The sequence below is a fragment of the Lynx rufus genome, unplaced genomic scaffold (assembly GCF_022079265.1).
Source record: "Lynx rufus isolate CCGP_SWC_20201006 ecotype Redwood Valley unplaced genomic scaffold, mLynRuf1.p SCAF_28, whole genome shotgun sequence".
Lineage (NCBI taxonomy): Eukaryota > Metazoa > Chordata > Mammalia > Carnivora > Felidae > Lynx > Lynx rufus.
The window spans coordinates 2,394,344-2,516,189 of record NW_025814843.1 but is presented as its reverse complement, the minus strand read 5'-3'; the positions used below and the strand labels follow the sequence as shown (position 1 = coordinate 2,516,189).

At 45.6% G+C, this 121,846-nt stretch overlaps 2 protein-coding genes across 3 annotated transcripts in view; both read right to left on the bottom strand.

Moving 5' to 3' along the window:
• ALDH3A2 (aldehyde dehydrogenase 3 family member A2) overlaps window positions 1–20,230 on the bottom strand; it is a 21,808-nt gene extending 1,578 nt beyond the window's left edge. The window contains exons 1-11 of one of the 2 annotated variants that reach the window (XM_047089877.1): window positions 20,155–20,230; window positions 19,867–20,028; window positions 17,292–17,523; window positions 15,898–15,983; window positions 14,327–14,535; window positions 12,620–12,737; window positions 10,657–10,798; window positions 8,500–8,666; window positions 6,649–6,748; window positions 2,646–2,881; window positions 1,401–1,470 (exon numbers count right to left, since the gene is read on the bottom strand). In XM_047089877.1, the coding sequence (XP_046945833.1) occupies window positions 1,447–1,470; window positions 2,646–2,881; window positions 6,649–6,748; window positions 8,500–8,666; window positions 10,657–10,798; window positions 12,620–12,737; window positions 14,327–14,535; window positions 15,898–15,983; window positions 17,292–17,523; window positions 19,867–20,019 (1,467 nt within the window). In that variant the 5' untranslated portion in view covers window positions 20,020–20,028; window positions 20,155–20,230 and the 3' untranslated portion in view covers window positions 1,401–1,446. The remainder of the gene's footprint in view (window positions 1–1,400; window positions 1,471–2,645; window positions 2,882–6,648; window positions 6,749–8,499; window positions 8,667–10,656; window positions 10,799–12,619; window positions 12,738–14,326; window positions 14,536–15,897; window positions 15,984–17,291; window positions 17,524–19,866; window positions 20,029–20,154) is intronic. The other variant, XM_047089878.1, reaches the window with a different exon arrangement.
• A 39,188-nt stretch (window positions 20,231–59,418) lies between these two features.
• LOC124519440 (multidrug and toxin extrusion protein 2-like) lies at window positions 59,419–119,717 on the bottom strand. The gene is made up of 17 exons (XM_047089622.1): window positions 119,559–119,717; window positions 119,314–119,415; window positions 112,988–113,056; window positions 109,379–109,527; window positions 108,546–108,588; window positions 107,940–107,984; window positions 105,657–105,754; window positions 103,966–104,063; window positions 84,663–84,776; window positions 83,677–83,759; window positions 74,403–74,511; window positions 73,766–73,841; window positions 69,344–69,413; window positions 67,809–67,941; window positions 61,323–61,515; window positions 61,067–61,161; window positions 59,419–59,680 (listed from the first exon to the last, which is right to left on the bottom strand). The coding sequence occupies exons 1-17, from the start codon at window positions 119,715–119,717 to the stop codon at window positions 59,451–59,453; spliced, it is 1,866 nt and encodes a 621-aa protein (XP_046945578.1). The 3' UTR covers window positions 59,419–59,450.
• Between the last annotated feature and the right edge of the window lie 2,129 nt (window positions 119,718–121,846).

Genomic DNA, 121,846 nt, shown 5'->3' with positions numbered 1-121,846 from the left:
TCCCTTCCACTCTGAGACTGACCTGTTCCCTTTAGACTAATAATCACTACTTTCAATTTCCCATTTAAAAATGTTCCAAGACCATCATCCTCACTGTGGTAAAGAGAGTTAATGAAATCACATCCAAGCATGTAACAGAATCACAAAGTGCAGAAAAGCCGTTTCAGAAAAAAATGATTGCAGTTGCAATAAATAAAGACTCCTCAAACAAAAGCACAATTTGAGCTTAGAATCACTTACTTAAAATAAGAGGTGATTTGAGAAAGAGGACAAAGAGGCTCAGAGAGAAGCAGCAAAGAGGGAAAGAAAGCCAGATCCTGAGCGGTCTCACACTGAATCCAAAGTGGTGTGGACCACGAACACGTCAGCTCACGGTAACGGGAACTGAGGAGCGCCCTGGGAGATCGCTGTAGGCTGCCCTTGTCCTGGAGACGAGCAAGCCAAGTGAGGCCCCAAGGCGGGCTCAGAAAAGGCCTTGCTCAGAGTCAGAAATCTGTTGATCGCAGAACCAGGAATTAAAGCCACATTTTCTTGTTACCAGGTTCCATGTTTTTACACACTGCTGCCTCTCTAGATCTTATCAGAGAGAGGCTTGTCCGCCAAACCCTTTTGGGAGTTCACGCGGGCTACCCGGCCTGCCCCCGCCTGCCTGGCCCAGCGCGCTGCGGCAGTGGGAACCTTCCTGGGTTAGAGGGGGAGCACAGTCAGCCTCCGAATTTGCCACGACGCTACGAAGTTCCATCCCCAGCAAGAAGGTGTGTGTCAGGCTGGGGACTGATGTCCTGGGATCAGAGATGACAGACAGGTAAGGGCCAGAGAGCCGAGCACACCTGAGACCTCAGGACGATGCGGAGGCAGGAACAGAAAGCCTCCCAGCTGCACACAATGTTTTGATTCGCTCAGTCTGCCACCATGAATTCTAAAGCCAAACTTCTTGTTAAACACCGAAACAACGCAGAACCAAACGGGACTCGGAGAGTTTTAGAAGATAAGCCTCAAATTACAAAACAGAGCGTTCACTGTGTCCGTGTGCTTCTCACAGATCTGAGCTGGTCAGTGGGCACGTCCTCTGGGAGAGCTGAGTAGATGGGGAGGAGCGGGGAGGAGCTCACGTGACTCCCCTTCTAGAAATGCTGCATGCTTCGTCTAGACCTAGCAGGGCCACGTTACCTCCACCTCCACACGTTTTTTAAGATCCCCGCAAACCACCCCCGCCCTTGCAACGGTATGGGTAAGTTTTGATGCCCTGAGATGCTGGGCCAGGCTCCAAAATGTCTGGAGACAGAGAGGTGAAACGCTGGTTCGATAACCCCTGAGCCTCTAGCTATACAGAAACCACTAGAAGAAAACATACCCCCGCCTGGCCCACTTTACAGAGAGAGAAAACAAGCAGTTCCTACCTCACTCTTAACAGACAGAGCTGGGTCCTGAGTTCGGCGGCTCTCATCACTGCTTACTGGACGACAGAGTCTGAAATGCCAGAAAAATCGACAGGGCCTTTCTCCTCAGCACAGCTTGGTATTTCTGAGAAAACCCAAACGATTTCAAATGCAACTGGTATTTCCAGTTCCACCAAAGCTGTGACCCTCGTTTAAGACAAGCCAACCCCCTTTTTGACCTTGAAACAAAAACACAGATGTGAACAAGCCACCTTCTATTCAGCGCTCGAATCTCGCCCCTTTTCCGAGGCTGCTGACCACGAGTGTTGCCGCTATTTTCAACGCATCTCGTCAGCTGGCTGGCCGAGGGCTCCAGGGACACGGTCGCCCTGCCCTACTCCACCTTAACTTCCAAAATCCTGGCTCTGTTCCCTCAGCCCAAGGATATGCGGACCGCCTCGGGACGCCAGCTCTCAGGAGGGCCGGGCGGTGAGCCCGCGTCTATGATAACTAATCGCCAAAGACAGAACGTATGTGGCAGAGTTAACTTTGGAGGAAACACATTCCACGCCTCACTCGCCAAAGCTGTCCTACCACTGCTATTGCCCACTGTGCAATTCTCTCCTTTGTCTCCACGGCCTGCTGACCCCAGGCACACTCGAGAACACGACTGACACGGACATACGGGAGGCAGAAGGATCAGAGGGCTGAACAGCTCAGAGTGTGACAAGTTCTACGGGGCCTTAAACTCTTTTTTTTTTATTATTATTGATTTATCTTTGAGAGAGACAGAGCATGAGCAGGGGAGGGGCAGAGACAGAGAGACAGAGAGACAGAGTCAGAAACAGGCTCCAGGCTCTGAGCTGTCAGCACAGAGCCTGATGCGAGGCTCGAACTCACGAACTGCGAGATCGTGACCCAAGCCGAAGTCAGACACTCAACCGACTGAGCCACCCAGGCGCCCCTTACGGGGCCTTACACTCTTAAACCAGAGGTCGGCATACTTCGGCATACTTCTGGAATCATTTAGGTTCTGCGAGCCACACAGCCACCTGTCCCAAGGACTCCACTCTCGCTACAACGAGTCAGTGAGGGGTTGTGGCTGTTCCCCTGGCAAGACGGGCCAGCAGGCTGCGAGTTCGCGGACCCTGTCCCAGACTCAAGGTTAATTTAAGAGACGGAGTCGGATTTCTACAATCAGAGGAACTCCTGAGACAGAAGACGCGCATCTGGCAGCCATGTGGGACCAGAGAGGCGGGGACTTACCTTGACAAGCACAGCCGCCACGATGCCCAGGAAAGCAAGTAACAGGAGACCGAGCTTTCCTTTGTTGAAGCGTTTCAGGAGGAAAAATTTGGCCCAATCCACCTTTGACTGGCTGTTGGGAGGGTACCTGAGCTTGTTAGCACCTTCCCTCTTTAAAGTTTTCAGTAAGCAGGGACGTTGATGCGAGAAAGTATCAAAACTATGTTTGCCGTGGTAAGCGCCCATCCCACTGGAACCTGAAAGAGAGGAAGCAAAACAGGCTCCGCTGGAGGGGACACAAGCCACAAGAAAGCCACAAAGCTCCTGCCGCCGGGGATGCCCCCCTCTCGCTTCTCAGTGAGTGGCTCTTCCAGGAAATTGCTCCCAGCGCCCCCAGGACCCCCAGCAAGGTGAACCTCCCTGTCAGGCCGCTTTCCGGGGCGCCTGGGTGGCTCAGCCAGTTGAGCGTCCGACTCAGTTTCGGCTCAGGTTATGATGTCGCGGTTCGTGGGATCGAGCCCGGCATCGGGCTCTGTGCTGATGGGACAGAGCCCACTTGGGGTTCTCTCTCTGTCCCCCTCTCTCTGTTCCGACCCCGCTCATGCTCTCTCTCTCAAAACAAAATAAACATTAACAACAAGACAAATCAGGACGCTTCCCAGGAGTCGAGCCAGGACCTGCCGCTCTCCGGCAGTGGCTGTCACTGATACCGAAGACCACACTGTGTTCGTTCCCGCCACAACCCCACTGTACAAAGTCACCATTGCCCCCAGTTCCAGGCAGGGAAAGGGAGCTTGGCCGGTCGGGTAACCTGCCCAAGGTGGGGAATGCGAAGCCAGAACGCTGCGTCCAAGTCGGCTGGACTCTTAGGCACTGTGTCCTCTCTTCCTTCTGTTCCATGTGGCTCTAGGTACCCACAGCCCTTATTCACCCACTAATGTCCTCAAAGATGCGACAAAGTAACAAAGGCAGGATGACAGGGTTCCCACTGCCGGGTGAGAGATAATACGCAAGCGTAAACCTCTGCCTTCTTAAAAAGCCATGCCCTGTGACAGTTTTCACATCCTTATCGTGGGTGCTGGGTGGCAGCTACCTGCGTATGCCACGAGGGTATAAGGCACAGGCGAACGGGGCCACGAAGCACTTTACTGGTACTTTGCAGGCTGCTGGGACGTCATTTAGGGGCAACCAAAGCTGCGGAGAAGTCTGGCAATATACTCAAACGAGATGCATTTTTAAAGAAAACTCGAAACCGTCAATATGTTAATAGTGTTTGTGCCTGGGGGCGCCTGGGGGGCTCAGTCGGTTCAGCATCTGACTCTGAGTTTCAGCTCAGGTCATGATCTCGCGGTTTGTGACAACACCGTGTGACATTTTCTCACATCGGTATGCTTGTGCGTCACGAGTTAGTAACTGCATGCTGTTCCAGCCTACGAATGCCGCCTTAGGGTCTCAGGATTCCACACTTTTTGTGTGATGATTCTGATGTATTTTTGTGCAGTTTCTCATTATTTCCTTAGGGAAGAGGTCTAAGAGTGTAAGTGCTGTGTTACAAAGGCTTAGAAAGTGAAATGCTTTTTTCTCCCAATTCTAAAAGTAATACAGGTTTTAAGGGGAAAAGGGCCAAAACAAATAAAACACTACAGAATGGGCATAAACATACAGGCATAAACACTATTTTCTTTTTAAGTTTATTTTGAGAGAGAGAGAGATCGCGCCTGTGGGGGTACGAGTGGGGGAGGGGCAGAGAGAGAAAGAGAATCCCAAGCAGGATCTGTGAGGAACGTGCAGAGCTGGATGTGGGACTTGAACTCATGAAACTGTGAGATCAAGACCTGAGCTGAAACTAAGAGTCGGACGCTTAACCCACTGAGCCACCCAGGCGCCCCAAAGGTTATCTCTAAATAGTGGGGTATGGAAAATCTAAGTATTTATTCTTTGGGGTCTTCTCTCTTTTCTTCAACGTTTATTTATTTTATTTTTTTGGGGGGGACAGAGAGAGACAGAGCATGAACGGGGGAGGGGCAGAGAGAGAGGGAGACACAGAATCGGAAACAGGCTCCAGGCTCTGAGCCATCAGCCCAGAGCCCGACGCGGGGCTCGAACTCACGGACCGCGAGATCGTGACCTGGCTGAAGTCGGACGCTTAACCGACTGCGCCACCCAGGCGCCCCATCTTTTCTTAAGAAGCCTATATTCCTGGGGCTCAGGACATGATCTTGCGGTTCGTGAGTTCAAGCCCCACAAGGGGCTCTGTGCTGACAATGTGGAGCCTCCTTGGGATTCTCTCTCCCTCCCTCTCTCTCTGCCCCCTCCTCCTCTCACTCTGTCTCTCAAAAGTAAATAAATAAAGTTTTAAAAAAATTAAAAATTTAAAAATTAAAAAAAAAAAAAAATGAGAGAAGCCTGTATTCCTTTTGTATTTAACAGGAGGAAGGGTTTGTTTCGTTGTAAAGAAGAGGGTATGATCGATGACACTGAATGCACGTAGTCAAGTTGGGACTGAACAGACGTCACTCGATTTGCACTCGGGAGGCATCAGTGACTCCAGGTGGAACAGTGAGAGTCTTCGGTGGGAACCGGGACCCCGTGGGGCCCTGAGGAACGGGAGACTGGAGTCGGAGTGAATCCTCTAAGAATCTGGGCAGTAAAACCGGAATCACGGCAGCCCCGGTCCTCCAGGCTACCCTTCCTTTCCTTCACCACCTCCCCCCTACGACATACTCAATCCATCAGGCAAATCCTGTCGCCTGAGTCCCCGGATCCACTCAGCCCCTTTCCCCAACCACCCAAGTCCAAGCCACCACTCGCGCCAGCCCGGACCCCTGACCCGGCCTCTGCCCACTCGCCCCTCGCGTATGCCGGCCCTGCGCTGGGTACTGCCGATTCCTTCGCCTCCTAGGAAGGGACACGTGGCCTGCGGCGGAAGCAGGCCATGGGAGGAGCTGGCCTCGACTGGGAACAGGTAGTCCTGCTAAAACGAGCCATTTCATTCCCAGGGACGACTTCACTTCTGCTCTTACAGAGGAACAAAACACAGCAGAGCTTTCGAGACGGTAGCTTTTGTTGTCTGCTTTTTATTACGAGAGTTCCTATGCGCTCGTTATTTGTGATTCTTCGATGAGCTATTAGAGAGGCCTACCACCTAGCTCCTGAGGGAAAGATACAGAGTTGAGCCGTCATCTCTGGCATCAAAGGGCACGTGTCCACGGAGCTTCACTGGGAATACTTCCTGCCCGTCTTCTCTAGAACACACGACATCTCGTGCTCTTCTCAAATCACGAGACAATTTGAGGAGAGGCTAGTCCCCACACCAGGGGCTTGGGGAGCAGTGCAGGTGGGGACTGAGGACTACTTGATGCCACCCTGAGCAGACAGCACACGGACATCAGAAACCCCAGAATGCTGCCTGCCCTTGGCATTCTGAACCTGTCATTCACGACCTCATCTTGGAAAAGACAGATGGAGGGGCGCCTGGGTGGCTCAGTCGGTTAAGCGTCCGACTTTGGCTCAGGTCATGATGTCGCCATCCAGGAGTTCGAGCCCCGCGTCGGGCTCTGTGCTGACAGCTCGGAGCCCGGAGCCTGCTTTGGATTCTGTGTCTCCCTCTCCCTCTGCCCCTCCCCCATTCACACTCTGTCTCTCTCTCTCTCAAAAATAAATAAAAACACTAAAAAAATTTTTTTAATTTAAATAAACATTAAAAAAAAAAAGACAGGGGAACCTTATCAATTAATTTGAGACCTGACTTCCGGCCAAAAAAAAATCCTCTAAGTCTAGGGAAAGGACAACAACTGAGTAAGAACCAACATACAAGTAAGTCGACAAAAGGAGCAGAACAGTTCCAGACTGTGGTGAGTGCTAAGGATGGAAAGTGGGTGACAGGACACACAGTCACCCCTCAGCAGGGGGCCTGGCAGGGTGGCGTCCCTCGGGAGAACACCATCGAGCGGGGACCCCAGACCACCTGGGCAGATGATTCGATTTGCAATCTACGCCATGGAGGGCAGAGAGGAACACTCACCCACTCCTCCAAAGGGTAAAGAACTGAGCGTGAAGTGCATGATGACGTCGTTGGCCGTGACGCCACCGCTGGACGTGCTGTCAATCATCCGTCTGATGAGCTGTGGAACAGAACAAAGGCTCCGGGTCAGCAGCATCTGGGGGACCTGCACTTGCTGACTTCACGCGCTGGCACGACTACCCGGGTTTGGGACGCTGTGCCAAACGTTCCATGACATGTAAACAACTTAACGGGCTGTTCAATTTAGCAAACGTGTGATCAGTATCTTAACTTCTTAGATGCACGTCTCGTCCTTCGAGGGAGGCAGCACTGAACCAGTCCTGCTCACTCCATCACGGCCCAGAGCAGGACTACCCAATGTAGCCACAAAAGTCTTCGTTTAGAAGGGACAGTCCGGGGGCGCCCGGGTGGCTCAGTTGGTTAAGCGGCCGACTCTTAATTTCGGCCTGGGTCGTGATCTCACGGTTCGTGGGTTCAGGCCCTGCGTCGGGCTCTGTGCTCACAGCGTGGAGCCTGCTTCAGATCTTGTCTCCCTCTCCCTGTCCCTCCCCTCCCTTCAAAGATAAATAAATTAAAAAAAAAAAAATGAAAAAAAAAGAAAGGACTGTTCAGACTACATATCTGGTTGTTAAACATTGGTAAGATTTCCCTATCTCTGTTCTAAATCATGGCATACAATTAATAGATGCTGTTCAGTTTTTGGGAATTGAAAAGAGCTGACATTCTAGTTTTGAGAATTGCAAAGAGCTGACATTCTAGTTTTGAAGAAATGGTTGGCCTGAGACCAGAACAGGCATGATGACACCTGACTGGGAAATTTCGCCTCACTGCCTAGGTGAAACTCACCAACAAGCGCTTGAGAGTTCTAGAATGAATGTCACAATGGCCTGTGGTCACCACAGGTGACCCCCATTGTGGGAAGAGCACCTCATTGACCTGTACCCGGACCGGCAGACTTTCTGCTTCAAGGTTCCTATCCACGTTACCTACGGTCCTTTAAAACGTCATGACCGTCGTCAATAACCCATTTTGTATTGAGCCCCATGCATCTGATCTCACTTCACAAAGCTTCATCTCCGCGGCACAGCAGGTTCTAGAAGCTGCCATGAGAGGCTCTCCTGAAAACGTGTGGTCTGTGAACTCCTCAGACCTTGACCAATCCCCATCTCCCCTTTCTAGATTTCCCTCTTCTCCAGAGGGCTCGAACCTACTTGCCCACCTTGAGGCCACTGTCCCTCTGCAAGAGCCAGTCCCCTTCTCGGAGGGCTCGAACCTACTTGCCCACCTTGAGGCCACTGTCCCTCTGCAAGAGCCAGTCCCCTTCCGATGCAAACGAACAGGCCCCGCAGCAAAGCGGCTGCCCAGTGCCTTGCCCTGGCTACAGTATGACACGCTCCCTGGGCTGGTATGGTTCCATCGCTTGAACAACAAAGGGATACCGCTGGAAAGACGGAAGTGTGAGGTTTTGCAACCATCTCCACGGCCGTGCCAGAGATCGTGGCGCCACATGGCCCACTTCAGTGGCTGCGAATGCCATCAGGGTGAGAGGCAAAGCTCTTACACAGGAAAGCCCTGTGGGTTAACGGCAGAACACGCAAGTCTTCCAATTCCAGGGGAGATGTTTGCGAGTCAAAGAACTTGTGACACAACCCTGAAGACTCCTGCTGAACCCCAGGGAGTATAGGAAAGGTTACAGCAACAACCCCAGAGCCTCATTACCCAAGACGGCAAGCTGCGACTACAGCCTCACTTGGTGGAACTCTGCTGGAAACCATCGTTGCTTTGTGGCAAAGAAGGGACACGGTCTGCGGTGGCGGCTTCTGCCAGGGAGCCGTTCTCCGCAAAGTTTACCTTCTCGTTATGAGAAAAGACGTAGAAGGCCAGAGGCTTTTCACGGTTGTTTATGAACTTTATGGCTTCATCGGCATTCCGCACAGGCACTATTGGAAGAACTGGTCCGAAAATTTCTTCCTGCATCACCTTGGTTTCGGGATCGACGTCGGTAAGGATCGTTGGTGCTGAGAAAAGAAATACGCAAAATGAAATCCTAAAGTAGAAGACAGGAATGCCAAACTCTCATCCTCCATTTGTTTCGCTGGGTCACCTATCCATCCCCTTCCCACTCCTGCCCAAGTATTAGCTATTGAGAAAAGAGTCCCGAGGATGCATGTGGATGAACCGTGCATGTGTCTCCGAGCGTGTGCATCAGGGGATCCCCATGCAAACCGAGAGAAAGATCCACACACCTGAGTATATTCATACTTAACCCTGTTCATAGCCATATTCCTATGTACCAGGAGGTTATGTTTCCACCTTTCTGTGGACAGGTCTTTTTGGGAGTGTAGACAGCCCCTCTGTGGATCAAATCAACACCACTTCTTAATTCAAGTGCTTTCACGCATATGATCTCGTTGACCTTATTTCAACTCCGTGAGAGAGGTTAGGAGAATGTATTTAAAATGGCCAAGGCTCCCTTAGTTCACTGTTCTATCCGCTGTGGGGAAGGGACGCAAGGAGGGAGGGCAACATGGATGCTGACGAAGCTCTGCAGAGTGTCCAGGCGTCCGCGCCAGGTCAGTCCCCAACGAGCAGTGCTCCAAAAGACGCTGTAAACAAGCTGGGTCACCAATGAAAAGGGAAGACACTCGACGATGACAAGCTTGCTCTCTTCGCTTCCCCCTAATTTCCTGCCAGGATACCCTGGCGATGCGGCAGAAGACGGCTGTTGCCAGCACCTTCCAGGGGGACCTATGCGGCTACCCCAAACCCACTGCCCGCTGCTGCCCGGGCTCAGAGAACCGTTTCGGTTTGGGTGTCTATACTCTCCACATAGCCATGTGCTCAGGTAAGGTGACCCTGACGCCAGGTCAGGGGGAGGTTCCTAACTGGTTGAGCGAATCACAATAGACCTTTCCTCCTGCCACTGATTGGCCTGGGAGTGGGCAAAAGCCACGGCTGATGGGAGAACAGAAAGATGAAAGAATTGGGGGTTTTGAGGCCATTACTGAGCCACCAAATGAACAGGCCAGAAGCGCCTTGGGATGGCTCATGACCAGAGAATGTATTTTTCCTTACTGTTTTAAGTCCTTTAAGGTTTTAGGGTTTTCTGGTGACGTGCAGCATCCGATCTGCTAAGAAGGGATAAGTAAAGCTATTTGGGGCAGCTTTTTTTTTTTTTTTTTTGCCAAGTAAGTGTCTCGGTAATCCCCATCATCTTATGTTATTTTAGAGCAACATGTTTAAAATTCAATAGTGATGGGGTGCCTGGGTGGCTCAGTCGGTTAAGCGTCCGACTTCAGCTCAGGTCACGATCTCCCAGTTCGTGAGTTCGAGTCCTGCATCGGGCTCTGCGCTGACAGCTCAGAGACGGGAGCCTGCTTCGGATTCTGTGTCTCTCTCTGTCTCTGCCCCTCCCCCACTTGTGCTCTGAATTTCCCAAAAATAAACATTAAAAATAAATTAAAAATAAAATTCAACAACAAGACATATTCATGGCAAAGAATAAAAGAACACAAAAACAGAGTACGCAAGTAATAAGGTCCAGCACAACAGATCAACACATTATTTCTGCACTTGATCTTAGCCAAAAGGCTGAGAAAGCGATTCAACACATTATTTCTGGAAGAGAACCGCGACTGGTTACTTGTAAAATTGCAGTTAAGTGATTTCCTTCTTTGTGCTGTTGTTTTCCCAGCCAGAAACCAGAAATAATCACACGGAGTTCTATTTTGCTTCTCAGGGTTGTTAGGTTACAGGTTGTAGGAGGAAAACAAACCAACAAAAAAACAGATGAAACGTGTAGAGGCAAAAAGCCAGTGCATCACAGGGGGTGTTATTTATAAAGACGTAAAACCCTCTTGAAATGGGTTAGGAAGCAGTATACCAGACGACAGTCTATAATCTTTGATTAAACGTTACGTATCTAAGGGCTTATTTAGTATGGGTAAAGGGCGTCAATAAAAACCATCAAACTGCACGTCCCCACAGCAAAAGGTGAATTTCCATTACCTATATAGCGTGTGGCCTCGTCGGTCTCGCCACCAAAGGCTATCTTTTGTCCTTCAAGCAAACTCTGTATCCTCTTAAAATGGCGAAGATTGATGATCCTTTCGTAATCAGGGGATTCTTTTATATTTTCTCCATAAAATTCCTATTGAAAACAACAGCATTTAATTGCCACAAAAGACCCATGTGTCAATTTCCTTAATAACTATAAAACCCGCTCATGCCCCCAAAACTGATCTGGGGGGCCTGATCTGATATCCTCACCCTCCTCCCTCAAGTAATAGTGTCTAAGCTTTCTGGCAGGTCAAGGACACGTGCACAGACCTAGGACTCTCCATAGTTTGGGGGCTTCATGGTGATCCCTCGCAGACCCCCGGGGGGCTGTCCCGGGGGATAAATGTGGGTGTAGGAGGAGGTCTGGCTCTGAGTCAGGGCCACCCATTCGTTTACAATGCGACTGTGGCCGCCCTCCTCCTGCTTATTGTAACAGAAACCCGTGGCCTGCTGCAAAGCCTAAACTATTTACTATTTAGCCCTTTACGGAAAAAAGTTTGCTGAACTTTCTGCTACTGCTTCTCTGGACTGGTATTGCCAGCAGTCACAGGTGCCAGGAAAACGAAATCCTATGATCGGCACCAATTACGTAAAACAAACACAAAATTACTGAATTGCCACATCACTTTGAGGCTTTGTGAACGCTCTCGATGTGCTCTCCAATCACAACAAGCGTTCACCCACCCTCCAACCAAATGCCCTCAAGGCTGGGTGACAGCCTGCTGGTGCGAGTTCCTGTGCCCCAACTCCGGAGCCACCAATGATGCTGTTAATGCTGGCTGTACCTGAGGGTCACGTCGAGACCCCAGACCAACTGAGTCACAGCCTTTGCAAGGTGAGGAGCAGAAACTTTTCATTAATTAAATGGCTCCCTGGTGAACCTCAGTTACGAACTGCTTAAGAATACAAAGCCCGCAAGGCAGGCAGAGGGGAGATCTTTCTTATGCCTCTGAAACCGAGTTCATTTCCATCCTCAGCTAAGCACGTCCTCAATCTCCAAGGGCTTTCTGTGCCATAGGTATCCTGAACCCCACACTGCCGCCCCACATTCCATGTTCTCTTTGTCTGGCCCCATCTCCAGTCCTAGCTCTCACATCCAATTCCCCCATCAACACCCTCCACCCTCGTGCCTGGATCACCATTCTTCTTCTAAACTTCCTGGCATATACGCTTTCCATTGTCTGATCGTGTGTGTTACCCTTCAGCGTTCCTGATCCTTCCTTTCAGTGCTCAGTTAGCATCTGTTGAGTGAACAATGACTGTCCCAATAATTTCTTCCACTCAGGGGGCTTAACGACCCCTTCCGACGGGTGAGCTCAGTCACCCCAAGCCTTGCTTCCAATCCAAATCCTACATTTCTTTGATGCTTAGCTCAGGTCACTACCATACAGCATTCCCTGATTCCCTCTACAGAGAGCTTGAGTTTCAACACCCCGAAAGACTGATAACCAAGTCAAGAGTATTCTACCAACAGGTACTGGATAAACTATCCCCTCTAAACTACAGGTCTTCCTACGCCCCCTCATGCACAAGAACGGATAACCTTAATCAGCAATGGCCAATATGCCGAAGGACCTCTGGGTGCACTTCAAAGAACTGGCAACATTCTCTCAAAACCACGAAACACAGTTATTTACTCTTTTTTTCAAAGCATGTGCCACAGCTAACCCGTGGTTTCGTCAACAAAACTAGGCAGTTGATGTGGGTTAAATGCCAACTTAACCTGGCTACTAGCAGACCCTTCTGTGAAAGGTGCACGGGGCATTTTAAATAAGCCCACAAATGAATGCAGCCACATGTGCTACTGGAATTTCCCTGGGGGGAGGGGAAACAGGGGTGCTGCCTGCAAAGAGCTGATTTGACTCCATTACCTTAACGAAACCAATGAGATCAGATGTGTTAAAACACAAACCTTCACGGTTTCCTTAATCTTCTGCACAATTTGATTCTGGAGGGATGGTTCGCAGAGAACGTAGTCAGGAGCAATGCAGGTCTGACCACAATTCATGTACTTCCCCCATGCTATGCGCCTGGGGGGAGGTGGGGAAACCAGAACATCCATAAAATCCAGCCTACTATTCATTTGACACACTTTTGTATTGTTTATTTTGCAACTAGCATGCACTCACAGATTTACTTAATACTCTTTATAAAGAATCAAAATGCTGGGGCGCCTGGGTGGCTCAATCGGTTGAGCATCTGACTTTGGCTCAGGTCATGATCTTGTGGTGGGTGAGTTCAAGCCCCGCATCGGGCTCTGTGCTGACAGCTCAGAGCCTGGAGCCTGCTTCGGATTCTGTGTCTCCCTCTCTCTCTCTCTGCCCCTCCCCTGCTCTCACTCTGTCTCTCTCTCAAAAATAAATTAACATTAAAAAACATTTAGAGAATGAAAATGTTGTAAAACTCATCTCTAAATCAGTTGGTTGGAACTTAGAATGCATTTTCCAACTGACACAGAACATTCTACGGAGGAAGGGAATTCTCGTGCCAGCTCATGGGAAACAGCACTTTACGAGCAGTGACGCCACGGCCTGCTTCCAGAAAAGAAAGCCCCCCCACACCCTCCTTTTCTCGCACTTCAGCCAAGGGGACATCAGGGATGACAGGAGTTCCACACAGACTCCACTTCTGGTTGTGGCTCTAAATGCTGTGGCAAGATGTTCAGGTACGAGCAGGACAACAGCCAGCCTCCAAGACACCCGCAGCTCTGTGGAGCCCCCTCCCCACTTTGGAAAGCTGTGCCCAGACATGGATCAAAACCTTCACTGGGGGCCTCATGTTCTGGCAAGGAGACTTCTATTTACAAAGCCAACCTGGACGCGGCCTGATTGCCTACAAACCGTCCTCGCCCATCTCTGAAGGGGAGAAAAGAGCCACACCACCCCAAACACGCAGTCTGTTCTAGGTCTGGGTGCTTCCTGGTAGATGAACCTGATTTAGCAGAGAGAATCTGCAACCTTTTGTTTTCTGGTTCCCAGCCTGACAAGATGGTATTCCTTTTTTCTCTATTAGAGAGAGAGAGAGAGAGAACACGCCCAAGTGGGAGAGAGGGCAGAGAAAGAGGGGGAGAAAGAATCCCAAGCAGGCTCTATGCTGTCAGCGCAGAGCCCTGCATGGGGCTCGATCCCACGACCGTGAGACCGTGACCTGAGGCAAAATCCAGAGTTAGACGCTTAACCGACTGAGCCACCCAGGCGCCCCTGCGAGATGTCACTCTCAGTTAAAACAGGAGTCTGAGTCATCCTGAGTTTGTCAACAAAGGGACTTGTTAAAGAGGTCAACAACCTTTCTTTTGGGAATTTAAGGATTTTATTGGGTACGCACGAGACTTCATCTACTTCCTGGATCGTCTGCCAGCCAAACAGTTAAATCTCCTGCCACAGCCAGACAAAACTTTTTTCCTAACTCCTAAGGACAACCACGCGACGTCCAGAAACGCTGCTCTTCCGGCAGTGGCACCAGAGTCAGCTTGGGAACAAGTCCCAGTGCCCTTGAGGACGTCAACCACCGTAGGCTCATGATGTCTCTCAGAGCTGGGGGGCCCAGGGTCTCAGTGCCAAGAGGATCCATCAACCCGTCAGGTTGTCGGGAACCCCCCGGGGGAACCAGACAGCCTCACCTGCAGGCGACGTCCAGGTCACAGTCTCTGTCCACGTAACACGGACTCTTCCCTCCTAGTTCAAGAGTCACAGGGGTCAGATGCTTGGCGGCGGCCTCCATGACGAGTTTTCCCACCGCCGTGCTTCCCGTATAGAGAATGTGGTCAAATCGCTGCTTCAGCAGCTCTGTGGTTTCCTCCACGCCACCATTGATAACGACATACAGGTCCTTCAAGAAGGAGAAACGCAAGCACTTGTGTGGGTACGTTAACCCTATCCTCGGACGAGCAATTTCTTCAGCATAAACCTGTCGCCTTCGGAGACCGCCCCCTGTGAGGACAGACGAGGGAACGGACAGAGGACAAGTGGAGAACACAGTCCGATGGCATCTGAGAACCATCAATCTGCGGTGGAACTGACCAGAGAGTCCACTGTTTTCCACCTGAGCTCAGCAGGGTAGGCGCCAAAGAGAGCCAACAGTTGGATTCGACCAGGGAAATGCATGAGATGCGGGCTGTGCAACCTCAAGATTTTGGTGAAGAGTCTGCCGTCAGAGACCGCAGGACAGGTCCCGGCTGAATGTCTTAACCTGAACGTTCTTGCCCGACCAACAGTGCAGGGCTTAACCCGTGGCAGGAACCAAGTAAAGGTCCGCTGAATGAGGGGCGTGCGAAGCAGCGGCGGGGGAGAGCACTCACTTTTGAAGTCAGATCTGGACCGCACCTGGGCTCCGTCACTCACTAGCTCGTGTGACCCTGGGCGACCTGCTGAACACCTCTGAGCCTCAGTTTCCTCACTTGTTACCGGGGAGAAGTCACACAGCCTTGGACCGAGCCCTTATGTGCACTGTGCTGTTATTAAGAGCTATTGTGAAAGAGAGTATCTGGCATAACAGCAGCCGGGGGAGAAATGACAGAGAATGGACGGCAAGGAACGAACACAGACTCACAAAAGATTCTGAGATACGGCCCTAAAACGAAAGGTGGCTTGTGGGGGCGCCTGGGGAGCTCAGTCGGTTAAGCGTCCGACGCCAGCTCAGGTCGTGATCTCACAGCCCTTGAGTTTGAGCCCCGAGTCAGGTTCTAAGCCTGCTTCGGATTCTGTGTCTCCCTCTCTCTCTCTGCCCCTCCCCTGCGGGTGTTCTGTCCCTGTCTCTCAAAAATGAATAAACATTTTTTTAAAAATGTTTTTCTTAAATAAATAGATAAATAATTTTTAACAAAAAAAATGTTTTTAATTTTTTAATGTTTAGATGTATTTATTTTGAGAGAGGGAGAGCGGGAGAGAGAGAATCCCAAGCAGCCTCCACACCCAGCACAGAGCTTGGTGCAGAGCTCGAACCCACGTACCTCGAAATCGACCTGAGCAGAAATCAAGAGTCAAAGGCTTAACAGACTGAGCCACCCAGGTGGCCCTGCAGCTCTGACATTTTGAAGCTGCCTTTCCGTGAGAGCTGGACGAGGGCTCCTCTCCACAGTGATTCCACGTCGACAGGCATCCATGACACGTGCCAGCAGGAAGATCCGATGTGCAACCCCCCCCCCCCCCCACCGTGAGCAGACACATTGAAGGTGGGTCAACACAACGTTACCTGGTCTAAATACTGTGGCAGGAGTTTGGCCAAGACCGTGGCTGTTTTTTCACATAGTTCAGAAGGCTTGATAATGACAGCATTTCCTAAACAAGGCAAAAAAAAGCAGGACAGCGCCATTTAATACCCGAGTAACCTTAATACCTATAAAACGGTGCCCGTGGGAGGCGGGGAGGGGGATCCAGGCTAGGTGCTGACTTGGCCTCCAAATCTGCTGTTCCTCAGTGAGTATCTGTCTGACTTCCTCAGGTGCAAACTCCTTGGTTCTCATTCCCTTCACGTCACTGACGACGGGCTCCACCACCCTCCCTGACTGCTCCAGCTCTTCTCTCGGTTTCCTCCCCCTCTCACGACTAGACTTTCCTGTTTGCCTTGGAGTTATTGGGCAAACAGGCCTCATCAATTAAAGCTGTCACTCCGGATCCTGCTGAAGTGAGAAAGCAACCTCTTGGCATCTGCTGTATACTCAAGCCAGCAATACTGCCGGGGCCCGTATCTGAATGAGGAAACTGATCAGACTGAATCCGGTGGTTCATCCGAGGCCACGGCCGGCAACTGAAACCACTGGAATATGGACGGCTAACTCCAAACTCATGGGCCCGTCAACTCACGACTTTAGAACCTCACAGGTTCACTTTCCGGGTATTAAGAAACAAAACAAAACACAACAAAAAACAGTCACCATGCAAATCTCTGGAGCCCATTTAGAAAATAATAACAAAAGGGTGCCTGGCTGGCTCAGTCGATAGAGTGTGCGACTCTTGATCTTGGGGTTGTTGAGCCTGAGCCCCAAGTTGGGTGTAGAGATTACTTAAAAAAAAAAATTCCTTCAGGGCACCTGGGTGGCTCGGTCAGTTAAGCGTCGACTTTGGCTCAGGTCATGATCTCATGGTTCGTGAGTTCGAGCCCCACATCAGGCTCTGTGCTGACAGCTCAGAGCCTGGAGCCTGTTTCAGATTCTGTCTCCCTCTCTCTGCCCCGCCACCTCTCGCACTCTGTGTCTGTCTCTCTCTCTCAAAAGTAAATAAACATTTAAAAAAAAATTTATTTTTTAAGTCTTAAAAATAATAAAATCCTTTTGTACAACATGGCTCATCTCAGCCCGGAGAGACCCAGTAATACCCAATCCCAAACAGCCCAGGGCTGTTTCCACCTCACGGGAGGACCTGCCTGCTCTCCCACCTTGAGAGTTGTAATTTCACTTTAAGAAACTGTTTGGAACTTGCTAAGAAATATATGATACTATTTTCTAATTCTCGGTTCACTGCTGGTGTAAACAAAGGCAAACCACCAAAGCAAACACGTGTATTCAATTGGACACTATCCTTAATTTACAACCACGTGAGAGGATGAGCCCGTCCCCAAGGTCATGAAGAGAGAAACTGACGCCAGACCTGCCGCAATGGCTCCTATCAGAGGCTGAATGGTGAGAACGAAAGGGTAGTTCCAGGCTCCGATAATCAGTACGACTCCCAGGGGCTCTGAGTGAATGTAGGCCTCATCCAGCATGGTGAACAGATTCTTCTTAGCTGGCTTAGCAGCGACCCATTCAGGAAGATTCTCCAGCACGAGATCAAGTTCTCCAAGAACGGTAATGACCTCCTGACTGTATGCATTGAGTTCACTCTGTTATAAGAGGATCACAGTTAATCTTGCCCGAGCAAGACACACCCGGCCGCGAAGAGCTAGGCCAGATACACCTGCTGTGACAAACGGCATTATCAGACTAGCTGGTTTGCCATTCAGATCCCTTTCGTAACCTTCAGGGTCTGAGGTTTTGCTAACTCCCTCACGAATATATTCAATCCCTCTAAATCCTGCTTTACTGATCCAAGCCTTTTAAAGTCAGGATTAAACACTGTCTCATTCAGAAACATTTCCATGATCAATATTAGCCTGCCTTGATCAACCTTCGTAAACCAATTATGCTTCTGATGTATATCTTGGTATTACACCCTTAGACACTGATTTATAACCGTACTCACATTGTATCTGTGTTTGTTCTGTCTACCAAATTGAAATCCCTCAAGGGCAAGGAACTTCTGTATATTTCTTCAGTAGTCCTACATATATACATATGTAACTATCTCATGCTTACAGAAAGACTGATTGATCCTTTCTGAAATCTTAATTACATCACCTTGTTTATTTGCTATCACAGGCTCCTCTCTCTGTCAAAAGTCCTAGAAAGGAAATTTTATATAGTTACTGTTGTTACTGCTACTCCTGATGTCACTACCCCTCAAAATAATCTTTGGGGGGAAAGATCTTTGGGGGAAGTGAGAGAGACCCGCAGAGCCAGAGCATGGTCTGGCTGCCCCTAGAATTCGTTAAAACGTAAAAACAAAATGAAAACAGTATTAGAAAATATAGACTGATATATCTGCACCCTAAAGGCTACTCCAAACCTTGCAACTCAAAGAGTGGTTCCGGGTCTTCTCGTTGAAGATGGCAGAGGAGGATCCTGAGGTCTAACTCCTCCCATGGACACTCCCTGGCTACAAGTGCATATACAGTAACTGTCTGAGAATGACCTAAGGACCCACAGGACACGTCGTCCCAGCTAAAGTCCTTAAGAAAAAAGCAACACGGAGAGGGGTAGGAGGGGCAGAGATGCGGTCCAGACGGAACCCACACCCTGGCACCGGGCCCCACAAACAGCAAGGATATCACAGGTATGGAGATCCTCCCTGAAAAGGGAGGGCTTCAAGCTGCACATCAGGTGTCCTCGCCCTGGGAACCTGCACCAGCAAGAGGGGCCTCTATAACTCGGGCTTTAAAGATCAGCGGGACTTAACTGGGATGGGGTTAGTTAAGAACCGCAGGGCTACAGGAGACTCAGCTCTTACACTGCCGGCATGCGAACTCACTCCCTCCGAGACCCAGCACAGAGGTAGCAGTCTGGAAAGCGCCTGGGCCAAACGTGACAGAGATTTATGAGCTAATCTTAGGGTGTGTATGCTATTAAAAACAGAAATACCACAACATCCAGGAATTCCACTTCTGGGTATTTAGCCGAAGAAAATGAAAACACGAACTCAAAAAGATCCGTGCATCCCTGTGTTCACAGCATTAGTTACAACAGCCACATCATGAAAGTGACCTAAGTGTCTGATAGATGAATGGATAAAGGAAATGTGGCATATACACACACACATATGTATTTATTATGGAGTGCTACTCAGCCATAAAAAAAAAAAAAACATGAAATCTTGCCATTTGTGACAATATGGATGGACCTAGAGAATATTATGCTAAATGAAATAAGCTGTACCGTGCACCTGTGTTGTACCCCAAACTAACACATTGTATGCCAACTAAACTGCAATTAAAAAACCGTAAAATTTAAAAAAAGGGTAGTTCCCAAACAGGAAGCATGGTATCACCTGGGAGCTTGTTAGACTCTCAGGTGCCCTCCAAGACCTGCTGAACCATAACTTACATTTTAACAAGATCCCCAAGTGACTCATCAAGACACTGGAGTTTGAGGAACACTGGCCTAACACAAAGTCAAGGAGGAAAATTTCAGTGCAACAACGACAGCCAAAAAACCTCTGTCTACGAAAGAAATCGTAAAAAAGACAAAAACAAATAGACCCGAGGAAAAACATAAACAATGTACTAAGCTGACAAACTACCAAAATCCACACTATACAAAAGATTCGTACAAATAATAAAGCAAAGAACCATAAATGCAACAGAAAAACGGGCAAAAATATAAAAGGCAATTCACAAAAGAGCAACAGAGGCCAGAAGACACATGTGTCTTTATTTCTCTGTATCTGCAAGGTAAGAAGATCGGGAAAGTCCATGGAAATTTGCCTTATCACGACTGCTGGAGACAATACTCCCACAGTGCTTGCATAATCAAAAATAAATTAAAAAAAAAAAAAAGGCAGCAAAAGCTCGGGTGGAATGCGGTTCCCCAGAGGTAGGCGGGTGTCCTGGCTCCGCCCGCGGGGCGCGTACCTTGCACAGGTCGGCGGCGATGGCCTCCAGGATGTCCTTCTCGCGCTCCTGCACCATCCTGCGCAGGGCCTCAAGCTGCTGCAGCCGGAACCTCAGGGGGCGCGACCGGCCGGACGCGAACGCGTCGCGAACTCGCTGGATCTTGCTGTCCATGGCCTTGTCCTAAGGGGAAAGCGGAGGTCGGGCAGCGCCGCGGGGGCGTGCCGGGCCGGAGGGATGCAGCGGCGGGCGGGCGCCGTCGCCCTCCCCGCCCACCCGGCGACCCTCTGCGACGGCCCGGAGCCCTACCTCGCTCACCCGCCCGTCGGCTCGCTCGCTCCGCCGCGTTCTCCGCACCCGCCGCGTCCCGCTGCCCAACAGCGGCCGGGCGGGGGCTGGGCTGGACCCGCCGCCGCGCGCCGATTGGCCGACGCGCCCCACGTGACCTCGGCGGGCCGGACGCCGCTCCGGGGATCTAGCCCGGGGGTGGGGGCTGCGGCCGCCGGGGGCCGGGGGAGGGGTGGGGCGTCGGGGTGCGCATGCTGGCGAGGTGGCTTCAGACGGGGGACGGGGAGTGGCCGGGAAGTGGGGCGAGACGCGGAGGGCGAGGGGCTGGGCGCCCGAGAGAGCCCGGCGCGGGGCAGGAACCTCCCCGACAGCCGGCGGAACGCGGCCCACGGGCCCCGGCGCTTTCGCCATCGCTTTTCCCTCCCGCCTCCATTTTGTGGCTCTCAGAGGTGGCCGAGGGGACCGAGGCGGGGGCGTCCGGCGCCGCGCAATGCCGGGCCCGGCCTCTCGGCGTCCGTGGAGAGCGGGCGCCAGCACCCCGCGCGCCGCCTTAGCGCTCTGGGCCCCGAGGCCGCCGCGGGGGGAGGGGGAGGTGGCGCAGCACCCTCGTCCTCGGCCCTCGCTGTTCGCTGCCCGACTGCGAGCTGCGAGGACGGGTTGGCAGAAGGCCCTCCGACGAACGTCCCCGGAAGGCAGGAAGCCAGGACCTCATCCAAGCTGGTGCTGGCCGTGCAGCCGTCCAGTTCGCCGGCGCTGTGCAAACGTCATCATCGCCCATCCCCTAAGAGCAATGTCCCTCGGCTGCTTATCAGCCCCCAGCCACCTTCCCGTTTTTCTGTTCTCCTCTGCGGCCGATCTCCCCAGAGAGGGAACCCACGCCACCCAGTGTGCCTCCCCACCGGCTGGGTGCCAAATCCAATGTGTAATCCTCAGGTCCCTTCTCGTTCTGCTCAGCGACGGCTGGCACAACCGAGCATGGCCATCTTCTGGAGACCCTGGCTTGGCTTGTTTTCCGTCTCCCTGCACTCTGCTGGTTTTCTTTTCACCTTCCTGGCTGAGCCCTCTGGGTTTTTGTTTTGTTTTGTTGTTGTTTTGGTTTTCTTGCTGAACCAGTCCTCGGACTTCTTCCCTTTCCAGAGTTCCAATTTCCTCCTCTAAGCCCATGGATGGTCATCTGAGGCTTTCATTCCATCTCTGGTCCCACCCTCTCCTCCAGACCCGAATGGCTGCGTTCAGCTACATCCTGTTCGTCTCTATGAATGTATAAAGGGCATCTTCAGTCAACTTTAATTAGAACTTTTCATTTACCCTCATCCACCAAGCAAACACAGTGCACATCCCCCTCTAGTGTTCCCTGTCTCATAAATGGTACACCCTTTAGCCCGTTTCCTGGGGCCAAAGTCCTTGCAATCATTCTCGAGTCCTCTTTGACCCTGTCTGCCAAAAATATGTTGACTCCAACCACTTTTACCCTAGTCCAAGCCATATCATGTCACCTGCATCATGTATTTAGCACCAGCATCCTCCTGGGTTCCCTGCTTCCACTCTTGATTCTTGGTATAGATGTGATTTCTCGTGTCTACATTTGCCCATTTATACTGCACTGCAGGGGCCCAGAGTGTATGAAACTCTGTTCCCCTGAAAATTCCCTCTGCCTGAAATAAGTAGAGTGCTTTCTCCCTCTCCGTGACTAGACCCTTACTGAGACACTTGGCTACATACAGCCTTTTCTCCACCGAGCGGTTCACGATCCTTTCAGAAGGTATCTTGACCGTGTTAACTTCCTGCTCAAAACTTTCTGACGGCTTACCGTGACATTTAGAGTAAAATCCAAACTCACAGCTACATTCTACGATCCCTGTATGTTCTGGCTTCTGGCCTCTTCTCCAGCCTCACTGTGGAGGATTCTCTCATTTAATGGGAGTGGATTCCTCACTGTCCACGGAACACGAAGCACTTCCCCACCCCGGGGCTTTTCCGGCCTGCTGTTTTCCTTGCCTGGAGTGCTCAGCTAACTTTCTCCCTTAATTTAATCTCTGCTTAAAAGTTACCTCCTTAGGGGCGCCTGGGTGGCTCAGTCGGTTGAGCATCAGACTTCAGCTCAGGTCACGATCTCATGGTCCGCGAGTTCGAGCCCCGCGTCGGGCTCTGGGCTGATGGCTCAGAGCCTGGGGCCTGCTTCTGATTCTGTGTCTCCCTCTCTCTCTGCCCCTCCCCCGTTCATGCTGTGTCTCTCTCTGTCTCAAAAATAAAATAAAACGTTAAAAAAAATTAAAAAAAAAAGTTACCTCCTTAAAGAAGCCTTCACTGACCACCATGTCTAAAATAGCAGGCTATACTTCCCTGTCCCTTATCCTGTTTTAGTTTATGTCTGTTGTCCCCCCTGGAATGTCTTACAAAGTCAGAGACTTTGTCTTTCGTGCTCGCGGTAATATTAGCGTCTAGTGTAGAGCATGGCCATGAGTTGGTATTCAATAAACATTCATTGAATGGATGAAGGACACACTGTGAAATACTCTAGCCTCTGTGTCTTGGCAACGTCCACATTTGCGACTTTCTCAACAGCTTGTAAAAATTGGGGCTTATTTAGAGGCGCCTGGGTAGCTCGGTTAAGTATCTGACTCTTGATCTCTGCTCAGGGCATGATCTCTGGGTTCGTGGGATCGAGCCCCGCATCGGGCTCTGTGCTGACTGTGTGGAGCCCGCTTGTGATTCTCTCTCTCCCTCTCTCTCTCTGCCCACTCCCCTCCTCTCTCTCAAAATCAATAAACTTGAAAAAAATTGAAGCTTATTGATAGAGATTTGTAGGGAAGGAAGAAAGTTGACATGACCATCAAACTCTTGTCCTCTACTTCTCCCTTGCCTTGTTTTGGCAAAAACAAAAGAAAAAAAGAAAGGAAAAAAAGGGGGAGGGAGAGATACCATGGTTAAAGGGGAGATCGCAGGTGAGCAGGCTTCTTACATTCAGGGAAAAGCTATAGTCTCTTAACACACACCAAGTCTTTAAACCAACTCCATAGCTAACAGAGTTGCTTGTGAATAGGAGGCCAACCATCTAATATCAATATTTAGAATTGTGGAGCAATGTTTGAATTAGCTCAAAGTTCACCACAGAGTATACCCGACTATCTTTTTGATCGTATCTGAGTGGCCATTTTTAAACTCTCAGCTAGTAATCTTTATGTAAGGGACTAGGTAAGCCGAAATGCAAATCTTGCCACGGTTCAAAAAAATGCAAATGAAGAACATTAATTCCACCATGAAAATAGAATAGGAACCAGTAGCATCTAAGGCAAATTCATCTCTAAGTACGGAGCTGCTTCTGCTGAGGATAAGAGGTGAGGGTTTCTTTAAAAGAATCTATTCTCATGGTTCTAACGGCACAGTCACGAGAGCTTGACCCTTTACCAACTCTTGAACACTTTATTAGCTGGAGAAATCGATGGCATTTTGTTGGGCCCACTTAAAAATCACATCCAGGGGCGCCTGGGTGGCACAGTTGGTTAAGCGTCCGACTTCAGCCAGGTCACGATCTCGCGGTCTGTGGATTCGAGCCCCGCGTCGGGCTCTGGGCTGACGGCTCAGAGCCTGGAGCCTGTTTCCGATTCTGTGTCTCCCTCTCTCTGCCCCTCCCCCGTTCATGCTCTGTGTCTCTCTGTCCCAAAAATAAATAAAAAACATTGAAAAAAAATTAAAAAAAAAAATCACATCCAAATGCTTTCGCAGAATAAGGTGATATATGTGTGGAACCAAAGAGACACTGGGAATTCTTTCACCACACTCCCAAGGTGATAAACGCTTTCAGCTTTTAAATGTGTTGGGGCGCCTGGGTGGCGCAGTCGGTTGGGCGTCCGACTTCAGCCAGGTCACGATCTCGCGGTCCGTGAGTTCGAGCCCCGCGTCAGGCTCTGGGCTGATGGCTCAGAGCCTGGAGCCTGTTTCCGATTCTGTGTCTCCCTCTCTCTCTGCCCCTCCCCCGTTCATGCTCTGTCTCTCTTTGTCCCAAAAATAAATAAACGTTGAAAAAAAAATTTTTTTTTAAAAATAAATGTGATAAATGCATTGATTCAAGGAGCTATGGGCCAGTGCAATCACCCCTGCAGGACACAAGACTAGGACATGAGTACGTACAAGCTATTTCTCTCAGGAAATGTAGTCGACTATGGTAATTTTAGTTTGCCTGCCCACCATACTTTTCCTAACCCCCCTCTTTGTGTTGTAAAAGAAAGGTTCTTTATTGTGGGTGATGCACTCCACAACCCCTCTTCATCACCTCACGTTTCCATATGACCCGTGCCTGTCTAGTCAGAGTATCAAACCCTCCTAGCCATAAGAACTGTGATTGATTCAGGAACATCCAAGTGACTCATGCCTGACCATTCAGCCCTCCCAGGAGCTTTTGTTAGAACTAGGAGACATGCCTGCCTGCCTGCCTTCCTCCCTCCCTTCCTTCCAATCTCTACACCCAATGTGGGGTTCGAACTCACAACCCCAAGATCAAGGGTCACATGCTCTACCGACTAGGCCAGCCAGGCGGCCCCCACTCCCTCCTCGAACATGCTTTTCCCCATGGGATCACCGGCTAATCAGTTGGCACTCTGAGGGAAACCACTTGCTGAGAAGACAGCTAATACAGAGAAAGGCAGACCTCGGAGACCGACCGTGTCTTGATAAGATTATTTGTATCTAGTAAGGCTTGAAGCGAAAAGTACATCTGTGGAGTTCATCTTCCCAGTTTCATAAGCCGATAAATTTCCACGTGTTACAGACCCGAAGTCTGAACTGAATTTTTGCCACTTGCTACCAAAAGAGACTCCTTATAGAAACCCTTGCTACACTTAATTCTGTTGTCTACATCCTCCGATTAATTCCACTATGGGGTAAAAGGAGTTAAAAGATCTTAAAAGTGTGAAAATATACGTGAGCAGTCAATGTACTCCTTGCAGGAGAGCATAAGGTATACCAAATCATCCAACTTTCTAGGAATCCAAATTGGGGCCAGAAGGAAGAAGTCCTGGGCACACACACTCACAACCTTAGTCGCCCTGAGGTTGAGAGATTAAGGGTGTCTATGTCACTTCTGCCTTTATGAAAACTCTCCCTGGGGCTCCTGGGTGGCTCATTCAATGAAGGGTCCAACTCTTGATTTTGGCTCAGGTCATGATCTCATGGTTCGTGAGATCAAGCCTTGCGTCGGACTCCGCACTTACAGCTTGGGATTCTCTCTCTCCCTCTCTCTCTCTGGTCCCTCCCCAGCTTGTGCACTCTCTTCTCAAAATAAATAAATTAATTTAAAAAAAAAAGAAAAATGAACTATTCTGGTGGATGTGTAGTTGGTATCTCGTTGTGAAGAAGATTTTCGGAGAGGCATTTAAGACAACAAATTTCAACTGAAGCCTCACTGTCCGACCTGTCCTAACACCACACTCTTCTTCAGCAAATGCTTGCCTGGTACAGCTGTTTGTGTCCACAGATCAGTCATAGGAAAGAACATAGGACCCATCCGTAGACACCACTCACCTGCACACACACACACACACACACACACACACACACATACACACACACACACACACCCCTCTAAGGAAGTAGAGATAAAAACCTTATACAAAAGAAGTATCCACATGTGTAGTTCTCACAATCTCTTGAGAAATAGATACAACCTTTGAAAAGAAAAAGAGCCAGAAGAAATACATTAGCGATAGATTAAATGGAAAAAAAAAGACGTAGGACAATAGGAGAAGGCAAACACCAGTAATTAAAACTCCGGAAAGAAATGGAAGGGAAAAGAAATGCTTTCAGAGAGCTGAAAGCCAATTGGAAAGACAAAAAGCGGAATAAGCAAGAGATAAAAAGGGAAGTGTGGCAAAATGACATAAGATGAAATGGAGACAAATATTGCATGACTCCAGTTATAGGTGTTACCTAGAGTAGTCAAACTCATAGAGACAGAAACAGAATGGTGTTACCAAGGTCTGGAGGCTGGTGGCAGAGTTTTGATAGGTACGTGGTTTCCATCTGGAATAATGAAGAAGTTCTCGAGATAGATGGTGGTGAAGGCACTTAATGCCACTGAATTATACACTTTAAAAGAGTTAAAATGGTGAATCGTGTTATGTACATTTGACCAAGGGGCACCTGGCCAACTCAGTCAGTAGAGCGTGCAACTCTTGATCTCAGGGTCATGAGTTCAAGCCCCACATTGGGAGTGGAGCCTACTTAAAAAAAAAGTTTTTAAAAAATAAAATGGGAGAGAAAATATAAAAGTTATTAAAACAAGAAAAGATTCTTCAACATGAGAAAGGTCATCAAGGAAAAGCTAACAGCTAAGATCGTACTCAATAGTGAAAGACAGAGGGGCACCTGTGTGGCTCAGTCGGTTAGGCATCCGACTTCGGCTCAGGTCATGATCTCACTGCTCCTGGGTTCAAGCCCCGTGTCGGGCTCTGTGCTGAGAGCTCAGGGCTTGGAGCCTGCTTTGGATTCTGTGTCTCCCTCTCTCTCTGCCCCTCCCATGCCTGTGCTCTGTCTCTCAATAATGAATGAACGTTAAAAAAAAAAATTAAGATTAAAAAAAATTTTTTTAAGTTTATTTATTTTGAGAGAGAGAGAGAGAGAGAGGGAGTGGGGGAGGGGCAGAGAGAGGGAGAGAGAGAAAATCCCAAGCAGGCTCCACACTGTCAGCAGAAAGCCTGATGCGGGGCTCCAACTCACGAACTGTGAGATCATGACCTGAGCCCAAACCAAGAGTTGGACACTTAACAGACTGAGCCACCCAGGCGCCCCAAGATTTTTTTTTATTTTTAAGTAATCTCGACACCAAATGTGGGGCTCAAACTCACAAAACCAAGATCAAGAGTTGCATGCTCTATGGACTGAGCCAGCCAGGTGCCCCTACACTTTTCTTTGTTATGACCTCAGTCCAAGACCTGGAGGCCATCTGTGTTTTCATAAAAGGAGCACTTCTCTGACATTCTCAGCTTTTATGTTCATGTACCTGATGAACATTTTGGAAATGCTAGCTTCTGCTCGGGCATGCTTTTATCCTTTTCCTTGTGGAGCTTTTACACATTTCTTTTTAAATTTCCCTCTGGCCGTTTTATCTTTCTGTTGCCATTGTAGGTAAGGCCTTCCTTTTCGTTACATGATCCAAGTGGCTATTGTTGGTATGTAGGAAGGTTGTTAATTACTATGTGTGAATTTTGTGTCTTGTTAAAAATTTGAATTTCCCTGGGGCGCCTGGGTGGCTCAGTCGGTTAAGCGGCCAACTTCGGCCCAGGTCATGATCTCGCGGTCCGTGAGTTCGAGCCCCACGTCGGGCTCTGTGCTGACAGCTCAGAGCCTGGAGCCTGTTTCGGATTCTGTGTCTCCCTCTCTCTGACCCTCCCCCGTTCATGCTTTGTCTCTCTCTGTCTCAAAAATAAATAAACGTTAAAAAAAAAAATTAAAAAAAAAATTGAATTTCCCTTACCATTTATGGTAGTTTTCAGTTGATTCTCACGGGTTTTCCAAGGATACAATCCTATCATCTGCTAATAAGCTTAATTTTATATTCTCCTTTCCAGAGTGATACCACTGATTTCTTCTCCTACGTTCAAGACTTCAGAGATAACATTCTCAATGTTTCTCTGCTAATAGTATGCTGGCTTTGGGCTGACACGCACACACATGCAAACACACACACACACACACACACACATAAATAAATTTGTGTGTTCATGTGTTTTAAAATCATGTATAGGAAGTATCCAGGGAGTCTGTTTTATTGAATGTTTCCAACAAGAATGATTGAGCTTTCTGTCCAATGACTTCATAGTGTTTATAAATAATCCTATAGATTTTCTCCTTAGATCTATTATGATGGTAAGTGATATTAATTGGTTTCTTCATATTGAACTATTCTGGTTACTATGCGAGTTTATTAAGTTGCTAGACTCTGTTAATATTTTATTTAAGAATTTTTCAATGATATTTATAAGTAAGATTAGTCTTTAGTTTTGTGTGTAATCTTTCTTAGGTTTTGATATTAATGCTATCAATATAATGATATCAATATCAATTATCAAATATTCAAAAAAAGAAGAATGTTTTTCTTTCCTTTTTGCATGCCCTGGAACAATTTACACAGAATAGGAATGGGATGTTTTATAAAGGTTTGGTGGAGTTTTTTTATGAAACTGTTGTGACCTGGTGTTTTGGAGAAGTTTATTCTTACAGATTTCATGATTTCTGCTCAGAAAATCAGTGTTTAGACCTATCCTTTGTTGGGTCAACTTTAGCAAATTATATATTTTTAAATAAAATTACCCATTCAATCAAGATTCTAAATGTATGGAATTGTGCAAAATAATCTATCACGTGCTTTGGAGGTAAATTGTTATATATGTACTTGTGGTTTTATGCACACTTGCAAATCTCTATATATTTCCTTCAGTAACAATGGTTGTATTATTTTTAGAAACAATGGACTGGATGCTATGTAGGTATCCAAACATGTATTCAAATATGTAGTATACATTCAAATAGCTCCTTTTTTCCTGTATCCAATCAGTACATTTTTACCATGGAAAAATTTTGAACCGGCCCCCATTTCTCTGAAATTTTAATCTTGCTGCTGTCAGAAGAGCCTCCCCTGTGTCCACACAAACAGGTGATTAGTTCCTTATCTTTTTTGGAAATGTTAACTTGGTGGCTTAATGAGTAACTGTCTTCGACGTCATCTCTCTTTTTAGAGACTGGAACAGAACGGGGGCCGATGGGGCATTCGATTGATGTCAAGCTGGACTTTCTCGTTCTCTATTTGGGACACACAACTGCCAAATATTTATTACTATCTCATCTCTACCAAGCACCATCCTAAATATCGGGGAAATGCCATGTAACCACATTGCAAGAGCCCCTACCTTTAATAAGCTGCTGGAGTTTTGCAATTCGACTTTAAAAAACCAAAAACGGGGGACACTTGGGTGGCTCAGTTGGTTAAGCATTCGACTTTGGCTCAGGGCATGATCTTGCAGTTAGAGTGAGTTTGAGCCCTGCATTGGGCTCTGTGCTGATGGCTCAGAGCCTGGAGCCTGCTGAGAATTCTGTGTCTCCCTCTCTCTCTGCCCCTCCCCTGCTTGGGCTCTGTCTCTCTCTCTCTCTCTCTCTCTCTCTCTCTCTCAATAAATAAATAAACAGATTTAAAGATTTAAAAAAATACTTAACAGATTTAAAAAAAAGATTTAACAGATTTAAAAAGATTTAAAAAAATAAAAAAGCAAAAACTATAAAACCTCTTCCTGTTAGGCTCTAAGCTTCTTTAGAATAAAGACATGTCAGATTTCCCTCTTTGTCCACAAAAGCACTTCTTGCTACTGTACTTAGTAGGTATTCAGATTTCTTAAATAGCCCTTTTGAATTATTAAAGTTATACTTTAACAGTATGGAATATTTGTGAAAGTGCATCAAAATGTAAAGAAGAAAATTTAAGTTACCTACTCCTCAAATATAAAAACTGAGGCATTTTTGGGGTACCTGGGTGGCTCAGTCGGTTAAGCGGCCGACTTCAGCTCAGGTCATGATCTCACAGTCCGTGAGTTTGAGCCCCACGTCGGGCTCTGTGCTGACAGCTCAGAGCCTGGAGCCTGTTTCAGATTCTGTGTCTCCCTCTCTCTGACCCTCCCCTATTCATGCTCTGTCTCTCCCTGTCTCAAAAATAAAAAAAAAAGTTAAAAAAATATTTTTTTAAAAAAACTGAGGCATTTCAATGTCTTCTATTTCAGTATTTAAAAACTGTCTTATCCAGTATTTTTCCACTTACTCACAAATGTAGGATTATACTGAATATGTAATCCTATCCCATGTTAAAGACCTGGTTTTTAGTACCTCTATAATATTTCCTTATATCGTCTCTTTAATGCTTCCCTAACAGTGGACATTTGGACATTTAAATTGCTTCTCTCTCTCTCTCTCTCTCTCTCTCTCTCTTTGAGGGGGGTGGGTAGGGCAGAGAGAGAGAGAGGGAGAGAGAGAGTCCCAAGCAGGCTCTCTGCCCACTATCAGAGCCCAATGAACTGTGAGATCATGACCTGAGCCGAAATCAAGAGTTGAACACTTAACCGACTGAGCCACTTGAGTGCCCCAAATTGTTACTCTTTGAAAATAAGATTCTGATGAGCATCTTGAATGATTTACTAACATTCCTGACTCTTTCCTTAGGAATGGAATTCCTAGGAATGGAATCACTCAATCAAAGTGTGTAAACTGTCCATCCACCTACTTCTCAACGGAAGAGAAGTTGGATTTAATTATCAGGAGTCGTGTTTAATTCCAGTTTTGTATAATCAGCAAGAGCCTACAGAGGACTAGTCTCAGTGTGCCTCAGTGAGGGCCCAGACATGTCATGAACGAATTAATGGACTAATTCTCAATTTATGCCATATTCCATCTGTAATCAAAGCAGCCTGCTTTGTAGTGAAATTGTTGATATGCAAGTGGATATTTTATATCCACTTTGATATATGATGTTATTTAAGTGGTTTAAATAGTTTCTTCTTATACGTAGACAGGCATTTAATGGATCCTTTATGTTCTCAATAAGGCATTGGAGATAGCTTTTTCTTGTTGTTTATTTATTTTTGAAAGAGACAGAGACAGAATGTGAGTGGGTTGGGGCAGAGAGAGAGGGAGACACAGAAGTTGAAGCAGACTCCAGACTCTGAGCTGTCAGCACAGAGCCCAATGCGGGGCTCGAACTCACGAGCTGTGAGATCATGACCTGAGCCGAAGTCAGACGCTCAACCGACTGAGCCACCCCAGCGCCCCGGAGATAGCATTTTAAAGTGGGCTTTTGAGGGGCACCTGGGTGGCTAAGTCGGTTAAGCATCCAACTGTTGATCGCAGCTCAAGTCTTGGTCTCAACGTCATGGGTTCAAACCCCACATTGGGCTCCACGCTGGACATGAAGCCCACTTGAAAACAAAAACAAGGGGCGCCTGGGTGGCGCAGTCGGTTAAGCGTCCGACTTCAGCCAGGTCACGATCTCACGGTCCGTGAGTTCAAGCCCCGCGTCAGGCTCTGGGCTGATGGCTCGGAGCCTGGAGCCTGTTTCCCATTCTGTGTCTCCCTCTCTCTCTGCCCCTCCCCCGTTCACGTTCTGTCTCTCTCTGTCCCAAAAATAAATAAACGTTGAAAAAAAAATTAAAAAAAAAAAAAGAAAACAAAAACAAAATGGGCAACTGGGTGGCTCAGTCAGTTAAGCGTCTGACTTCAGCCTAGGTCATGATCTCACTATTCCTGAGTTTGAGCCCCACATTGGGCTCTGTGCTGACAGCTCAGAGCCTGGAGCCCGTGTCTCCCCCTCTCTCTGCCCCTTCCCCACTCGTGCTCGGTCTCTCTCAAAAATAAATAAACATTAAAAAAATTAAACAAAGTGGGCTTCTGAAAACCTCAGGTCTCCCATACACAGATGCACACACCAGTCTTAAGCCCTTCGGTGGTTCCCATTAGGGTTGGAATCAAACCCCGATCTTTCCGGGCCCAGACGCCCATCAGCATGTCCTGCTTCCGTGACCTTCTCCCCTCCACTCCGTCGCTCCCCTGCTCCTTCCCAACTGGCCTTCCCGCTCCTGGGACTTGCGGGCCGGTTTCCCCTGGGCCAGGCCTGCTCTTCCCTCCGCCTGCAGGGCCTGTCCTGTCACTGTCACAGCAGGCTCCTCGCCCTCACGGCCACCTGCCCGTCTCCCTGCCTCTGGGCCGCAGGCCACCCCTCCAGCGCGCTCTGCCCAGCGTCTCCCACGGCCCTCACCACCCTGCCAGCCGTCACGTTTGCTCCCTTGTTTGCCCTGTGTCTCCCCCAGCAGCACAGAAGCTCCACGAGGGCACTGATCCCGTCAGCCTGTTCGGTTCTGTGTTAGACACAGCACTTCAGGCAGCGCCCGGCACAGACAAAGCCAGTAAATGTTTGTTAAACAGTCAACGTATGAAGCGGCCGACAGGCTCGTGCCGTTTTCACTCTTCGTGGGTCCGTTGCTTGCCACCTATGCACCCACGGTGAGCTTGAGTCTAATCCTGGCCCGAAATTGTCTCAGTTTCAGGGGAGTTATTTTAACCGCAGCTTATCGTGTAGATCCAGAAGTTTGGGAAGCACGTTAATGACGACGGGAGCGTAACTGAAGGACCTCTGAGCCGTGACTCTCACCCTCCACCCCTAGGTCTCTGGTCTGGATTGATAGTCTGTGTCTTCTTTCAAGCCCTTTTCTACCTGGTGCTCGTCCGGAGGACAGACTGGAAGAGAGTTGCAGAGCAGGTAAGAGCGTGTCCTTGGAGAAGCGTGGCTCTTGCCTGGTCGCGCGGCACCGGAAGGACTCTTCGCGGGTCAGAATGCCGAGAATGCCACGGGCGGCGTGACTCCCTTTGACCCGTGAAAAGGGTCTAAGGTGACAGTTGGGGCCAAGAACATCCCATCTCAGCGCATTTTCCTCTGAGTGTAGGGCCAGTGCAGGATCCACTAACTAGGGCTCAACAACAACAGCAGGGAGTTAGCTTAGGAAATATTTTGCTGTTTTCGTAGAACAGTCCTTAGAAGAGTAGTCGTCTTTTCCCCCGACTTACACTGAGTTGTTACGCGTTTTTAGGCCTCTTTTTACCGACATTTTTGGTCCGTGTTTTCCATATGCTTGAGAGCATCTGTGATCGGTGGGAAGTAGGTGGGGCAGAGCCATACCCTGCATGGAGAGGACAGGCTCTTGACTCAGTGGGCATCGCCGTGTTGAACTGTGAGCCCCGTTTATTCTGTCGAGGCTTGAGATGGGATGGATGGGGGGCCGGCTTAGGGGCGGTGTCACCGATGAGGAGACGGGAGGATGAGCTCAGGTGCGCCAAGCGTCACTGCTTACCTCTTGTCCCCCCTCCAGGTTTCTCACGGCTTTGGCTCTCCTCATCGTGATGTATGATGTCTTCCGTAGCGTAGTGTGATTCGTGGAGGAAGTGAAGTGTACAGGGTATTAAGTTGGGCCATAAACTCTCCTCTATGTGATAGCACCGTTTGCCTTTAGACTTTATTCCTCATATCAGTGCTTAGGAACACTGACGTGCACGGTGCAAAAAATGTTACATTTGCAACTAGAGCAGCGGGTAGCTTTTCATTATAGAAACCCTGAGCTTTCCCTGTTCTTCTAGCATAAATTCCAAGTAGAGTTTTCAAAGACCATGACCGAAACAGAAGAATAATCACCAGCCTACAAACTGGAAATTTTAATCAAGTGCCACATATGAAGCATGGAGACTGACCTTATCATGGTTTTCTCTCAACTCTGGGTGCACAGGGTATCAGTGATGTTTTCTTAATTTTTCAGGGGATCTGGATTATCCTATTGGAGATCAAGAAGGGAGCTACAATTTTAAGTAAAATTTTCTCCCAAACATTAACTATCATGTATACATTTGATTTTCCTTTTTATAAAATTCTTACGCTTTCTTTTTGTTACTGTTTATTCATTTTTTGAGAGAGAGAGAGTGAGCATGAGTGGGGGAGGGTCAGAGAGAGGGAGACACAGAATCTGAAGCAGGCTCCAGGCTCTGAGCTGTCAGCACAGAACTCGATGTGGGGCTCGAACTCACCAACCACGATATCATGACCTAAGCCAAAGTTGGATGCTTAACACCAACTGAGCCACCCAGGCGCCCCTTCTTAAGCTTTCTTATACTGAATATATTCTTCCATGGAAGCAGTTCATTTTCCTATAAAAATAATTACTTGCTGACCTAGTTTTGCTTGTATTCCCCATTAATGTGTTAAATCTTGTCAGTGAGTGCCTTTTGTCAGGAGATTTTGGTTACTGATTAACTAGTAACTAGACCTAACTTGTTGTAGGTCCACTCAGAATATTTCTTTGATTTAATCTTGTGAGTTTTGTGTTTAGGAATTTGTCCATTTCATCTAGGTTATCCAATTTATTTATTTAAAAAAATTTTTTAATGTTATTTATTTTTGATGTGGGGCTCAAACCCATGAGCTGTGAGCTCATGACCTGAGCCGAGGTTGGATGCTTAACCAACCGACTAAGCCAACCAGATGCCCCAGGTTATCCAATTTATTACCATACAATTGTTATAATATTCTTTTATGAACTTATTTTTTTATTAAAAAAAATTTTTTTTTTCTTGAGACAGAGACAGAGCGTGAACAGGGGAGGGGCAGAGAGAGAGGGAGACACAGAATCCGAAGCAGGCTCCAGGCTCCGAGCTGTCAGCACAGAGCCCCGGCGCAGGGCTCGAACCCACCAACTGTGAGATCATGACCTGAGCGGAAGTCAGACGCTTAACCGACTGAGCCACCCAGGCGCCCCATGATCTTTTTTATTTTTGTAAAATAAGCAGTAATGTCCCTATTTTCATTTCTTTTTTTAAAGTTTATTTATTTTTGTAATCTCTACACCCAACGTGAGGCTTGAACTCATGACCACAAGATCACGAGTCATACGCTCTTCTGGCTGAGCCAGCCAGACACCGCCCCATTTTCATTTCTGATTTTATTTATTTGAGTCTTTGTATTTTTTCTTAGTCCACCTAGCTTAAAAGCTTGTCAATTTTGTTGATAGTTTCAAAAAACCAACTTTTGGTTTCATTAACTTTATTTTATTGTATTATGTTTATTTAATAATTTTAATTTATGTTACTATAAATATTTTACTATGTTTTATTATAGCCATTCTAGTGGGTGTGAAGTGGCTCTTCATTGTGGATTTTATTTTATATTTTATCATTTTATTTATTTTTGAGAGAGAGCATGCACATGCCAGCAGTGGAGGGACAGAGAGAGAGGAAGAGAGCTCCACGCGGAGCCCAAGGCGGGGCTTGATCCCATGACCATGAGATCATGACCTGAGCCAAAATCAAGAGTGGGACAGTTAGCCAACTGAGCCACGTAGGTACGCCTTAATTTGCATTATGCAAATTAATGTCTAGCATCTTTTCATAGGTTTGTTGGGATTTTTTTAAAGTTTTTCTTTATTTCTTTTGAGAGAGTGCACACATGTGCACGAGTGGGGGAAGGGCAGAGGAAGAGGGACAGAATCCCAAGCAGACTCCATGGTAAGTGCAGAGCCTGACACAGAGCTCGATCCCACGACCATGAGATCATGACCTGAGCCAAAATCAAAAGAGTCAGACACTCAACTGACTGGGCCACCCAGGTACCCCCAGTTTATTTTTTAGTAATTTCTACATCCAACATGGGGCTTGAACCCATGATCCCAAGATCAAGAGTCACACCCTCCTCCAACTGAGCCAGGTAGGTGCCCCCTTGTTGGCTTTTTACATGGCTTTTTTGTCCTTTGTCCACTTTTAAAATTGAGTTGTTTCTCTCTCTTTTTTTTTATTGAGTTGTAACAGTTTTTGATTTTCTGGATACTTGACCTTTATCAGATTACAGTTTACAAATATTTTCTCCCATTCTATAGGCTGTCCCTTCACTTTCTTGTAGTGTCCTCTGTTGCCCAAACCTTTAATTTCAGGCGCACAACAATGATTTTATATTTGTATATATCGTAAAACGATCATCATAAGTAGTCCAGTTAACGTACACCACCATGGATGGTTGCAAAGATTTTTTTTCTTATGACAAAAACCTTCAAGATTTACTCTCTTAGTTTTCAAATATAGGTCTCATGCTGTATATTATATCCCCTCACTTACGGATTATAGCGATTTTGAGCACCTTTTTGGGTGCCTTTGGCCATCTGTATGTCTTTGGGGAAAATGTCTATTCGGATCCTCTGCCTTTTTTTAATGTTTATTATTTTTGAGAGAAAGAGACAGAGTGCGCACAGGGGAGGGGCAGAGAGAGAGGGAGACACCGAATCCGAAGCAGGCTCCAGGCTCCGAGCTGTCAGCACAGAGCCCTGCGTGGGGTTCGAACTCATGAGCCGTGAGATCATGACCTGAGCGGAAGTCAGACGCTCAACCGACTGAGCCACGCAAGCGCCCCTCTGCCTATTTTAATTGTTTTTTGCTATTGAGTATTGGCACAAAAGTTTTTAATTGTTTTTGATGAAGTCCAGTTTATTTATTTTTTTGTTGTTGCCCGTGCTTTTGGTGTCATATCTGGGGATCCATCGCCCAATTGTGAAAAAACAATTGGGCGCTGTTGGGATAGAAAAATATTATAGAAAAGAAAGATAGAAAAATATTATAGAAACAAATTAAAAGTGAAATAGAAGACTTTGAGTTTCAAGTCTGATATGTAAGTAGCTCAGAAGTCATCACCCCTGAAGGGGAGGCGAAATTTTACCCCTACCCTCTTAGGGTAGGTTTTTCAGTTGGGCCTGAGAATGAAACTGATAGGAAGACAAACGGACAGGAGAAAAATATACAAATCTGCAGAAATTTCATGGGACTCGGGAGCTCTCAGAAGGAAATGAAGATGTGAAGAAGCAGCGAAACCTACATGCTGTTACAGAAGGTTGAACAAAGACAGGCAATCGTGTGAAAGTAACTACACCGGGGCGCCTGGGTGGCTCAGTCGGTTGAGCGTCTGCCTCTTGGTTTCGGCTCAGGTCATGATCTCACGGTTCGTGGGCTCGAGCCCCACATCAGGCTCTGTGCTGTGAGTGCAGAGACTGCTTGGGATTCACACTCCCTCACTCCCTCGCTCTGCCCCTCCCTTGCTTGCGTGTGCATGTATGTGTGCCCTCTCTCAAAAAAAAAAAAAAAAAAGTAAGTAAACCATGTGGAGAGGCTGAAGGAAGATAAGGATTAACAAGGTCTGTATAGAATTCTCTCAGCTTTGACTCCCCATCAAAGAATGTTTCTTTTCCTCTGGTATAGGGAAGGCTTCATTCACATGTGAGTTTTTTTTTTTTTTCACATGTGAGTTTTTATGTCCTCTTTTTGGGATGAAAGCCAGAGATTAAAATATTCTTCTAATTTCTTTTTCTTTCTTTCTTTCTTTCTTTCTTTCCTTAAGTTTATTTATTTTTTAGACAGAGAGAGGCAAAGGGAGAGAGAGAATCCCAGGCAGACTCCGTGCTGTCAGCCTGACATTAGTTTGAGAATAGGTCAATTCATTAATGCCTGGGTGGCTCGGTAGGTTAAGCGTCCGACTTCAGCTCAGGTCATGATCTTGTGATTCATGAGTTCGAGCACCGCGTCGGGCTCTGTGCTGATAGCTCGGAGCCTGGAGCCTGCTTCAGATTCTATGTCTCCCTCTCTCTCTGCACCTCCCCCACTTGCACTCTATCTTTCTCAAAAAAATAAAACATCAAAAAAATAAAAAGAATCGGGATTATTTCTGAGTATGTAGACCATAAGGACATCACCAGATTGATAGTTCTTTTGCTCTGCAAAGAACCCTGTTGATAAAATGAAAGGAAAAGCTGAGGACTAGGAGAAAACCTTTGTAAGAACATCCTGAAAAAGGACTAAACCCAAACAAAATATACCCAAACCAACCAAACCAAACACAAACCACTTAAAATTCAACAAGAGCAAAACAATCCAATTAAAAAAATGAGTGAAAGATCTAAAAAAGACCTCACCACAGAATATGTACACATGACAGATAAGCAGGTAAGTCATCACTGAATTGCAGTTCACAACAGTGAGATACCACTCCGCACCTGTTAGAATGGCCAACATTCGGAATGATGAAGACACCAAATGCTGTCGAGGATATGGAACAACAGGAACGCTCACACATCATTGGGAGGAACCAAAGCGGTGTAGCCACTTTGAAAGAGTTTGGCGGCTGCCTCCAAAGCGAAGCATAGGCTTACCACGTGATCGAATACTCACGGTGCATGTCTCTACCCAAATGAGTCGAAAACTTATGTCCACGCAAAATAACTTGCGCACGATGTTAACGGCAGCTGTATTCATAATTGCCCAAACTTGGATGCCCAAACCAAGATGTCCTTCAACCAGCGAGTAGATAAGCAAACCGTACCAAATCTATACGATGGAGTCTTACTCGGTGGTAAGACGAAATGTGCTATCAAGTTCTGAAAAAACATGGAGAAACCTTAAGTATGTATTATTAAGTGAACGAAGCCAGTCTGAAAAAATTACTTATTCTAGGATTGCAGTTATAGGACATTCTGGAGTAGGCAAAACCATAGAGACTTTATAAAGATCGGTGGCTGCCAGGGGTTTAGGTGTGGGAGAGATGAATACATAGAGCAAAGGGCATTTTTAGGGCAGTTAAGCTACTCTGCCTGATAGATACATGACATTGCACATTTGCCAAAACCCATAGAACTGGATGATACAAAGAGTCAACCCCAATCTAAACTACAGACTTTCATTAATGATAAGGTATCAATGTTCATTCATCAATTATAACAAATTTATTACTCTAATGCACAAAGTTAATAATGGGAGAAACTGCGTAGGGCTATGGGTGGGTGGCAGCATTTATGGGAACGCTATACGTTCTGTGAAACTTCTCTGTAAACCTAAAACTGCTCTGGAAAATAAAGTCTATTTTTAAAATGGGTAAAGGATCTATCTGCATCAGTGTTCCTCCAAAGATAATATAAAAGTGGACAATGAGCCCACTAAGGCACTCAACATCTTAGACGTTAGACTCATGCAAACGAAAACACAGGTGATACGACATGTACTAGGTGGCAATAATGAAACTCACAGATAATAACAAGTGTTGGTGTAGGTGTGGAGAAATGGTGGAGTCCCTGTGGAACACAATTTTGCAGTTCCTCAGACAGTTGAATATAAAGTTTCATTTGACCCAGCAATTGTATTCCTGGGTATATACCCAAGAGAATTGGAGATGTATGCCCACGCAGAAACTTCTACATGAACGTTCCCAGCTTCACTAGCCCAAACCTGTTTAAGGAAATCTCTGTCTAATCACTGGATGACCACCGAGGTAATGGAACTGGGACTCAGTGGCTACACACAATAAATATTGTTTTGGGGCGCTTGGGTGGCTCAGTCAGTTAAGCAACCGACTTTGGCTCAGGTCATGATCTTGCAGTTCCTGAGTTCGAGCCCCGCGTCGGGCTCCGTGCTGACAGCTCGGAGCCTGCTTCGGATTTTGTGTCTCCCTCTCTCTCTCTCTGTCCCTCCCCTGCTCACGCTCTGTCTCTCTCACTTTCTCTCAAAAATCAATAAACATTAAAAAACAAATTTTTCAAGAATATTTTTTAACAAAAATATTTCAAGAAAGTAACAGAACACACTAAAATCCTTATCAAGCAGCAGGAATGCAAAGAATCTGACTTCCGGAGCTGCCAGATTATAATGATAAAACCCCCTAATTTTCAATACAAAATCACTAGGCATGCAAGAATCAAGAATGTAAGTGAGGCCCATTTATGGGAAGAAAAGATTAATAGATACTGTCTCTGTAGAAGCCCAGATAATGTACCTATCTGGGAAATAATTTAAATTGGTGGTCTTAAATATGCTCGAAGTGCTAAAGAAACCATTGACAAAGAATTAAAGGAGACCAAGAGCATGGCGCCTCAACGAATAAAGAATACCAATAAAGAAACAGAAAGCACAGGAACCAAATAGAAATCCTAGAGCCAAATAATATGATAACAAATGAAAATTTCACTAGAAAGGTTTAGCAGCAGACTGGAGCATGCAGAAGAAAGAGTCAATGAACCTGAAGACAGGACTATTGTGATAACGATCATCTGACAACAGCTGCGTGTTGTACAATTCAATTCAACCTAATTCTGACACCAACTACCTGGAGTTAGCATCCGATTCCACAGGCCAAAGGACAAGGTCCTCAACAGACTGCACTTTCTCCAGGCGCCAGCCACAGGTGGAATCCCCAGGATACCCATATCCCTGCCCAGCCAACTATAAATTTGGAGTTTTCCACAACTATGTGGAGTTTTCTGCCATTCTATAATTTACTACAACATGGCCCAGAGCTCACTGAAAATTTTATACTTATCTTCCAATTTTTATAAGGGATACAACTCAGGAATTACCAGATGAAGCAGATACATAAGGCAAAGACGGGGGGGTCAAAAGATGATGCAGGGCTTCCGGGCTCTCTCCTTTTGGAATCTGGACCCATTACCCTCCCAGCACATCAAGTGTTCACCAACCAGGAAGCTCCCCTGAGTTTTATACCCAAGTGTTTTTATATTGGGTTTCATCACATAGGCATGGTTGATCACATCATTTGGCAACATGTTTGAACTCAGTTCCAGCCAAGGCTGAAATTTCCAACCCTCTAAATATGTGGTTGGTTTTCCTGGTGACCAGCCCCCATCTCGAAGCTAACTGGGGCCCTGTCATCTGTCACCCCATGGTTCAGACATTATTATCACTCAGGACATTCCAAAGGTTTTTAAAGCTCTGTGCCAGGAACTGGGGACAAAGTCCAGATATCTTCTTTATTATATAAAAATAGGTCAGTTGAGCTTACCCAGTATGAGTGGCAGAAAGGAAAAAAAGATTGAAGTGGTGCTTGGGTGGCTCAATCAGTTAAGCATCCAACTTCAGCTCAGGTCACGATCTCATGGTTTGTGGGGTCAAGCCCCACGTTGGGATCTGCACTGACAGCTTGGAGCCTGAAGCCTGCTTCAGATTCTGTCTCCCTCTCTCTGCCCTTCCCCTGCTTGTGCGCTCTCTCTCTCTCTCTCTCTCTCTCTCTCTCTCTCAAAAATAAATAAACACTGAAAAAAAAAAGATTAAAAAAATAATAAACAGAGCCTAGGACCTATTAGACACCATCAAGCATAGCAATGTATTCGAATGAGAGTGCCAGAAGGAGATGAAAGGGACAGAAGTAATATTTGAAGAAAGGTCAAAAACTTCCCAAACTTGATGAAATACATTTACACATCCAAGAACCTCGGTGAACCCAAAGCAAGTGAAATTCAAAGACAATGAGGCATATTATCATCATACTGCTCAAAGACAAAAAGAATTTTGAAAGTATCAAGAGAGAAATGACTCATCATGTAGAAGGGAATCCTCAATAAGACTGACAACCGATTTCCCATCAGACACCATGGAGGACAGAAGATAGATGACATATTTAAAGTGCTGAAAGAAAAAAATCGGCAGCCAAGAATTCCATATTCAGCGGAACTATCCAGATGGCAGGAATATTCTTGCCTAAAATATTTCCGGATAAAGCTGAAAACAATGTGTTACTAGTAGACCTTCCCTATAAGAAATGCTAAGAGGAATCTTTAGGTTGAAATGAAAGGACACTAGAGAAAAATGCAAAAACAATACGAAAAAATGAAAAACACAGGTAAAGGTAACTATGTAGCTAATTATAAAAGTCAATATTATTATATCTTTGGTTTGTAATGCCTCTTTTTTTCCTGTATAATTTATAAGACAAATGCATACAACTATCATTTATAAATGTATGTTAATGGGTACACCGTGTATAAAGTTGCAATTTGTGGGGCACCAGGGTGGCTCAGTCGGTTAAGTGTCCAACTCTTAATTTTGGCTCAGGTCATGATCTCATGTTTCATGAGATCAAGCCCTGCATTTGGGTTTGGCACTATGTCTGTCTGGGATTCTCTCTCTCTCAAAATAGATAAACATTTAAAATAATAATACAGGTGTAATTTGTGACAATATCATAAAGAGGGACTCAGATCTATTTAGGAGTAAAGTTCTTGTATACTATTAAAGCTAAGTTGGGGCGCCTGGGTGGCGCAGTCGGTTAAGCGTCCGACTTCAGCCAGGTCACGATCTCGCGGTCCGTGAGTTCGAGCCCCGCGTCGGGCTCTGGGCTGATGGCTCAGAGCCTGGAGCCTGTTTCCGATTCTGTGTCTCCCTCTCTCTCTGCCCCTCCCCCGTTCATGCTCTGTCTCTCTCTGTCCCAAAAATAAATAAACGTTGAAAAAAAAAAGTAAAAAAAAAAAAAGCTAAGTTGTTATTAATTCAAACTATATTGCTGGAAGTTTAAGATGTTAATCATAAGCCCCAATGTAACCATTAAGAAAAAACTAAAAAATCTGCAGAAAAAGGAAATGGATTGGGAATCAAACTTTACTAGAAAAAAAAAAACAATACAAAAGAAGGCAGTAATAGATGAACTGAGAGACAAAAACATATTGAACAGGGAAAACAAATAGCAAACGTCCTTCATTATCAGTAACTACTTTAAATGTAAATGGGTTAAATTCTCCAATTTAAAGCCAATACTGGCAGAATGGATAAAGAAAACATGATCCAATTATATACAGCCTATTAGAAACTCACTTTATATACAAAGAGATGGAAAGTGAAAGGACAGAATATTTCATACAGATTGTAACCAAGAGAGACTGGAGTGGCTATGCTAACATCAGTACATTACAATATACTACAAAATAGACAAATAGTCAAATTGTTACAAGAGTCAATGAAGGACATTATATATCAAAAAACCGTCAATCCATCAAGAAGATATAATGATTATGAACACACGCTCACCTAACAACAAAAACCCAATATGTAGTAATCAAAACAGATACAACTGGAGATAGAAATAGACAATTCCACAATACTAGTTGGAGACTGCAATACTCCACTTCCTGTGATGATTAGAACAACTAAATGAAAGATCAATAAGGAAATAGAGATTTTGAACATTGCTATAAATCTCACATACGTATACAGAACACTCCACCTAACAGTAGCACAATATACACTCTTTAGGTTTACACAGATAGACCACAAAGCCATTCTTAATAAAAGCAAATGAATTTGAAATCATAGAAAGTATATTCTCTGACCACAATGAAACTAACAGAAGGAAATCAATAACAGAAGGAAAATCTAGGGGCGCCTGGTTGGCTCAGTTGATTAAGTGTCCAGCTCTTGATTTCAGCACAGGTCACGATCTCATGGTTGGTGGGACTGAGCCCCGATTCGGACTCCACGCTGACAGTGCTTGGGATTCTCTCTCTCTCTGCTGCTCCCCCATTCGCGCATGTACATATGCTCTCTTTTCCTCTCTCAAAAATAAATAAATAAACATTTTTTAAAGAAGGAAAATTTGAAAATTCACAAAGATGGGGAAATTACACAAAACCATCTTAAACACGTAAATCACAAGGGAACTCAGAAAACAGTTTGAGACAGATTAAACAACATACCCAAACTTCTGGCATGCAGTGGAAGCAGTTCTGAGAGGGAAGTTTGTAACTTAAATATCTATTTAAGAAAAAAACCAGACCTCAAATCAACAACCTAACTTTACGCCTTAAGGAATCAGAAAAAGAAAATCAAACTAAACCCAAAGCCAGAAGCAGGAAGGAAATTATAATAAAGACTGGAGCCAAGATAGACAAACAGAGAATAGAAAAAATGGTAGAGAGTCAACAAAACCCAAAGTTGGTTCTTTGAAAAGATCAAGGAAACTGACAAACCTTTAGGTAGACTGACAATGAAAAAAGAGAAAAGACACAAATTAATAAATCAGATATAAACAAGGAGACATCACTACTGACTTTACAGAAATATAAGAGAATACTATGAACATATGCCAACAAATAATATCACTTAGATGAATTAGAAAAATTTTTAGAAACAGAGCGAGTATCAAAACAGATTCAAGAAGAATAGACCTTAAGAGACCTATCACAATTGAAGAGATGAAATCAGCAATGAAACAAACCTCGCATCTGGAGGGAAAAAAGCAGGACTAGATGGCTTCACTGCCAAATTCTATCAAACGTTTAAAGAATTGGCATCAATCCTTCTCAACGTCATTCAAAGGAATAGAAGAGGATGGAACCCTTCCTCACTCACTCTCTGAGGCCAGCCTTACCCTAGTATCAAAACCAAAGACATCACAAGAAAACTACAGACCAATATTCCTTATGAATATTGACACAAAAGTTCTCAACAGAATACTAGCAAACCAAATCCAGTAGCATGTGGGACGTATATACACCATTACCAAGTGAGATTTATCCCAGAAATGCAATATTAAAAAATCAATTAAAACAATACACCACACTCTCAAAAATAAATAAACATTAAAAACTTAAAAAAAAAAAGGGGGGGTGCCTGGGTAGCTCAGTCAATTAAATGTCCAACTTTGGCTCAAGTCATGATTTCATGGTTTGTGAGTTCGAGCCCTGCGTCGGGCTCTGTGCTGACAGCTCAGAGCCTGCAGCCTGCTTCAGATTCTGTGTCTGCTTCTCTCTCTGCCCTTCCCATGCTCACGCTCTGTCTCTCTCACTCAAAAATAAATAAACATTAAAAAAAATTTTTTTAAATACACACTAATCGAACAAAGGGGAAAAAAACCACATGACCATCTCAACCGATGCAGAAAATGCATTTGGCAAAACCCAATACTCTGTTATGATAAAAACACTCAACAAACTAGGAATAGGAGGGAGCTTCCTCAACCTGGTAAAGGTCTTCTATTTAACCCTAAAGGTACCATCATTCTCGGTGTTGAAAGACTGAAAGCTCTCACCGGAAGGTCACAAATAAGACATGGATGCCTGCTTTTGCTACTTCTGTTTAACATCGTGCCAGAAGTTCTAGCCTTTATTAGGGCTTTTCAGGGACACAGAGAGACAGAGAGATTTAAGGCACTGTCAGGCTGGAAAGCCAGGAAAGAGTTGAAGTTTTGGAGAGTACTCACATTATGGAGAGTACTCTGTTTTCTCAAAGTCAGCTGAAACCAAGAGTCAGACACTTCGCACACTGAGCCACCCACATGCCCAGGATTTCCCATTTTGATTTTCCTTTGTATTAGCACAATTTTGTCATTTTCTCCTCTTGGACCTTTTTTTACAGCTTTATTGAGGTCCTCTTGTCACAGAACTGCACATATATTGAGTAAGGGTACAATTCGGTAAGTTTTGACCTATGTACACATTCATGAAACCATCATCACAATCGTAACGAACATTTACCCCAAATATTTCTGTGTCCTCCTTTAGAATTTTTCCCTCACTGTTCTCACCCAAATGCAACCAGTGAGCTGCTTTCTATGTCTATCATTTAGTTGATCACTTCTGGAATTTTATATAAATGGAATTATACAATATATAGTCATTTTCACCCAGCTTACTCGGCATTTACTCACGTTGTTGCATGCATCAATAGTCCTTTCCTTTTTTATTGCTGAGTAGTATTGTTTTGTATGGACATACCACAATGTGTTTATCCATTGCTGATGCACATCTGAATTGTTAAGTTTGGGGTTATTACCAATAAACCTTCCATGAACATTCACACAGAGGCCATTTTGTGGACACATTCTCCCATCTCTCTCGTGTAAACACCTAGGAATGGAATGCAGGTGGGTATGGGATGGGGTGAGGCCACAGACTACTGACAGGGTTGACAGATGTGTCTCCCATTGTCTGGGAATGTCTTTACTCTTTTGCAAAACTGAAGAGTGCAGGTTACTCACCTGCATAAATACCTGACTGAGCTCTGGGGAGTGTGAATGTGCATTTTGCCCATTCTACCCCAGGATTACCCTGTTTCGCCGTAGATGCTGTGTGTTCCTTCCCAGGATTCACGCTAATCCTATGCTTCAAGCACAGATTAATGCAGATATCAAAAAAATAAATCATATGAAATGTACACCAATAAATAGAAGCTACTTAAGCAGAGAGAACATAATTTATCTTTTTATCGTCTTTTACCTTTTTTTTTCTTAAATGTTTATTGTTGAGACAGACAGACAGAACATGATCGGAGGAGGGGCATAGAGGGAGACACAGAATCCGAAGCAGGCTCCAGGCTCTGAGCTGCCAGCACAGAGCCTGACACTGGGCTTGAACTCACGAGCTGTGAGATCATGACCTGAGCTGAAGTTGGACGCTTAATCGACTGAGCCACCCAGGTGCCCCTTAATTAAAATTTCTAATTGATAACTGATGATGTGGAAAGCTTTTGGCTTTTGAAAGCTGACCTCGTAGCTTACAAGTTTTCTAAGACTAATAATTTTTCAGCTCTTTTGTATTTTCTAGATGGGTGATCTTATCACATATAATTAACCGCCCTCTTGTCTATTTCTTTCCACATTTGCATCTCACCTGTTGTACCTGTCTTATTGCCCCGGTTGGGTTGAAGAGCTTGAGTTCCAGCAGGCTTTCTTGTATTTGCAGTTACCATGAGCTTTGCTCTGCTGCCATTTCCAGTCCCAGCACGTACTCTGTGAGCTCTCCTTGGGCGGAGTGTTTATCCAGGAAGTAGTTTTCAGGGCTTTGTCCCAGGGCAACTGTGGCTGCCACCAGCAACTTAGCATATTGAGGGAGAGGGCCTGTTTGTCCCCAGTTCTCCAGAGAGCATAGTGGAATTACCCTGGGGCGCCTGGGTGGCTCAGGTGATTAAGCATCTGACTCTTGATTTTGGCTCAGGTCGTGATCTCACAATCTGTGAGTTCGATCCCCACATCGGGCTCTGTGCTGAAACACGGAGCATGCTTGGGATTCTCTTTGCCCCTCCCCCACTTACTCACACTCTCACTCTCTCTCTCATAAATAATCTTTTTTTAAAAAGTTGTTTGAGGGGCGCCTGGGTGGCGCAGTCGGTTAAGCGTCCGACTTCAGCCAGGTCACGATCTCGCAGTCCGTGAGTTCGAGCCCCGCGTCAGGCTCTGGGCTGATGGCTCAGAGCCTGGAGCCTGTTTCCCATTCTGTGTCTCCCTCTCTCTCTGGCCCTCCCCCGTTCATGCTCTGTCTCTCTCTCTGTCCCAAAAATAAATAAACGTTGAAAAAAAAATTTAAAAAAAAAAAAAAAGAAAAAAAAAATAAAAGTTGTTTGAATTACCCTGATGATGCCCAGAGCCCCCCTGCTGTTCTCTGCATTTAACTCGAAGTTTGTTGATTCTTTGGCATTTTGTCGGAAACTGCTATTCTAGTACTCTCCTACTTATGATTTGGACCACATTTTCTCTTACTCTAATTCTCTGTCAATCTGATCTCATCAGTTTTTTATCACCTAGGAGTTCCCCCAGATGTCTAGTTTAGAAATGGTATTTTTACCATTTCAGGGGGCGCGTGGGTCGCTCTGTTGGTTAAGCGTCTGACTCTTGATCTCAGCTCAGGTCTTATCTCAGGGTCCTGAGTTCAAACCCTGCGGTGGGCTCCCTGCTGGGCATGAAGGCTACTTAAAACACCTACCATTTCAATGGGATTTGGAGCAGGAAGAAGAGTGATATACGTTTCTAGTCTCCATTTTTATTCATTCATTTTTTTTACGTTTATTTATTCTTGAGAAAGATAAGGAGAGCACAAGCAGGGGAGGGGCAGAGACAGAGGCGGGCAGAGGATCTGAAGCGGGCTCTGTACTGAAAGCAGAGAGCCCGATGCGGGGCTCGAACCCACGAACCGTGAGATCATGACCTGAGCCGAAGTTGGATGCTTAACCGACTGAGCCACCTAGGTGCCCCTAGTCTACACTTTAATCTAACCTTCTCTGCCACTGATGCTTTAACCTTTCTTCTTCGATTGTTTCTTGAACACAGCACATGTTATTGGAACCGTATCTGAGACATGAGATGAAGCAAAAGCTCCCGCTCTTCTTCCACCTTTTCATGTAGCTCCTCACCAACAGGAATCATTGTTCATCTGAAGTGGGCTGGATTCCACGGCCCTGATGAAGCCATATTTATTAGCGGATTAAGAGCTTCTGAAAATTAAGGGGGGGGGGGAAAGACCGCACCCTAATAGAAAAAAAATGGGCAAAGGACATGAACAGTTTCTAGAAAAAAAATTCAAATGGGCCTTGAATGTATAAAATGAGGCTCAATGTCACTCCTAGTAAGACACATGCAACTGAAAAGCACCCTGAGATGTGGCCTCTTCCTACCAAAGTCAGCTGAAATCCAGAAGTTTCTCAACATACTCTGTTGGCAAGGCTATGGGAAGATAGTGATTCTTGTATGCTGCTCATGGAGTGTAAAAGGGTATTTTGGTTATATTATGAAAATTACCAGTTCAATTTGACCCAGCAAATCTTGTTATGAGAATTGTATCGCTGAATATATGGGTGCCCACATGAGAAATACCACACAGGAAATGAAATGTGTGACACTGTTTATACATAAGAAACAGAGACATTTGTTAGACTTGCCTATTCTTTGCTTCATCAAGGATAGTGCCATGAATACTTCCAACGTGACTCGAATCACAAGCAGTGGAGAAAACCAGAAAAGTAGGTAACACAGGGATACTGCCTGTAGACTACAGGAGGGTGCCGCTCATTCCCTTATGCATGCACACAGCAAATAGTTATTATGCACTTACTGTATGTCAGGCTGTTCTAGGCTTTAGAGTTGTTAACAGTGACTAAGACCAGGATCTCACCCTGAAGGATAATTTTAATGAGACAAACGATAAACACATAAGCACATATATAATGTCAGCACTGTCTATAACAGCAAAAGACTAGAAATAATCTAAGGGTTTACCTCTAGGGTGCTGGTTAAATAAACCCTACAGAACAGCCACACAGTGGAATATCATGTGACTCTAAAATTTAAAAAAAAAAGGAAAGAAGAAAAGAAGAAAGCTTTCATAGTAGAAATGGAAATACCTCTAGAATATACCATTAAGTGAAAAAAAAAAAAAAAGCAAGATGATACACGGTGTATGCTACCATTTGTGTAAGAAATGGTGGGGATAAAAATATATTCGTATTTCCTTATTGTTGCATGAAGAAAAAACTGGAAGGCCGCAGAGAAAACAAGTGAAAGTTTCCTATGGGCAAGTGTGGTCGGGGGTAAGGATGCCGTGTGGTGACTGAGCAGAAGCCTGATTTAGCGATGCTCAGCTATTCATATAGGCTTGCTTTTCTTGAAACAAAAAATAAAGCCTTATTTTTTTTAAGTTTTTATTTAAATTGCAGTTAGTTGACATACAGTGTAATACAGGTTGCAGGTGTACAATATAGTGATTCAGCACTTCGGCACATCACCCAGTGGCCCAGGGGCCCTCCTTAATCCCCATCACCTCTTTCACCCGTCCTCTCGCCCACCTCCCCTCTGGTAACCCTCAGTCTGTTCTCTAGAGTTAAGAGTCTGTTTCTTGGTTTTCCTCTCTTTTTTACCCATATGACCGTTTGTTTTGTTTCTGAAATTCCACTCGAGTGAAATCATATGGTGTTTTTCTCTGCCTTATTCTGGTTGGCATAATACACACTAGCTCCCTCCACGTTGTTGCCAATGGCACGATTTCATTCTTTTTGACGGCTCAGTGATATTCCATGGTATGTATATACCACATCTTCTTTATCCATTTATCAGTCAATGGACACTTGGGCTGTTTCCATAATTTGGCTAGTGTTGATAATGCTGCTATAAACATCAGGGTGCATGTATCCCTTCAAATTAGGATTTATGTATTCTTTGGGTGAACACTTAATAGTGGAATTGCCCTAAAACCTTTTTTTTTTTTGTGGCGACTGTTTATATGAGTCAGTCTGCATCCAGGAGAAAAACCCCGAACTCTGCTGTTTTCATTTAAAGTTCAGGACTTCGAACCTCAAATGGCCCTTAATGCCACCTGGTAATCACACTATATTTTCCAATCCATTAACACCCCTACTCCTCTTCTCCACAGTTTCACGCCTTCTCCTCTGACCTCAAACTTCCTCCAACCCCCCTTCATCATCTTACCCTCAGTTAGGACCTCGCTTCCTACTTCCCTGAGAAAGCTGGCAGTTTCCAGATTCCCACAACCACATTCCCTTGCAAAGTTGAAGATGAATGGATCCCACGTTCCTCTACTTCCTCTCCTTCCCTGAATCAACCCACCTCATGCTTTGTTTTATTTAGTTTCCATAAACTATTCTGTATTTTGGTTTCTCACGTTCTCTAGTCTCTTCTAAATGGAGGCATTCTTACACGTTCTTTTGTTCCTTTCTTTAGCTTAGCTTTACATTAGTAATGAATGCGTATTCCAATTATTTTCTCATCCGTGTAGTAGCTCACTGAATGCATAATATGCACAATTATCTATTCCATAGGCAAGCATTTGGGTTATTTCTATTTGGGGCTATTACAAACAATGCTGCAATGAATTCTTGCAATGCTGCAAGAATACTCTTGTGCAGGTACCATGGCACATATGGGGACTACTTAAGAGTTTGTAACTAATGGAAATAGTGAATCATAGGTTTTATTTATAATTATTAAAATTTTTAAGTAGGCTTCATGCTCAGCATGGAGCCCAACGCAGGCCTTGAATACATGACCCTGAGATCAAAATGTGAGCTGAGATCAGGAGTTGGATGCTCAACCGACTGAGCCACCCAGGCACCCTAGACTTTTATTTCTTTACTTTCAACTTTACTAGATAACACAAACTGTTTTCCAAAATGGTTGTACAAGTTAACGTTCTCACCAGTAGTGTATGAGTTCCTGTTATTTCAAATCCTTGACAACACTTGCTATTCCTTTAATTCTTAATTTTTGGGAATCTGCCTCATCGTTCGCTTCTCCTGACTATAAAAGTAATGCAAATTCACTGTAATTTTTTTTCAGCAAATACAGAAAAGTATAGAGAAGTAAAAACTATCTGTAATACCAGCACTTAGAAGCACCCACTGTTGGGGCGCCTGGGTGGCGCAGTCGGTTAAGCGTCCGACTTCCGCCAGGACTCACAATCTCGCGGTCCGTGAGTTCGAGCCCCGCGTCAGGCTCTGGGCTGATGGCTCAGAGCCTGGAGCCTGTTTCCGATTCTGTGTCTCCCTCTCTGCCCCTCCCCTGTTCATGCTCTGTCTCTCTCTGTCCCAAAAATAAATAAACGTTGAAAAAAATAAATTAATTAATTAAAAAAAAAAAGAAGCATCCACTGTTAACGTGGTATCTTCTTCCAGACTTTTTTCTCCGTATGTACTCGTGGTTCTTAAATTCCCTTAGGTGCCTGGGGAAGCGGCAGTGAATTCATAGGTGTGGTAAGAGACTTTCAATTTTCAAGGGAAACAATGATGTTTGACACCGGTCAGACTCCAAGCAAGCTAGTAGCTGAAGGCGCTTCACAATTCCAGCATTAGATTGCATTGTATACTTTCTCAACAATGTCACATTCTTGCAAAACTGGGTTTTCAGCAGTTGCAATGTTCCTGGCTGAAAATCAGTGTGAAATAGGTAACGAGGGTGACAGTATCTAGCCTGACTTCAATGTTTGGGAAGTCGTGCAGTGCCCAGCAGGTACAAATATCCCATTAGTAAGGAACAGTGCCTTTTTAAATAATGAAACAAAAAAAATCCTAATTTTTTTCAATTTGTGTGTATTATTTTCTTTAAACAGCTACGAACTTGTTAGGAGGTAAGTGATTATGAAGCTGCTTAGACCTAATTGGTAAGAACTACTAGGTATTTCTTTTGGACTAGCGGTGCCATGAAAAAAAGGATTGAAATACTAAGGGTAACATGAGCCAAAAAAAAGCTTGGGAACCCCGGTCACCACACTGTGACACACTAGCTTTCAAAGGGTCAGGGAATCTTCATCAAGCTGTGAATGAAACCTTTGTTGGGGCATCAACAGAAGATAGAGGTCCTTGGTATAATCTTTGTGTTTGCCTAAATTCGTGTTTCTGTTACAATTTCTTTTCTTCTTTTGTCTATTACAATTCCTGCCTTGAAAAGTTCTTCAATATTTCATGGCCTTCTACTATGTTCTCTTAGTGCAAGGAAGGGGTCAAATAAAAAAAAAAATTTTTTTTAATGTTTATTTATTTTTAAGAGAGAGAGAGAGAGAGAAGGCAGGGGAGGGGCAGAGAGACAAGGAGCCAGAACCTGAAGCAGGCTCCAGGATCTGAGCTGTCAGCACAGAGCCTGAGTCAGGGCTCGAACTCTGAACTGCGAGATCATGACCTGAGCTGAAGTCAGACGCTTAACCCAACGAGCTACCCGGGCGCCCCTCATTGAGGTTTTGATTTGCATTTCCTTGATGATGAGTGATGTTGAGCATCTTTTCATGTGTCTGTCGGCCATCTGTAGGTCTTCTTTGGAAAAATGTCTATTCAGGTCCTCTGCCCATTTTTGGTGCTTTGGTGGTGTTATATTAAGTTCTTCACATATTTTAACCCCTTATTGGATATGTCATTTGCAAATATCTTCTCCCATTCAGTAGGCTCTCTTTTTCTGTTGTTGATCATTTCCTTTGCTGTGCAAAAGCTTTTTATTTTGGTGCAGTCCCAACAGTTTATTTTCGCTTTTGTTTCCATTGCGCAGAGACACATCCATAAATACATTGCTAAGTGTCAAGGAGATTACTGCCTATGTTTTCTTCTAGGATTTTTATGGTTTCAGGTCTCACATTTGGTCTTTAATACATTTTGGCTTTATTTTTGTCTATGGTATAAGAAAATGGTCCTTTTTTTTTTAATTTTTTTAACGTTTATTTATTTTTGAGACAGAGAGAGACAGAGAATGAACAGGGGAGGGGCAGAGAGAGAGGGAGACACAGAATCTGAAACAGGCTCCAGGCTCTGAGCTGTCAGCACAGAGCCCGACGCGGGGCTTGAACTCACGGACCGTGAGATCATGACCTGAGCCAAAGTCGGCCGCTTAACCGACCAAGCCACCCAGGCGCCCCAAAAATGGTCCTTTTTACATATGACTTATTTCCCTTAGAATCATGTTATCCAGATTCACCCAAGTTATAGCATGTATCCAAATTTCATTCCTTATTGGCAGAATAATATTCCACTGTATGTATATACAATATTTTGTTCATCCATTTACCTGTTGCTCGACCTTTGGGTTGCTTCCACCTTGGCTATTGTGAAAAATGCTGCTGTGAACAGTGCTGTACGAGTATTTGATTCCCCGGCTTTCAATTCCTTTGGGCATATAACTAGAAGTGGAATTGTTGCATCATATGGTAATTTACATTTAATTGATAAACATCACACATACTGTCACAGCGGCTACACCATTTTACATTCCTATCAGCAATGCACAATTTCCATTCGGTCTACATCCTTGCCAACACTTGTCATTTTCCATTATCTTGTTATAATGGCCATCGTAATTGGTGTGAAGGGAAGTCTCGTGGTGTTATGAATTGGCCTCTTCCTAATGACTAGTGAGTGACGTACGTAAAGAATGTTTTCTTGTGTTGACTGGCCATTTGTTCATTTTTCATGGAGAAATGTCTATTCAGGTCCTTTGATCATTTTTGAATTGGGCTGTTTGTTTTTTTGTTATTGATCTGTAGAAGTTCTTTATATATTCTAGACACTAGACATTAATCCCCTTCATATAAAGGATTTGCAAGTATTTCCATCCATTCATTGTGTTGCCTTTTCACACTCTTAAAAAGTATCTTCTGATGCACAGGAGTTTTTAATTTTGATGAAACCCAAACGATCTATCTTTTCTTTTGTTGCTTATTCATTTGGTATCATATCCAAGAAATCACTGCCAAATCCAGTGTCTTAAAGATTTCCCCGTGTGTGTGTGTGTGTGTGTGTGTGTGTGTGTGTGTGTGTGTGTTTTACAGTTTTAGCTCTTGTAATTAGGATTTTACTTTTACACATTTTGAATTAATTTTCTGTATGGTGTTAGGTAAAAGTCCAACTTCATTCTTTTTCATGCAGATTACCGATTTTTCCAGCACCATTTAGTGAAAGGACTGTCCTTTCCCCATTGACTGGTCTTGGCAGTCTTGCTGAAAATCATTTGACCCTATATGCAAAGGTTTATTTGGGGTCTCAATTCTGTCCATTGGTCTATCTGTCCATCTTATGCCAGTACCACATGGTTTGGTTACTGTAGCTTTGTAATATGTTTTGAAATCAGGAAGTATGAGACCTCCAACTTTCTTTTTCAAGAAGTTTTGGCTGTTTGGGTCCCCCGAGATTCCATTTGAATTTTAGGATGGGTTTTTCTATTTCTGCAACATGTCTTTGGGATTTTGATAGGGACTACCTTGTATCTGTAGATCACTTTGGGTGATATTATCTTAATATTAGGTTTTCTAATCCGTGAACACAGGATGTCTCTTCTATTTATGTTTTTAATAATCTTTCAGCCATGTTTTATAGTTTTCAGCATAGAATTTTCATTTTTTTTTTTGTCTCCTTGGTCAATTTACTCCTAAATATTTTATTCTTTTCATGCGACCATAAAATGGGATTGTTTTCCAACTTTCCTTTTTGGATTGCTCATTGCTAGTGTCTAGACAGAGATACAACTCATTTTGTGTGTTTATTTATATCCTGCAACTTTGCTGAATGTGTTCATTAGGCCTAACGGTTTCACGGAATCTCTAAGGTTTACTACATATAATATCATGCCATTTATGAATATAGGTAATTTTAATTATTTTTTTAAACAAATTTTTTAAATGTTTTTTATTTATTTTTGAGACAGAGAGAGAGCATGAACGGGGGAGGGGCAGAGAGAGAGGGAGACACAGAATAGGAAGCAGGCGCCAGGCTCTGAGCCATCAGCCCAGAGCCCGACGCGGGGCTCGAACTCACGGACCGCGAGATGGTGACCTGAGCCGAAGATCGGACGCTTAACCGACTGAGCCACCCAGGCGCCCTGAATATAGGTAATTTTACTTCTTCTGCAGTTCTGGTGCCTTTTAATTCCTTTCCTTCCTTCCTTCCCTCTCTTTTTTCTTTTCTTTCCTCCTTCCTCTTCCCTTCCTTCCTTCCTTCCTTCCCTTTCCTCTCTCTCTTTCCTTTGCCTAACACTCTGGGTACTTGCAGTACTATGCTGAGTAGAATTAGTGCAAGTATGCATCCTTGTCCTATCCTTGGTTTTAAGGGAAAAGCTTTCTCTTTCACTCTTGAGTTTGGTTGCACATTTTTCGTATATGGCTTTTATCACATTGAGGGCGTTCCTTTCTACTCCTAGTTTTGTTTTGTTTTGTTTTGTTTTTGAGAGAGAGAGAGAGAGCACACATGCAAGGCCAGGGAGGGGCAGAGAGAGGGAGACAGAGAACCCCAAACAGGCTCTGTACTGTGAGCGCAGAGCCCCACGCGAGGCTCAGTCTTACAAACCATGAGATCATGACCTGAGCCGAAATCGAAAGAGTTGGATGTTTAACAGACTGAGCCACCCAGGCACCCAGTTTTTTTTTTTTTTTTTAAAGGAGGGTGGAAATACTGATATAGTGGGATTATTTATTGTGTTACTTTTTCTACTTGCTGTTCTTGTTCTTTTTTTCTCTTTCACTTTCTTTCTGCCTTCCACAGTTTTAACTGATCATTTTAGATGATTCTATTTTCTCTCCTCTCCCAGCATATCGATTATATTCTTTCTTTAAACGTTTTTAGTGGTTACCCTGGAGTTTGCAATATACATTTACAACTAATCTAATTCCTGTTTAAAAAAAATTTTTTTTAATGTTTATTTTTTTTAATTTTTTTTTTCAACGTTTATTTATTTTTGGGACAGAGAGAGACAGAGCATGAACGGGGGAGGGGCAGAGAGAGAGGGAGACACAGAACCGGAAACAGGCTCCAGGCTCCGAGCCATCAGCCCAGAGCCCGACGCGGGGCTCGAACTCACGGACCGCGAGATCGTGACCTGGCTGAAGTCGGACGCTCAACCGACTGCGCCACCCAGGCGCCCCTTTAATGTTTATTTTTGAGAGAGAGAGAGCACGCGCACACGCACAAGTGGGGGAAGGGCAGAGAGAGATGGAGACACAGAATCGGAGTAGTTTCCAGGCTCTGAGCGGTCAGCACAGAGCCCAATGCAAGACTTGAGCCCATGAACCATGAGATCATGACCTGAGCCGAAGTCGGACGCTTAACCAACTGAGCCACCCAGGAGCCCCATGGTCTCAGTCTTTTAAAGAGCCTGTCTCTGGACTATTCCCTTCATACCTTTACTGAATGCTTCTCAGGGTCACCCCTTCCCCTGGGATGGTAGAGGGAGTGGAGTTGGGTATTTCACTGCCTCCTTGTGGAAGGCTGGTGGAACTGGAGTCTGGGATTTCCTTCGACCACGTTAGGTTCCGATAAAACCCTTAGGTAGCTGGCCTCTGGTAAAAGTTTCCCCTGAGGGTGGGCTTTGGTTAAACAGCACAGAATGCTCTGGGCATATTTTCAAATGGTTCCATTTCCCTTACCTCCTGTAGAAACATTAATAAAGAATTCTTCTCTGATCTACACCCTGAGAACTGAATGGGGCCCCGAAGATAAAATTCACAGAAGTGCGGGACCCGCCGATGACAAGATCCCCTGGAGATTTTTAACTCTTAAGCTTGTCCACACTAAGTCTCCAGCAATTTGTCAATCATAGCTGAAGTTTTCCCATTCCTGGCTCCAGCTGCCTCTGCTGTGGGAAGCTGTATCTCCCTGTCTTTTCAATTTGGGGGGCAGCAGTTATCCTTGTGACCTCAATCCTTTGACAGATCCAACAAGAATGGTGGACATTCAGTCTGTTCAGGCGTTCTCTTTGCTATTGGGATAGCCACGTCTGTCCGTCTGTCCGCAGTTTCTGATACAACAGCTTCTAAATTCCTTGGAATTTGCTAAGTGATGGGGGCGGGGGTGAGAGGAGCATCTTTTGTTATTCGTGATAAGCCTCTTTCAACCCCACCTGAGCTTATGCTAATAAAGTTACTGCTGGGGAGGGGGGGAGGCCCTTGATCACTTCAGAGCAATGGACAATAGAAAGATCTACCATATGACAAAAAGGGGAGCGGGGCTGGAGAGGAGTCCAATCACCAATGGCCAGTGATTTAATCAATCACACCTGTGTAACGGACCCTTCGTAAGAACCCCTGAACAGGATTCGTAGAACTTCGGGACTGCTGAACACATCGAGGTGCCGAGAAGGGGACATGCCAAGAGGGCATGAAACCTCTGAGCACCACCGATGACCCCTGCACCTTCCCCTATGCATCTCTGCCATTTATCTGTTCCTGAGTTGTATCCTCTGTAACAAACCAGGAGTCCTACGTAAAGCATTCTCCTGAGTCCGGTGAGCTGTTCTAGCAAATTGCCAAATCCAAGAAGTGGGTCATAAAAACCTCCAACTGACGGTTGGTCGGTCGGGAGGAGTCTGGTCGGCCTGGCCTTGCAGTTGGCTTCTGAAGTCTGGGTCAGTCTTGTGGGTCTGAGCCCTTAACCAGGGGGTCTGACACTGACTCTGGGTACTTCGTGTCAGAATTAAATGGAATCATCGGACATCTCAGTTGGTGCTGGGTGGTTTGGAGAATGGGTTGTTGGTATAGAAAAACCCACACATTTGGTGTCAGAGGTGACAAAGCAGAAATAAATTCTAGTGTTCTTCGTCGAGGACAGGGGTGATGACCTCCAAACTCCTTACATGTCACACTGGAAACAGTCTTCTATTTAGGTTTTGATTTCTGCTAGAATATTTTTAGATTCCAAGAACACTTAAATTTTTTTCCTATCATGTGGCGATGGACTCTTAGATATGATAAAAGCAACCAAAAAAAAAAAAATGGACACACTGGGCTTCATCAAAATGAAAACTTTTCTGTGAAACAGAGGACACCGTCAAGGAAGTGAAAATACAACCTACTGAATGGGAGAAAATACTCACGGATCTTACATCTGACAAGGGTCTAGTATCCAGAATGCACATATGTGAAACTCTCAACAACTCAACAATAGAAAGACAACTCAAGGGGTGCCTGGGTGGCTCAGTCGGTTGAGCGTCCGACTTCGGCTCAGGTCATGATCTCGCGGTTCGTGAGTTCAAGCCCCGCATCGGGCTCTGTGCTGACAGCTCAGAGCCTGGAGCCTGTTTCGGATTCTGTGTCTCCCTCTCTCTCTCTGACCCTCCCCGTTCATGCTCTGTCTCTCTCTCTCTCAAAAATAAATAAATGTTAAAAAAAAAAAATTAAAAAAAAAAAAAAGAAAGACCACTCAATTCAAAAATGGGCAAAGGTGGAGGTGGGGGCGGGGGTGTTGCCTGGGTGGCTCAGTTGGTTAAGCATCTGACTTTTGATTTCGGGCTCACGTCATGATCTCACAGTTGGTGGGATCGAGCCCTGCATTGGGCTCCTCGACAGCACCAGGCCTGCTCGGGATCCTCTCTCTCTCCCTCTCTTTCTGCCCCTCCCCTGCTTGCGCACACACACTCGCTCAGAATAAACAAACTTAAAAAAATAATGGGCAAAGGACTTGAACAAACATTTCTCCAAAGAAGATAGACAGCTAGACAACCCAGTGAAAAGATACTCAACACCATTTGTCATCTGCATTTGAAATGGAAACTAAAACCACAATGAGACACTTCACAGCCACGCAGATGGTATCATAGTTAAAAAAAAAAACAACACAAAATCACAAGAGTATGAAATGTACAAAATGCCACTGAATTATACACCTGAACTGGTTCGTTTCATGTTATGTGAATTTTAGCTCAAAAGTTTTCCTGTCTTATTCTATAGCATCCTGTCCTAGATCACGGTTGCAATATTTGGTATTGGCCCTTTGAGGATGTAAGTTTTCTTTCCCTATAAATGTCTTGCACTCTGGCTCATCCGGTGGGTTTCGTGGAGGGAATCCCCAATATTAGTAATGTTTTTTAGGATTTTCTATTTGGGCTGCTCAAACTCCCCACAGAGACCCTAAAAATCTGCTTGGATGGGAGCAGCTGTAACTGCCAGCATCTGGGGAGCTGAGCAGCAGGAGAGAACAGATGTTGATTCTTTAATAGGAAAGTTGCCACAAAAAATGTGTTCAAAAGCCGAAAACTAAAAGTTATCATTTAGATAGGTTTTATAATATCATTAGCACACACTGAAAAAAAAATTTTTTTTTTTTATTTATCTTGAGAGAGAGAGAGACAGATCATAAGTTGGGGAGGGACAGAGAGAGGGGGAAACACAGAATCTGAAGCAGGCTCCAGGCTCCAAGCTGTCAGCACAGAGCCCGATGCGGGGCTCGAACTCACGAACCGTGAGATCACCACCTGGGCCAAAGTTGGACGCTTCACCGACTGAGCCACCCAGGCACCCCCACGTCGGCACACGTTTTCAATTTTAAGGTGTTTATTTTATAAAAGTTTATACGGCAATACCTGAGACAGCACTTGAACAGGCACTTAATACTCACTAACAAGATTAAATATGATAACCTAGAAATACAAACAAAACTGGATCAGCCATCAAGTTTAGAGGGCAACGAATTTCCCAAAAGAAAGAAGATATTCAGTGCAAGAGTACAGAACACTTAGGGCAGGGAATATCAAATCCATAGACTCACCACCCATGATAGAGTTAAATGTTCAGGAGAAACTTAGAACTCCTTTCGTGATCTCCAACAGGATGGTGCAGATTCTCGGGATAACTAAGAAAACATCACTGATATCCTTTCCATCCACAACTGGGAGGTCACCTCCCAGGCTTCATATATCACAATAATTATCATGTCTAGTGTGTGGGCTGCTGCTAATTCTTCTATTTTAGCCAGGCTCACTGAAAAACTCTTATGAAAATTCCTGCTAAAAGGGCAACAACAGCAACAGCTAGAGCCATTCCACGATAGAAAATCAGCTGCTTCACTGTCAAAACATCCCCAACGGTGGCCACCGCATACTGATTGTTTTCTTCTATCACCATTAGCTGCAGGGTCTGGCTCTCGGATCTGACGACAGCAGGTAAAATCACTTCATCGGTGACTTCTTTTTCCAACACGGGCAGATCTGATTGCAGAGAACAGTGGAGCATACACTTACGTAGGGGGTTCAGAAATAAAGGGATATTATGGGAAGTTGCACAAGAATGCATCGTAAACGATGCCGTCAGTTACCGGCTGTACGTGTGAAGTTACATGAAGAACGTTTCACAGGAGAACCCAGAGTGGATCTCCCCCTTCTAATAAAGGCAGAGACAAGGTTTATTATGCAAGAGAGCAGGCTCTCATAAACTAAGCAACTCTGGCCACACTAACCCGTTTCAGGCTCTCGAGGCAGAGCGAGTGCACTAGACCATGTCCTCTGTTACCTGTTGGTGCAGGCGTGGCCTCTTTGATCCCTTTCACACCAGCTCGAACCTGTGCCTGAGAACAAGTGGCACGTAAGTGGACAAAGCACAAGTCAGGTTAAGCTAGTACTCGTGTTAAAACTTCATGCAAGCTATCGCTAAAGGTTTCCACCATCCAGCATGGTCCTTTTTGGGCCTGAAATGCCGGTGACCATACGATGTAACACTCAACAACCACTCTTCTCCCCAGTGCTCTGCTCACAATAATGTGAAAAGCCACCTGCTGCTCTAGTTGCAAATGTAACATTTTTTGCACCGTGCACGTCAGTGTTCCTAAGCACTGATATGAGGAATAAAGTCTAAAGGCAAACGGTGCTATCACATAGAGGAGAGTTTATGGCCCAACTTAATACCCTGTACACTTCACTTCCTCCACGAATCACACTACGCTACGGAAGACATCATACATCACGATGAGGAGAGCCAAAGCCGTGAGAAACCTGGAGGGGGGACAAGAGGTAAGCAGTGACGCTTGGCGCACCTGAGCTCATCCTCCCGTCTCCTCATCGGTGACACCGCCCCTAAGCCGGCCCCCCATCCATCCCATCTCAAGCCTCGACAGAATAAACGGGGCTCACAGTTCAACACGGCGATGCCCACTGAGTCAAGAGCCTGTCCTCTCCATGCAGGGTATGGCTCTGCCCCACCTACTTCCCACCGATCACAGATGCTCTCAAGCATATGGAAAACACGGACCAAAAATGTCGGTAAAAAGAGGCCTAAAAACGCGTAACAACTCAGTGTAAGTCGGGGGAAAAGACGACTACTCTTCTAAGGACTGTTCTACGAAAACAGCAAAATATTTCCTAAGCTAACTCCCTGCTGTTGTTGTTGAGCCCTAGTTAGCGGATCCTGCACTGGCCCTACACTCAGAGGAAAATGCGCTGAGATGGGATGTTCTTGGCCCCAACTGTCACCTTAGACCCTTTTCACGGATCAAAGGGAGTCACCCGCCCGTGGCATTCTCGGCATTCTGACCCGCGAAGAGTCCTTCCGGTGCCGCGCGACCAGGCAAGAGCCACACTTCTCCAAGGACACGCTCTTACCTGCTCTGCAACTCTCTTCCAGTCTGTCCTCCGGACGAGCACCAGGTAGAAAAGGGCTTGAAAGAAGACACAGACTATCAATCCAGACCAGAGACCTAGGGGTGGAGGGTGAGAGTCACGGCTCAGAGGTCCTTCAGTTACGCTCCCGTCGTCATTAACGTGCTTCCCAAACTTCTGGATCTACACGATAAGCTGCGGTTAAAATAACTCCCCCGAAACTGAGACAATTTCGGGCCAGGATTAGACTCAAGCTCACCGTGGGTGCATAGGTGGCAAGCAACGGACCCACGAAGAGTGAAAACGGCACGAGCCTGTCGGCCGCTTCATACGTTGACTGTTTAACAAACATTTACTGGCTTTGTCTGTGCCGGGCGCTGCCTGAAGTGCTGTGTCTAACACAGAACCGAACAGGCTGACGGGATCAGTGCCCTCGTGGAGCTTCTGTGCTGCTGGGGGAGACACAGGGCAAACAAGGGAGCAAACGTGACGGCTGGCAGGGTGGTGAGGGCCGTGGGAGACGCTGGGCAGAGCGCGCTGGAGGGGTGGCCTGCGGCCCAGAGGCAGGGAGACGGGCAGGTGGCCGCGAGGGCGAGGAGCCCGCTGTGACAGTGACAGGACAGGCCCTGCAGGCGGAGGGAAGAGCAGGCCTGGCCCAGGGGAAACCGGCCCGCAAGTCCCAGGAGCGGGAAGGCCAGTTGGGAAGGAGCAGGGGAGCGACGGAGTGGAGGGGAGAAGGTCAGGGAAGCAGGACATGCTGATGGGCGTCTGGGCCCAGAAAGATCGGGGTTTGATTCCAACCCTAATGGGAACCACCGAAGGGCTTAAGACTGGTGTGTGCATCTGTGTATGGGAAACCTGAGGTTTTCAGAAGCCCACTTTGGGTTTTTCTGTTTTTTAATGTTTATTTATTTAAAGAGACAGAGAACCAGTGGGGGAGGGGGAGAGAGGGAGAGGGAGGGAGACCAAGAACCCCACATAGGCTCCCTGCTCAGCACAAAGCCAGATGCGGGGCTCAACCCCACGACGGTGAGATCATGATGGAGCTGATATCCAGAGTTGGACGCTTTACTGACTGAGCCACCCAGGCAGCTTGCAGAAGCCCATTTTGAAAAAGATCTCTCCAACTGCTGTGTGGAAAAGCTTATTGAGGGTATAAAGAGATCCATGAAAAAAAAAGGTAATGCCAACTATTTATGAGAAGAAACTATTTAAGCCACTGAAATAGCATTGTGTACCAAAGTAGATATTTCATATGAATAATTTCACTACGAAGCAAGCTGTGGAGGGATGAGTTGGAACATGGTATAAACTGGGAGTTGGAATACTAATTCATTCATTCCGTGTCTGTGGCCCCACACTAGGGAAAAGCACAGTGAGGCTGGTCCTCTGTAGACTCATGCTGATTAAAACATCCCTTCAGCTGAGAATTAGGTGGACGGGCAGTTTACACACTTTGATCAAGTGATTACATTCCTAGGAACCCGTTCTAAGGAAAGATTCAGAAACTTTAGTAACTCATACACCTACGATGCTCATCACAATCTTATTTATATAGAGAAGCAGTTTAAGTGTCCACTATTGGGAGCATTAAGGAAATGATGCAAGGAAATATTAGAGGTCCTAAACACCACGTCTTTAACACAGAATAGGGGAAAATTACACATTCAGTAAAACCCTGCATTTGTGAAAAATAGAAAAAATACCGGAATAAAAAACAATTTTAAAATAGTGAAATAAAATACACTGAATGCCTCTGCCATTGTATCAAGGCAGTGTAATAAAAGGTAATTTAATTGTTTACACTTAATGTATTTTCCCAAAATTTCCATGCCGTTAAAGTATAATTTTAATAATTTAAAAGTATCTTGGGGACACTGGGTGGCTCAGTCAGTTAGGCATCTGACTTGACTTCAGCTCAGGTCATGGTCTCATGGTTGTGAGACTGAGCCCCACGTTGGGCTCTGTGCTGAGTGTGGAGCCTGCCTGGGATTTTCTCTTCTCTCTCTCTTTCTCCTCTCTCTCTCCTTTTCCCTCTACACCTCCCCCTTGTGCACTCTAAAATAAATAAACAAAATCTTCAAAAGTTATTTAACAAACCTGCGAACCCACTATGTACAATTATAAAAAGCATATTTGGGGCGCCTGGGTGGCTCAGTCGGTTAGGCATCCGACTCCAGCTCAGGTCATGATCTCGCAGTTCGTGAGTTCGAGCCCCATGTCAGGCTCTGGTGCTGACAGCTCAGAGCCTGGAGCCTGCTTCGGATTCTGTGTCCCCCTTTCTCTCCGCCCCACCCCTGCTTGTGCTCTGTCTCTCTGTGTCTTTCAAAAATGAATAAACGTAAAAAAAATTAAAAAAAAAAAAAGCATATTAGTGAACAAAAAAAATGAGGGAAATCTGACATGTTGCTTACTCTAAAGGAGCTTAGAGTCTAATAAGAGTGCTTTTGTGTGTTTTGTTTTTTTAAGTAAAGCTGAATCGCAAAGCCCCAGCGGCTTATTGAAGGCAGCGGCTCTTACGATTTGGTTGAACAGTATTTTCTCTGGTGATTAGGACAGTGCTTGGTAGCACTAGGAGAGAGTAATAAATATTTGGCAGTCGTGTGTCCCAAATAGACAATGAAGCCCAGCCTAACGTTAATCAAATGCCCCACAGGCCCCCAGCCTGTACCTGTCATTAAAAACACAGATGACATTGAAGACAGTTCCTCATTAAGCCACCAAGTAACATTTCCAACAAGTAAGATAAACTAAGCACCTGTTTGTGTGGACACAGGGAGGCTCTTATGATAGCTAGAAGATGAAAATTTCGCAGAGAATAAAGAGCAGACTCAAAATTTTTACATAGTAAAAATGTACTGGTTGACTACAGAAAAAAAGGAGCTATCTGAATACATACTAAAGCATTCAGTCAATCCTCTAATTAGAATATTTTTTTTCTTAAGGAAAATAAATTCAGGCCTGGTGGCTCAGTCACATAAGCGCCCGATTCTCGATCTGGTTGGGATTCTCTCTCCCTCTCTCTCTGCCCCTCCCTGCTCATGCTCACTCGTTCACTCTTAAAAAAATACACATTCAAAAATAAAATTCACTGTTACTGAAAACTACAGAAGATACAGATGTGAATATATATGTATAAAACACATATAACAACTTACCCCAAAAGCACATGATAGATAATTTTGTACAATCCTATACATTTAGAATCTTGATAAAGGATATAATTTCCAAAAAAACCAAAATAATAATAATTTGCTAAAAGAGAGACAACATGCACCACCAAGGAGGCAAATTATCTGGGTTCAAATCCTTTCTCATCACTTACTATCTGTGGGACAAATTACTAAACTCTTCAAGTTTTAGCTCCTTCGTGTTTAGAATGGAACTTGTGGGAAATATCTTATGTGGTCATCATCTAAACATAAGTGACATTATATATACAAAAGGTTAGCATAAAAGCTCTTTATGAATATTGTCTCACACCATATGAATTTCAGTTTTTTACAGTTTTTAAACTTGAAAATAAAAGTACTGTAGAAGAATATAGAAAAATGTTAAAATTGTATAAGTTCTTGCCACAATAATAAGGCAGGAAAAAGGAAATAAAATCCATTGAAATTAGAAAGGCGGGCAAGAATATACAACAGGGAAAAGAAAAGTCTCTTTTGGGGAGCACCTGGCTGGCTTAGTCAGTAGAGCATGCAACTCTTTATGTCAGGACTGTGAGTTTGAGCCCCACATTTGGTGTAGACATTACTTAAAAATAAAATCTTAAACAGAAAACACATTTTTAATAAATGGTGTTGGGAAAACTAGACAGCTACATGAAAATGAATGAAACTAGACCACTTTCTTATACCATTCACAAAAATAAACTTAAAATGGCTTAAAGGCCTAAATGTGAGACCCAAACCATAAATCTCCCTATAGAAAACATAACATATAGATTACTATCTCTTAGACATATTTATGGATATCTCTCCTCAGGCAAGGAAAACAAAAGCAAAAACCATTGGGACTCGACCAAAAGAAAAAGCTTTATTAGCACAGCAAAAGAGCCCATCAAAAACCACAAAGGCAATCTACCAAACGGGAAAAAAATATTTGCAAATGATGTATCTGGTAAAGGGGTAATAACAAAAAAAATATATAGAACTTCTGTAACTCAACACCAGGAAAAAAAAACCTGGTTAAAAAATGATCAGAGAACCTGAATAGACATTTTTCTAAAGAAGGCATACAGATGGCCAACAGACACATGAAAAGGTCACTAATCACCAGGAAAATGCAAACCAAAACCATGAGACATCACCAGTCAAACGGCTGGAAAAAAACAGTAAAAAAAAAAAAAAAAAAAAGGCAAGAAATAAAGTGTTGGTGAGCCTGTAGAGAAAAGGGAACGTCATGCACTGCTGGTGGGAATGCAAATCTGTGCAGCCACTCAGGGAAACAGTACGAAGGTTCCTCCAAAAAGTAAACACAGAATTATCCTATGATCCAACAATCTCACTTCTGGGTATTCACCCAAAGAAAACAAAAACACTAATTTAAAAAGATATATGCACCCCTATGTTTATTGCAGCATTATTTGTAACAGCGAAGATAATGGAGGCAACCCAGTGTCCATCAATAGATGGATGGATAAAGAACATGTGATATATATACACACAATGCAGTATTATTCAGCCATTAAAAAGAATGAAATCTTGCCATTTGCAACAGCATAGATAGAGCTAGAGAGCACAATGCTAAGCAAAATAAGTCAGATTAAGACAAATATAGGATCTCACTCCCATGTGGAACTTAAGATATGAAACAAGTGAGCAAAGAAAAAAGAAAAAGAAATAAACTAAGGAATAGATTCTTAACTATAGAGAACAAGTTGATGGTTACCAAGGGGAGGTGAGTTAGAGGGATGGGGGAAATAGGTGATGGTGATTAAAGAGTACACTTACCACAGTGAAAAAGATAAAATTTAAAAATTAGAAAAGGAGTAAAATTATTTAATTATGACTTGATTCAATACGTAGAAAATCTTTAAAAATCCACACATAGGGGCACCTGGGTGGCTCAGTCAGTTGTGACTTTGGCTCGGGTCATGATCTCAGTTTGTGGGTTTGAGCCCCGCATCCAGCTCTGTGCTGACAGCTCAGAGCCTGGAGCCTGCTTCAGATTCTGTGTCTCCCTCTCTATCTCTCTCTCTCTGCCCCTCCCTGGCTTGTGCGCGCGCTCTCTCTCTCTCTCTCTCAAAAATAAATAAATAACTTAAAAACATTTTTTTTAATTCCACACACAAAAATACTACAGCTAATAAATTCAGTAAACTTACACAGTCAACACACAAAATTAGTTGTGGTTTAAAATACCCTCAATGAACAATCTGAAAAGGAAATTAAAAAAATAGTTCTAGGGGCGCCTGGGTTGCTCAGTCAGCTGAGCGTCTGACTCTTGATTTCAGCTCAGGTCATGATCCCAAGGGTCATGGGATCGAGCCCTGCTTCCGTGCTCCACACAGTGCCTGCTTAAGATTCTCATTCTCTCTCTCCCTCTGCCTCTATCCCCCACTTGTGCTCTCTCTAAAATATCAATTAAAAAAATTATATTCACAATAGCATCCAAAAGAATAAAATATCTAGGAATAAATTCAACCAAGGAAGCAAAAAACATTGAAAACTACAAAACGTTGCTGTAAGAAATTAAAGACCTAAATAAATGGAAATCCTGTGCTCATGGACTGGAGGACTTAAGATTGCAATATTCTTTCCAAAGCAGTCTGTAGATTCAATGCAATCCTGATAAAAATTCTAATGGTTTTTTTGCAAAAAATGGAAAACCTGACCCTCAAATTTATATGGAATATTCCAAGGGTCCCCAAACAGCCAAAACAAAATTAAAAAAAGAACAAGGTTGCAAGGCTTACACTTCCTGATTTCAAAACAGTAAGTTTTGTAGTAAACACAGCTATAGTAATCCAGAAGAGAGTGGTATTGGTTTAGACAGAGAGACCAGTGGAGGAGAACAGAGAGTCCAGAAATAAACTCCTACATCCGTGGCCAACTAATTTTCGACAAGTGTGCCAAGATCATTCAGTGGGGAAAGAACAGTTTTTCAGTAAATGGTGTTCACTTCATCTAGGTAATTCATCATGTCTCGGGTCTGACGCTAACACATTACTGCCTTCGGGCAAACCAGTTCTGGCGAGTCCGTCAAGGCTCAGATGTCCCCTCCAACCAGTGAGGGAACTCACGGGTGCTCACAGGACCCAGTTCTTCTCGCCTGCAGTACTGAATCCAAATGGAATTACTGTGTAATTACTTAATCTTGGTCTCATCCTGAGGACACAGAGCATGTCTACTTTTTTCAAGACTACCTTTCCAGGGTTTTGGTACAGAGAAGGCAGAGGAGTAACTATTTTGAGAGAAAACAATTCCACAGGGGCTACTTATCAGTCAACTATTTTTTTTTTTTTTAAGTTTACTTATTTTCGAGAGAGAGAGAGAGCTAGAAAGCATGAAGGGCAGAGACAGAGAATCTCAGGCAGGTTCCACACCACCAACGTGGAGCCCGATGTGGGGCTCGAACTCACGAACCGTGAGATCACGACCTGAGCCGAAATCAAGAGTGGGATGTTGAACCGCCTGAGCCACCCAGGGGCCCCTTAAGTCAGCTAATTGATATCTCAAGCAGCTTATCTTAATATGACAAATGAGATTTGAGGTTAATCACTGAGGAATCAAAAACATACCTATTATCCCAAGTTTTGCGGCAAACATCAGAGATATTCCAATGGGAAAACCAAACACATAATAACCGATGGCGTTCATGATAGCACCGATCTTTTGTTTTCCTGTACCTCGCAGGATTCCACCACAGGTGCCCTAAAGAGAGGAATGCCAAAACCACCATTATAGCCGTTTACCTACCCTCGTGTCAGGTTCGTGAGAAATATTACATTAATACATCCCAGGTTTGGATGTGATCACACAGTTCTACCTCAAAACAAGAACTGCACATTACGTAAGAGATAAAAACGTTTTGCTTCTAAAGTTACGTTAACGAAAATAAGCTATAGCGGCTTTCATCAGAAACCCACAGGTAATGTTATTCAAATCTTTGCTTAAAAATATTTTGTAAGTGTATGATTAAAAAAGAAAAAAAAGTTTAAGGTTCACTGATGGAAATCTCAGCAGAAACTAGTCTGATATCATGGCTGAAAAGCAGGAATGGGACCATGGGCTTCAAAAATGCCCAGAGTCAGAGTGGTGGCAACCATCTTGTTCTCTTCCACACTGTTCTTACCACAGCTGGTATTCAATCGGGTATCACACCTTCAGACTGGTAACAATAAAACGGAAGAAACTCCTTGGGGGAAAAAGAAAGGTGGCAAATGGACCTAGAAATCAAGTCATGAGGGCTAACTGCTGAAATTGGGAAGACGACTCAAGGCATGATCCCAGGGTACAGCAGAAGGGTCTTCAAACTCCTACAAACCCACAGAAGATCAGCCTAGAGAAAGACTTTCTCGTGGCCAGAGTCGACTCGAAGGTGGCCTGGCCATGGACAATACAGTAGATACGGGCCTGCTCACGTGGCTAAGAGTCACACAGGGCATTCAGGCCCCAGATAAAGAGGACGCTGGATAGCTCTGGTCTCTTCTACCTTGAGATGTTATACTCTAGCGTCACCCATCTTTCCCACAAGCGGTGAAGAATGCTTGAGGCAAGGGGCGCCTGGGTGGCTCAGTCGGTTAAGCGTCTGACTTGGTTCAGGTCATGATCTCACGGTTCGTGAGTTCAAGCCCCGCGCCGGGCTCTGTGCTGACGGCTCGGAGCCGGCTTCGGATTCTGTGTCTTCCTCTCTCTCTATCCCTCCCTGACTAGTGCTCTGTCTCTGTCTCTCAAAAATAATAAATGTTAGGGGCGCCTGGGTGGCTCAGTCGGTTAAGCGTCCGACTTCGGCTCAGGTCACGATCTCACGGTCCAGGAGTTCGAGCCCCACGTCGGGCTCTGGGCTGATGGCTCAGAGCCTGGAGCCTGCTTCCGATTCTGTGTCTCCCTCTCTCTCTGCCCCTCCCCCGTTCATGCTCTGTCTCTGTCTCAAAAATAAATAAAAACGTTAAAAAAAAATAATAATAATAAATGTTAAAAAAAAAAAAAGAACACTTGTGGCAAGAACTCTCTCTTCTCAAGGATGAAATCACATATTTAATTCAAAACTAGAAACGCAAAACAAATCTTGCTATGCATATTAGGTGGGGGTAAAATCACTCCAGATACTCACTGCGAGGGCATCAAATAGATGAAAGGGAGCAAAAATAGGCATCACTTGGCTCACAAGGTAAATAATATCTCTGTGGGAGGAAAAGAAAGTGGTCAGTGACCCCAAAATTACATTTAAATGGAGTATATTAATTACTACTGATCTGACAAACCTAACTAACGGATCAGTAATTCAGTGAAAACACAACTTTTCTATTTGACAAAACGAGTACCCAATAAAACCTCACTAAATTTTCTTAGTTAGAATCGAGGGTAAAAGGGGCATGGCCTAGGCTGCCATTATAGAGGATAATTCTTTTTTTTTTTTTTTTAATGTTTATTTATTTTTCAAGGAAAGAGAGACAGGGTGTGAGCAGGGGAGGGGCAGAGAAAGAGGGAGGCACAGAATCTGAATCAGGCTCCAGCCTCCGAGCTGTCAGCACAGAGCCCGACGTGGGGCTCGAACCCCACGAACCGCGAGATCATGACCTGAACTCAAGTCGGTCGCTTAACCGGCTGAGCCACCCAGGCTCCCTTAGAGGATAATTCTTAAAGTTTTGCTTAGGAGTATAAAAACATGCAGGTTGGAAAAAAAAATGTTTCAGCCTATGGCTGGTAATCTTCCTCTGTGAACGGGACACTTCCTCAAAGATGGAGGCGAAGGCCAGTGTTCACACAGGAAACACTTGCCCCCTCATGGATCCTCTGAACTCTGAACATGGTAGAAGGTCCGTCTGGGGAGGGATGACAGTGGGGATACTGGGACTCTGGAGAGAGACACAGCAGAGCTGGAGGGGTCTGAAGACCCGCACGACGGGGGCGCCTGGGGGGCTCAGTTGGCTAAGCATCCGATTTCGGCTCAGGTCAGGATCTCAGAGCTTGAGTTCCAGCCCTGCGTCGGGCTCTGTGCTGACAGTTCTGAGCCTGGAGCTCCTGATTTTGTCTCCCTCTCTCTCTCTCTCTCTCTCTCTCTCTGCCCCTTCCCTGCCCATGCTCTGTCTCTCAAAAGTAAATACACATTTAAAAAACAAAAACAAAAAAGAGAGAGCCAATGTGGTTGGAATACATGAAACAGGCTATCGTATTCTCCCCAAAGGAAGTTTTCTGCTTCCCTACCATTCGCCTTAAAGGGGAAGGTTGCTGGTCAACAGGTACCACCAATAGAGACAAAGCCTGCAGTCAGCCCTCTCACCAGAGGAGAGACCTCTCTGGAATAGATCCATAGGACTGTGAAGTTGCCTCATGGTACGCTATCCCTACTAACCAAAATGGTCTTTCATTCAAATACAGACATTAACCCAGTGTTCACCGGACTCGGAAGAAAATCAACAGCCCGCACACAAAAAGGACAGACCCAAATGAGCATGCAGAACAGGTGACACAAAAGCCACCACCGAATCCAAGGAACAAGGAGTAAATTGGGGAAAAAAAATGAAACGAAAAAATATGAACACTACAGGAAAACATTCTGTTTGAAGACTGAATAATGAGATAGACATGGCAACATACTAAATTTCAATTTGAAAGATAAAGTTGAAGAAATGACCCCAAGCACAGAGGAGGAGAGAAGAGACAAGTCAGATTCATCCAGAAGTTCTACCATTTATATAAATATCCCAGAGCTAAAGAAAAATCCAGTGCTTCGGACTGAGAGTCTACAAAGTGCCACACCAAATAAAAAATATTCACCTATGCCTAAGCATGTGCAAAGACACAAATAACATCTGGAAGATTTCCAGGAAAAAAAAAAAACTACCCTACGATATGGATTAAAAGTCAGATTAGGGGGCGTCTGGGTGGCTCAGTCACTTAAATGTCCGACTTCGGCTCAGCTTGTGATCTCGCGATCTCGCGATCACAGCCCATGTCGGGCTCTGTGCCGACAGCTCGGAGCCCGGAGCCTGCTTCGGATTCTGTGTCTCCCTCTCTCTCTGACCCTTCCCAGCTCATGCTCTGTCTCTCTCTCTCAAAAATAAAAACATCTAAAAAATTAGAAAAAAAAAAAAAAAGTCAGATTAGTATGCAAAGTCTATATCCAGGTGACATGACGGAAGCTGATGGAGGAGGAAGCTCCAAGAATCAATCCTTTTACCAAAACAACGATTGAACTGGCCAGAAATGTCAAAATCAACCATTTTCACAACTCTGGAGTCGAGTTGAAAACTTGAAGCACACAGTGCTTCATGAAGAATGAGCCTAGTAAGTATCCATCAATTTTGGGGTTTCACAGACTAGCTACCATTTCCTGTCCCCTGGTCCCATGGCAGGCAGGTGTAGGGATGGCTGCCTGCATTCCTGGTGTGGCTAGTTGGTGGCATGTTGGACAATAAGGATCTCGTGCTCCAAAACTCAGAGTTGTGGGTTTTGATCTCCTTGGCGGTTCACTACGGGCCCAGCACAGAGGCCGCTTCCCACGCAGTGCCTGTCAGATAATTGAGAGAGCCAGAACTTTTTAAAAGTGTTTTCTTATTGGATTAAGGCATTTGAGGAAATCTGCCAGGCCACTGGCTCACTGAGGAGACAACAGACACCACACATGACAAGCAACATAGTCTTTGTAAAACAAACAAAAAAAAAAAAGTGGTTTGGAAAAATCACTAAGCAAACGGGACAACTGCAGAACAGCAATGCCTGAGGAGGGAGGAGAACCTAATCTCCAGAGCTATTGTGTTACAATATTCAGAATGTCATTTCAACATAAAATTACAAAGCACACAAAGAAGGCGACGTCAATAACATCCCCGGCTCCCAGCTCAGCAGTAACCTTGATAAGTAACAGTCCCTATTTCCAGGACTGGAGGAGGAAGAAGGAGCGGAACCTTTTCAAAGCTTCATTCCCAAGGAATAGCCATTCTTTTGCACAGAGACCACCTGTCAGGTTGTTCCTCAAAAGACTCCCCTTGAAACGCTGTCTTTATTTCTCTGGACTCAAACCTGGCCAGTGCTCCAGCTGGTCTCTGAGAGATGTCCGCAGGCAAATGTTTTAGGTGCTTCTGCCTGAAGCACTGGATAAGAGTTGGCACAAACGAGACTAACCGACAAGCTCGGCAGGAAAGGCTGGGCAATGAGACATCCATAGGGGCTTCAAAGCTCTGACACGTCCCTGGGAATCTAAAAGGCCACACGCAGGCATATGACTGGGTATGTGCTCAAGAAAGACCGGAGAGGGCCTAAGCTCTCACCTCTGGCTGAACTTGAGGCTCCGCACAGGCAGGAAATGAGGGCGAAGGCCAAGCTGTAAACTGCCTGGCCAAGTGTTGAAGGCTGCCCTGATACGTGCACAGAGAGCCCCTCCGCAGAGCGGGAGGTAAAGTGGGATGCAGGTAGCTAAGGAAATTTGGTCCAGTAATTAGCCGATCACCAAGCTAATGCAACAGAGACTTTAGTGGCCACACCGGACAAAAAATACAGACTTCACCAAATTAGTTCATAAAAGCCACTAAGCCAGCAAGCGGCAACAAAAAACCCTGGGGGGTGGGGGCGGTTCTGATTTCCAGAACTGCCACATTATGATGTAAAAAATGTCCAGTTTTCAACCAGAAATATGAGTCATGTAAAGAAACAAGAATGTATGGCACCTGTACAGAGGGAGCAAAGCAATTAATAAGACCAATCTCTGAGGGTGCCCAGACTTTGGAGCAAGAAAAATCCTTAAATCAGCTACTTAAAAAATTTTTTTTAATGTTTATTTTTGAGAGAGAGAGAAAGAGAGAGAGAGAGAGAGAGAGAGCGTGCGCGCAAGTTGGGGAGGGGCAGAGAGAGAGGGAGACACAGAATCGGAAGCAGGCTCCAGGCTCTGAGCTGTCAGCACAGAGCCCGACAAGGGGCTCCAACTCCTGAACCGTGAGATCGTGACCTGAGCTGAAATCAAGAGTCGGACGCTCAACCGACTGAGCCACCCAGGTGCCCCTCAACTGAGTTTCTTTATGAAAGTAATCTGAGGCAAACAGTGCAAATCACTGAAACCTTTTCATAAATAGGATCTGGTTTATTCAAAAGACACTTCATTATATCTAAATAACTATGCAAACACAGAATTACAGAAAATGCAATAAAATTCAACCTAAGACTGAGTCAGTGGTTTATATAAATTCTACCCTTTTGATTCAGGCATCATGCTGTCAGCGGGCTCTGGACTGGGACGTGCCTTTCTGGGGACGAGGACATGCCATGTGCTTTTTCTAGGTATTTCTGAGCAGAACCAGCATTGAGCACAAGAGAAATGCCACTGGGGCTCGATAAATGAACGAATTGGGTACTGGAGGAACGGGGACAGTGCCCATGGGCTTCCTTCGTCCAATTTCATTCAAAGTAGTACCGGGGTTCTCATTGCTGGCTGCCCTACTTCCCGTGAAGCAAAATACTCACCTCTTAGAACCAGAAAAGTACAGTGAAAAAAGAAAGCATAAAACGGAAAACATCCTTCTAGAAGATGGGTACATACTTGTCACTGGTAAATACATAGGCAATCACATCCTTCATCGCTGAGAGTACAATGCCCACTACGAGAGCGCAGACACCTGGAAAATACAGAAACAGCAGTGGGAAGTGACAGTTCTCCCAAGTAATAAATCCAGTCTCAGGAGAGACTGGTGTCAATGATTTCAGAAATGTCCCAATTACAAGTGTTTATTACTCTCTCTTGAAAAGAGCAAGGAAGTCCTGATTCTGACTCCTTTGTCTAAGGCACATTCATAGAAAAAGATGCTCGGTGAGATGTCTATACAGTCAGAATCTTCTCTAACTGCTCGGATTCCAAACCATTAAAACTGCTCGAAGAGGCAGTGGTCCAGGGATATGGAGACTCAGTCACACAGGCTTTGGTCAGAAAACAAGCCCGCGTGTGATAACAATCTGAAGACTTTTCAGTCTTACCAAGTGTACCATTTCATTGGTACCCGGTAACGGAAAATCACCATGAGAAGTTTCATTTTGCTGAGTGACCTGAAAAGGGCTTAAAGAATATTCTAGCAAAGGCCATATATATAAATCCATTCCCCAGAGAAACTCCGAAACGTGTACCGTAACCTATCAGACAAAAACCCGTATAGACGCCAGAGAGCGGACCTGCTTCAACTCACCCGCACACAGGAGAACGGTGATGCTGGAGTCCCGAGCCTGCTCGGCATTCCCTGCCCCCAGAGCATTGCCCACTCGGACACTGGCCGCCACAGCAAAGCCAAGGGGCACCTGAGAACCAACAATCACAGATCGTAAGAAGTCAGAGGGCCTGCAAGAATGCTAGTGCCCTAGGGTCCAACCACGTGAGAACCCTATACAGAGACAATCATCCGTGTTCTCGAACTGGTTCTATTACAGCTGAGCTGTGTGACCACGATCCAATCGCTCAGTCCCGCTCACACCCAACCTCTTCGTTCCTAAACAAGGATAGTGGCTGCCCTGACTGCTACCTGTATCCCATCCATCAGGGCAGAACCTCGTAATGCAGTGGGATTTCAGGGCAAAGCACCTCCTTCACTGGCCAGACACGTACCATCGAGACTTAATTCAATCTAGCTGCATTCCACGAGGTAAGATTTAATGCATTATAAATACAGAGATAATTTGTAAAAATTAAATGAACCACACGGAAAAGCACTTAGCTCAAAGCCTGGCATAGTGTAAGAACCTGATGAACGCTGAGGAAATCTGACTCCATTAACTCCACTGTGTCCAACATTCCATACTTCTAATTATCCAGGACACTGAAATGTGCCTCCAAAATATCATTTTTCATCATTCATTATGGAAATCCGAAGCTATAAGCTTCCTTGCTCTTACACAGACCATTAGTCAATCTCCGAAGCCGTGCTCTTGACCTCCTGTCATTATCCTGTAATAAATACAGTGCTGCTCTCAGGAGCTGTTCGGATAACATGGGTTGTATAGAAAACTCTGGTTTTCGCTGTCATGTGTGCCGACAATTTATACACCAGCTTTAACTTCTCATTCCTACTAGAAACAGCATCCTCCCGACCACCTCTAACTTATTACTGTTTTGAGAACTAGCCTGAGTTGGTAAAAATACATATTTGGTTAAGAACTTGAGAAACCACGGACTGACTCTGTAAAACATTATAAGACTTGCATGCCCAGAGTATATACCTAATTGTCTTCTGGTTCAAGATGGACAACTAGCTCACAGGCTTAACTCTCTTCCCTCCCAAACACCATTAAAATATCAGTCAAGATGCTGCACAGAAAAGAAGTTCATTCACACATCACTGAGAAGACGAGAGCAGACTGGCTTCTGGAAGAGGGGAAGTGATGTCATCACCGCAGGGAAGAACCACAGGAAACCACAGTCCAAAATACAGACAGGCGGAGGCCACATCCTGCTAGCTGTTCTCAGTGCAGCGTCAGGAGGCTGGAGGCTTCAGGTCCATCAGCGAGGCGGTGGTGAGTGGTACTCAGGGAGATCAGATCCACTACGAACAGCACAGCCAGACCCCATCGCCTACCTGGTCCTCCCTCCCAGCCCCACCGCACACAGAAAGACTAGGCTAAAGGTAGAAAAGCAAAGTGGGAGAGCTCCCTGCATGGTGTGAGCACCTCAGAACCAAGCCCTTCTTGTAGTGTCCTGGGGACAGGTGGGACATGGGAGGGGAGGTCAGACTGCCTGCTCCCTGCTCCTTGCCCACAAACCCTAAAGTGAAGATGCCACATGACAGAGACACCTTTGGACTCGGCTCCCTACCGGTCCTTCCCATTCAGGGGAGAGGTCTGTTAGAGAAACATCCCCAGATAACAAGATCAGAAAAGCCACGCCAGCCATTTATTTTACCAATCAACGTATTCGCTCTTTCTTAAATGTAGTCACTCTTTCGTAAGTACAAAGGGACTAATAAAGATCACCAGATCTTTGAGGAAAACCAAAGAACATATCTGCAAAAGAGACCAAGATAAATAAAAGACCAAATGACTTCAGAGGAAACAAATGAGGTGACTCAGAGAACAGAAGAGGATGTTTGAAGGTTCCACTTCGTATCCAAAGATATTTAAAAGATAACACAGCAGAAAAGAAAAAAAGAAAAAAAAAAAAAAGAACAGGTTCCCATGAAGAAGGGACTGTAAGAGAAAAAGAAGGGGTTCTTGGAAACTAAAAACCAAACAAAAAAATTTAATTACAAAAAGACAAAGATATTTTCTTCTTATTTTGGAGAGCATGCAAGCAGGGGAGAGGGGCAGAGAGAGAATCTTAAGCAGATTCCATGCTCAGCATGGAGCCCAAGACGGGGGTGGGGGTGGGGGGGCTCAATCCCACAACCCTGGGATATGACCTGAGCCGAAATCAAGGGTTGGGTGCTCAACCGTCTGAGCCCCTCTGGCGCCGTGTTTCTTAGTGGATGAAGAAAAACCAAGTTCAATACTGGAGATCAACCTCCACCCAATAGGCAATTAAAAAGAGAGAACAGAAAAAAGGTACAGAAAGGGAGAAAGAATAATAGTTTTAAAACTTCTCAGAGTTGAGGTAAGCAAAAGCCTTTGTTCTGAAAGGGTATATACCAAGTGCTAATGAGCAGGGTAAGTAAAGAAGTACCTTCGGAGCAATCCGCACTTGAAAAATTTCACAACTACATGGACAAAGAAATAAATGCTAAAACTTTCGAAGAGAAAACCCACGTTGTCACAAAGGAACAAGAACCAGATTAAGATCAAATTTCACATTAGTAACTCAATGCCAGATGAACATAGAGCAAGGCTTTAAAAATTCTGAGGAAAGATTGTTTTGAAGCTAGAATTCTACACTCAAATTACTGAACAGGTGTACGGGAAAAATAAAGGCTCTTTCGTATGTGCATGGCTCACAGCTTACCTTCCATATAGTCTTAGGAGAAAGTTCTTCGACGATTTAACCCAAATAGTTTTTAAAGGAAATGTAATAAAGTGAAAAAAAATGAGATTAAACAAACTGTAGACTTCGTTCACAAAGCCCGTTTAAGACAGCAAACTTAACTGATAAATGCTATGCGCGTTCTGACTGTGCCACCAACCAGCTGTTCCCCCACCTTTCTCCCTCTCCTCAGGCCTCCCCCTTCCCTGAGACACAACAATATTAAAATTAGGCCAAGAAATAACCCTACGATGGCCTCTACGTGTTCAAGGGAAAGGACGTCTTACGTCTCTCACTTGACACCAAAAGCTAGAAACGACTGAGCTTAGCGAGGAAGGCATCTCAGAAATGGAGACAGGCTGAAAGCTTGGCCTCTTGCACCAGTTGGCCAAGTTGTGAATGCAAAAGAAAAGTTCTCAAAGGAAAGGAAAAGTGCTAGTCCAGTGAAGCCTTATTGCTGATGTGGAGAAAGGATCAGTGGTCTGGACAGAAGGTCAAACCGGCCCCAACGTTCCCTGAAGTCAAAGCCTAATCCAGAGCGAGGCTGATTCTTTTCAATTCTGTAAAGGTTGAGAGAGGTGAGGAAGTGCGGAAGGAAAGTCTGAAGCTAGCAGGGGTTGGTTTGGGAGGTTTAAGGAAAGAAGTCATCTCCGTAACGTAAATGTGAGAGGTGAAATGTCAAGTGTTGATGCAGAAGCTGCGGCAGGTTATCCAGTAGATCGAGCTAAGGTAACTCATGAAGGTGGCCGCACTCAACAGCAGCTTTTCAACGCACACAAAACAGCCTTATGTTGGAAGATGCCACCCAGGACCTTCATAGCTGGAGAGCAATCAATGTCTGCCTTCAAAGCTTCAAAGGACTGGCTGACTCTCGTTAGGGGCTAATGAAGCTGGTGGCTTTAAGTCAAAGCCAATGCTCACTTAGCATTCTGAAAATCCTGGGACCCTGAAGAATTGTGCTAAATCTACTCGGCCTGTGCTTTACCTATCAATGGAACAAGAAAGCCTAGATGACAGCGCAATTATTGTTAACGTGGTTTACTGTATATTTAAACCCCACTGTTGAGACCTGCTGCTCAGAAAAAGATTCTTTTCAAAAACACCACTGCTCATTGACAATGCACCTGGTCACCCAAGAGCTCTTACGGAGATGTACAATGAGATTAATGCTGTTTTCGGGCCTGCCGACACAACATCCATTTTGCAGTCCGTGGACCAAACTTGAACTTTCAAGTCTTAACTATTTAAGAGCTACGGGTCATTAAGACTATATTTGCCAGAGACAGTGATGTGGGTAAAGTAAACTGAAAACCTGGAAAGGATTCAACATTCTAGATGCTATTGAGAACATCCATCATTCAGGAGAAGAGATCAAAGTATCAACACGAGCAGGAGTCTGGAAGAGGTTGATTCCAACCTTCATGGATGACTCTGAGGGGTTCAAGACCTCAGTGAAGGAAGTAACCACAGATGTGGTGGAAACAGCGAGAGAACTGGAATTAGAGGTGGAGCCTGAACACGTGACTGAATGGTTGCAACCTCATGACAAACCTTGAATGGATAAGAGTTGCTTCTTATGAATGAACAAAGGAAGTGGTTTCTTTTTTTTTTTTTTTTTTTAGTTTTTTTTATGTTTTATTTTATATTTGAGAGAGAGAAAGAAGAGAGACAGAGCATGAGCAGGGGAGGGGCAAAGAGAGACAGGGAGACACAGAAGCCGAAGCAGGCTCCAGGCTCTGAGCTATCAGCACACAGCCCGACGCGGGGCTTGAACCCGTGAGCAGTGAGATCATGACCTGAGCCGAAGTCAGACGCTTAACTGACTGAGCCACCCAGGCGCCCCAAGGAGGTGGTTTCTTGCGATGGAAATCTACTCCTGGTGAAGATGTCATGAAGATTGTCGAAATGACAACAAAGCATTTAGAATATTACATGAACGCAGTTGACAAAAGCAGCAGCAGGGTTTGAGAGGGCTGACTCCCAATTTTAAAAGAAGTTCTGCTGTGGGTTCAAATGCTATCAATCAGCATCACAGGCTACAGAGAAACCGTTCACGAAAGGAAGAGCCGGTCAACGCAGCATACTTCATGGTTGTCTTATTTTTAACAATTGCCAGAGCCACCCCAACCTTCAGCAACCACCACCCTGGTCAGCAGCCGTCAACACTGAGGCAAGACCCTTGTCCCAAGATTGCCACTGGCTGAAAGCTCAGAGGATGGTTAGTTTTCTTGAGCAATGAAGTATTTTTAACTAGGACGTGGACATCTTTTAGACAGATGCTATTGCACGCTTAGTAGACTATAGTGTAACATAAACAGAACTTTTATATGCACCGTGGAACCAAAAAACTTTATCTTGTTGACTTTATTGCAATATTCACTTCGTGGTTGTGGTCTGGAACCAAACCTGCAATGCGTCTGAGGTATATGCCTGTACGTCTTTTGGGGACTGGCTTATTTCACTTGGCATATTGTCCCAAGGCTCATCCATTTGGTAGCCTATATCAGAATCTCCTTCCTTTTTAAGGCTGAGTAATATTCCACTGAATGCGTATATCACGTTCTGCTTATTCATTCATTCGTCGATGGGCACGTGGGCAGCTTCCACCTTTTAGCCATTGTGCGTAACGCTGTCGTGAACACAGGTGTGCAGGTATCTTAGAGATCTTGTTTTCAGTTCTTTTTAGGTCTACCCCAAAGGGACACTGCCTCAGCACATGACACCGTTATTTTTAATTTTTTGAAGGACCACCGCATTTCTTTCCATAGTAGCTGTACCATTTTACATTCCCACGAACGCTTGTTATCTTCTGTGTTTGGGTTTTTGGAATAGTAGCCATTCTAACGTGTATAAGGTGGTATCTCAATGTAGTTGTTTTGTCAATTATTTCCTAATGATTAGTGATGCTGAGTATCTTTTCACGTGCTTATTGTCCATCTGTAGATCTTTCTTGGGAAAAAATCTATTCAAGTCCTCTGCCCATTTTTTAATCCAGTTTGGTTTTTTTGCTACTGAGTTTTAGTTCTCTCTAGATTTTGGATATTAATCCCTTACCCCACAGTATTCGCAAGTATTTTCTCCCATTGTGGGCTGCCTTTTTATTCGGTGAATATGGCCTTTGGATGCACAGAATTTTTCATTCATCGAGTCCAGCTTGTCTATTTTTTCTTTCATTGCCTGTGCCTTTGGTGTCACATGCAAGAAATCATTGCCAAATCCAATGTCGTGAAGTTTTGCCTTCTGTCTTTTTCTAAAAGTTTTACTGCTTAGGGCTTACATTTAGGTCTTTGATCCACTTTGAGTTAATTTTTGTATATGGTGTGAGGTAAGAGGGCAACTTCATTCTTTTGCATGTGGGTGTCCAGTTTCCCCAGCATCTGTTTCTGAACAAACTGTCCTGTCCCCGCTGAATGGTCTCCTTCTTAAAAATCATTTGATCATATATGCACAGATTGGTCTATGTATCTAATTCCATCTATTTACATGTCTTTGTTTTATTCTGGGAATTTCCAGATACGTCTTCAAGTTCATTATTTTCCAGCTTTAACTAATCTGCTGATCCTATCAAGTACTACATTTGAATGGCTATAATTCGTCAATTAAAAAATCTTACTCGGTTCTTCTCCAAATAATATTCTTTTGGTTTTAGCTCCTTCTTTTAGGTTTCATGACTTTAATCATGATACTTTTCTACTCCTCCATTATTACACCATCATCTCAAGTTCTGAACTCTAACTTTCCTGTTCGTTGTATCTGTTCAAGCTCTTGCCCATGCTAGATTATTTCTTTGTATTTTATAATTTTTACGGTAAGCTCACCCCTGTGGGGACTTGTTTTTTCCACAGGAATAATGAAGAATCATTGCCTTACTGTCTCTAACAGAGGGACGCATGTGACAAGAAACAGAAAGTGGGATAGTGGTTCCCAACAGCTGAGGGAGGAGTGTTAAATTATAGGAGTTAATCAATTAAACAGGCAACTGTTTAATAGGTAGCGTTCCCATCTTACAGAGTGAAAAGTTTCTGGAGATTAGCTGCACAATGTTTTTTTAAGTTTATTTATTTTGAGGGAGAAAGCGTGAGTGGGGGAAGGGCAGAGAGAGAGAGAAAGAGAGAGAGAGAGAGAGAGAGAGAGGAGAGAATGAGACTCCCACACAGGCTCTGCACCATCAGCACAGACCCCGATGCAGGACTCAAACTCACGAACTGTGAGATCACGACCCGAGCCGAAGTCGGCGCTTAACCAACAGAGCCACCCAGGGCGCCGCCCGCACAACAATGTTAACGCTACTAAATTGCACAGTTAAAATTGGTTAAGATGGTAAATTTTACTTTTTGTGGTTTTTACCTCAACTAAAAATAAAAACAAAAGGAAGCCTGTGACAGAACAGGTAGAAATAGAGAAGACTTGGAAGACGATAGATTTAGAAGACAGGTACTGTTGACCACAGATCTATAAATAAACTCTAGTGCCCCCATTTCAAAACAGAAGCTAAACCCAAACCCTCCCTTGATGGTATTATTTCCCACCATCAACTACCAAACCTCCAGACGGAACTGTCTCCGTCAGCAGCCTCTGCTCCTTCACCAACCTTGAAAGCCAACGTGTTGGAATACGGCTCTTGGTCCCCACCCAAGGTCTCTAATGACCTAAAACCCAAGGGACACTTTCCAACCTCGCCTTACGCCACCTCCTAGCGGCTCTCCATACAACTGTCATTCCTACGGTGAATCCTTCATAGCTCATTTCCTCTACAACGTGTTCTCTTGATTTTCTTCATTCCACACTGCCTTGTCCTCCCTCTTGGCTGAGTTGTCCTCCTCCTGACTTGTACATCTTGGGGTTTGCGCCTGAACATGCTTTTTATTCCTAAACGACTTCATCGATCCCCACTAAAAACCTTTTTGTTTTCATTTTTAAGATTAAAAAAAAAAAAAAAGGAAACAAAAAACCCACAATCCCACTGCCAAGATAGCCTCCCTTGGTCTCTAAAAAAATAACAATCAGGGGCGCCTGGGTGGCTCAGCTGATTAAGCGTCTGACTCTTGATTTAGGCTCAAGTCATGATCTCATGGTTTGTGGAGTCGAGCCCCGTGTTGGGCTCTGTGCTGACAGCACGGAGCTTGGTTGGGAGTCTCTCTCTCTCTCTCTCTCTCTTTTTGCCCCTCCCAGCTCATGCTCTTTGTCTCTCAAAATGAACATTTCAAAATAAAAAATAATAAAAAAAATAAGAAACAAAACAAAGGGATGATTTGTACGGGTTTGGAATATTCAAGTATCAAGAGGCAGAGGCATCCTCTTCAAGCGGTTCTTCAAGCTGGAGACTCTGGGGTCGTTTGTGATTCTCCCTATTCATTGCCTTGCGTCCCGCACCCAAACCGCGGTCAGGTCCTGTCACCTCTGCCCTCCCGCACAACTAACTCACCCACCTTTCTCCTCGCCCACCAGCAGGCTCCTAGGTGCTCACCCAGATGATTCAAACAGCCTCCTTCCAGACCCCCAGACACCTGTCCTCCCCTAAGCCGGCTTCTACACGTCACCCTTCTTTCCTCACCAACCCTGTCAGCCAGGTTCCTGTCTGGGGCCCCTGAACATGCCACATGCTCTTTTCCATCCCGGAGCCTCTGCTCAGGCTCCGCAGTCAGCTCTCACGCTCGGGCTCCCTGGGCTGGCTCCTCTCCCCTTTCTTTCTTTTTTTTTTTTTTTCCAACGTTTTTTATTTATTTTTGGGACAGAGAGAGACAGAGCATGAACGGGGGAGGGGCAGAGAGAGAGGGAGACACAGAATCAGAAACAGGCTCCAGGCTCTGAGCCATCAGCCCAGAGCCTGACGCAGGACTCGAACTCACGGACCGCGAGATCGTGACCTGGCTGAAGTCGGATGCTCAACCGACTGCGCCACCCAGGCGCCCCTCCTCTCTCCTTTCAAGTCTCAGCTTAACCAGCAACTCAGGAGGACTGTTTCTGACGACCCCGCCTGAAAGTACACAGCTCTGGTTTTATGCACCTCAGACTTTTACTGCTGCTTCTATGGTACGTGTCATCTATGTTGGTCATGCTCTCGTTTACCGGTTTACTTGTTTGTCTCTGTCTGTCTCCCCACCAGACTACAGGCCACGAGAGGGCAGGGGACATCCCCATCTCGCTCTCCATCATATCCCAGCACCACCAATTCCGTATTTGTTGCGTAAACGTGCCAGGCGTTGCGCCAAGTGCTTTAACACATTATCATATTCTACCTTCACTCGGTGGAAGCATTTCTTCCCCATTTTGTACATGAGAAAACCGGAAGCTCAGAAAGGTTAAGTAATGAGCTCACAGTCGCACAGCTGGGAGCAGCATGGCAAGACTCAAACCCAGTGTCTGGCTCCAAAATCCACACTCCCTCCCGTGTGCTCTCTCTCCTGCTGTCTGGCTCTCCTCTCTCCCCAGTGCACGGCCTGTGGGGGGGCGGGGGGTGTCGAGTGAACGCAATGCCAACAGCCTAGCAGAGTTAGTGCAGAGAAGGTGTTGGGTCTCACCTCAAAGGTTCTTACCATGTAGGCTACAGAGGCCAGTTCGTAAATGATGGCCTGGGCCCCGAGCTCTGTCACGCTAATCAGTCCTGAAATGTTGGACAGACACACACAAAACACATCTCAGAAAGTGGATCAAAGCAAACATTTTCCTTGTGAAAACAGAACATGTCTTAACTTAAAAGAAGCCAGGATCGCTCCCAGGAGCAAAAGCCAATGGCAGAATTCATGATCTGTGTGGAGGAGAACCCCAGGTGTCCACTCCCAGGAAGCTTCCAAGAACTAAGGCAGCTACGACATGGGACAGGTTCACTCTACAAGTCTGTATCCACCAAAGAACAAAACATCAGGTTTAAAGTAGAAAACGAGGCTCCCAGAGTTGCAGGTCATTCCTCGGGCAGACACGGGGTCACAATGTGGGGGGTGGGAAGGCAGACAGAGGAACTCTGATGTGGTGGGAGCTGGAGTATTCAAGTGTCTCCAGAGCCTTTAACACCAATCAGTGTCATCCTGTCTCAATTATGTTCTCTGTTACTTTCCTGGCAGTAAGATGGCTACGGTGAACACCTAGGACCAAAATTATCACAGCTCTGATAGAAACAAAGATCACGTCTAAAACAGAGCCAAATCAGTCACTCTGTAAATGGATTAAAAATCTGCATGCTGCCCAGCAAAAGTCAGCTGAAGCAGAAGGTCTGAGAGAGTCACGAGACCCAGATTCAGGTTTCAGTTCTCCCTCTCCGTGACCTTGGCACACTTCTTAACCATGACCTCCCTCGCTCAATCTATAAAGTGAAGGGCAGTGAGGCAGAGCTAAAGGCCTACTGAACTCGAATATGCTTACGGTTGGGCAAGGATTTAATTCTACGCTGAAAACTCCCACGAGAGCTCGGGGGAATGGAAAGGGAGGAGCAGTAAGACTTATGTCTCTTGAGGTGTGGAGACAAGATCCACCAGGTTGTTCTCAGATTTCCGCTGAACCACTGACCAACCTGCAAGGAAGGTTCCGATCTCAAAGGTCCACCACTCAATGCACACCATGAACATACTGGGGACAGCCAGCTGGATGTAGGAGCCCCATTCTTGGAAACAGTCCCAAGTCCACCCTAGAGAACAGGGGAGAGAGAAAACAGCTTTTACTTTTCAACAGTCTCTGACGTCAACAATTCTACTTCCCATGGCTGCCTCCTGCAAAGGGCCAGAGACTGGGAGGAAGCAGAGGTCTCCAGAAAAAGAATGTATTTTAAAGATGTCAAACAAGACCGGAGTCTGAGATGGTGGGGACAGAGCTGGCAACACTTAGTGAGACTGAGGCACGCGTATGCCCTGCCACCCGCACATTTCACTCCTGGGTACCAATGGCAGAGACCCTCCCATAGAGCTCCAGAGGAACACGCGGAGGATATCCACTGAGGCAGGCTGTGGTTGTGGGATGGTGGGGGCATCACGGAGATCGTCGCTGGGAAACTAGAGAAGTAAATTATGATCGATGCGTATTACCGTTAAAAGCAGAACACCAGGTGTATATAAAGCAACACGGCGAGATCTGACATTATACTGCTCACAGGTAACTAACGTAAAAACAGATGTTTTCAGCTACATCAAAATTGAAAACTTCTGTGCACCAAAGGACACCATCAACAGAGCAGAGTCTGGCAACCCACGGAATGGGAGAAAATATTTCCAAATCATGTATCGGATAAGGATATCTGGATATCATAACCAGAATATCTAAAGAACTACAATAAAACAACCCGGACGTCTGGGTGGCTCTGTCGGTTGAACATCTGGATGACGCTTGATGTCGGCTCGGGTCACGATCTCGCAGCCCCACGCTGGGCTCTGTGCTGACGGTACGGAGCCTGCTTAGGATTCCCTCTCTCCCTCTCTCTCTCTGCTCCTCCCCCACTTGCACACATGTGCATGCAGGCACTCTCTCTCAAGATAAACGGGTAAACGTTAAAATTTTTTAATGATTTAAACAAATGAGCAAAGGCCTTGAATAGACATTTCTCCAAAGATCTACAAACAGCCACCAGCACATGAAAAAAAAATGCTCAACCTCACTAATCAATAAGGAAATGCAAATCAAAATCACAGTTAGATGGTATCTCACACCCATTAGAATGGTTGCTTTAAAAAAGAAAAGGAAAGGGGCGCCTGGGTGGCTTGGTCAGTTGAGCATCCGACTTCGGCTCAGGTCATGATCTCACGATCCGTGAGTTCGAGCCCCGCGTCGGACTCTGTGCTGACAGCTCAGAGCCTGGAGCCTGTTTCAGATTCTGTGTCTCCCTCTCTCTCTGCCCCTCCCCTGTTCATGCTCTGTCTCAAAAATAAATAAACGTTAAAAAAAATTAAAAAAAAAAAAAAAAGAAAAGAAAAGGAAAATAACACATGCTGGTGAGAATGTGGATAGACTGCAACCCGCGTGCCGTGCTGCTGGGCACGTAAAATGGTACGGCCGCTATGGAAATAAAGTATGGTGGTTCCTCAAAAAATTAAGAAGTATCACAGGGTCCAGCAATATCACTGCTGAGCATACAGAAAAAGAACTGAAAGCACGTTCTCCAAGAGCTACCTGCACACCCATGTTCAGAGCAGCATCATTCCCAACACCCAAGAGGTGGAAGGAGAGTCCACATGCTCATTAAGGGATGAATGGATAAGCGGTATGTGGTCCACACCCACAATGGAGTATTCGTCACTCTCAAAAAGGAAGGAGATTCCGACACGTGCTACAACATGAATCAAACCCGAAGACGCTAAGCGAAGACCCAGAAAGACCAACACTGTATGATTCCACCTAGAGGAGGTATCTAGGGAAGCCGAACTTAGAGACAGAAAACCAGTGATGGAACAGTGGTTGCCAGGGGACAGACAAAAGGGAGAAATGGAGTTGTTACTCTTTACCGAGGACAGAGTTCCAGCTCTGCAGGATGAATTAGTTCTGGAGATGAATGACGGAGATGGTTTCACGGCAACGTGAGTGTGTTTAATGCTACTTACCTATACATCGAAAAATGGCTATGGTGGTAAATTTCATGTTATGTACATTTCACTACAACTTAAAGCAAAACCACCGTCTACGCTATAAATCAGAGAGGTCAATGAACTTTTTTTCCATAAAGGGCCAAACAGTAAGCATTTTCAACTTTGCAGACCAAATGGTCCCTGAGGCCACTACTCAAGTCTGCTGTAGCAGCACGAGAATGGCCGCCACCGGCAACGTGTGACGATTAGGTGTGGCTGTGTTCGAAACTTTATTTACCAAAGCAAGCTGTGGCTGGATTTAGTTTGTGGGGCTGTTTGCCTACCTCTGTGAAGTGGAAAAAAAAAAATTATGAAAAAAAAAAAAAAGGAAATCTGAACTCTTATACTCTTAGGTGAATATAAACATATATACAGCCAAAAACAATAAAACCACTTTGCAGTTTTCAAAGATACACATCAAAAGACATACATTAAACTCAGAGAAGGTGCCTCAAAGGAGGACAATGGGAACTGTGAAATGGGAGGGAGAAACACTCCAAAACGGGAGGGGGGCCCCGTAAGAAATGAGGATATCAGTGTGTCATGAATTTGAGTATGAGAAATTCCAGGACAAGAGAGGGAGAGAAGGGGAGGGGAAGAAGGCACTGAAAAACACTGAGGAATTGCTTTTTTTTTTTTTTCATGTTTATTCATTTTTGAGAGAGAGAGAGAGTGTGAGTGGGGGAGGAGCAGAGAGAGAGGGAGACACAGAATCTGAAGCAGGCTCCAGGCTCTGAACTGTCAGCACAGAGCCCTATGCGGGACTCGAACTCACGGACCGTGAGATCATGACCTGAGCTGAAGTTGGACGCTTACTGACTGAGCCACCCAGGCGCTCCAACACAGGAATTTCTATAACGTAAGAACAAAGAAAGGCCCCAACAGTCATCTTGCCATTCACCTTCCTGGGTCCCAGCAGGAGAAGAGAGGGGCTGGGACCCCACCCTCTACCCCCAAATTTGGAGGTGAAGGCTGGAGGGGAGAACAACATCAAGAACCAATAGAAAAAGATCCACATGAATTATGAGGTGGCTATGGCTGGTGAGAAGGGTCAGAGGTCAAGGCACAAGCTCCACTGAGCAGGAAGTGTTAGGAGTTAGGAAAGCACTGCCCGTCCCCCACTTTGTCCCCCATCAGGAGACCAGAAAATCTACCTGCCAGCCTGGACCCATGGGTACAAATGAGCCAGGAGCAGAAAGGGCTGCCGTGTACCGGAGAGGGTATGAACCTGATGCGGTCATGGTAAGGAAAGCCTGGGACTAGAACGGGTAGATTTCATTTGATCTGATCAGACATAAAACCTTTAAAAAATGGACAGGCCATGGGGTGCCTGGGTGGCTCAGTCGGTTAAGCATCTGACTCTTAGTTTCAACCCAGGTCATGATCTCACAGTTTGTAAGTTCAAGCCCTGCATCGGGCTCTGTGCTGACCGTGCAGAACCTGCTTGGGATTCTCTCTCCCTCTCTCTCTGCCCCTCTCCTACTCACTCTCCATCTCTCTCTCAAAATAAATAAATAACATTAAAAAAAATAGGGCAAATATGTGACTCACAAGGAAGACAACCCCGTGGGAAATAAGCTCACAGACAAAAATCATAAAGAAACCGATCAAAACCACAGTCTGAGGTAGCAGGCATCGGTCAGACGATGCTTGGTGAAATTACGTGCGGCTTTCAACGCATCTAAGGTATCATTATGTGCCACAAAGAATCGGCCAACTAAATTATGACGTGGTATTTTATATTTTAGTACATCAACCGCAAGAGGAATTCCAATTATAGAGACGTTAATATGCAAAAAAAAAAAAATGAGTCTTAAAATTAACAAAATATAGGGGCGCCTGGGTGGCGCAGTCGGTTAAGCGTCCGACTTCAGCCAGGTCACGATCTCGCGCTCCGTGAGTTCGAGCCCCGCGTCAGGCTCTGGGCTGATGGCTCGGAGCCTGGAGCCTGTTTCCGATTCTGTGTCTCCCTCTCTCTCTGCCCCTCCCCCGTTCATGCTCTGTCTCTCTCTGTCCCAAAAAAAATAAACGTTGAAAAAAAAAAAAAAATTAACAAAATATGGATACAGGTATGTTCCATGACCCAGGATATAAACAGATAAGAAATGTAATGCCAGGAAAGAAACTCCACGAAACCAACACATGAAAGATTTCACACCGGATAAAGTAGAAATAATAGGACCATCCAAAAAAAAAATTTTTAAGTAAGCGTTCTTAAAATGTTTAGGGCAGGAGGTTTTGAAATAAGGATGGACAGAAAAAGAACCAAGTAACATCTTAGGAATAAAAGACATAACTGTTGCAAATTGAAAACAAAAAATGAATCAGAAAGTAGACAAGTCACGGCTTAAAAGGTGATTAGCAAACAGAGACAGGAAAGAGAAGATGCCTCGAGGCGCAAGACAAAGTTGAGAGAGAACATACGGAAGAGAAATAAAGCCATCTGGAAGGTGTCTGAGTGCAGAGGACAGAACAGTCAGCAATGGAGAATAAACAGTAGAGGAAAAGGCTAAAACTTTTCCAGAGTTTAACTGAGGCCCTCAGATTAAGAAAGTTTACTGAATGTCTAAGATAATTTTCTTTTTTTTTTTTTTTAACATTTATTTATTTTTGAGACAGAGAGAGACAGAGCATGAACGGGGGAGGGGCAGAGAGAGAGGGAGACACAGAATCGGAAGCAGGCTCCAGGCTCTGAGCCATCAGCCCAGAGCCCGACGCGGGGCTCGAACTCGCGGACCGCGAGATCGTGACCTGAGCTGAAGTCGGACGCTTAACCAACTGAGCCACCCAGGCGCCCCAAGATACTTTTCTTTAAATCCTCGTGCGGCCATGTTATGGTACAAAAAGGAAAAGAAAATCTTTAAAACTACAAAAGATGGGAATACAAGCTGGTGCAGCCACTCTGGAAAACAGTATGGAGGTTCCTCAAAAAACTAAAAATAGAACTACCCTACAACCCAGCAATTGCACTTCTAGGCATTTATCCACGGGATACAGGTGTGCTGTTTCGAAGGGACACATGCACCCCCGTGTTTCTAGCAGCACTATCGACAATAGGCAAAGTATGGAAAGAGCCCAAACGTCCATCGATGGATGAGTGGATAAAGAAGATGTGGTATATATACACAATGGAGTATCACTTGGCAATCAAAAAGAATGAAATCTTGCCATTTGCAACTACGTGGAGGGAACTGGAGGGTATTATTGCCAAGTGAAATTAGTCAGAGAAAGACAAAAAGCATATGACTTTACCCATGAGGACTTTAAGAGACAAAACAGATGAACATAAGGGAAGGGAAACAAAAAGAATATAAACACAGGGAAGGGGACAAAACAGAAGAGACTCTTAAATATGGAGAACAAACTGAGGGTTACGGGAGGGGGGATGGGCTCAATGGGGAAGGGGCACTAAGGAATCCACTCCTGAAATCATTGTTGCACTATATGCTAATTTGGATGTAAATTAAAAAAAAATATATATATATAAAAAAAAAACTACAAAAGAAAATACTTGTCTACAAAGCCAAGACAGGTTGATGCCAGACTCGTCACCAAGAACAAGAAGGAAAGAGTGTAACATCAGCCGTGTAGGCAGAGTTGCTACCAACTTGGATTTTCACACCCAGTAATATTCAAGAATGAGAAAAAGATAAAGGCGTTTTTTTAATGTTTATTTTTGAGAGAGACAGAGTGCAAGAGGCAGAGGGGCAGTGAGAGAGGGAGACAAAATCTGAAACAGGCTCCAGGGTCTGAGCTGTCAGCACAGAGCCCAACGCGGGGCTCAAAGCCATGAACCCATGAGATCATGACCTGAGCCGAAGTTGGATGCTCAACCGACCGAGCCACCCAGGGGCCCCTATAAAGGCATTTTTTAAGACATCAACAGACTGAGGGTTTACTCTTTCCAGGCCCTTCCTGAAAGAACTTCTGAAAGACACGTATCAGCAAGAATAAAAATAATCCAGAAAGGAGGAATGAGATTCAAGAAGCAACAGTGAAAAAAATTGTCTAAAAACATTGATAAATTGAAACACAACAAAATAATGTTTTATTGGCATTCTTAAAAATCTGGAAAAAAAAGAATTTTTAAAAATCCAGAACTAAATTTAAGATTAATGATGATACAAAAGATAAGGTGCGTTACCTGGGAACAGAACAGAGATCAGAAAAAAGCACGTATCTTAAAATATCACAAATGAGCCTTAAAAGTTGCCTGTACAACCAGCATCCTGACTTCTCTTGGAAACTCTTAATTTTCATTCAGGCATCCACGGCTCCTTTGCATTCAAATTCCGAAACACCTACCCTGGGACTTCCAGTTACAGGAGTCAGTTACTTGAACTTTTAACGGTTAAGCTGATTGAACGAGTTGTTTGGTTTTTGTAATTTACAGCTGAATGTATCCTAACGGAGGCAAGTACGCATACTGAAAACGTAAGAATATTTGAAACCGCCACTGTAGTCATTATTCAAGTGCGAATCAGCAGCGGATGCTAAACCACCGGATGAAAATTTACTGGAGTCCCAGACAGTCAAATCCTCTCTGTCGTGTTACAGATTACTCTCTAATTACAAAGGAGAAAGTGTATATTTCCCACGAAGGAATCTGGCACTCACTACCTCAAGCCAAACGATCAAAGCCAGCGCCACCTGCGATTACAGGTCTCGGATTAAGTACACACCACCCTCTTCATAGTATTCCTGCCTAAACGCTTTAATCGGAATCTGCTCATGAGGAAACTAACATGAGGGGAGAAATCCAGAGTCTAAGACATTCACTGAAAAAAATGGCATAGGCTCTTTGAAAAATCAGCGCCAGGAAAACAAAAAAAGATGGGGAGATTGTTCTATTTTTTTTTTTTAATGTTTACTTATTTTTTGAGAGACAGAGTGTGAGTGGATGAGGGGCAGAGAGAGAGGGAGACACAGACTCTGAAGCAGGCTCCAGGCTCTGAGCTGTCAGCACAGAGCCCGACACGGGGCTTGAACTCATGAACTGCGAGATCGTGACCTTAGCCGAAGTTGGATGCTTAATGGACTGAGCCCCCAGGCGCTCTGGGAAGATTGTTTTAGATAAAAAGGGGCTAAAGCAACAACCACCAAAGGTGATGCATGGACTCTGAGTGGACCCTGGATTATAGAAACAGGTACGGAGGGGTGCCTGGGTGGCTCAGTCGGTTGAGCATCCGACTTCAGCTCAGGTCATGATCTCGCAGTCTGTGGGTTCGAGCCCCACATTGGGCTCTGAGCTGTCAGCACAGAGCTCGGAGCCTGCTTCAGATTCTGTTATCTCCCTCTCTCTCTGCCCTTCCCTCGCTCATTCTCTCTCTGTCTCTGTCTCTGTCTCTCTCTCTCAAAAATAAATAAACGTTAAAAAATTTACAAAAAAACAGGTATGGAAATTTGAATACAGAAGGCACATCTTAGGACATTAATGAATATCACATTCAATAACGTGTTCTTTTTTGTTTTCCTCCACGACCATGTGGTGGTTATTTGGGAGAATGTCTTTTAGGAGAGACACATGCTGAACTAGCTGGTGGCGAAGTGTCATGCCTGCGATCCACTACATGGCAAGACACACACACATAAAGGGAAAAACAAAAACAAATAAGGCAACATGTTAACAATCAGGAAATTAAGGGAAAGAAGAGTCGAATACCCTTAAACCATTCTACTTTCCAGTGGGCTTGAACATCTTGAAAATAAAAAGTTGAAGGGAAACATGAGAAAGCGCTTGGGACTGTAAAACAATTAAAAACAGTTTAGCATACTAAAAAAAAAAATGGCAGCTAACATTTGTTGAGTGCACTTTGTCACAGTCTTTGTTCTAAACCCTTCATAGGGATAACTCAGTTAAATCCTCACAATTAAAGGATGTAGGCCCTATGATTTTTGTAAAGCTTATTTATTTCGAGAGCACGAACATGAGTAAGGGAGTGGCAGAAAGAGAGGGAGAGAGAGAATCCCAAGCAGGCTCGTATGGTCAGCGCAGGGTCCGATGCGGGGCTCAAACTCACAAACCATGAGATCACGACCTGAGTCAAAGTCAGACGCCCAACCAACTGAGCTACCCAGGTGGCCCCGTAGGCCCTATTTTTCATTATCATCATTTCACAAATAGGGAAATGGAGACACGAAGTTAGATAGTGTTCCCCAGATCCCACTTCCAGATGGGACCTAACGGCGACGATCTGGATCTAGAGTCACCACGCTGAACAACATGTGGAACAACGTGCCCCCACCTCCCAAATCAAGAGTTACAGTAAAAAAAAAAAAAAAAAAAGAGTTACAGTGAGAGTACAGTAAAGACAGAAAGAAAACCGACTGCAAGTAAAGAAATAAGGGGGGGAAAAAAAGCAAGGTAAAACCATGAAATAATAGAAAACACAGAGTAATTCCTAGTAAGTAGGTCCTAATACGTTTTAATGACAATAAATGCAAACGGGTAAAGGCGCTGATTAGAAACTGTAGATTCTTAGAAGGAATAATGCCATATGCTATTTAGAAAAGACACACCTAAAACAGAGTGACTCCTTGGGAGCATAGACAACGGCAGCGAAGTGTGTGGGACGAATCGTACTGTCATATATTACTGATGCAAGTTGCCGGGGTGCTGGTTCACGGCAATCAGTTTCAGGGGGCCAGACAGACCAAAGGCCCCGGACCTTATGAAACCAGACCCACACAGGCCCCACGGACAGCAAGCAGTTGCAATAGAAGCTTTGGGCTGGACTATGGGGACCACACACACAGAACAAGGTCTTCAAAGCTAAGTAAACAACAGGCTGGATTGTGAAGAGAAAACAATTAGGACAAGTATTTACGGGACAGGAGGGACACCGGGCTGAGAAAAAGGCATCTGAATGGGCACAAACAAGTACTTTGGAAATACCTGATGTAACCCTGAGAGTCGGACGCTTAACCTACTGAGCCACCGAGGCGCCCCTAAATTGTTAACTCTTGAGTTTGGGGGTCTTAGTTACGTAAGTACTGAGAGAATATTTAGAAAAATGTTGGTCGATATTTAAAGAACGCTAAACAGTTAATAATTTCACAGCAGATAAACCAATCCACACCCAAATCCTACCCACCTCCTAACATTAAAGGATCTACCAACCTGGGATAATGACCTAGATTTGCAGAGGGACCCAAATAGGCATCTGTGTCTAAAAGTGTTTGGATGTGGCCCTTTTTCCTCCACCGTTAAAACTAAGGGGTGAAGGGAGATAAAAACAAAGAAAAAAATTGAGCAAAGAGCTAAGAAGTACTTTACATGGTATGTGTAAGATCACCTTCCTTATTAGCCACCTCTGCAGAGGCCATTAGCCTGCCTCCTAACCGATGGTTTAGGTACAACGTAAAGTATTTATGATGGTCCAGAAAAGGGGACTCCACGGAGGCTGAGAGCACATTAGTGACTGCCTGAGGCTCAGGATGAAGACAGGGTAAGGGCAGGGAGGGACTGCAGTCACAAGAAGAAACGTCCTCAAACTGGCTTTTACAGCGTCTGTATCATATGCCTCAACGAAGCTGTTACAAGATACGTGAGTTTTCCTCATTTTGACTTCAAAACAAAAAGAATCAGAAATGATTAAGAACTGTGATCTGACAAGAGAAAATGACTGAACGTTGTCTACGTGTAGATGTGGACGCTGGGCAGAATGAGGCTAACACGTTTTCTAAGATTCCATTCCATTTCATTTTTGAGAGAGAGGGCAAGAGAGCAAAGGAGAGGGACAAAGGACCAGAGAGAACCTTAAACAGGCTCCACGCCCAGTGCAGAGCCCGATGTGGGGCTCAATCCCATGACCCTGGGATCACGACCTGAGCCAAAATCAAGAGTCAGACGCTCAACTGACTGAGCGACCCAGGTGCCCCCGTTTCTGCTTTTAAAAGTGAAGAGAGGGGCGCCTGGGTGGCGCAGTCGGTTAAGCGTCCGACTTCAGCCAGGTCACGATCTCGCGGTCCGTGAGTTCGAGCCCCGCGTCAGGCTCTGGGCTGATGGCTCGGAGCCTGGAGCCTGTTTCCGATTCTGTGTCTCCCTCTCTCTCTGCCCCTCCCCTGTTCATGCTCTGTCTCTCTCTGTCCCAAAAATAAATGAAAAAAAAAATGCTTTAAAAAAAAAAAAAAAAAAAAGTGAAGAGAGGGGCACCTGTGTGGCTCAGGCAGCTGAGAGTCTGACTTCGGCAAAGGTCATGATCTCACAGTCCGTAAGTTCGAGCCCCGCACCAGGCTGTGTGCTGACAGTTCAAAGCCTGGAGCCTGCTTCGGACTGTGTCTCCCTCTCTCTCTCTCTTCCCCTCCCCCACTTGCACTCTGCCCTCTCTCTCTCAAAAATAAACACTAAAAAAAGAAAAAAAGGGGCGCCTGGGTGGCGCAGTCGGTTAAGCGTCCGACTTCAGCTCAGGTCACGATCTTGCGGTCCGTGAGTTCGAGCCCCGCGTCAGGCTCTGGGCTGATGACTCAGAGCCTGGAGCCTGCTTCCCATTCTGTGTCTCCTTCTCTCTCTGCCCCTCCCCCCTTCATGCTCTGTCTCTCTCTGTCTCAAAAATAAATAAACGTTAAAAAAAAAAATTATTAAAAAAAAAAAAAAAAAGAAAAAAAAATTTTTTAATTGAAAAGAAACAAATAAAAGGAGGCTGATTATAAGGAAGACGTAAAGTATAAGGACCTAAACTCGCTTCTCTTTTATCACTACTAACAGATTCGTTTTGTTTTAAAAAGCGCATATGGAGTTTTTCTGACTGTAAGCAAACTCTGATTTCGATCTGCAGCATTTGACTGAAAATTAGCATGCCACAGTTTCAATTCACTTAATTAAGAAGCGTTTATATCGATCCGTAAAATGATCGGCTTTTTGGGGAACTTCGTCAAGCAGGAGCACGCACAAAGTCTCGCAAGATAAATGAGCATCCGGGGTGAATGCAGGAGAAGAGCCGGAGCTGCTGGCGTTTCCTGAGCGCTTCATGGTTCCCAACTGCAGCAGGGACCGCTATGTGCCTAGCAAAACTGACATCCTGATCCTTCACAATCTTTCACAGAAACAAACTTACAAGAAGTTTAGGGGCCATGTATCCATTTCTTGCAGCTTAGTATGACCGTGGGGCTATGTACTGGCCAACAGGGCAAATCAGAATCGGTGTGGGCACCTGTCAGGAACTTTTAACACACTTGAAGGGGGTGTGTGAATGTCCTGTTTTCCTCCCTCTTCCTTCCTACTAACTGGAACATAGTAGCATCTTGGTCCATGAAGTGACCTTGGGAGTGGAAACTATATACCGTGGAGAAGTAAGAGAAAAAGAGCCTGGAACCAGGACTTCTATTAACCTATGTAATACCCCTTATGGGTAGATATAACACCATGGCATAGAGCTTAGCCAGCAGATCCACCTTTGTGCTAAGAAAAGAATGCTGGGGGGGGCGCCTGGGTGGCTCAGTCGGTTGAGCGTCCGACTTCGGCTTAGGTCATGATCTCACAGTCTGTGGGTTCAAGCCCCGTGTAGGGCTCTGTGCTGACAGCTCAGAGCCTGGAGCCTGCTTCCGATCCTGTGTCTCCCTCCCTCTCTGCCCCTCCCTCACTCTCACTTTGTCTCACTCTGTCTCTCAGAAATAAATAAATGTAAAAAAATAAAAAGAAAAAAAGAAAAGAAATGCTGGGGGCACCTGGGTGGCTCAGTCGGTTAAGCATCTGACTTTGGCTCCGGTCATGATCTCATGGTTTGTGAGTTTTGAGCCCCATGTCGGGCTCTGTGCTGACAGCTCGGAGCCTGGAGCCTGCTTCAGATTCTGTGTCTCCCTCTCTCTCTGCCCCTCTCCCACGTGCTCGCTCTCTCTCTCTCTCTCTCTCAAAAATAAACATTAAAAAAAAAGAAAGAAAGGAAAAGAAAGGATGCTGCAGCCCTGTGCTTCGAAGGATGTGTGGCAGTTGAACCCTGGGTGGGATTCTGGCCCTCCCTCCAGATGGCCCCACCTTTGTGAGCTCAACCAGTAGTGCCAGCCCTGCACGTGACTGTGACACTGCAGACAGACATCACAGCCCTAGACAACTACCGCTGAATTTCTTGCAGGTGAGAGAAAAAAGAAACTCCCACGTTTTTAAAGACACTGTTATTTGGTTTTCCTGTTATTCACAGCAGAATGAAATCCCAACTAAAACAAACACCATCTTTAATCTTTAATTCCTTTGTTTTTTAAGTGGCAGAAGGAAAAGAAAATGTTAACCCATGAAACCTGGTATTGTAAATTATGGTGTTACGTTATTCTCTATACTTTCTCTGAACTTTTAAATATTCAGTATTTTGTGAATATTCAGTTATTCTCTGAACTTTTAAACATTCAGTAATTTGTGGGCCGCCTGGGTGACTCAGTAGGTTACGCGTCCGACTTCAGAGTAAGTCACAATCTCACGGTTCGTGGGTTCGAGCCCCGTGTCGGGCTCTGTGCTGACAGCTCGGGGCCTGGAGCCTGCTTTGGATTCTGGGTCTCCCTCTCTCTCTGCCCCTCCCCCACTCTCACTTTGTCTCACTCTGTCTCTCAGAAATAAATGAAAAAAAAATCTTTTTTTAAAAAAAAGAGGGGCGCCTGGGTGGCGCAGTCGGTTAAGCGTCCGACTTCAGCCAGGTCACGATCTCGCGGTCCGTGAGTTCGAGCCCCGCGTCGGGCTCTGGGCTGAGGGCTCGGAGCCTGGAGCCTGTTTCCGATTCTGTGTCTCCCTCTCTCTCTGCCCCTCCCCTGTTCATGCTCTGTCTCTCTCTGTCCCAAAAATAAATAAAAAAACGTTGAAAAAAAATAAAAAAATAAAAAAATAAAAAAAAGAAAAGAGGGCGCCTGGGTGGCGCAGTCGGTTAAGCGTCCGACTTCAGCCAGGTCACGATCTCGCGGTCCGTGAGTTCGAGCCCCGCGTCGGGCTCTGGGCTGATGGCTCAGAGCCTGGAGCCTGTTTCCGATTCTGTGTCTCCCTCTCTCTCTGCCCCTCCCCCGTTCATGCTCTGTCTCTCTCTGTCCCAAAAATAAATAAACATTGAAAAAAAAATTAAAAAAAAAAAAAAAAAATAAAAAAAAAATAAAATAAAAAAAAGAAAAGAAAAGAATGCTGGGGGTGCCTGTGTGGCTCAGTCGGTTAAGCATCTGACTTTGGCTCCGGTCATGATCTCATGGTTTGTGAGTTTCAAGCCCCATGTCGGGCTCTGTGCTGACAGCTCGGGGCCTGGAGCCTGCTTCGGATTCTGGGTCTCCCTCTCTCTCTGCCCCTCCCCCACTCGCGATCTGTCTCTCTGTCTCAAAAATAAATAAACATTCAAAAATATGTATTCAGTAATTTGTGACTTAGTGCTATAGCCACAGCGCCAAAATCACAAGATACAGAATCCAATCAGAGGCCATTTAAATTTGTGTTCCAGTTACCGGGAAGGACATCAAAGGGCTACGGAATCTAATCAGTGATAAAGGTGGAGGATCTGATAACAGAACTACGTAATGAGGCGAAGCTTTGAATCTAATGGAATGGCACGACGGGAAGTGTTCTTACAGACAGAGGGGCGAAGAAATGTAAAGAAAAAAGGAAATACAAGAGCTGAGCAAGCCAAGAAACCCGAGATACTCAACACCATCTGCCATCAGGGGAACGAAAGTCAAAATCCCAAGCCACCTCTTCCTACCTAATAGGATAGCTAGAATTAAAAAATAATAATAAAATAAAAAGGGAAATAAATTAAGTGCTGGTGAGGATGTGGTGGGAATGTAAAATCATGTAGCCAGTTTGGAAAACAGTCGGGCAATTCTGCAGATGGTTAATCACAGAATTACCATACGACCTAGTAATCCCACTCCTACTTATTTACCGAAAAGAACTGAAAGATATAGCCACATAAAAACTTGTACATGAGTGTGGACAGTAACATTACTGAAAATAGCCAAAAAGTAGAACCCAAATACCCATTAAGTGTTCAATGGATAAGTAAAACATGGTATCTCCATGATACCATGTATGACCGAATATGATTCACCTGTGAAAAGAAATGGAAATACTGATACAAGCTACAACATGGATGAACCTTGAAAATATCAGGCTAAGTGAAATAAACCAGTCACAGAGGACCACATATTGTGCGGTTTAAGTTCTGTGAAATGTTCAGAACAGGCAAATCCATTCACAGGAAGTAGATTAAAGGCTGCCAGAAAGATAATATACACATCTAAGAACTCAACAAACTGCGAGTGAGATCAACTCAATGAGATCCACAGCAAGACACATTATAACCATGTTGTCAAAGACAAAGAATTTTTTAAGGCAGCAGGAGAGAAGTGACTCATCACGTACAAGGAATCCTCAAGACGATTAACCTACAGTTTCTCATCAGAAACCATGGAGGCCATAAGGCAGCGGAATGACATATTTAAATTGCTGAAAGAGGGGTGCCTTGGTGGCTCAGTTTGCTTAAGCATCTGACTCATCGTTTTGGCTCAGATCATGATCCCAGGGTTGTGGGATTGAGCCCTGCATTGGAGCCTGCTTAAGTTTCTCTCTTTCCCGCTCTCTCTGCCCCTCCCCTACTCACATGAGAGTGTGCATGTGCTCTCAATCAATCAATCGCCAAAAGAAAACAACTGTCAACCGAGACTTCTGTATCTGATGAAAATGTCCTTAAAAAATGAAGCAGAAATTAAAATACACCCAGTTAAACAAAAGCTGAGGAATTTTGTTACTACCAGACCTACCCTAAAAGACATGTTAAAGGGAGTCCTTCCGGTTGAAATGAAAGGAAGCCAGAGAGTAACTCAAAAGTTGTGTGAACAAATAGAGGTCTCCAGTAAAGGTAACTACGTGCACAAATATAAAGACCAGTATGATTACTGTAGGTTTGCTCTGTAACTCCGTGATTTATCGCCTCCATAATTCAAAGGACAAATGCATAGAAAATAATTACGAACCTCTGTTACTGAGCACATGTGAATAAAGAGGTCGTCAGTGAAACAACAACATAAAGGGGTGGTGGAGAGAGCTGGATAGGAGTAGCATTTTGGGATGCTACTTAAGTTAAGGTGGTATCCATTCAAACAGGGTTGTTATAAATTTAAGATATTAAATATAATCTCCATGGTAACAATGAAGGAAAAAATCTAAATTACCTGAACAAAGGAAATGAGAATGGAATCAAAACAGTTCCCTAACAAAAAAAAAAAAAAAATCAACTAAACCCCAAAGAAGGCAGTACAGAAGGAAATGAAACACAAAAAAGGTCTAAGACAGACAGCAAATAATAAAATGGCAAAGAAAGTCTGCCCTTAGCAGTAATTATTTTAAATGTAAACAGATTAAATTCTCCAATAAAAAGGCAGATACTGACCAAATGGACTAAAAACCACGATCTAACTATATGCTGTCTATAGGAGCCTCACTTCGGTGACAGAAAAGTGACTCAGAAAGCAACAAATAGGCTGAAAGAAAGAGGATTAAAAAATATATTCTAGGGGCGCCTGGGTGGCTCAGTCGGTTAAGCGGCCGACTTCAGCTCAGGTCATGATCTCGTGGTCCATGAGTTCAAGCCCCGCGTCAGGCTCTGGGCTGATGGCTCAGAGCCTGGAGCCTGTTTCCGATTCTGTGTCTCCCTCTCTCTCTGCCCCTCCCCCGTTCATGCTCTGTCTCTCTCTGTCTCAAAAAAAAATAAATAAACATTAAAAAAAAATTAAAAAAAAAATATATAGATTCTATATCAGTAGTAACCCAAAGAGAACTGGGGTAGGAGCCCAAAGAGAGCTGGGGTGGCTAGACTAAGATTAGACAAAATAACTTTAAGTCAAAATCTATTACAAAAGACAAAAGGACATTATATACGTGTGTGTGTGTTTACTATTTATTTTTGAGACACAGAGAGAGAGAGGGAGAAAGCATGAGTGGGGGAGAGGCAGAGAGGGAGGGAGCAGGATCTGAAGCAGGATCTGCAGAGCCCTATGCTGGGCTCAAACTCACGAACCGCGAGATCATGACCCGAGCCGAACTTGGGACGCTTAACCGACTGAGCCAGCCAGGTGCCCCTGAAGGACATTACACATTGATGAGACAGTCAGTTTATCAAGAAGACACAACAATGATAAACAGGGCGGGGGCCAAACAACACAGCCCCATAAAATACAAAGCAAACATTTACACAACTAGAGAATTAGACAGTTCCACAAAATACTTGGAGACTCCAGTACTATTTTCGGTAATGAATGGAACACGTAGACAGAGATCACTAAGGAAAGAGAGGACTTAAAACAACACTATACACCAGACTTGTACAGAGCTCTCCACCCAACACCAGCAATACTCTTCTCAAGTGCACACGGGACATTCTCCAGGTCAGCCCATGTGTTAGGTCACAAAACAAGTTTAGAGTCATTTGGGAAGACTGATCTCATACGAAGTATCTTCTCCAACCACAACAGAATAAGGATAAAACCAGTAATAGAAGGAAATCCAAAAAATTCATATACATGAAAAATTAAACTTTTTTTTAAATATTTTATTTATTTTTGAGAGAGAGAGAGAGAAGAATGCAAGCAGGGGAGGGGCAGAAAGAGGGGGAGACACAAAATCCGAAGCAGGCTCCAGGCTCCGAGCTGTCCGCACAGAGCCCGACGCGGGGCTCGAACCCACGAACCGTGAGATCATGACCTGAGCTGAAGTTGGATGCTCAACCGACTGAGCCACCCAGGTGCCCCAAATTAAACACACTCTTAAACAAAACACAAGGGACAATTTAAAAAACAACTCTGAAGGGGCACCTGCGTGGCTTAGTTTGTTAAGTGTCACATTCTTGGTTTCGGCTCAGATCATGATGTCACACACAGTTCATGAGTTTGAGTCCCACATCAGGCGTCAGGCTCTCCAGTGACAGTGCGGAGCCGCCTTTGAATTCTCTCTCTCTCCTGCTCTCTCTGCCCTTCCTCCTGCTCTCACCCTAAATAAATAAACTTTATTAAAAAATGTAGCAAAAGTTCAACTAAAAAAAAAAACACCACACTGAAACAAAAGAAAACCAATACACAACCCACCACACTAGATGAAGTGAAGGAGTACTCAAAGGGACATTTATAACTGTAAATGCCTACATTACAAAAGAAAAAAGCTCTCAAATGGATAAAATTAATTTTACGCGTTGAGGAGACGGAAAAAGAGCAAATTAAACCCAAAGCTAGAACAACATAAATAATGAAGATTAAAGCAGAAATAAATGAAGTAGAGAATGGAAAAATAACGAGAACCAGAAAACCAAAAACTGATTCTTTGAAAAAATAAAACAAAAACAAAAACAAATGAAAAGAGATCAACGAAATTGACAAAACTTTAGCTAAACTGACCAAGAGAAAAAGAACAAAGGCTCAAATAACTAAAATCTAAAATAACAGTGGGGATGTTACTACCAACCTCACTTTAATAAAAAATATAAGAGAGTTCTAGGAACAACTGTATAGCAACAAATCAAATAACTAGACGAAATGACAAAATTCCTAGAAACACACAAATTACCTCAAGTGACCGAACACAAAGAGAAAATCTCAACAAACCTTTAATAAGAGACTGAACAGGCAATCAGAATTTCCCAACAAAGTCCAAGACCTTACGGCTTCACTGGTGAATTAAAGCAAATATTTGAAGAACTGACACCAATTCTCCTCAAACTTCCAAAACACAGAAGAGAAATAATGGTACCAAACCCACAGCCTCGTTCTGAGGCCAGCATCACCTCGACACCAAAGCCAGATTAAGACAACACAAGAAAAGAAAATCACAGAACAATATCCCTTATGAATATAAATGTAAAAATCCTCAACAAAATGCTGGCAAACCACACCCAACAACATATTTAATGATCACACACAGTGACCAAATGGGATTTATCCCAAGAACACACGAGATGATTAACATCAATCAATGCAATACACCACATTAATAAAATGGAAGAAAAAACAAAGAGTGATCATCTCAGTTAATGCAGGAAAAAAAAAAGTCCAATATCCTTTTATAAACAAAAACACTCGACAAACTAGGAATAGGGCAAACTTTCTCAACCTGACGAAGGGCTTCTATGAAAAACTCACATATGTCATATCAATGGCTAAAGTCTGAAAACTTTACCCCTAAAATCAGAAACAAGACAAAGATGTTCACTTTTGCTACTTCTATTCAACACTGCACTAGAGGTTGTAGTCAGAGCGATTAATCAAGAAAAGAAATTAAGAGGCATCAAAACCGGGAGGGAAGAAGTAAAATTATCTCTATTCGCACATGGTATGATCTTATATACAGAATCACCCAAAGAGTCAACCAGAAAGCCTTCGGAGCTAATGAATGACTTCAGCAAACTTTCAAGGTACAAGATCAACGGAAAGTAGATTGGAGGTTACTGGGAGTCTAGAGGGAGAAAAAATGGGCAGTGACTGCTTAACTGGTACAGAATTTCTGTTTGGGGTGATAAAAATGTTTTAGAACTGGATTGTGGTGATGGTTACCAAACACTGTGAATGTATTTAAGGGCACTTAAAATGGTTAAAATAGCAAGTTTTATGTTACATACATTTTACCACAATTAAAAAAATTAGAAAACAAATCTATTTTACTAAACTTACAAATGCATGTTACACTATTTAAGGGAATTTAGCTAAACTGTAAGTGGTACTATTATTTAAGAACTCAATCTGTTCACCTGAGTCGACAAGATATCAATCAAACTGTGTTTTAATACAGCAGGATGAGGGGCGCCTGGGTGGCGCAGTCGGTTAAGTGTCCGACTTCCGCCAGGTCACGATCTCGCGGTCCGTGAGTTCGAGCCCCGCATCAGGCTCTGGGCTGATGGCTCAGAGCCTGGAGCCTGTTTGCGATTCTGTGTCTCCCTCTCTCTCTGCCCCTCCCCCGTTCATGCTCTGTCTCTCTCTGTCCCAAAAATAAATAAAAACGTTGAAAAAAAAAATTTTTTTAAATACAGCAGGATGATTTGCAAAGAAAAATTTAGATTTTTGTATCTGCAATTTTAATTCCTTAAATATCAATTCTTAAACCCAACAGCTGCCAACCGTTTTCTATGACCAAAAGCTGCCTTTATGGACATTTAAAAAAAAAAACTCATAGTGACCTATAATTTTTATATTTTCAGTATACAAATATTTTCCTTAATTTTTTTAATTTTCCAAAAAAAAACTCTCTGGGGGAAAAATATCCAAACACCCGAATTACATCCTTCTGAATAACAAATATCATAATGTAAATCAAAGTTCTCATACCTCCCCAGGTATCGACGTGGATTTTTTTCCACCACATGTACAGGAGAAGGAGAGCAGACAGGAGGAACTGGGAAGTGGTGTTTGCCCAGGCAGATCCTCTGAAGGAGAGAAAGTGATCATTACCTGGGAGTATATTCTGTCCAAATATAAATAAACAGAATACCCCTGACAAGCTTTTGCTCTGTTTTAAGAATTACAGTTATTAGAAAAGCCTAGAACTTGTAGACTATCTTTTAATGATTTAAATACACTGTCCACTTATAACTGACTTGTTTTCTTTCCACCAACAATTTTGTGGAAAAGCCAAATGTTACTGTTCATCACCAGAAAAATAAAAGGACATACACACTTGTCACTGTCCTTTGTCCTAACAGCCCGAAATAACCTAGCAGACAAATTCTTAAATGTAGTCAGCTACGTACAATATCAAAAACAACTACTGTGCTCAAAATACTGGTCTAAGGTTCACAGTTATTTCCCAGGATTATAATAAATTTGTTTTCAATTACAAGACAACCTTAGAGCATCTTAGATGACATTTTATCACCACAAATTAAATGATGCCCCATCCTGGCACAGGGAGCCCAGAACCCTGCTTGCTTCCTATTTTTTCATTTTAATCTTCCGACCAATCCTCACACTGTATCACTTATTAACCCATTCCTATGTGTTCTTCTCCTCTTTTCCAACTATCCAAACTGTCCTCCGTACACCTGTTCAAGAAACTTCTACGAGATGGTCTGTGAGGTGCACCTGCAGAGGAAAGCCGGACAAACCGGGTGCCAATCAGGTGTTTATGTGGGTTGATGTCACCAGCTCTCAGACCTGCCTGCCGACTCGTGCTCCCGCCCCCCCCATGGTCAAAGCCTCTGGCTTTTCCGGCAGAAGATGTTACAAACCTTTTTTCATTGATTATTCTTATAGTCCACCTCTCTACTACCCATCACTTAATGACTTATATACAAACGTACAAATGTACAAATATGTGTGTGTGTGTATATATACACACACGTGTATTACTGCAACTAACAGAACTAAATTTCCATCACTACCTGGTACCCACATTAATATGTGTACACACGAAGTCTCATGAAAAGACCTCCATACACTATTTTCTATTCTATCTCATTTTACTACATTTCATTCATAATGTATCTCGAGTGCTCGTGTGACCACGTCAGCCCACGTGAAGGGGGCTGGACCTGGGCCAGCGCACCAGACGGTTCAAGTCAGGGATGGATCGACAGCATGGTGCCTACTGGCGGGAGGTCCAAACTGACGCTGCCTTCCTCGTGGGACCCTCCGACTCTCCAGCTTCACAGAGACGGAACTGGCTTGATTTCTTACAACTGAGAGCTAGTGGGAGATCCCGACAGTCCTCTGCCCCCTCCTGCCTTTGCTCAGGTCTGGCATCTCAGTCTTCACGGGCTGCAGCGACGCCCTCTCACACTAACTCCACCGGACAGGCAGGTGTCAGCTCACAACGTCACCTCTTCCACAACATTCTCCCCCTGCTGACGCCCGCACTCCTCCTCACAGCCTGGGCTGACTGCCCCCCCAGGTGCTCCAGGACACCAGCCCCCACCCCATGGGGATTCCCTCCCAGGCCGCTTCACCCCCCCATATCCCAGCCCCCAGGGCCACGGCCAGCAGACACTCAGCACTTGGGGAACGAACGGGTCACAACTTACACCACTCCGAGGTCCAGGGCATAGAGCAGGAGGGCGTTCATGCCCACATTGATCACGTTTGCTGCAATCCCAGTGATCACTTGAGGCATGATGATGCCCTAAAATCCCCAAACAGGAAAACAAACAGCATTTTCAAAAGCTGATCGGTTATGGGGTGTGACGTAATGGGAAGCATATATACTGGTCTCTGCCCCCACCCCACCCCCGCTTCCTGGCACGGAGCTCCTAACTCCCCTAGAACTTCTCAGTGGCAGGGGCACGAGGCGGATCCTTTGTTCTAATACTTGGTCTTCAACCCGGGTTCTTGACACAGAGTTCCTAAATCCTTTGGAATTTCTTGGGTGACAAGGGTGCCTTTTGTCCTAATGACTCTGGGTGGGCTCCTGGATGGGAGCTGCTCACCAGAACAACCAAGCCATGGTTGTTAGGAGCTTGACATTTTCAGCCCTTCGCTCATTTTCGGGAGAGGGGAGGGGGGCTGGGAATAGAGGAAGTGATCAATCCCGCCTACGTGAGAGAGCCTCCCCTGAAACCGCAGCAGCACGGGGTTCAGACAGCCTCCAGGCTGTGAACACGAGGACGTGCTGTGAAAATTCCGGACCCTGTCCCACACACACCTTGCCATCTGGGTGTTTGGCCTGCGTTCTTTGCCACACCCTTTTGTAATAAACCGGCAAACCGTAAGCAAACTCTTCGTGGGTCCTGGGAGTCGCTCTAAAAAATTAACGGAATCAGGCTGGCGGTCGTGGAAACCTCCAACCTGCAGCCGATCAGTCAGAAGCACAGGGGGCAACCTGGGCACCGGAAGGTGGGGGGAGGGGAGCCTCGAGGGACCGAGCCCTTTAACCCGTGGGAGGTCCCTGAAACTCTGGGCAGAGCGCGTTAGGGTCGAGTTAAAAGGCAGGACATACAACTGCTTTAGCCGGGCTGCATGGGGATGTTTCCACTCCTCTGGTGAGCGGAGGATGTGGTCTCGTGAGAACAGTTAAGACTCTTGCAGCAGGAAGAGTGAGTTTTCCTAAAGAGGTGGTCAGCCGAACACTCAGAGGTACACAGGCAAGGGTTCTGAATGACAGCACGGTCACAGAGGACGTCGACGGCCACGGTCAGAGCCGCTGGCCACGTCTCCCCCACTGGTGCAGCTGCGAGCCCGGCCAACTAGAAGTTTCTAAAAGCTTTTGAATGACCCGCTGGGCCATCGTTTCTATCACAGTAACACACAGAGAGAAGAGAAGGGATGATTGCATGGACAGCAAATCGGTGCATGGCACGAGGTGTCCCAGGAAGACCCCATGGGAGACACTCAGGCCGAGTTACCTAACTTCCGTCCAGGGCCAAGGTGAAGGTTCATGAGGTCACCTCACACGAAGCACCCAGCAGGGCCTGGTCCCTAGCAGGTATGTGGTGGACATTCACCCCCATTATTTACGGGGCCGCATTCCTCACTTCTCGTGTGTCTCTTGCCTACTCTACGCTAGTCCTCAGGTAAACATTTTCTTGAAGACTCTACATTTGGGACGCCCGGGTGGTTCAGTCTGTTGAACGTCTGACTCTCGGTTTTGGCTCAGGGAATGATCCTGGGGTCATGAGATTGAGCCCCATGTTGGTTTTGGGCGCTGACAGCGTGGAGCCTACTTGGGATTCTCTCTCTCCCCTCTCCCTCTGCCCCTCTCCTGCTCACACTCTCTCTTAAGACAGATAAACTTACAAAAAAAAAAAAAAAAAAGAGTCTACATTTTTTTTTAAAAAACAGTTGGCCACCATCAAAGTAGAGCGGCTTCTGTGGATAAAAGTTACATGAAGGCAAGCGGGCGGCTCACGTAAGAGGGACCTGGGGACACAGAGGCAGAGCTCCCCCTCAGCTCTGCCCTTAGCCTTCCCCTCCGTGTCCCTTGTCCCTCTGGTTCCTGGGGGCGCCGTAAACCCCACAGAACTCTGCAGCCTCTTCCTCTAAAGCACAGGCACCAGAGCCGGGCCTGAGGTCAGACCCAAAGCCAGCAGGCAGCCCACAGAGGAGGGAAGGGGTGCAGTGTTGTGGGTGTTGTGGGAGGCAGGGGCTGCAGGGTAAAACAAGAGGTGGGCACAGGAATCTGACAGACTGAGACGGGCATCTCTCCTGAGCTGGACAAAATCCATTTACAAGACCTCAGGTCTCCCAAACAAGGAGCTCTGGGTAAAATTCCAGGGAAATAAAACTGCGAATGACTTTCACGGAGAACTCCCTAAGAATATCTACTAGACGTTTCAGGGACCACGGAGTAAAAAGATCCAAAGGCTCTATACCTGACTTTGCAAATATCTTGTCTGCAGCTGGAACAGGAACGCTGCCTAGGAGATAAAACAGAAAAACACCTCTTGTTAACATGAAGGCATAATTCCGACAGTTTCTGACAGTTCTGTTTCTCAAGAAGGTATTTCCTCCTGATGCGACCTCAAAATCAGAGACCCACACCCACGCGGATCAAATGCTAGGATGCTGTTTGGAATTTTCCGGAGAGGACCCTCAGACCTCGAACTGGCCGAATCTGCGAACGGCTCACTACCTTGACGTCTGAATGGCTCTGAGAGTGCCAGCTGGCAGTACTTTCCCCAATCCCAGAGGGGTCCCAGAAACATCTTAATTAATCTGCAGTCAAAAGCACCCACAGAATAAGGACAGAAAGCTCTTCCCCCTCATCGGTGTGTGTATTACGTTCAAGCTGTTGGATATCAAAGTGGTACAAGTGCTGAGAAGCAGTAAGGATGGGATGACAGGTCCCAGAAATACACACTGAACTTACACGGGAACAGGACTATGATAAAATAAACAGAAAGAGGGGAGGCACAGGCATGACACTATTCATGAGCTGCTTGGGGCGTCCCAGGACACAAAATATCCTCGACACTTACAGGAAGAGCAGGAATGAAAATCATCACATAAATCTGGGCTATCCTGAAATAAACAACAAACAGCCTTCAGTTAATATTCAAACAACTGCTGCCGTACTTCTTCAAATTGAATCCACATGGTTCCTAAAAATTAAACATAATTTACACGGGAGAAATTTAATACCACTCTGAAAAGGCTTTTTCCACAACCCAGATTAACACTATGTTAGGCTTGCTACGTGTCTGCTTTTACAGGGAAGTCTGACTTTACATCTTTCAGCTCATTCTTAGCAGAAAAGATGGAATGAACAGAGCAAAATGAACTAAAAGTCGGGCAAAGTTCAGAAACGTTTTGGGTCAGGACTGTAGCTGTACCTCACACTGAAGCAAGACGAACAGTGTTCTAGAAAAGAGAGATGCCTCCTTGCATCCCGTGATCCCGTGTATCCTGAAGACAAATTCCAGAGTTTGCTGGAATTGTAGGTTAAAAAAAAAAACCCAACTCTAAGAACTCTAAGCAACTATATTGCTCCTTTGCTTCTGGGAGGGAAAAAATCCTCTGCGTATTTACAAAACACCAGGAAAGTAGACTGGGGCCAAGGGTATTAACATTCTCATCCTGTATCTTCACTCTGGGCAGGACGTCAGGTTACTGTGTCACGCTCTGTCACTCTGCGTCACTCTGTGCCAGCTGGTCCCTGCCAGCCTTAATACCCTGTGATCCACAAATCACAGCTTCCATTCTCCACGGGGGTTCAAGTCCAGCTAATTGACCAAAACGTCAACGAAGGTTAAGACGACCAGACGGTCACTTACGCTGAACCTGGGGTTCTGACATTAGAGACGCTGCTGACCTGGAGACTTCGGGGTCTTGTTTTAAGAGCAGGAGGATACGCTCCGTATTGATGAAGACGGCCCAGCAAGGAAAGCAACACAGCATCAAGATGAGGATTCCTCTTTGGAGTATGATCCCCACGCGTTTTAGGTTCTTGCCTCCGAAGGACTGGAGAAAACAAACGCAGTGATAAAGAGGGCCACCGTGTACCGGGCCGAGGCCTGGACCGCCGGTATCGCAAACGGCTCCCCAAGGGAGAGCACCCTGCTGGCCACCCATGCAGCCGGACGGCTGTTGTTCTCCGCTCCCAACATCTGAGCCAAGGGCACCAAGGGCATTTTAAACATGCTCCGGGACGAGGAGTCTCCCGTCTCTGGGAACAGGGACAGTTAGACATGGAGGGCACTGACAGCAGAGAGCAGGGCTTCAAAGGTGCAAGAAGAAGCAGGCGTGGGTTAGAGCCTGCCGGATTCGCTCAGCAAGTATTTCTTGAACTCTTACTATGTGCCACACGCATTTGGGACCCGGGAACTAACTCAGCAGTGAACAAAGCAGGCAGAAGTCCCTGCCATCATGGAGCTGACTTTCTAGAAGGAAAGGGAGACAGACGATAAACAGAAATAACTAAGATCTAGGGGCGCCTGGGTGGCGCAGTCGGTTAAGCGTCCGACTTCAGCCAGGTCACGATCTCGCGGTCCGGGAGTTCGAGCCCTGCGTCAGGCTCTGGGCTGATGGCTCGGAGCCTGGAGCCTGTTTCCGATTCTGTGTCTCCCTCTCTCTCTGCCCCTCCCCCGTTCATGCTCTGTCTCTCTCTGTCCCAAAAATAAATAAAAACGTTGAAAAAATTAAAAAAAAAAAAAGAAAGAAATAACTAAGATCTAGAGTGCATTCTCTAGAATGGCAGTAATGCTTGGAGAAAAAGACATCAGGGAAGGGGGACAGACCCTTGGGGGAGGAGCACGATGTTTACATGGCGGATGGCAGGCCTCCCGGAGAAGGGGATTTCTGGCAAACACATGCGGGGGCTGAGAGAATGAGCCAGGCAGACGTCTGGGAGGCCCAGCAGGGCAGCCTGTGGGGCTGGAAGCCCGGTGGGGACAGCAGAGGGCTCAGCGGCCTCCACAGTCAGACGGGGTCATAGGAGAGTTGCGAGCAGAGAAACGACATCACCTGATGTTTAAGTGTGACGAGAGCACAAAAGGCAGAAATGAGGGGCAGCCAGGTGGCCAGAGCACAGAGCGGAGAGCAGGCCACGGGAGGGCAGGGCAGGCCCGGTCCCCCCAGTGGCCTTGGCCGAGTCAAGGCTTCTCAGAGCTTTTCTCACGCTCCCTTTCCTTCAAGTACCCTGAATGACTGTCTCTTTCTCAAAAGCAAAAAGGAGTCTAACCTAAAGTGCCTTGAAAGAGTCAGTGGAAACAAATTAAAAACAATGGCCGTACAAAGGACATAGAATATTGTGCAAACATTAAAAGGGAATGTGTCCACCTACTTCATTCAATGTGTTCTCCAAAACACATGGTTTAATGGCAGGAAAAAGTAATAAGACCATGTAGATGTTAGAATGGTGTAAGTGTCCATATTTGGAAATATTTGGAGGATATTCACCAAACAGTTAATAAAGATAACTCAGAAGGGTTAACCTTTAGTGATTTTTCCTCCATCTTTTTCAAATACGTTTCTAGATAACCGAAAGTTTCTAGATGGTGCTTGACCTTTACAATCTTTTTTAAAGGCTATTTAAAATCCAAGAAATGGGGCGCCTGGGTGGCGCAGTCGGTTAAGCGTCCGACTTCAGCCAGGTCACGATCTCGCGGTCCGTGAGTTCGAGCCCCGCGTCAGGCTCTGGGCTGATGGCTCAGAGCCTGGAGCCTGTTTCCGATTCTGTGTCTCCCTCTCTCTCTGCCCCTCCCCCGTTCATGCTCTGTCTCTCTCTGTCCCAAAAATAAATAAATGTTAAAAAAAAAAAAATTTAAAATAAAATCCAAGAAACAATGTGCTATTACAGAAATACGTTTACTAATACGGAAAGATGTCCACTGTATATGGGTGGGTGGGGAAACAAAGATCTAGTTTTTTCTTTTTTTAACTATATGAATAAAAATAACTGAAATGGTAACAAAAAAGGGACAAAATAACTATTTTAAAATAAAATTTCAGGGGCTCCTGGGTGGCTCAGTCACTTAAGCGTCTGACTTCAACTCAGGTCATGATCTCGCGGTTCGTGAGTTCGAGCCCCGCATCGGACTCTGTGCTGACAGCTCAGAGCCTGGAGCCCGCTTCGGATTCTGGGTCTCCCTCGCTCTCTGCCCCTCCCCCGCTCATGCTGTCTCTCTCCCTCTCTCTCAAAAATAAATAAGCATTAAAAAAATTTTCTAATGATTAAAAAAATAAATAAAATGTTCACATTCTCTACCATGCCAATCCAGAGCTACATTTAGTCCTTAGAGCCACATTTAGCTTAGCCTATAAAAACTATCCCAGGACACCCTCACACACCAACAGCTGAGGAGCTGAGTCCAACAGCTCAGGATATAACACATATGCTCAGGGCCACTCCTTCCTTGGGATATAACCCCGTCCCCACTCTCCCAGGCAGTGGGTTTGAAGGCAGGACTCATCTATGACACATCCACCTACCCATCTAGCCATCATTCGTCTCTCCACCTCATCTATCTACCATCCATCCCTCTAGCCATCTACCCATCCATCCATCTGTCCAACCATCCATCTACCATCCATCCATCCCTCCACCCACCCACCCGTCTATCCAGCATCCATCTATAAACCCATCCACCCACCACCCAACCGTCTATCCGTCCATCCGTCGTCATCTACCCATCCCTGCTTGCTTCTCTGCTTTCCTCTCACTCATTCGACAGATTTCCAGGGTACCCACTACATAGCAAGCACGATGCTGAGCCACAGGGATTCAAAGACTGAATGGGATTATAGCCTTTCTCCCCAAGCAGCTCAGATTCTACCAGGGAAACCGCTATGGTTGTAAACCAAGTGGGTGAGATGGAAGACAGAGCCAGGAGAGAAAGGCCGGGACCAGAATCGGACTCTCCTCTGACTGCGTTAGCACACCAACCCAGAGTTCCCAGTCCTGTGACAGGCAACGAGGACGGAGGGGTGTGAGCGGACTCTCCGCTAACGTAAGGAGACAGAAGATAAAGAAGGATTCTGGCTTCAGTGGAGGGTTGTGTGTTCTTGAGAGAGACAACCCGAGAGGAGAAACAGTTCAGGGAGGAAAGCCGGATGGGCTTAGCTCTGGTTGAGCTGAGTGTGATGTCCGGGACGTGACCGACATTCAAGTGCGGCCCTCAGGACAGAGACGTGGGCAGGAGACGGAGCTGAGCATCTCCAACAGCAGGTGAGGGAGTACAGTGTCAGGGTGGGAGAGACCAGACCGGAGACAGAAAGGAAAGCACAGCCCCTGAGCACAATTATAAAGCCCACTTGGCTTACATCTACAGCCATCAGCAGCACAGTGTTTGACAAATAAAAGGCAACAAAAGCCAAAGAGGGAAGAGTCGCCTACCTGGCCTCCAACAGGAAAGGTAACTGACTAAATACAAACATAAATTAAAAAAAAAAAAAATCGTGCGTGGGGGAGGGTGGTCCTCACCTGAGACATCAGCGTGTCACAAGCCGAGGCCAAGCCAGTTCCAACTGAAATCCCAATAACGTTCACCACCTGCAAGGAATGACAGGCAGCTGCAGCTGGAGGACCGGCCGGGCAGTCGCTGCCTAACAGCTCCCGCTAAGCCAAGGAGCCGTGACGGTTTATCTGGAAGGAGCAACCTGCAGTCGTACACTTAAGACTTTGCACCTCACGGCAGATGGGCATCCACGTCCATCCCTGGCGACGGTAAACAGAAACACAGCCTCCGACCAGAGGATCACAATCACTTCCACAATCACTGTCAACCGGGGTGGCTGACAACGTAGTTCTTCTTGAACAACACGGCGTGTGTTAACAATTTCCACATCAAAAAGTTAAGTTGCGGTTGATATCTAAAGGCAACGCCCCTGGTCTGCGATGTGCCTTTAAGAACGAGGACAGCAGGGGCGCCTGGGTGGTGCAGTCGGTTAAGCGTCCGACTTCAGCCAGGTCACGATCTCGCGGTCCGTGAGTTTGAGCCCCGCGTCAGGCTCTGGGCTGATGGCTCGGAGCCTGGAGCCTGCTTCCGATTCTGTGTCTCCCTCTCTCTCTGCCCCTCCCCCGTTCATGCTCTGTCTCTCTCTGTCCCAAAAATAAATAAAAACGTTGAAAAAAAAAAAATTAAAAAAAAAAAAAAAAAAAGAACGAGGACAGCAAACGTGTACTGAGCATACGCCACGTGCAGGCCCTGTCCCCAAACCCTCCCATACAGGGTTGTCGTGGGCACTGTGCCCGTTTTACGGGTCTCGGGAGCAAGTCACAGAAAGCTTAGGTCACTCAGATGGCGACCTGAAGCTGGGAAGTCTGGCCACAGGCTTGAACCCTGTGATGAGAAACAGGACTGGTTTTGTGTCGCCCTCGTGTCTGCACCTCACCCAGGGCCCCTGACAATGAACCTGCAGGTTAAGGTCAGGGCCCAAGGAGCCATTTTGCAATTGCGGGGGCTGGGGAGAGCTGGAGACCCTCATTTTCATCCTGGGTCTCACGTTTAGCAGTGATGTCAATCCCAAGGTGGGTTCACTTCTTGGCTGACCAAGATCATAAACTCTAGCCACCAGGGGTCAGTGACAGGCCACACACAGAGGGAGCAGCGGGAGGCTGGCGCCTTGTGTTCTCAATTCCAGCCCGGGACAGTGTCAGGGCCAAAGCTCCAAAACCCCTCAGCCTTCCAGGCAAAGAAAAGGAAGCCCAGCCGTCACTCTTCTTCTGTGGCCTCAAGTCTATCTCTGGGCCAAGTCCGCTGTCTGAGACTGCTTGGATGAAAGTCAAGGGCGTTGTGCTTTCCCCACACAATGACCACCTGTATACGGAGACGGTTCGAGACTTGCTGACGTATCTCTCGTAGCAAGTTGTCCGGGACGCCATCTTCCACCTCAGGGTGTCCACGCCACTCCTCTGACTCAGTATCAGGAAAGGCCGTCCTTCCCCCGAACAGATGGCTCAGGGACATCTTGGGCACACTGTGAATTTCTGGAAACTACACGAGCTCAGGATGCTGGTAATTCTACCAGCTAATTATTTATCCTTCTGTACTGAAAGTATTTTTACAAACCAACTCAAATTCTTCATGAAACAAAACAAGGTGGGGTATAAATAAATGTTTGTGGCCGGGCGGGGGGGGCAGGGGGGAGGGCAGGGGGCAGCTGGCTGGCTCAGTTGGTGGAGCACGCGACTCTTGGTCTCAGGGTCATATGTTCAAGCCCCATATTGGGAGTAAGAGATTCCTTCAAAAAAATAAAATAAAATAAAACCTAGGGGCGCCTGGGTGGCTCAGTCGGTTGAGCATCCAACTTCGGCTCAGGTCATGATCTCACAGTTCCGTGAGTTCGAGCCCCGAACGGGTTCTCTGCGGCCAATGTGGAGCCTGCTTCAGATCCTCTGTCCCCCCACGGCCCCCTCTGCCCTTCTCCCACTCACATGGGTGCACACGCTCTCTCTAAAAATTAAACGTTAAAAAAATAATAAAATAAACCTTAAAAAAGTTCTTTTACTTAAAAAACAAACACTTTTGTAAATTCTCTCATTCCGCATACAGAATTTTTCATAAAGTAAAACATTTTTAACTGTATCTGGCTTTCATAAATAGTTTTCTTGAAATTGGGCCTACTCTCCTCCTACCAATTAGTTACAATTTAACGGCTGGTTAAAAGCACCGTCTCACCACGCACTGCCCAAGGAAAAACAGACATAGACTCCCTTACCTAAAACCTTAGCTACAGAAATTCCTCTCTTTGCAACATACCAACCTTCCCACATACCCTTTTCAGGCCTATCTACGGAATTTGGGGCTTGTATTTGCTCTGTACCTATTTTTACTTCAAAAAGTAGGAACTCTTTTTTATGCTCTCATCGGTGCGTGATTTGCGGGAAAAACAGAGAGAAAGAAGGAAAGAAATTACTACAAACCTTCCATAAAATCTTAATTTTGTTTTCTCCCCCAAGATACAGTTAAGATAGTTTTATTTAATTCCTTTTTTTTTTAATATTTATTGATTTTTTAGAGCGAGCAAGCACAGCAGGGGAGGGGCAAAGAGAGAGAGAGACACACACACAGAATCCAAAGCAGGCTCCAGGCTCTGAGCCGTCAGCACAGAGGCGGACCTGGGGCTCGAACTCCCGAACCGTGAGATCATGACCTGAGCCGAAGTGGGACATTCAACCGACTGAGCCACCCAGGAGCCCCTAATTCCTTCTTTTTTTTTTCCTAATGTTTATTTATTTTTGAGGGGACAGAGGATCTGAAGCAGGCTCTGTGCTGACAGCAGAGAGCCTGATGTGGGGCTCAAACTCATGACACGGGAGATTATGACCTGAGCTGAAGTCGCACGCTCAACAGACTGAGCCACCCAGCCGCCCCTGGTTAAGACAGTTTGGCCGAAATAGTGAAAGGAGACATGGGGCCTACACGTGTATCATCACAGAGCCTTCAACCCTCACCATGTTACAGCAGGGCCGTGTAGAAGACAAATTCAGGAGGCGCCTAGATGAGGACCCGCTCACAGCTCCCCTGAGCTCTGCATTTCCTGGAAATATCCACTCGGGGCAGATCTGTGCCAGGAACCAGGCGTGGCGAAAATTAATATGAGCTGGCCGGCCAAGGTGACAGTATTCAGAGACAGAGACTGTGGCACAGCACGGAAGGGTGGGGCTGGGGGGGGAGGGAGTGGTCTGGGAAAGTGTTCTGCAGATGCATGCCCCTAAGCTGCATCTAGAAGGATCCTCCCGAGCCTCACATGCAAGTCACAGAATGCAGGATCGAGAACGATCTGGGCAGTCAGGGCTGCAGAGTGAGAGAAGAGGGAGGGACCACAGCAAGACCCATGAGGTCAAAGGGCAGGTAGGGACTTGAGAGGGCTCCAGGGATAAAAGGTTGCCAGCAGGAAAGTAAAGCTTAACACTGTTACAGTGGAAAAAAAAAAAAAAAACAACAACAACAAAACTGCTACCGTGGGCCCAAGCTGAGAGATGGCAATGTGCAGAGTGTGAGTCCTGAAGTGGATTTAGGGGGTTCCTGAAAGCCAGAGAGATGGAGGGAGGTGGGGTCCCCACACCCAAGAAGCTGAGCACTCAGGCCCTGGGGCGTTTGAAGAACACAGAAGAAGCCATGCACCGGCCATCAGATACCATGGACATGAACCGTACAGGATGGTAAACCCGAAGGGACAGTCCAGAAATGGGCACTGCGAAAAGACAGGCTATTCAATCCAGGGGTGTCGGGAGCACTGGACAGCCACAGGCCAAAGCGTGACACTGGACCACTATCTTACGCCACACACACAAAAAAATAACTCAAAATGGATTCGAGACCTGAACGCAAGACCGGAAGCCATAAAACCCCTAGAAGAAAACACAGGCAGGGCAGTGAGCTCTCTTGGTCTTGGCGAGGACTCTGGTTTTGACACCAACAACAAAGGCAACAAAACCAAAAATAAATGAGTGGGACCACACCAAACTAAAAAGCGCCCGCACCCTGAAGGAAACCACCGACAAAGTGGAAAGCCAACCTACAGAATGGGAGAAGATATTTGCAAATCGTACACCTGATAAGGGGTTCACCTCCACAATATGTAAAGAACTCCTACAACTCACTAGCAAAAGAACCCCAAACAATCTAATTAAAACCTGGGCCGAGGATCTGAATAGGCATTTTTCCAAAGAAGACACACAAATGGCCAAAGGATACTGGAAAAGGTGCTTGACATCACTAATCGTCAGGGAAATGCAAATTAAAACCACCATGAACTAACCCCTGCGAGAGTATGTGACAGGAAATAACAAGTGGTGGAGGACACGTGGAGAAAAGGGAGCCCCTGTGCACTCTTGGAGGGAATGCAAACTGGTCCAGCCCCTCGGGGAAAACGGCATGAAGTCTCAAAAAATTAAAAATAGAACTACCATATGATCCAACAATCCCACTTCTGTGCATTTAACCAAAGAAAATGAAACAGGTAAATAAAATGTAAATAAAATGCGGCTTATGCACTGAATCTTAGTTGGTCCTAAAAGAGAAGAAAATCTTGCCATTGGTAACAATGTGGATGGACACTGAGGGCATTATACTAAGTCAAAGAAGTCAAACAGAGACAAATGCCCGTATAATCTCACTTACACGTGGAATCCAAACAAAGAAAAACTGAACTCATAGCAGACTGGTGATTGCCAAGGACGGGGGGGGGGGGGGGGGGGGGGGGGGAATGCCCGAGGGGCTTGGTGGTAAAGGCCATCTAAAGATACAAAGTCCCGGTTACAAAGTACATAAAGTGTGAAAATGCAATGTACAGCATGGTGAATATAGTTAATAATACCGTATTTCACACTTGAAACTTGCTAAGAGAGTAAATCTTAAAAGATTTCATCACATAGAAAAAAAATCTGTGTATAGTGATAAGATTTTAACCAGATTTAATGTGATCAGTTCACAATACACACAAATACTGAATCATTACATTAGACACCTCAAACCAATTAAAGGTTGTGTGTCAATTACATCTCAGTAAAAAAAAAAATTATAATAAAAAAATTTTTTTAAGGGGGCGCCTGGGTGGCTCGGGCAGTTGAACATCTGCCTTTGGCTCGGGTCATGACCATCTCACGTTTGGTGAGTTCAAGTCCCACACAGGCTCGCTGCTGTCAGCACGGAGCCTGCTTCGGATCCTCTGTCCCCCTCTCTCTCTCAAACATTTAAGATACATACATAAACACGTAAATAAATAAAAATTAAAAAAAAATTTAAAGAGCACTGCAGAATAAATAAAGGTTTGGAAGCAGCGATAGGAAAAGGGAGATCCCAACTGCGGCCCCGTGGATAAACAGAAAGTGTCCCTTCAGGTTTCCAATAATAACCCACTGTTAATGTCGTTCACAGCAGACAGAATGATCAGGAGTACAACATTATGCCAGGGCCACGGTGCTCTATGTGGGGGAGGAAGCAAGTTCATCCTTTCTGGAGGGGACACAGTTAACAGCCTGTAGGTAAAGCTTCTCTGCTTTCTTCACTCTTTCTAGAGACCCAATCTAAAATCTCAAAGGAAGTAGGAATATCCCTTAGCCTGAATTAGTTCACTCAGTAACAGACCTGTAAATAAAATATCTGAGTCCACATACTAAGGTCACTTCACCCACAAAGCTGAAAAGAGAAACTCTGGCGGTCTCGCCACGGTCTTAGAGCAGATACCGACCTCTGGTGGGGACGGAGGGGGAATTTTCTAAGGCTGGGAGAGACCACCTGCCAGCACCACCGGAACTATTTTCCACCTTCTCTGAAAGCCTGGATGGAGGGAGGCAACTTTCCGCTACATCACTAACAAAAACTCAGGGACGAAAGCCTTCAAAGGAGGTGTAATTTCAATCCGTGGCCCAAGGGAGACACTTTAGTACAAGCGGGAAATACTGCGCCCATAATGAATTGTGCAATTCAAACCGATGGCAGACAATCTACATGATCTCTAAGTTCTCCGGTTTAATTTAACAACAGGAAAAAAAAAATGCCGTTTTGTTCCTGTGACCGTATTGTTGCTACAAATTCCTAGCAATCCCTGGCCGCCCTGGAATTGTATCATTGCTACAAATTCCCCGCAAGCCCGACCACCACGGGATGGTTGAAACAAGCTTCCCCGAGCAGTTTACGCGATCTCCTTTCAAATCTAGAGATAAGGCAAAAGGTACCCACGGGCCAAGCTCCGATAGTGTTAAGGGAAGATATCAGACATAATACAATGCAAATTCCGAGGCTTTACCGCGGGGCCGACCCCAATGTCAGTGTTTAAAAAAGAAAAGAAAAGAAAACCTACCGATACCGCGAGCGTAACGGCATCCAGCTCGACTTTGCCCAGATGCCCACAGAAGATGGAACTGACGACGCTAATCAGGAAGATCATCAACTGGGCCAGGAACTGCGAAAAAAGGAGGGAGAGCACGCGCTGACACCGGGCCCGCCCGCCCCGCCCGGGACCCGCTCGGGCCCCGCTCGGGGAGCGCGGGGCGAAGGCGCTGGGGGGCGCCCCGAGCCGGGGCCGCCGTCGGGGCGCGCACTCACCACGGAGCCCGCGAGCGCCGCCAGCGCGGCCGCCTCCCGCCGCGCGTCGGGCGGCAGCGCGCCCCGCAGGCTCCGCAGGCAGACGCGCCAGCGAGGGGCGTCGGGCGGCTCGGCGCTTTCTCCGGACGCGGCGGCGACGGCGGCTGCGGGGGGCTCCATGCCGGCGCGGGGACTGGCGCGCGGGAGGCGGCGGGCTGGGGGCGGCCCCCGCACGGCCCCGCCCCGCGCGCCCGCGGACCGCCCCCACCTGCGCACGCGGCCGGGGGTGGGGGTGGGGGAGGGGGAGGGGAAGGGCCGCACCCCGGGACGCCGGACCTACGGGCCAACCGTCACCGCCCGCACATCCCCGGGTGGGGTGTGGGGGGGTGGTGCTGGGGAGGCAGGACGGGGTCGGGGGCGCTGTGCGCTGACAAAGGAGACTGTAGCTTGCGAAGAGCGAAATGTGCTGCGGCGGGGGCGGAGAGGGCGAATTTCTAATTCCACCCACCGCACCCCGAGAGCACTGCGCCGGTTTTGCAGGTGAAGTCCCTCTCCCTCTGCCTCGGGTTACGGGTGTGTTAAAGTATTTACTCCCCTGGGGATGCGCTCCTCGCCTGCAACTTGGGCTGATGAGATAAGCCTCCGCATCCCTTCCCAGGGGCTCCTACCTGGTGAAGGGAAGGCCAGGCAGGGTGAGAACTCTTTAGAAGGCGAGGGTATCCAGGAGGGGTATCCACAGGGGAGGGAATGAAGAGGGTGCGTGTGTGGGCTTCCTAACGAAAGAGCTGGGAGAGGGGAGGTTGCCGGCGAAGGGGGGTGGGGGGGCATCCTTCAGGGCAGGCCTTTAATCTTGGTCCCAGTAAAGTGACTCTCCTAGAAGAGTAAAACACCGAGGGTGGAGATACCTTAAGGCGGCCCTGGGTGTTTTTTTACTCATAGTAGCCAACATTGTGATCTTGTCCATTATCTGTTCTTTGAGGGCAAAGGCCGTGCATAGCTCTTTGTATCCATCCCAAGTACACAGCGTTCTTAATTCTGAGTTAAACAGTGTCCCCCTCCCCCCAGGAAGGTTGAGTCCAAGTACAACTTGGTTACTACTTAATCCAAGGCCGCTACTGAAATCCTGACCACTCCCTCCACCCCAGAGGAATTAGCTAGGGTTGTTTGGATTTGCACAGCTCCAAAGACTTCCCCAATTATTCTCCAATGCTGGGGCAGAAGGGAGCATTCACCAAAACCTCATCCTTTTAAGACAAAAGCACGTGCGCGCGCGCGTGCGCACACACACACACACACACACACACACACACACCCCTTCCTTGGATACGCCATGTTCACCACCTAAAGCTGGTGCCTTCATAAAGACCAAGACCCAAGCAGAAGATGAATGGGGCCCACCCAGGACCCCTTTCCTAGCCCCCTCTTTCCATTTCTGCTGCCTTCCAATCTTTAATCCCCTCCATCAACATAGGAAAAGGTCTGACTTCTTCCAGTTTGCCCAGAATAGCTCTTCAAGCCCTTTATTTCTCTCTCTGGGATGTCCACCCCTCTAGAAAAATGAGGTGCTGCTTCTCAGTGGGGTCTTGGCCTACAGCTTCCTCTCTCCTGGTCTCTGCCAATCTTTCTCAGTCCGGACAGATTTTTAGACCATTCCTTAACAGGAAGCATGTTCATCAATGCCATCGGACTCCTCTCTTCTTAAACCTGTCTTCTCCTCTTTTGGTTTCTCAAGCACGTCCGTTGCCCACAGTGCCTGAGAGCTGGACCCCAAATGAATCTTAACAAATGCCATTTTCCCATTGAATAGAAGACACGAGGAAACATATGCTGTAAAATATATTTTAAATAATTAGATGCTAACAGTCCTTAAGCACTCGGTACATACGTTTGTATCTAAAGAAACAAAAGCAGAAGAAATATCAAAGTCATAGATGAATACCATCAGTACACAGTGGTCCTGGGTTGAGACAATGATGGATGAGGTATTATCAATCTCCTCATTCGGACATTGTCTTAGACTAGAACATAGTTTTTTTTTTTTTTTTACCTTAGTTCCTTTTTTCATTAGAAAACATAATTTTGAACTCTCAATCCTTGAAAGCCATGGGCACAGTTGAACCACTTAACTGAAAACAAATTTCCACCACTTGGCCTGTGCATTACTTGCAAACTCAAAAGGTAGAACTACTTCACTAAAAACAAATTTCCACCGCTTGGCCTGTGCGTTACTTGTAAACTCAAAAAGTAGAACTACTTAACTGAAAAATTTCCAACGCTTGGTCTGTGCGTTACTTGTAAACTCAAAAAGT

Coding starts and splice junctions, on each gene's coding strand:
- LOC124519440 (XM_047089622.1), bottom strand. CDS start 119,717: ATGGAGCCCCCCGCAGCCGCCGTCGCCGCCGCGTCCGGAGAAAGCGCC. Junction 108,589..109,378: donor CAAGACCCCGAAGTCTCCAG/GTCAGCAGCGTC, acceptor TGTTTATTTCAG/GATAGCCCAGATTTATGTGA. Junction 104,064..105,656: donor GCCCTGGACCTCGGAGTGGT/GTAAGTTGTGAC, acceptor TCTCTCCTTCAG/AGGATCTGCCTGGGCAAACA.